Source organism: Salvelinus alpinus, unplaced genomic scaffold, assembly GCF_045679555.1.
Source record: "Salvelinus alpinus unplaced genomic scaffold, SLU_Salpinus.1 scaffold_40, whole genome shotgun sequence".
NCBI classification, from domain to species: Eukaryota; Metazoa; Chordata; class Actinopteri; order Salmoniformes; family Salmonidae; genus Salvelinus; species Salvelinus alpinus.
The window spans coordinates 1,265,891-1,400,000 of NW_027255981.1; the positions used below are offsets into that span (position 1 = coordinate 1,265,891).

Consider the following 134,110-nt stretch of genomic DNA (forward strand, 5'->3'; position numbering starts at 1 on the left):
GCACCTGGACACACTAGACATATAGTCTGCTGATTCCATTAAGAGATACACATACCAGAGAACATACTGAGGCACTGAACTAAAAAGATAATGGTGACAGGAAGAATTAGGGGAAGTATGCTTATTTGCATATGGGTTGGACCTATATGTTGTATGTGTATAAATGCTGGAGCCAGGGCTGGGAAGTGGTGTGTGTGTTCCGCGGGCCATTCCGGCTTTGATATACTTTGTATTAAAAGCCTAATTGATTTCACAAGTTCTTGTCAGCGTTATATTTGAACCGATTGTCTACGACAGGCCGTACGCGCTACCCTTTGTAGGGCCTTGCGGTCGGAGGCAGAGCAGTTGCCATACCAGGCAGTGATGCAACCAGTCAGGACGCTCTCGATGGTGCAGCTGTAGAACCTTTCCTGGGGCAGTCCTCATGAGAAACAGTTTCATCATAGCGCTTGATGGTTTTTGCGACTGCACTTGAAGAAACTTCTTGAAATTTTCCGGATTGACTGACCTTCATGTCTGAAAATAATGGACTGTCATTTCTCTTTGCTTATATGAGCTGTTCTTGCCATATTATGGACTATAAAATATTGGTATTTTACCAAATAGGGGTATCTTCTGTATACCACCCCTACCTTGTCACAACACAACTGATTGGCTCAACGCATTAAGGAAAGAAATTCCACAATTTAACAAGGAACACCTGTTAATTGAAATGCATTCCAGATGATTACCTCATGAAGCTGGTTGAGAGAATGCCAATAGTGTGCAAAGCTGTCATCAAGGCAAAGGGTGGCTATTTTGAAGAATCTCAAATATAAAATGTTTTGATTGAACACTTTTTTTGCTTTCTACATGATTCCATATGTGTTATTTCATAGTTTTGATGTCTTCATTATTATTCTACAATATAGAAAAACCCTGAAATGTGTAGGTGTGTCCAAACTTTTGACTGGTACTGTATATATTAGGACATTGCTCGTCCTAATATTTATTAAATCCATTCTTTTACTTTTAGATGTGTGTGTATTGTTAGATATTACTGCACTGTTGGAGCTAGGAACACAAGCATTTTGATACAGCCGCAATAACATCTGCTAAACATGTATATGCCACCAATAACATTTTATTTTATTTGACAGTGAATGATGACAGTGTGGCAAATGGCTTATTTGCATAAAGGCTTTCTGTAGTTTTGATTGGCTATGGCGCGTACACTCTGGTCCTGGACGAGACAGATGTTTTCATTAGATTTTATTTATTGCAGTGTCTGTTCATTTTCCAAACGCACAGCCTCTTTCCCACTCTAATTTGCCACTCTAATTCTAACTCTAATTTCCCACTCTAATTCGCCTGGCTGTCAGTGGCAGCTCAACCCGTTCTCTCTATCTCCCTCAACACCCAATCTACTCACACGCGCAAACACTCACATTGACTCACATACACGCTGTCCCTCTCTCCCCTTACCTTCGTTGGCCTCTTATTTTTTTGACAATTTCCGTGGTATTGCTTTGTGCACTGACTTTACTGAACTCTGGAGAAAACGAACATTGTCGCAGGGTGAGTACATCTGACAATGTGCTCTCCCGTCCATTAGACATTTTGTCTGCAGGAACTCGCTCTTTTTTACTCGGTCCACTCGTCCAAGTGCCGATGCATTTGTGGCATGATGTGAACAGTACGAATGTGTCACTACCAAAGTCTAATGGTTTTAAATGACTTTTTTGTATTGTCTGGAAACTCACTTGTAGAATTCGCTTGCAGTAGGTCTCTTAAAGAGAAGCCGTGCAAGTGTAACAGTATAACTTTAGACCGTCCCCTCGCCCCGACACGGGCGCGAACCAGGGACCCTCTGCACACATCGACAACTGACACCCACGAAGCGTCGTTACCCATCGCTCCACAAAAGCCGCGGCCCTTGCACAGCAAGGGGAAACCCTACTTAAAGTCTCAGAGCAAGTGACGTAACTGATTGAAATGCTACTAGCGCGTACCCGCTAACTAGCTAGCCATTTCACATCCGTTACACTCACCCCCCTTTCAACCTCCTCCTTTTCCGCAGCAACCAGTGATCCGGGTCACGGCACCAATGTAACAGTATAACTTTAGACCGTCCCCTCGCCCCGACACGGGCGCGAACGGTCGCCCACGAAGCGTCGTTACCCATCGCTCCACAAAGGCCACGGCCCTTGCACAGCAAGGGGAAACCCTACTTAAAGTCTCAGAGCAAGTGACGTAACTGATTGAAATGCTACTAGCGCGTACCCGCTAACTAGCTAGCCATTTCACATCCGTTACACAAGGTTATTAAACAGAGGTGCCTAGTTATTCTTCTGTTGTTAATATCAGGTAACGTGCAACGTGCAACCTGGCCCTGATATGCAATGTCTCCAAACCCCCTCTGATTTTAAATCAAGATCTGGTTTTGGTATTTTTCATTTAAATGTACGCAGCCTGTTGTCAAAAATTGATGGGGTTAGGATTTGGGCTAAATCAACTGATGCTGATGTAATTGTGTTTTCTGAAACCTGGCTCAGCAAATCTGTTTTTGATAAGGATATTTGTATAAGTGGTTACAATGTTTATCGCACTGATCGGGTTAAGAAAGGTGGGGGTGTGGCTATATATGTAAATTCCATGTAAGTGTGGGAACGTCTGAAACTATTTGTAAACAGTTGGAATTTCTTGCTTTGAATATTGAGGCTTCAAAGGGCCTCTCTATAACTGTGATTGGCTGTTATAGACCCCCCTCTGCTCTCGGTGATGCATTTTCTTCTTTGACGCACCTTATGTCTAAACTTCTTTACAGTGAAATGATCTTGATTGGTGATCTCAACTGGTGTTGGTTAAAGCCGGTGTCTGATGATTTAAAAATGTTTTGTAATTCTATGAATCTTACCCAGTTGATTAACTCACCCACTCGCCCAAATCTTAAATGCCCAGATAAATCTACCCTGATTGATTTGATATTGACAAATGTTCCACATAAATATTCTGCGGTTGGTGTTTTTTGTAATGATTTAAGTGACCATTGTGCTGTTGTTGCTGTTAGAAATACTAAGGTTCCTAAGACAAACCCACGTTTTATTCGTAAGAGAAATTTGAAGTGTTTTAATGAGCAGGCTTTCTTTCATGATTTGTTTTATTTTGACTGAAGCAAGATATAGGTTATCCCTGATGTGGAAACTGCCTGGATATTCTTTCATGATGTTTTTTTCCAAATAGTAAACACATGCCCCATTCCGCAGGTTCAGGGTTAAAGGGCGGGATAATCCATGGTTTTCTTCTGAGCTGTCTTGTATTATTCACGACCGTAATCTAGCCTGGGCTAAAGCAAGGAAATCTTGTTCTGATGCTGATTGGCTTATTTTTAGGCAGTTAAGAAACAAGTGTTCTTTTCTTCTCAGGAAGGCCAAGTCTGAATATTTTATGTCTGTTACCACTGATAACCTGAATGACCCTAGAAAGTTTTGGAATGCTATTAAGTCTATGTCGGGTAACAGCAATGTTAATGAATTACCGTCATGTGTTTTGAAGGACTCTATATGACAAAACTGAAATGCTGAATTGTTTCAATGAGCACTTTGTATCATCTGGTAGGCTGTTTGATTCAGTGTCCTCTGTCTCTGTACAACCCTGTGTGGATGAACCAGTGTCCTCTGTCTCTGTACAACCCTGTATGGATGAACCAGTGAGAGCTGGTCAAACTTTTAGCTTTTTGCCATTCTCAGTGCAGGTGGTACATAAAGCCCGGAAATCCTTAGATCAAAGAAAGCCTGCAGGTCCTGATCTTTTGGATCCCTGCTTTTTAAATCTGGCAGCTGATTTCATAGCTGAACCACTTACATATCTGTTCAATCTAACCCTGGAATGTAATGAAATTCCAAAGATCCTGAAATCAGCATTTGTCCTACCACTTTTAAAAGGGGGAGATCCAACTCTTTTAAATAATTATAGGCCAATCTCAAAGCTGTCACCCCTGGTGAAAATACTTGAAACCCTTGTAAGTGAACAGCTAAAAGAGTTTTTATTTACTAACTCTATTTTATGAATGTACCAATCGGGCTTCAGGAAGAAGCATAGCACAATTACAGCAGCCATGAAGGTTTTAAATTATATCACTGAAGCCCTTGACAAAAAACAGCACTGTGTCTCACTTTTTATTGATCTCTCTAAGGCTTTTGATACAGTTGATCATGCTATACTAAGGCAGAGATTGTTGAGTGTAGGTCTTTCGGAGCATGCAGTTGCATGGTTTGCTAACTATCTGTCTGATAGAACTCAGTGCACTCAATTTGATGGGCTTATGTCTGTTAAATTGTCTGTCCTGAATGGTGTGCCCCAAGGCTCTGTACTTGGTCCTCTCTTATTCACTATTTATATAAATGATTTAGACAAAAATGTCCAAAATGCACAACTTCATTTTTATGCTGATGATACTGTTATTTACTGTTGTGCCTCGGCGGTATATGGTCAATATACCACAGCTAAAGGCTGTTCTTAGGTAAGACGCATCACGGAGTGCCTGGACACAGCCCATAGCCGTGGTATATTGGCCACATGCCACAAACCCCCGAGTTGCCTTATTCCTATTATAAACGGGTTAGCAACGTAATTAGAGCAGCAAAAATAAATATTTTGTCATACCTGTGGTATACGGTCTGATATACCACGGCTGTCAGCCAATCAACATTCAGGGTTCAAATTACTCAGTTTATAATTCACTGTAATGCAAAGTATATCAGCACGGAAGAATTCAATGGCTATAGTTCATTCTTACATGTTGTATGTTTGAGCTGCTTTTGAAAGCAAATGTTGAATTGAAAACATTGTTGTAATTGTAGAATTCAATTTTCATAATAGCAAGCTAGGACTGATGGTTTGGTTAGCTAAACTAGCTGGTTTGGTTACCAAGGCAACTACTGTAGCTATTTAGTAAACTTGTTAGCTACTTCAGTGGATGTTGAACACATTTCTACTATCAAATGAGCACATTTGTAGCGGCAATGTTTTAAAGCCATAGTAGTAAAGGGATTATCAACTCGGGGCTCTGTGTTCTCTTGAAAATATTGCAACTCTGCGGAAGGTTAGTCCCAGTCCACTAGCTCGTTGTGGAACACACTTTCCATGTTGTTCATTATTTTCCATAGAACGCATAGACCCTTGCTGACTAGCCTATCCCTTACATATTCTGAGAACATGGCAACCAGGTTCTGTGTAAACAAATGAAAAAGTGCTGTTGCCCGGGGTAGGGGTAGCCAGGTGGAAAGCATGGCCAGCCGTCGAAAAATGCTTATTGAAATTCTCAATTATAGTGGATTTATCGGTGGTGACAGTGTTTCCTATCCTCAGTGCAGTGGGCAGCTGGGAGAAGGTGTTCTTATTCTCCATGGACTTTACAGTGTCCCAGAACTTTTTTGAGTTTGTGTTGCAGGAAGCAAATTTCTGCTTGAAAAAGCTAGCCTTAGCTTTTCTAACTGCCTGTGTATATTGGTTTCTAGCTTCCCTGAAAAGTTGCATATCCGGGGGCTGTTCGATGCTAATGCAGAACGCCATAGGATGTTTTTGTGTTGGTTAAGGGCAGTCAGGTCTGAAGAGAACCAAGGGCTATATCTGTTCCTGGTTCTAAATTTCTTGAATGGAGCATGCTTATTTAAGATGGTGAGGAAGGCATTAAAAAAAAAAAAAACAGGCATCCTCTACTGACGGGATGAGATCAATATCCTTCCAGGATACCCCGGCCAGGTCGATTAGAAAGGCCTGCTCGCTGAAGTGTTTCAGGGAGCGTTTGACAGTGGTGAGTGGAGGTCGTTAGACCGCTGACCCATTACGGATGCAGGCAATGAGGCAGTGATCGCTGAGATCTTGGTTGAAAACAGCAGAGGTGTATTTAGAGGGCAAGTTGGTTAGGATGATATCTATGAGGGTGCCCGTGGTTACTCTGTGGCACAAGCCATTTGGGACTGTCTGGTTGGTGAATACATGCCTGTCCCCAAGGAGGAAGACTGGAGGGCCATTGCTGCCAAGTTGACCACCTACTTCTCATCGCCAGCAGGTGAAGTCCCATAGCAGTATGCCATGGAGTGATGCGGCTCTTTTAAGAGTCCCCTAACACCAAGGTTATTTTAAGAACCATCCACCTTTGGATTATTTTATGTCTCCTTGTCTCTCTTAATTTGAAAGTTATATTTAAGTGACATTTGGGAGTAAAGACCACACCTTAAATTCTTGGACTGACTCTCTTCTCTGCATACATCAATGATGTCGCTCTTGCTGCTGGTGAGTCTCTGATCCACCTCTACGCAGACGACACCATTCTGTATACTTCTGGCCCTTCTTTGGACACTGTGTCAACTACCCTCCAGACGAGCTTCAATGCCATACAACTCTCCTACCGTGGCCTCCAATTGCTCTTAAATACAAGTAAAACTAAATGCATGCTCTTCAACCGATCGCTGCCTGCACCTGCCCGCCCGTCCAACATCACTCCTCTGGACGGTTCTGACTTAGAATATGTGGACAACTACAAATACCTAGGTGTCTGGTTAGACTGTAAACTCTCCTTCCAGACTCACATCAAACATCTCCAATCCAAAGTTAAATCTAGAATTGGCTTCCTATTTCGCAACAAAGCATCCTTCACTCATGCTGCCAAACATACCCTTGTAAAACTGACCATCCTACCAATCCTCGACTTCGGCGATGTCATTTACAAAATAGCCTCCAATACCCTACTCAATAAATTGGATGCAGTCTATCACAGTGCCATCCGTTTTGTCACCAAAGCCCCATATACTACCCACCACTGCGACCTGTATGCTCTCGTTGGCTGGCCCTCGCTTCATACTCGTCGCCAAACCCACTGGCTCCAGGTCATCTACAAGACCCTGCTAGGTAAAGTCCCCCCTTATCTCAGCTCGCTGGTCACCATAGCAGCACCCACCTGTAGCACGCGCTCCAGCAGGTATATCTCTCTGGTCACCCCCAAAACCAATTCTTCCTTTGGCCGCCTCTCCTTCCAGTTCTCTGCTGACAATGACTGGAACGAACTACAAAAATCTCTGAAACTGGAAACACTTATTTCCCTCACTAGCTTTAAGCACCAGCTGTCAGAGCAGCTCACAGATTACTGCACCTGTACATAGCCCATCTATAATTTAGCCCAAACAACTACCTCTCCCCCTACTGTATTTATTTATTTATTTTGCTCCTTTGCACCCCATTATTTCTATCTCTACTTTGCACATTCTTCTACTGCAAATCTACCATTCCAGTGTTTTACTTGCTATATTGTATTTACTTCGCCACCATGGCCTTTTTTTTGCCTTTACCTCCCTTATATCACCTCATTTGCTCACATTGTATATAGACTTATTTTTCTACTGTATTATTGACTGTATGTTTGTTTTACTCCATGTGTAACTCTGTGTTGTTGTATGTGTCAAACTGCTTTGCTTTATCTTGGCCAGGTCGCAATTGTAAATGAGAACTTGTTCTCAACTTGCCTACCTGGTTAAATAAAGGTAAAATAAAAAATATTTTAAAAAATCACACGGACAGAGCTTAGCGCCAACTAGTACACGTCTGGATAAATCCAACGTATGCACCACACAGAACGCACTGCAAGTTTCCCTTGGCGTCGCAGACGCTCGATGGCGCGCAAGCAGTGTGGGTGCAATAATTGAATAACATGGATTTCAAAATTTATTTTGCGACGCTCGCGCACGCGACGTGTCCGCTCTGGTCAGCATGTAATGGTTTGGCAAAAATAACTTTGATTCCGCGATTTGTCTCTAATTTTGCACACTACGCGGATAGTCTTGGCGGGGGAAGCTCTTTACTTGACAACAGGCAAGTATTGTACTCGAATTTCTACGCTTTTTTTGCAAGCGCTGGGGTGTAGGCGGGATGTCAGAATCGTGGATATTCCTCGCTTGTACTGTCAAGGGAGAATTGTACTAGTGGAGAAGCGCGAGGCTAAAATTGATATCGACAGTGCTGTTTTCGTAAGCAAACAGTTGCTGCTCAAACTCGGGTTAGTGTCTAATTTGAACTGCTCACCAGAAAAGACAAAGACGTCCTACAGAGGCGAATACCTGCGAAGTCTCGGCAAAGCCGATGATAACGAGCCTGCCAAAGAGCAGGCTCGTTATCGGTTCTGGTGGCAGATTTCAGCAAGTGTGCCGAGTTGAATCTTCAAGACAACGGTGGCTTCATATCGCCGACTCATTGGTTCAACTTGTCAAATGGAGAGCCAGTGCCAGTCAGTAGCAGAGCTGTGAAGATAAAGGTGAGTAAATATTTGTTCCTACATTTTAGTAAAGTGTTGTGCGACTTCCTCCATGTCCATTTGTATGCAGGTTGTAATTTTAACTCTAAACTATTTTTCTTCTTAGTTTATATTCAAATCAATTTGAATAGTTTCAAGGGAAAGTTTAATATGAAAGGGATGTGCATGCCCTTATACGCCCATTTTCAAATCCTGGAACATCCAAGCAACTGACAATTTGGGACACAGATCCGTCGACACAGTAATGATCATTATGCTGAGTTCTTTGCTGCATTTCTTTTGAATTCTCTCGGAGATGGAACCGGGTCCTTTCTCAGTCAGGTCCTCAGCTTTCTGAGAGTCTCTCTCGATCAGCATCACCGCTATTAGCCAAAGAACTCCACATTGATGCTGTCATCTCCCCAGAATACAGTTCTCATGGTCCCTTTGACAGTATCCTCTGTGAGCACTTTACCATACCAAGGTTAGTGAAATACTCTGCCCTTATCTGTACTAATTATAAAAATGTTTTGTATTCATTAGTAACCAAACGGAAGTGAATGGCCTGATATTGGGGAGGGACTATCTGAATTTGGCCTATAAGAAACTCCCGTTTTCCGTTTGTTGCAAACGGTTTTGCTATTGTGTTCACTAATGAATACGACCCTGGCCTTGGTTTATGCTTCATACTGTTGCCCTACTGTTTTTTTTGCATCTTCCCTGTAGGATTTGTTTTGCAGGCACCATGCTGTATTTGATCTTTTATCTTTGTTCCTTCTCTCCTAGACTTGTGCGGCTGGGGGAGTGTTTTGGGTGTCCCATCTGAAGGGCATCCTGAAGTCTTGGAGAGCAACTCTGAGGGAATCACAAGGTCCACACGCCAAGCAGACTAATGCTTACACTTATTTAAACATTTACATTGGGAACAACAGAGGGAGGTTGGCCATAATGATTTAACAAATGTTTCTCCTATACTACTGTGTGTGTGTGTCAGATAAAATAGCGTGCCATCATATCTTGCTGCGTTACGTCAAATCTACATGAGCACATGATTGGGTATTCTATGACACTCTTCTTACTTGGAACTCTGAACTTTCATTAGGTGGCCGGTTGTGTATTTCAAAGTGAAAAAGGTTTGTGGATATACAGAGGAGGAGGAAGACCAAGGTCCTTACCTGGCAAACACTGTCCACACATCTCTATACATGGTACGTTTGAACTTTCTACATAAAATGTCGCATCAGTAGACAGATCCAAACAGTTTTAAGACTGCATGCATAAAGTGAACGTTCAATACTAGTTATGTCATGCTCTTTTGAGTGGTTAACTATCAATAGGCCCTGGAACTAGGCTAGTGGTAAGGCCCCCAAAATGTTTTGCATACCCTTATCCGAGGTATAAAAAAACACAACCGCATTTTCACATATCTTTAAGGTCTCCCGTGTATGAAATGGAAGGTTGAGTAAAAATATATTCCTGAAAAAGTGCTTAAATTGACAGATATTGTGACACACCCCTTAACTCAAAGTGTAGAATAATTCCCGTCTGGAGGGGGTTGAGCCACATAAGCTCATGTAACACAATATTGCAAGCTCTGATATTGATAAAATGTTAAATACAAGTAGTCAGCTGTCTGTTCTACATGCACAAACAGCATTAGGATACCTTAATGCGTCTTGGAAATATAGACCTGTAAACACACAGATACAATAGTCGGAAATATCAACTTTGAATAGTTATAAATGTAAACTTCACTTTTTGGTAGCTGTTCAATAGACAACTTTCCAAGTTAAATGTGGTCTCATTCAGTGCCGTATGGTCCTGCCTGACACAATGCATACAGTTACATGTTTTTTTGATGTTGTGGCTATTGTAATGGCTCCCCGGGTGCCGATGACATGGATGTTGATTAAGGCATCCCCCCCACACCTCTCTGATTCAGACGGGTTGGGTTAAATAATAAAGACACATTTCGGTTGAAACCATTCAGTTGTGCAACTGACTTGGTATACCCCCTTTCTCTTTCACAACATAAGGACACAGTAGCAGCAAGCACACTGCAACTGTAGTACAACAGTCAGATACTCTAGTAGTGTATGTACAGCCTTCTTTTCCACACTAAAAATGAAGTGTGCAAGGTTGATTTTAAAAGTCTGAGGTGACCAGGACATGAGTGTGTCCTCGCAGGCTGAGAAGACAAAAGAGCCAGTGGTGGTTGTAGTTCTGGGGCCTGACCAGCTTGCACAGTTAACTGGTCATTATGGGCAAGCTGCAGCGACCAAGGGCAGTGTCCTTCTTTTATGACTGGCGGGGTATTGGGGCTGTGGGGTGATCATTTTCCATTTCTACAGTTCGGTATAGTCCGTCAACAGATGCAGCTTGTATACCAAAGAGACCCATTGACTATGTGGAATGTTATCCCAGCCTGAATGATGCTGGAGATACTGGTTGGTTGTCTGGTTGTCGGGAGAGTCTGTGAAACATAATATTTATAATATATTGAATATGGCAAAAAGTCCTGTAGGTCATGTCTTACATATTTCTTTATATTCCTTTTGAAGTCAGTTAGGATGATAATCTGTCCGATATTAACTGACGGCGGTTGGCATTGATAACGGACTGGGGCACGCCCAGCAGGAGATGTGGAGAGTGACAGAACCTGGGTGACCTCGGTTTACGTAGAGGTTAGCTAGTGTAGCTAGGTCATAGACTATGATTATGGAGCAATGGCTGTAAGAGACGTAGCATAGCTCCACACTCATACATTTGAAGATGATCCCTGGGCTTTGATGGACAGTAAAAGGATTGCAGAGGAGTGTAAAAGCAAATTCTTCACATGCAAGACCCGTTCAGGTTGGTAGCAAAATGGGTACATATGAGGGCAATGCATACCAGCTTTTTCCAGATGGCATTTTGGCTGTGAATGGCCTGACGTGTGGCAGTCCAGTTCCATGGTGTCTCTAGTAGTGCCGAGGGAAGGACTGATGTTGGAGTGGGCTAATCAAGGACTGTTCTGTGAGATTCAGGATGGTATTGACATTGGAGAGGATAAATTCCGATGACATGTGATGGCCCACGAAGTTGATGGCATTTCTTGTCAATGAGTGTCAGGTTGTGTTGGTTCATTGCAGTGAACATCTGCCTTAAGCGCTTGTCATGTGTGGTTGCATTCTCTTCATACACCCTAACTGTCACCAAGTCAATATATACAGCAACTCCAGGGCAGACAGTCAGGATGGTGGGCATGTTTGTCTGGAAGAAGCAATGTGCCAGCTCAACTTGAACAGGATAAAAGTGCACTGGAACATCCCTTTGTGCATCACAAATGCAGTGAGCATTGGAATACCTGGGACTGCCATGCCATGCAGTCTGCTGCCTTTTTATATATCCAGACGAAGGTGTTTGAGTGTACAGTCGTGGCCAAAAGTTTTGAGAATGACGCAAATATTAATTTTCACAAAGTCTGCTGCCTCAGTTTGTATGATGGCGATTTGCATATACTCCAGAATGTTATGAGTGATCAGATGAGTTGCAATTAATTCCAAAGTCCCTCTTTACCATGCAAATGAACTGAATCCCCCAAAAACATTTCCACTGCATTTCAGCCCTGCCACAAAAGGACCAGCTGACATGTCAGTGATTCTTTCGTTAACACAGGTGTGAGTGTTGACAAGGACAAGGCTGGAGATCACTCTGTCATGCTGAAGAAAGTCCAGCAAGCGCCAGGACCGTCTCCTAAAGTTGATTCAGCTGAGGGATCTGGGCACCACCAGTACAGAGCTTGCTCGGGAATGGCAGCAGGCAGGTGTGAGTGCATCTACACGCACAGTGAGGTGAAGACTTTTGGAGGATCCATCATCCAGGAACAGTTTGGTGACGAACAATGCCTTTTCCAGCATGATGGAGCACCTTGCCATAAGGCAAAAGTGATAACTAAGTGGCTCGGGGAACAAAACATCGATATTTTGGGTCTATGGCCAGGAAACTCCCCAGACCTTAATCCCATTGAAAACTTGTGGTCAATCCTCAAGAGGCGGGTGGACAAACAAAAACCCACAAATTCTGACAAACTCCAAGCATTGATTATGCAAGAATGGGCTGCCATCAGTCAGGATGTGGCCCAGAAGTTAATTGACAGCATGCCAGGGCAGATTGCAGAGGTCTTGAAAAAGAAGGGTCAACACTGCAAATATTGACTCTTTACATCAACTTCATGTAATTGTCAATAAAAGCCTTTGACACTTATGAAATGCTTGTAATTATACTTCAGTATTCCATAGTAACATCTGACAAAAATATCTAAAGACACTGAGGCAGCAGACATTGTGAAAATTAATATTTGTGTCATTCTCAACTTTTGGCCACGACTGAATATGGTGGGCATATTGGATTTCTAACATAGATGAAATACACACAAATAGTCTTGAGTACAGTGCAGTACACATCAGAAAAATGTATCTCTTAAAACGTGAACTTATACAGGTGATTAAACCACCATTTAATGGAAATGTGGCAGCCATATTGGATTTTGGACATAATTGCAAGACTAGGGGCTAAACATATCCAATCCACAGAGGAACCTTGGAAAACGATATTTTTTCAGTCAGTGTCTGAGAACAATGTGTAACTGTATGCATTTTTGTCAGGCAGGACCATACAGCACTGAATGAGAGAGAATTACAGGTGGAAATTATTCTGAGTTAAGGGGATGTGCCACTATCTATCAATTTAACCACTTTTGCCGCAAAATATTTTTATAGAACCATCCATTTCATATATGGGAGACCTTAAAGATATGAAAAAAAACACGATTCCGCTTTGTTATACCTCGGGTAGGGGTATCTCAAAAGCTAAAGCCCTTTTTTTGAGGATTGGCCACTAGCCTAAAAGTAGAGACGTCACAAACGTCAAAGTAAACATGACTGGAGGAGACCCCTTGCAATTTTGGAGACGGCATCGCATTAGCTAGAAAATACATTTGGGGTGGCTAATTAATGATTAAAAAGATGATTGCTTCACCCCACAGTTTGCCAAGATGATTAGCAAGTCAGCTAAAGTTGTTTACAGTTATTTAGAAACCGCTCCTACACTCTTCTGCTTCAAACACCTGTTTCAAAATGACAAGGTTTCTCCAGTTGTTTACTTTTTGCAATTGTGACACACCTTCCATGCGTATTACTTCTCCTTTTAGGGCGACTCCACCAATAGCCTGGCTCCCTGTTCCCTTGTTGGAGAGGAGCCTTCCCTCTGGACTAGCCTGTCTCCCCCTGGGCTCTCCAGCACCGTAGACCAATTCTCCATTATCATCCAGCCCCACATGAATGAAAGGTCAGCGTTAACTCAGCAGAATGACATGATCTTACACAACTGGGCCCTATTCTTTAGTGCAAACCGTAGCAAAAAGTTTTGCAATGGAAAACACTTTGCAACAGAAAAAAGAGTTTCTTATCTGGCATCTTATTGGAAGTTCAGGTAGTCCTTCCCAGTTTTATGTTAAGTGAACAGGATTTAGTCAGAGCCAATATAACAGGATACTGTATGTAGAATAACTGTTATCCACACTCCTTTGTACAGTTGAACCGGAAGTTTACATACACCGGAGCCAAATACATTTAAACTCAGTTTTTCACCATTCCTGACATTTAATCCAAGTAAAAATTCCCTGTCTTAGGTCAGTTAGGATCACCACTTTATTTTAAGAATATGAAATATCAGAATAGTAGTAGAGAGAATTATTTATTTCAGCTTTTATTTCTTTCATCAGTGGGTCAGAAGTTTGCGTACACTCAATTAGTATTTGGTTGCCTTTTAAATTGTTTAACTTGGGTCAAACTTTTCGGGTAGCCTTCCACAAGCTTCTCACAATAAGTTGGGTGAATTTTGGCCCATTCCTCCTGACAGAGCTGGTGTAACTGAGTCAGGTTTGTAGGCCTCCTTGCTCGCACACACCTTTTCAGTTCTGCCCACAAATTTTCTATGGGATTGAGGTAAGGGCTTTGTGATGGCCACTCCAATACCTTGACTTTGTTGTCCTTAAGCCATTTTGCCACAACTTTGGAAGTATGCTTGGGGTCATTGTCCATTTGGAAGACCCATTTGCGACCAAGCTTTAACTTGCTGACTGATGTCTGATGTTGCTTCAATATATCCACATAATTTTCATTTCTCATGATGCCATCTATTTTGTGAAGCCTCCTGCAGCAAAGCACCCCCACAACATGATGCTGCCACCCCCATGCTTCACGTTTGGGGTGGTGTTCTTTGGCTTGCAAACCTCCCCCTTTTTCCTCCAAACATAATGATGGTCATTATGGCCAAACGGTTCTATTTTTGTTTCACCAGACCAGAGGACATTTCTCCAAAAAGTACGATCTTTGTCCCCATGTGCAGTTGCAAACCGTAGTTTGGATTTTTTATGGCGGGTTAGGAGCAGTGGCTTCTTCCTTGCTGAGCAGCCTTTCAGGTTATGTCGATATAGGACTCGTTTTACTGTGAATATAGATACCTTTGTACCTGTTACCTCCAGCATCTTCACAAGATTATTTGCTGTTGTTCTGGGATTGACTTGCACCTTTCGCATCAAAGTTACGTTCATCTCTAGGAGACAGAACGTGTCTCCTTCCTGAGCGGTATGACGGCTGCATGGTTCCATGGTGTTTATACTTGAGTACTATTGTTTGTACAGATGAACGTTGTACCTTCAGGTGTTTGGAAATTGCTCCAGGGGATGAACCAGACTTGTGGAGGTCTACAATTTTTTTTCTGAGGTTTTGACAGATTTATTTAGATTTACCCATGATGTCAAGCAAAGAGGCACTGAGTTTGAAGGTAGGCCTTGAAATACATCCACAGATACACTTCCAATTGACTCAAATGATGTCAATTAGCTTATCAGAAGCTTCTAAAGCCATGACATCATTTTCTGGAATTTTCCATGCTGTTTAAAGGCACAGTCAACTTAGTGTATGTCAACTTCTGACCCACTGGAATTGTGATGCAGTGAAATAATCTGTCTGTACAATGGTTGGAAAAATGACTTGTACAAAGTAGATGTCCTAACCGACTTGCCAAAACTAGAGTTTGTTAACAAGAAATGTGTGGAGTGGTTTGAAAAACGAGTTTTAGTGACTCCAACCTAAGTGTATGTAAACTTCCGACTTCAACTGTACCTTCTGAAAAAGTCAACATTTAGTTGTTGGACAAGCCACCCAATGGCTGCACTTTGTTGTTCTAAAAGCCTTTTTTTGTTGTCTGTGACCTTGTGGTTTCATCTGCTGCTCTTTCAGGTTTGACAAATTGGTGTGTGTGTTGGGATCAATGAAGACAAAGAGTCTCAGCTGCAAGTTCTGAAGGCCATAGTCAGAAAGTACGTGTGTGATGCCTGATTATCATTTATTGTCAAACATGGCACAGCAAAAAGTTGGTAACACTACTGGTGTTTTTCCCCCCAATAGTTATCCTTGCAGAATCAGGGTTAAAGTGCAGAAATTTGTTTCAAACATATGGTATTTGTGCTGTATGTGAATTGCTATGCGTTTCTGTGCTCTCAGGTTCAAGGTGGACCCCAGCGTCAGTCTCCAGGATGTAGTGGAACATTGCCCTGTATGCTCCTCTGCTCCAACGCCATGATGTCTGCCATTAAGAGGAAGATTGCATGTGTCACTGACGGTACGTTTGGCCCTCACAAATGGAGACGTGTACGTTTTCTTTCTAAATGTCTGTCAAAAATCCTTTTTAAAGTGTAAAAAAAACCTATATTTTTTGTCTTAAATACAGGGATTTGAAAGCCTTCCTGAAATATAAGCATGGAAAACTGTGATGTATGATTGCCTCAGTACCTCACTGTTCACATGAGTGGGCTAAACAAACGGTCAAATCATTTGAAAATACAACATTTCCTCTTTAGAATTATTTACATTTAAATATTAAAGAACAACTGTTGTATTTTCAAATGATTTGACCGTCAACTGTAATGCTCTTCAACGGTATCTTTATCTTGTCCATTTATTGAAAAACATACTTTTGGAGTTGTAAAATCAATGTGGACAATCTACCCAAATAATGTGTATAAAATCCAGTCTCATTGCTATGAAACTATTTTTTTAAAATCTGCTGCGTTCTTGCATTTGTCCTATCCCTACAACTCCCTCATATCATGTAGAAACAAACATGAATGTATCTTATTTTGGCAACACATGGACACAAATTACAAGATCATTCAGTCAATTTTAGAAGTTTTTACTACAGTGCAAAATTTGTGGTAATTATGTTTCTCTATGAATTTTTCATTCCACAAAAACTTAAACCATTATAATTGAGGTACTGGGAAATATATAAAATGCCCTTCTTTCATATCATCCTTTCTAAATACCAATCATATCTACTGTTAATAGTATTTTAAGAGATGACCGTCTCAGTTCCTAGAGCCCTATGGCAACCTCAAGCGTCAGTAACAAGTGCAATAGGGACTTATTTATCTCTTTCACTCTACTATATTCTCTCCCCCTTTTTGTTTCCACTGCCCCTCCATTTCTTTCCCTCCCTCTTTCACTCTCAGGTCTGGACACAGAGGATACTCCTCTTATGCTCTCTGCCGACGACTTCAACCAAGCATTGGATTGCCTCAAACTGTCCGTCTCTGAACAAGAGCTGCTCAAATATAAACTCATTCAGCAGAAACTCACTGCAAAATAACCAAGCCGCCCAAGCCTAGTGCCATCAAGTATTCGGCTAAGCTATTCTCTTCTGCATGCACTACGTTACCCCAAATCCTCTACCACAAGCGTGTATTCCTCAAGAGTTTTGGCTCTGCAAAAACCTGGGGGTGTGAAGTTCTTTTCTCTGCACTAATGAGTGGTGTCATTTAGTCCAAGGGACCAAACTAGTACACAACCTAATTAGTGCACAACATTGTATGTGGACCACATTGGTACAGTTTGCAATTTGCACAATCAATCTGAACAGTCAAGGTAAGGTTAGTGCTCTATATTTGTAACCACTAGTGTCTGAATTGAGCTGAAGCTTCAGAACTTGGCAGTGTTAATGGCAGCAACAAATGCATATGAGTTGTTCAAATGAAAACTAGTATATCCATGGCCCTCCAGGAGAAAAGTTGGGACGTCACTTTCCTATATTCTCAAAGTGACACTAATGCTGCTGTTCTGTTTAGTTTCTCCTATTCTCACCGGAGTTACTAGCCATATGTTGTCATTAATTGCAAAGTTGTCTCTTACTGAGTCTTGTATTTCAACAGGATGTTCCAAATCTGTGGTTTATTTTTCCAATGCTTCCCCAACCTGAACTGTTTTGAATGCTGGTTTCTTTTACAAGCTGTCCTTTCAGAGACTCGTTTGAGCAACAATAGACCCAGCCAAGCCATCAACAGTTCAAATAAAAACAACTAATATAATGGGTTGTTGGAAAACCAGCATACTCAACAGTTCTCCTAGACCAAGTTTTGGGTAACACTGGTTGGTGCAGAGTTTCCCCTTCCATCCTGTAGATCATTTGCATAAAATAAAGTAATACGAAATGTACAATTATTTAAAAAACAAGTACAGTTTACAGAACAAATACACATGGGAACAAAGCCACCGCATTAATCCATGAGGATGTATCTGGGTCACACTTTATTAAGTTGTCAGTTTATTGTTTTAAGTCATAATTTGTTACAGCATGAGTAACAAAGCTGATGTTCCTCTGAGTGACACATTGTTGGAGGAATGTCAATGTGTATGGTTCACATCAAAGTTGAGCTTGAACTAGAGTTTAGTAATTCTCTACTATAATTGACTATTTCAATTTTGTTCTTTGTGAAGATTGTGGAATGAAAGTTAATGTATTTACATGTGAAAACTTAGTATAAAGTGTAACCATGATAAATTAACAATCTAATTTATAATATTCAAAGATTGCTATCACTGTCAAAAATTATACTTATATTTTTGTAGGGTGAGACATTGTGCTTTCCATCTCATGGTAGCAAAAATGACAATGATTACAAAAGTAAGACAAACAAATCTATAAATTGTGTTAACTATAACTTTCAAATGGTGCAAACTTTAATTTTTTTCTAGCCAGGTTAAGTAATTGTAATGTTTATGTAATGAATTATCTGATTTTAAAAAGTGTATCACTTGGGTTGGTAAAATAAACTTTACCAAAATATTAACTTGCTTTACTTGAAACCTTGCCAATAAAGACTACATTGCAGTGTCATAAGCAGGGCATATGATATTTTAAGCGGTTTATTTTATGAGACCTGATTTGTGAAAGCTCGTCATTCACCTAAATACAATAGGCAATATTAGATAATGTAGTAAGAAAATATGTTTGGCAATAAAATAAAAAAAGTTTTTAAATGTCCTGTCCCCGGCATTGTAAAGTAGGCTTTATGAATTGAGTGTAAGAGTGTTGCCTTGAATTGTCACCTATTTGTAAAGGAATACAAGCATTTTGCTACACCTGCAATACATCTTCTAAATATGTGTATGTGACCAATACAATTCGATTTTTGAATGTTTACCTCAAGGTTTTACCTCTTTTTCCTTTCAAGTCACTTGGATGGTTTATGTAGAGTAAAGAAAAATGATGGGTCAGATTGTTAATGGTGACCCTTTCATTGGCCCAGAGTTGCAGTAATTGTGTGTACCTACTGTGGATTAGATATTTGCACCTGCTAGCCACGGAGAGGCACTATTTTCTTATTCACCCACTCAAACACAAATTTGCTTATGTGAAACAAATCATTCTCTGACTGGAAAAGATCTATCCTAAGAACACAGCGATAGTTCTGTTAAACTAAATGTATGCCACTGGATGTAAATAATGTACAAGTCACACTCATTGTACTATAATGAACCATAACACATTTGTATTTGAAGAGATATACAAATGGGCGTGTAGGAGAAGATCTCGATTAATCAGGGGGTCTAGATGTCTGTTGCAGGTCCCTTGTTTTCACAGAAGACGCTAAACCCCTTTTCTGTTTGCTTTGGGATTTAGTTCGTTGCTTTGACAAAGATTCAAAACGTAGTTCCATGTCTTCGTCTTTCATATCGAACTCAGGCGGGGAGATCCTCTTTGCCAAAGCCTCAACTGAAATGCGGCATTCGATTGCAGGTTCTGTAAAACAAAGAACATGTGTTTTCAATTTGATCATAATTTGTAATTTGACAAAAGGACTGACTAAATGCTATAACAGGCCTATATAGTTCAATATTAATTTAGATATGGTAACCATAATGTATCAAGATAATACAAAAAGGAAATGGAAAAAACAAAGGACACAATTTGGTTAGTTAGGCAATTGTAAATTATACAATATATCCAGGTTGAAATATGCTGACCGCTTCCAATGGGAAATGATGAATACAGAGGCAACAGACCAGATCATTAGCGTGCCACTAGCATTGGAGTTTATGCTGCTGGTGGGAATTAAGAGGCTATCTGATTGGTCCTGTACATTAGTTCTTATAGCCAACCAAAAATCTGACATGTAGGTTGGGGGGGGGGGGCTGACCTTTTGAAGCCTTCAAATGGATTTACTTAACTACTGCACCACATCTTATCTTCACTAATGCTGTAGTGTAGTGTTATCCTATCCTATCCTAGAGACTATAGCTGTATTCAGAATGACATACTGGAACAATACTGGTACAATGGAGCAAAACCTATTGTTTCATGTTATGGCTAAATCAAAGTAGCTATTTGTTGTATGCTATCACTGTACACTATCACAGGATTGTCCATTTCTATCCCAGAAGGCATTACTGGAGGAAGATAGATATGCCCCTCTTTGTCTCAGATCTGATTGACATATTTAGCAGCCAACACTTATCCTTAATGAGTGATGCGATAGTATTCTGATGTTTGAAATCAAACTGTCATGAGAATGGGACGCTAGCTGTAGCCCAAGCTAGCCTACTAGCAAGGTACTGACTCAAAATAACTCTAAGGTAAAATCACAATGTTCAAAATAATACTATAGTGATTTTAGAACAACAGCAACTAGGTGTTGGACTAACATTATCATTTGCAATCCCGCACGGACTACCTCCCCATATTCATTACCGTATGTAGTATGTTTAGTACAATGTGCATGCTCATGTAGTATGCAAGTATTTAGCATGTAGTTCCCCATTCCGAACATAGCCTATGGTCATGTTGAGTGCCATTTGTTAATTGACATGAGCTGCTGCCTTCTGGACTGACCTTAGTTTGTTGATGGTTTCATCATGAGAGCCAGTGAGGATAACTTTACAGTAGTCCAGCCTAGATAAAATGATAGCTTGGACCAGTTTTTCAGTGTCCAAGTGGCCGATGCATGATCTGATAAATAGAAAACAGGGTTGGCCCCAAGACTGACCCCTGTGGTACACCAGTAGACTGAGCGAATGGCATATTAGTTAATTACAGTAAACAGTGGTCTGTCGTTGGGGTAAGATTGGAACCTCTGCTGGGTAATCATTCTACTGAATTTCGAGGACAGGAAAGTGTGCTGTGCGCAATTGCTCTTGAGTTCTTCCTCTTTTCTTGACTGGCTGTGAAACCCGACAGGTAGGCATCACAGAACTCTAATTATTAAGCCGAATATGAACTACTTTAGTGTACAGTTAAAAATATTTTATCCAGTTACACTATACATCAACAGGTATAACACATTATGCAAAACTTCTCAGAAGCACGTTTGGCCTCTTTATGTCTTATATAATCTAGTAATGATCCTGACAAAATGTTGTCACTTGAAGATCTGATACATAATTTGACATTGCAAGCCTTATAATAAGACATCTCAATGGCTCCTGCATGCTTATAACAAGTTATAAATAATTTTCACTGTCAGCTTTAAATAAAGTTTTACTGTGTATCCCTTTAGACATTAATTTATGATTAGTATTAACGGTTTCTATTAAGTGTCAGAAGACTGCACACAACACACTCATTTCCTTTGACCAAAAATTTTTCCCCAACCTCAACTGTTGGGGTTGGGTATCTTTTGTGACGGGTATAATTCTTAAGAATAATCCGTTTTGATGGGAGGGGAGGGAGTTTATTCTTACGTCCAACACTAGCCATATTTACCGCTTACGTGGCCTTTGCTACTTTCGTGCGTTTCATCCTCTTCCTCCGCATGAGGGTCACCTGAGGCCTTTTCAACCCCGCGATGAGCAGCAGCAGTCTGGGCCGGGACTTGGTGAGCCAGCTTCTCAGTAGCGTCCCCTTGGGAAACCTAGGGGAATGGCAACAGCTTAATCCACTAGTTTATACAGCACCATTATATACGCGTGGTGTACACGATATGACCGCTAACTTCTTGACTGTTACTGACTGCATGACTGACTATCTGCACTAGAGGTTGTCCATTGTTGTAGTAATGGCATATAAAGGAGAAGAAAATGATCTCATACAGTCATGCATGTCATTTCTCTGTTGAGGATTTCTCTTGGAAGCTTGTCTCACCATGTTAATAACTCATATCTCACCAACTATTACTGGTTCCAAATTTAACATCTGCTCAATACATGGAAAGAGATGGTCAATACTCTTTTAGGCTTGAGGCTTGAAGGTGAAATGCTTGTTTTCTTTCTTTTCGGCAGTATTGACCTAGATAATTGCACAGATGAAATGCGCAATCATTCATAAGTACAGATGTCAATAATAAATTGTTCCCAATTTTGCAATCAAATTCGATACCTACTTAATCGTTCATCCTGAGTAAAGGCCCTGCTGCCAGTTAATGGATTTGAAATGAACATGATTGGATCTCCTTTCACATAATCATATTGCGATCCTGAAAACTCACTAATGTTGAAGATAAGTAATACCACTTTGTCAATTATCTGAAGCCCTTCAGGTGAGACTATACAGCAATCAGCTAACTTGAAATGTTGATCAAGATCTGATCTCAAGCCAAATATACTGTTAGCGTGATTTAACATGTATAACATTACATAACCACAAAAGGTATTTGCTAGGCTGCAAAGTGTGGGTGTCCCTTACTGTGTTGTACTTGTTTAGTTGCCCCCAATGAACTTGTCTGTTCATGTGATTATGCAAAGAACATACTACACACAATGTGGCTGACATAACCTGAACTATTGACCTTTATGTGACCAACACTCTTGGGTTTACCGTAAAGTTATGGACTGCCTATGCACACACATCAATCTCATCTCCCCTGAAACCTATATCACCAGCCCTTTTCTTCTGTATGAATTTTAGACTAATACAATATTATTTTCTTGCTTATCCTTAAAGATGCACAGCTTAAACACCTGAATACTTGGAGGAAACACAGTGTGTTACTATGGCATCTAAATTGCACTCACTTGTGGCAGGCTTCCATAAAGTAAGCCTGAACAAGAAACCAGAACAGTACCTCAACCAGTAAAACTCTTCACCGAAGCACCATAGCAACCTTCTTACACCAAGTGTCGTACCCCTCGCAGCCCCAGTTCTGACTGCTGAGCACGATGGAAAATATAAAACTTTCAATTGTTCGACTTTTGCTGGTCGAGCGCGGCTAAACTGGTCAGAGAGAAATCTAGCAATGTTTAGACGTGGTAGGGCCTTGTTGAAGCCATTGTTGTCACTCTGCAGGCTTGATGTTAAATGTACCGAGAGCAACGTTGTTTGTTCTGTGCACCCATCCCCACTCCCTCTTCCCCTCACCATCACCATTTTTCATTAGCTTTATGGATAGAGGTCCGGATAGATTTCCCCTTTCTCAGTCCTCTCAAGTGGTACAAGGTTAGGAGATGGGGTGTCTTCAATTCAAAATGAGTTGTTTCATTTTTGTACCTTAATCAGTGTCCTACCGCTTCAGGAGCCTCTTCAGATATCATGTTTTATTGAAGCCTATGTGCGAACCCTCTGAATTGTTCTTGACCTCTTGCTGATCTCTTCATGCCATCTAGGTAAGTGTCTCTGGTCGTTTCAAGTAGTTGTCCAATAAATGTTGCTCAAACTGCGAACAAATATTTTCCTCTTCCATTCATTTCTTCACTTAGAACATCCCTTGTTGATAATGGATATTTCCACACCCTTCTATTTCCACATGATACATCCAGGTTGTCCTTTCTGCTCTGATAGTGCCCCCTCTCAACTTGCAAGTGTGTGGAGATTGCTATTATGCAGTTTACAATTCCACCCCCCAACCTGAGAGCTGAAATCTTGCCATTTTGTTACTGACCAGTCCTCTGAGTCAGGTAAGCCAGATAACATACATTATTCTCTCCTGTCCGTCCTGTAGCAACTAGCAAGAGGAGCTCACTTTTAGTGTCTGTGCAAATCTTAAGGCATTTACAGAATCACCAACCAGGCTGTCACTCTTAGCAAATGTTCTTCAATAGCATTACAAATGTTCCTCATTGAACCATTCATCCCAAAAATTATTAATCCACAAGTGGTTTATTTTTTCAATTCCAAACACCGATAAGAGTTCAAATACAGTTATAGCCAAATGGTGGCCCTAAAATATCTATTGAGAATAACTTTTCAAAGTAGAACGTACCATAGTCGGTGTTTGGCATGAAAACTACCAAGATACCGCAATTACTTTCTTACAAGTTATTAGCACTTGCCTTAAATACATTAGGAGTTGAGAGGGTCTTACTCCTGAGCAATAGTTAAGAGTTCAAGTATTAAAATGGAGGTGAGAAACTCCAATTGCTGCCATTCGTATATCCACACCCAAGCTACCCCTCTTTAAAGCCACACAGTCAACTTCCACTCTTCTTTCGGCACACGACTTACAGTACTCGCCTAAAGTTCCTACCTCTGGAGGAATAACAAACGGAAAGCAGTCCTTACCAATTGACCCCACACATTTGTTAGGTTATGCCCCCCGCGTCCCTGCAAAGGCACATATATGATCCCGATAGAGTTTTTTTTCCTCTCAAACTAGAAGGTTCAACCAGGATGCAAAAACAAATCTGCTAAATAATAGGAGGCCATGAACTCCACGGGGGAAGCAAGGAGGGGGCTTTAAAAAGGAGGGTCCACTCAGCAATTCTCACTGCAAACAGCAACGGATGATCCCGGCCAGCCAGCCAATCAGGGGGTCGACCACAGGGGCCCCGTTGCCATGACATCCGGCACTTGACCAATATAAAAAGCACAACCAGTGGACAATGTATAAAGAGGTCAGCCAAACTGGCATGTCCCCACAGTAAGCGGGCACATAGTTGGATCATCTAACTTAAGTTCACTTACATCGGAATCTTTGCTTTTCTGGTGGAAGAATAATCTGACCATTCATTTCCAATACCTTTATTATTGCACTTTCACTAGATTCTTTATCCCGGGGGAAATATTTGACTAAAATGTGCTCTACTGGCTCAAAAGCGACACAAACACTTAGACACAGCACATTTAGTACCCACCATGCTCAGAAATGTATCCTTTTCCACTCACTATCAGCTACGGCACCTTTTGTTAGTCCACCTTGTGCATTTAGTAAAAGAAACAGCTGTAATTGTAGTGGCTACATAGTGCTCTCTAGAGGGAGCTGTGGCTTCAGCCAATACTTAATGAGATGCAGGAAATGTGTCCTCAGCCCAGGCAGGAGTGGGAGGAGTAGGACTGTAATGGCATGCTTAAGTTGACAGTCTGCACAGCTCAGGATAGACCCCTGTTTTGGCACTGCAAAGATTGCCCAAGAAGAAAAAGGGGGAGGAGGGTGGAAGACCTGGCACTGCATTGCAGATCATCAAATGGGAGGGAGGGAGGGAGGGAGGGAGCTGGGATTTCCCGAGGGATGCTGTGTGATTCCCTGTTGTAAGTCTTCAGAATATCAAATATGCCAGTCTAATGGCTCCTCTTACTCACTGCAGTTTAGTGTGTTAGGGTATGCATTTCAATGTGTCTTAATATTACAATTGATAAACATTTAATTATTATTTGTAGTTATCTTTGATTGAATAATTTACCCTCAATTATCCAGAGTAATTACCCTGATTATAATGGAACCTTGACTGATTGATCCTTATACACTTCACACATGGTTAAGTGTGAAGCCTTTATACAGTTCATTCGGAAAGTATTCAGACCCCTTGACATTTTCCACATTTTGTTACGTCACAGCCTTATTCTAAAATGTATAAATAAATAAATAAAAAACATTTAAATAAGTATTCAGAACCTTTGCTATGAGACTCAAAATTGAGCTCAGGTGCATCTTCTTCCCATTAATCATCCTTGAGATGTTTCTACAACTTGATTGGAGTCCACCTGTGGTAAATTCAATATATTTGACAAAATTTGGAAAGGTTCACATCTCTCTATATAATGCCCCACAGTTGACAGTACATATCAGAGCAAAAACCAAGCCATGAGGTCGAAGGTATTGTCCATAGAGCTCCGAGACAGGATTGTGTCGAGGCACAGATCTGGGGAAGTGTACCAAAACATTTCTGCAGCCTTGAAGGTCCCCAAGAACACAGTGGCCTCCATCATTCTTAAATGGAAGAAGTTTGGAACCCACAAGGCTTTTCCTAGAGCTGGCCGCCCGGCCAAACTGAGCAATCAGGGGAGAAGGGCATTGGTCAGGGAGGTGACCAAGATCCCGATGGTCACTCTGACAGAGCTCCAGAGTTTCTCTGTGGAGATGGGAGAACCTTCCAGAAGGAAAACCATCTCTGCAGCACTCCACCAATCAGGCCTTTATGGTAGAGTGGCCAGACGGAAGCCACTCCTCAGAAAAAGGCACATGACAGCCCCCTTGGAGTTTGCCAAAAGGCACCTAAAGCCTCTGACCATTACAAACAAGATTCTCTGGTCTGATAAAACCAAGCTTGAACTCTTTGGCCTGAATGCCAAGCGTCAAGTCTGGAGGAAACCTGGCACCATCCCTACAGTGAAGCATGGTGGTGGCAGCATCATGCTGTGGGGATGTTTTTCAGCGGCAGGGACTGGGAGACAAGTCAGGATCGAGCTAAAGATGAACAGAGCAAAGTACAGAAAGATCCTTGATGAAAACCTGCTCCAGAGCGCTCAGGACCTCAGACTGGGGCTAAGGTTCACCTACCAACAGAACAACGACCCTAAGCACACAGCCAAGACAACGCAGGAGTGGCTACGGGACAAGTCTCTGAATGTCCTTGAGTGGCTCAGACAGAGCCCAGACTTAAACCCGATCTAACATCTCTGGACAGACCTGAAAATAGCTCCCCATCCAACCTGACGGAGCTTGAGAGGATCTGCAGAGATGAATGGGAGAAAAAACCCAAATACAGGTGTGCCAAGCTTGTAGCGTCATACCCAAGAAGACTCGAGGCTGTGATCACTGCCAAAGGTGCTTCAACAAAGTACTGAGTAAAGGGTCTGAATACTTATGTAAATGTGATATTTCCAAAATGTCTAAAAACTGGTTTTGCTTTGTTGTTATGGGGTATTGTGTGTAGATTGATGAAGAAAATTGTACAAAACAGGAACACCTGTTAATATTGAGTTGCACCCCCTTTTGCCTCCAGAACAGCCTCAATTCGTCAGGGCATGGACTCTCCAAGGTGTCAAGCGTTCCACAGGGATGCTGGCCCATGTTGACTCCAATGCTTTCCACAGTTGTGTCAAGTTGGCTGGATGTCCTTTGGGTGGTGAACCATTCTTGATTCACACAGGAAACTGTTGAGCGTGGTGCTATAGGCCAAATAAGAGCTTTATAAGAGCTAACTTCAGTAGCAAACGTCCTTGGTGCTCACAGTAATGAATGAGACTTGAAATAAATGATAATCTAGGTTATCTAGGGAAGTTAGTGTAAAGGGGGAAAAAAAATTATCCAAAGTACAAAATAATTTAATATGAACATTTTACACATTTTACAAATACTAATCTTTGTGACAGTATGTGAATAGAATAACATGTACAGTGCATTTTAGAAAGTATTCATACCCCTAGGCTTTTTCCACATTTTGTTGTTACAAAGTGGGATTCAAATGGATTTCATTGTTATTTTTTGTCAACGATCTACACAAAATATTAAGTAAGTATAAGAAGAAATGTAACATTTGTAAATAAAAATGAAACACTAATATCTTGATTAGATAAGTATTCAACCCCCTGCGTCAATACATGTTGAGAGCTTCAAGTTCCTTGGTGTCCACATCACCAACCAACTATCATGGTCCAAACACACCAAGACAGTCGTGAAGGGGGCACGACAAAGCCTATTCCCCTTCATGAGACTGAAAAGATTTGGCATGGGTCCTCAGATCGTCAAAAAGTTATACATCTGCACCACCGAGAGCATCCTGACTGGTTGCATCACTGCCTGGTATGGCAACTGCTCGGCCTCCGACCGCAAGGCACTACAGGGGGAAGTGTGTACCGCCCAGTACATCACTGGGGCCAAGTCTCCTGTCATCCAGGACCTCTATACCAGGCGGTGTCAGAGGAAGGCCCTAAAAATGTTCAAAGACTCCACCCTAATCATAGACTGTTCTCTCAGCTACCGCACGGCAAGCGGTACCGGAGCGCCATGCCTAGGTCCAAAAGGCTTCTTAACAGTTTCTACCCCGAGGCCTTAAGACTCCTGAACAGCTAATCAAATGGCTACCCAGACTATTTGCAGTGCCCCCCCCCCCCTCCCCCTTTTATGCTGCTGCTACTCTCTGTGTATTATCTATGCATAGTCACTTTAACTCTACCTACATGTACATATTACCTCAATTACCTCGACTAACCTGTGCTGCCACACATTGACTCTGTACACGGTACCCTCTGTATATAGCCTCACTACTGTTATTTTACTGCTGCTCTTCAATTATTTGTTATTTAGATTTTTTACTTAAAACTTATTTTCTTAAAACTGCTTTGTTGGTTAAGGGCTTGTAAGTAAGCATTTCACTGTAAGGTTGTATTCGGCGCATGTGACAAATACAATTTGATGTTAGAATCACAATTTTGGCAGTGATTACAGCAGTGAGTCTTTCTGGGTAAGTCTCAGAGCTGTCCACACCTGGATTGTGCAACAATTTTCCAAAATTGTCAAGCTTTGTCAAATTGGTAGACAACCATTTTCAGGTCTTGTCATAGATTTTCAAGCAGATTTAAGTCAAAACTGTAACTTGGCCACTCAGGAACATTCACGGTCTTCTTGGTAAGCAACTACTGTAGATTTGGCCTTGTGTTTTAGGTTATTGTTCTGCTGAAAGGTGAATTCATATCCCAGTGTCTGGTGGAAAGCAGACTGAACCAGGTTTTCCTCTAGGATTTTGCCTGTGCTCAGCTCCATTCCATGCATTTCTTGTTTTGAAAAACTCCCCAATCCTTAACGGTTACAAGCATAGCCATAACATGATGCAGCCACCACTATGCTTGAAAATATGGACAGTGGTTCTCAGTAATGTTATAATTTTTTTTTGTAATTTAGCAGACGCTCTTTTTCAGAGTAACTTACAGGTGCAATTAGGGTTAAGTGCCTTGCTCAAGGGCACATTGACATATTTTTCACCTGGTCAGCTCAGGGATTCGAACCAGTGACCTTTAAATTACTGGCCCAACTCTCTTAACCTCTAGGCTACCTGCAGTTGTATTGGATTTTCCCCAAACATAACACTTTGTATTCAGGACAAAAAGTTAATTGCTTTGCCACATTTTTTGCAGTATTACTTTTACAATATTTACTTTACTGCATGTTTTGGAATATTTTTTTATTCTTTACAGGCTTCCGTCTTTTCACTCTGTCAATGTTGTTGATCCATCCTCAGTTGTTTTCTCCTATCACAGCCATTAAACTCTGTAACTGTTTTAAAGTCACCATTGGCCTCATGGTGAAATCCCTGAGTGGTTTCCTTCCTCTCCGGCAATTGAGTTAGAAAGGACGCCTGTATCTTTGTTGTGACTGGGTGTATTGATACAACATACAAAATGTAATAACTTCACCAGGCTCAAAGGGATATTCATTGTCTGTTTTTTGTTTTATTACCCATCTACCAATAGGTGCACTTCTTTGCGAAGCATTGGAAAACCTCCCTATTCTTTGTGGTTTAATCTGTGTTTGAAATTCACAGCTTCGACTGAGGGACCTTACAATTATCTGTATGTGTGGGGTACAGAGAGGGGGTAGTCCTTCAAAAATCATGTTTAAAAACTATTATTGAACACAGAGTGACTTAAGCACATTTTTACTCCTGAATGTATTTGGGCTTGCCATAACAAAGGGGTTGAATACTTATTGACTCAAGACATTTCAGCTTTTCATTCTTGTAAACATTTCTAAAAACATAATTCCACTTTACGGTGGTATTGTGTGTAGGACAGTAACAAAAACATCTAAATATAATACATTTTAAATTCAGGCTGTAACAACAAAATATGGAAAAAGGCAAAGGATGTGAATGCTTTCCTTACTATTCATTATTAGTCCTTACAATTCGTTATTAGTATTCCTTCAAATCTGAAATTCCAGAACAGTGCATCCAGGATATTACAGTTTTAAGGTCAAGTACAAACGTCTTGGTGTAATCGTGCACACAACAAACAAGTCTGCGGTTAAGACATAGAAGTTGAAAAAAAATTGGTTACTAATTTCAATTATTGGTGTTATCCCATGAATAACATGTACTCAAGACAGCTGCAAGGCGACCCAAGGTCAAGTTGGTCAGTAAATAAAAATAACAGAAAGGGAAAGGTGTCAAGGGCCAGCATTGGGAGATACTGATTCATTTTCTATCTTCTTTTATAATTGCTCAAAGACAATACATTCAGATGCAGTTCTCATGCATTGACTACAATGTTTCTTTAAATGACAAAAGTGCAACTGTGAGAATGTCCTTATTATATTCCTTATACATTATCTGTAAATGCCACACACTCAGGGGCAAAACTATTAGCACCCTTGATAAAGATAAGCAAAAAAGACTGTATGCAGTGCATTCGGAAACTATTCAGACTCCTTGACTTTTACACAGTTTCTTACGTTACAGCCGATAACAATGGATAACATTTGAAAATTGATTAAATACCCCATAATTAAAGCATGGTGGTGGCAGCATCATGTTGTGGGGATGTTTTTCAGCGGCAGGGACTGGGAGACTAGTCAGGATCGAGGCAAAGAGGAACAGAGCAAAGTACAGAGAGATCCTTAATGAAAACCTGCTCCAGAGCGCTCAGGACCTCAGACTGGGGCGACGGTTATGAGAGCAAAATTACAAGATTATGTTATAATACTGTTATTGCATAAAATGGTTGTTCTTTGCAACAGAATAGGGTTCTTAGAACTCTAATGTGTCTGTGTGAACTGAGAGTGGGCCTCTGGGGATTAATGCAGATAGTAGATTTACGATGCCTTATGTGATAAACCTAACAAGCCACATTGCATTCATGTGAGGGAGATTGCTCCAGTCTGACTGGAAGGTACCAGGGAGAGATGGCTCGGGTATGGATAATGATGAAGAGAACCTTGTTTTGGGGGCCAGACTCTGGTTTCCACACAATGAGAACAGTCTTTACAGTAGATACTGTCTGCTGTGAATTATTCCTTTATTTCATACAAATCCTAACCATGTGACCCATTCCACACATCTGTTGTTTGTCATGTAGACTAAGGGGGTGTATCTTTGCTATAAAAAATAGCTGTGCAGCGGTGCTCCCCATCCAACCTGACAGAGCTTGAGAGAATCTGCAGAGAAAAATCTGTAGAAACTCCCTAAACACAGGTGTGCCAAGATTGTAGCATCATACCAAAGAAGACTTGAGGTTGTAATCGGTGCAAATGGGTCTGAATGCTTATGTAAATGTGATATTTCAGTAGTTTTTTTATACATTTGCAAACATTTCTAAAAAACTATTTTTGCTTTGTCATTATGAGGTATTGTGTGTAGATTGAAGAGGGGGGGGGGGGGAACTATATAATCCATGTTAGAATAAGGCTGTAACGTAACAAAATGTGGAAAGAGTCAAGGGGTCTGAATACTTTCCGAATGCACTGTAAATATTTTTTTTTACATTTTATTTTATACTAATACAATTGCACAGAGAAAATATATATCTAAAAAAGATAGGGTTCAAAATTATTGGAACCGCTAAAGATTCTCATAAAAACAAATAAAATCTGCATTAACGTTCTACTTTTTAAATGAATCTCAGTTTAAATAACTGTATTGTGGTTGTCCATGGCTCCCTGTTTTACTGGGGTATAAAATGAGGTAACACACATGTAAATGTATCATCCATCGCCATGGGAAAATGCCAAAAACAAAAAAAAAGAAACAGGAACAAAAAACAGGAACAAAAAAATTGCCTAAAAAACAAATATACCACTTACAACTATTATGTCAACAATTAAGAGGTTTAAAACCACTGGAACAGTGGTAAACCTGCCTGATATTGGATGCATGTGTATCTTGTCCCCACACACAGTAAGGAAGATGGTTTGGGATGTAAAAATTGAAGGGCCAAAGTTGGAGAATTATGGAAAACTTCAGGTCACCAAGTAAGTCTTTAAATCTAGAATTAGACGCCACCTCCATGCAAATAGGCTCTTTGGAAGGGTTGCCAGAAAAACTTAATTGAGAGCAACCCACAATGGAAACGCTTGGAGTTTGCATTGGCACTTGGATTGGAACCTGTGCAAATAGAACTTGATGGCCACGCACAGGAGTGGTGGGTTTGGCGTCAAAATAGGAATACATATGCAGAAAATAACCTCATACCTACTTTAAAATATGGTGGTGGATCTTTTGATGTTATGAGCTATTTAGCTTCCACTGGTCCTGGGGCCCTTGTTAAGGTCAACAGCATCATGAACTTTACCAAGTACTGCACTAGGGCATTCTAGCCCAAAAACCTTGTTGCCTCTGTCAGGAGGATGAAACTTGGCTGCAAGTAGCTCTTCTAGCAAGACAATAACCCCAAGCACATATCAAAATACACAAAGAAATGGTTAATTCACCACAAAAATCGATATTTTGCAACGGCTATCTGTCTACGGACTTGAACCCCAATGAAAACCTGTAGTTTGAATTGAAGACGGCAGTCCATAAGCGCAGACAAAGGATATCAAGGCTCTGGAAAGATTCTGTATGGAGGAATGGTCTAAGATCCCTCCCAATGTGTTCTCCAATCTCATAAAACATTTCAGAAAAAGTCTGTGCCGTTATCCTCGCAAGGGGGAGGGTGCCGGAGTATATTAAAAACCGGGGTGCCAATCATTTTGACCCCTATCTTTTTTTTTAGAGAAAACAATTATTATTTGTTGAACAAAATCTCTTTCTCTGAGAAATTTTATTAGTATAAAATATATATTTTCCCCAATTTCTTTGACATACAATATAGCTCAGTATTTGTATTATTTATTTTATACAGTCTTTTTTGCCCATCTTTATCAAGGGTTCCAATAATTCTGGACCTGTCTGTACAAGTATCTCCTTTTACTCCTTTAACACTGCAATTCAAATGCTAAAGACACAATATAGATGGCAATACTTTGCATATTATATCAACAGTGATGACCAAAAATGCACAAAGGTTTCATAGTTTAGACAAATTCAGATTGATTTCTTCCCATGACAATTTAGGAGGGATGTCGGTTGAAAAGATGCAATGGTTTCCACCATACATTGAAAGTTCACAATCATGATTTTTCCTTCATTTTAATACCACAAGGAGAGAGCAATGGTGTAAAGAACAAGCCACAATGCTTTTTAGATATTTTTGTGTAAATTTGCTTCACTAAACAAGTTTACAGTTGTTTCCAATGTGTGCTTTGAGCTAGCATTGCAACATTTGTTTGGTTGTTGACTGGACAAAACCAAATAATACGGGGGTGAAAACGCATATTTTAGAAATGGCTCAAACATGTATTTTTGGTGTAACTTAAATTTAGCATCATACCGTATTATAATGACCAAACATGTTAGCATGCGAGGACATTTAACACACACAAAAATTCAAAAATATCTAGCTTTCCCACTGAAATTATACCACACATGGTATGCGTTCATATTGTGCAACTGTGCTCATGTACATGTACCCGCTGCCATTAGGCAGTGATGGATATCCAACATAACAATCCATCATTATTTTACAAGATTGTACTTTATCCCAGTAATACATGAACCTTTGACAAACTATAATTGAAAGCAAATCCATTCATGGACATTGTCATTTTTAGATATGTGCATCTTCGCTGTTGCTCCACACTGCTCGTGTTATCATGGCCTCATATCATCGCTCCTCCGCTCTCTCCACTGGCTTCCAGTTGAAGCTCGCATCCGCTACAAGACCATGGTGCTTGCCTACGGAGCTGTGAGGGGAACGGCACCTCCGTACCTTCAGGCTCTGATCAGGCCCTACACCCAAACAAGGGCACTGCGTTCATCCACCTCTGGCCTGCTCGCCTCCCTACCTCTGAGGAAGTACAGTTCCCGCTCAGCCCAGTCAAAACTGTTCGCTGCTCTGGCACCCCAATGGTGGAACAAACTCCCTCACGACGCCAGGTCAGCGGAGTCAATCACCACCTTCCGGAGACACCTGAAACCCCACCTCTTTAAGGAATACCTAGGATAGGATAAAGTAATCCTTCTAACCCCCCCCCCCACTTAAAAGAGTTAGATGCACTATTGTAAAGTGGTTGTTCCACTGGATATCATAAGGTGAATGCACCAATTTGTAAGTCGCTCTGGATAAGAGCGTCTGCTAAATGACTTAAATGTAAATGTAAAATGGCCACATCACCCCCTGCAAGTTGAAGTGCTTTGAGACCTGGTGAAAAACTATATAAATGCAATAAAATATTATTGCTCATTTCAATTGAGTGCACAGATTTGATGAAAATCTCCTTATGGGGTTAGTCATTTTACCATGTGAAATGTGTGACCAAATGAAAACTAAAACGAATCCAATTGAAAAGAAATTAGACAACAAATGTGTTATTTATGCGGTTTACAGTTTGAACCCCTACAAAAGTAGATCGATGGAATATCGCACAGAATGTCCCTCAAGGTGCAGAGATAATCCAGAAGTGCATTTTTTAAAATCCAGACTACCCCTATATCTAATAATAATAAGAAAATGGTAAGAAAATCCCTCATTACTCATCTGTACTAGTTTAGGAACATCTTACTGCCCAAGTCTTCACAAAACCTCTCTCACAATTTTGCGACACCACAGCCAGCTCCTGGATGAATTCTAGGACGTATTCACTTCATGTTCCATAGACCAATGTTTCACAACTCCAGTTCGAGTACACCCAACAGCACACATTTTTGGTGTAGCACCGGACAAACTCACCTGATTCAACTCATTGAGAGCTTGATAATTAACAAGTTGAATCAGGAATCAGTGCTTATCCGGGGCTACAACAAAAATGTGTACTGTTGGGGGCAATCAGGGACTGGAGTTGGGAAACACTGCATAGACTGCCAAAACGTGCAGTGTCAAGATTGTGAGAAGCTGTCGTCCTTATGGGAATTGGGGGAGGCTGGTCGTGACATCTCAAAGAAACTGGATGAGTGAGAGGCCTTTCTCGAACTAGAGGCCTTTTTCGATTTTAGTAGTTGAAGCATCTCGGCCAGCTGTGCCTCCACCACCGCCATGCGGCCATTAAGAGACCCGATGTCTCCCCTAAGTTCCTGCTTCAGCTCCAGGAAAGAGGCGTGCATGGTCTGTACGGGTATAGGACAGACAACCAGCTTCCCTTCTGACTGCACAGGGCTCCGGTCCTGCGGAGTGCGGGCGTCACCCACGTTATCCAAGCGCAGGTCGCTCTTAGTAATACCGCTGTCACAAGAGTCCGTCTTCTTGAGAGACATCTCGTTATGGGACTTAGTCCTGTCCGGCAAGGTCTCCATGGACTCGGCCTTAGAAACGCTGCTCCACGACTCTGCTTTCACAACAGACTCCTTGAAACGACCCCAGCCCTTTTTGGTCTTTGGCGCAGGCTCTACGGACTTGCAGCCTATGAGGTTGCCGTTTTGGATGGCAGGGGCATGAAGCATGACTCGGCTAGAGGGCCTGGAGGACAAAGACAAAGATGTGGATGAAGCTGTGGGAGTGGCAGGGCTCTCGGTCACCATGATGATGCTGGTGCTGGCGAGGACCTCATGGACCTTGGTTTGCTCCAGGTGGACAGTGCCCCTCTCCACGTCTGGTGGCTCCCCCTGGCAGGTTCGCTCCACTGCCAGTCGCGCCTCCCTCTGCTGCCGGAAGCGCTGGAAGAGGCGACGGACGGGGTGGTCCGGAGGAAGGTTCAGAGGGGCCTCGTTATTCCTCTTGAGCATCTCCTCTTCCTCACGTTTCACATCACTGATCTTCCGGAAAACTATCTGTAACAAGAAATCAGAACGTCAGGTTGGGATCAAGCCCATCTTAAATTCATTGGGTCCAAAATGACATTTGCTGCATTACATCTACTCAACACGTTACCCTTTAAGTATTTTAACTTTAAGTATTTTTAATGTATGGTTTAACTTTAAGTAAACTGAAGGAAAATAGCATAATGTCCCTAAGCCTCCAAACATACACTACATGACCAAAAGTATGTGGACACCTGTTCGTCAAACATCTCATTCCAAATCATGGGCATTAATATGGAGTTGGTCCCCCCTTTGCTGCTATAACTGGGAAGGCTTTCCACTAGATGTTGGAACATTGCTGCTGGGACTTGCTTCCATTCAGCCACAAGAGCATTAGTGAGGTCGGGCACTGATGTTGGGCAATTAGGCATGGCTCGTAGTCGGCGTTCCAATTCATTCCGATAGTGTTCGATGGGGTTGAGGTCAGGGCTCTGTGCAGACCAGTCAAGTTCTTCCACACCGATCTAGACAAACCATTTCTGTATGGACCGGGGCATTGTCATTGTCACAGGGGCATTGTCATGCTGAAACAGGATGGAAGCACAGAATCGTCTAACATGTCATTGTACACTGTAGCGTTAAGATTTCTCTTTTTACTGGAACTAAAAGGGCATATCCCGATTCATGAAATGTTCTTCGACATGGAGGGTCAGATGGTGGTGATGTCCTAAGAAAGATGTACAGTAATTATTTCATAAAGCAAAAAAGTGTCGGAACAATAAAGTGTTGGCATTTGGGAATAGTTAATGCCTCATAAGGGAAGTTGGCACTGACTAACCAGGTTTGACTGTAATTCAAATCTCAATCGTGGAGAGTTTGGAAGTGGTAATGTTTAATTAGATCAAATGTAGGTAATATTGTGCAACATCATTACTATAAACATGTGGAACTGGCACGTTAGCATCGACTAGTAGGCTACTACTCCGAGGACAACCGCTCACTGCCCTAAAAATATCAGTGCGGGTTTTGTTTGTCTCGTTCATTTATTTATTTATTACATTTTGAATGGCCAGCTGGAAGCTCACAGGAACAAGAAGTCTGCATAGTGTTTATGTAACACAGTGGTCTTTATTTAGGTGCACTCAGCACAAACACAAAGCAGTAGCGGCAAAAAGTAAAGCAACTACCCCTCACCATAGTTATTTATCAAATGCAAAGTGTGGCCCCTTTCAAAACAGATGAATATATTGAACCACATTGAAATCATGGCAGGTGAGACAAAACAATACAAACACATAAATAAGTAATGTTGGGGATAGGAAACATAATCAAAAAGGACAAATCTTATATGGTCTGCTAATACAAGAATATTAAAGGCCCGGTGCACTAGTAAAAAAAAAAAAAAAAAAAAAAACTTTTTTCCAAGCAGCACCCATACTTCCCGCAGCTATGAGCACAAGTATGGTTCTGAGAGCATTTATTTGAAACCTTGAAATTGTATTAGTCTAACCAAGTAACTGAAATTAATTGATTTTCTCGTCGCATCAGATATTTTAGAGCGAAGTGGGTGAGGTTAACATTGACCCAATGCCTATCTAAATGCTTTAAGCAACGCTTTATTCAAACTTGCCAGATTAAGGCAAAGCACTGGTCACAATCAATACACAATAACTTTCCATCTCAAAGCATGCAAAACGCAGCTTTAGCTGTCCGTTCAAACAGAGGCCGTCAATGTCTAATACACATTCAGACTTCTCCAAAGACTGCTCCAAAAGGCATGGACTATCCCACAGTGCAAATGACATTTGTGTATTCATAAAGCACAATCCCCTGAACAGCCAATCAGATCTTTTGTATTTTTGGCAGACCAGAGAGCTGAGATAACTGCTTGACCTGAGGAAGGATTCAGTACGGCTAAAAAGTAGTGCTGATCGGAAAAACAACGTCTGTTCAATTATTTTAATTCCATTTTGTTCATTTTTTCCCCCTGTGAGCTCAATGCACACATTGCACAGTTTCTCTAGAGATAAATCATATCTAGCCTTGAACTGTGCAATGTAGCAGGGAGTTGTAGTTTCCAACAGGCCAATATTTGAAAATAATAAATTGGCAAATATTGTACAATCCAGGTGTGCAAAGCTCTGCCAAAGGCGATTCTAACATATTGACCCAGGGGTGTGAATACTTATGTAAATGATTTTCATGTATTTCATTTTCAATACATTTGCTAAAATGTCTAAACATGTTTTCACTATGTCATTGTGGGTTATTGTGTGTAGATGGGTGATAATCAAATCAATGTAATACATTTGGAATTAATCCTGTAACACAACAACATTTGGAAAAGGTCAAGGGGTATGAATACTTTCTGAAGGCAAAGTACCTCTCCAGTATCGCTGCACATGTATTGGAACTGACCCAGTATATTACTCATGTACTTATTTGTATATTGTACGTATTTTGTTGTACTTCAATGTTATTTTAGTACTAAATTGATATTGATTACTGCATTGTTGGGTTTTAGAGCTTTTGCAAGAAAGACATTTCACTGTACTTGTGTACGTGACATTAAAATGTAACTTTTAATTTTCATGACGGTCTTCATCCATAACCATTCATTTATACGGTAATTGTGCCCGCACTACAGCTGTACTGTTCCATCTTCAGCAAATTACAGCACGACAATTACTCACCTGTAATATGTCATCTAATCACGGCTACAAGAAGTCGCCACATTGCCCATAACTGTCTCCATCTTTATCCGTCTCTAGGAATGTGGCAGATTCATTCAGTTAATATTAATTTGTCCATGACCATGATGGTATTTGAGATTCAGTATGGCTAACAAGAAAATGTGTCCATAGTCCATGTAGTGACAGATCAATCTCAGTATCTTGTGTTAGTAATAAGACCTTTCTCAGATCATGATTACATGTGGTCATGCAGACTGCAGAGGCTTTCCCCGGGAATCATTTTGACATTAACCACGTAACCAATATCTTAATTACCCTAGTCGTTTTCATTTAGCCATTTCACCTGGTGAAATTGAATCGTGACAATGGATTAACATATGGGGTCAGGAGAATTTTAAAGTTCTTGGTAGTCGTATGATTACACATAGATGAAGAACAAGGGAGTAGTTGGTACATAATGCTTTGTAGAGTGGATTATTGTGGCTAGTTGTTTAATGTTATGAAACAGCTGGTCACGAAATCATGTCGATCAACGTGTTATTAGGAAATACAGCACAAATACTGTAGTCCATCAGATTATTGTATTAGATTTAGACTTGTATCCCAGACCCTGGTATCCCAGATTTCTCACAAGACCAGTAATATTGGCTGAAACTTCACCAGCAAAATCTCCGTAGAGTTCCTTAATAGAGACATATTCGATTGGTGAAAAAGACATAAGAACCTTATAGAGTAGAGGAATTATTTGTGTAAATCCTGATGTGTGATGTCAAAAGATCTGTCCTGTGAAGCGACTGCAGACGATGCCGTATGGGGTATTGCCTCCTCAAGCGAGTCAGGGTCATTTCTCACACAGGAGATCATTATTGCACAGTGCGGCAGAGCGGGTCCCGTGCAGCAGGGCTGGGTTTCAGATCGATCAGGGGAAGGGAGAGGCCGTGAGAGGGGTGGAGAGACAACGAAAGGGAAACAAAGAGGCGAAAAAGATCATGGGAAGAAGATGGAGAGAGACTGGTGATGGCAGACAATTACCCACCGTGTGTTTAATCAGCCTGGGGTGGAGAGGTGGTACACATAGGATTCAGTGGAGGCTGCTGAGGGGAGGACGGATCATAGTATTGGCTGGAACGGAGCGAATGGAATTGCGTCAAACCATGTGTTTGATGTATTTGAAATTATTCCACTGATTCCGCTCCAGCCATTACCACGAGCCCGTCCTCCCCAAATAAGGTGTTACCAACCTCCTGTTATAGGATTTGTCTTTTGATCAAAAAGTTGGTGTTACTCATCTTCTGAACAGTTATGTACTTTGTAGCTGTAGTAGCAGTAGTAGTCATTGTAGCACAACATGGAAGTGGTGGTATGTGGTAGTAGGTACTGTATTGTAGTAGTAAAGTATTGCCCAATACTATACAGTGAGGGAATATGATTGTAGTGTTTTTTATCCCCGTTGGCTGGCTTCCACCATGCTGTGCTGGCAACATTACCAGGCACTGCTTTGACTTTGCCTTTAAAGGACAACTGTCTGGCATTGGTGGTCAATATTATGAACCCTGAACTATCTGGGTTTACCTCTCAAGGGTCTAGTTCTTCTTAAGGCTTTGTTTTTACTCCAGTCACCTTTGCTCTTTGTGGATTTCAGGCCCATGTTTTTTTTTGTTGGACCACTTAATTTGTCAAAAGTGATATACACATGAAAATTTATTGAATGACCGATTACAAATTTCAATTCTTGGCGCATGGACAGTGATCGAACAAGTGACTAATGTCTCTCTGTTGTAACAATATATTCCCAGAGCTTGTGTGTTAATCTATTAATCACTTTATGTGCAATGTCCCTTGCTGCTGCACTCAACTGCAATACTGGAGGTCTTTCACACTTCCCGTTTCTCACCTTGACCTTGTGAATTCTGGTACAGAAGGGATTTTTTTTTTTTTTTTTTACATCTTCATGGTAAAGTAGAACCGAGAGGAGGATCTGACCATAGCCCTGAAGGAGTTCTCACACTCACCACCTAGGTTACTTCCCCTTCTGAAATGTCATGTTTTTTTTTTAACTTTATGCAAATCTCAAGGGCATCACTAAGGGGCAGTATTTCTAACCTTAAATCTGTGGGTTTGACAAACATTTTCATGCAAGTCTCCCACTGACATCAATGAATGATTCACGTGAAAGTAATGCATGCTTTTCCATAATGGGAATGGGACCCCAACAGTCTAGATAAAGCATTTATGAATTGTAAACCTTCTTTTACCAGGTAAGTTGATAGAACTGCGAAAAGTTACAGGGGCGAGGGTTGAGGTTGAATGAGTCATCCATAACTATTTAATGAATATGATGTAACAGTTAAATAAAGGTGATATTAAAGATTCATGCATACTTGACATCCATCTTGCAGGCACTATAAGACAAGAAGTTGAAAGCAGCTCTCTCGTCAAATGTAACCACTCGCTGTACTGTATGTCGCTTCGGATAAAAGCATTTGCTAAGTGAAATATTTATATACACAACCGGTCAAAAGTTTTAAAACGCCTACTCATTCAAAGGTTTTTCCTTATTTTTACTATTTTCTACATTAAAAAAATATATATTTTACCTTTATTTAACCAGGTAGGCCAGTTGAGAACAAGTTCTCATTTACAACTGCGACCTGACCAAGATAAAGCAAAGCAGTGCGACAAAAACACCACAAAGTTACACATAAACAAACGTACAGTCAATAACACAATAGAAAAATCTATGTACAGTGTGTGCAAATGTAGAAGAGTAGGGAGGTAAGGCAAATAGGCCATAGAGGCGAAATAATTACAATTTAGCATTAACACTGGAGCATTAACACTCCTGCAAAAGAGCAAGAGGAAAAGTAACAATATGGGGATGAGGTAGTTGGGTGTGCTATTTACAGATTGGCTGTGTACAGGTACAGTGATCGGTAAGCTTCTCTGACAGCTGATGCTTAAAGTTAGAGAGGGAGATATAAATGACATCGCCAAAAGCTGTCATCAAGGCAAAGGGTGGCTACTTTGAAGAATCACAAATATAAAATATATTTGGATTTGTTTAACACTTTTTTGATTACTACATGATTCCATGTGTAATTTCAGAGTTTTGATGTTTTCAAATCAAATAAAATGTATTTATATAGCCCTTCGTACATCAGCTGACATCTCAAAGTGCTGTACAGAAACCCAGCCTAAAACTCCAAACAGCAAGCAATGCAGGTGTAGAAGCACGGTGGCTAGGAAAAACTCCCTAGAAAGGCCAAAACCTAGGAAGAAACCTAGAGAGGAACCAGGCTATGAGGGGTGGCCAGTCCTCTTCTGGCTGTGCCGGGTGGAGATTATAACAGAACATGGCCAAGATGTTCAAATGTTCATAAATGACCAGCATGGTCAAATAATAATAATCACAGTAGTACTGTATGTACTGTACCCTGATCTCTCTTTTGACGAACATATCAAGACTGTTTCAAGGACAGCTTTTTTCCATCTACGTAACATTGCAAAAATCAGAAATTTTCTGTCCAAAAATGATGCAGAAAAATTAATCCATGCATTTGTTACTTCTAGGTTAGACTACTGCAATGCTCTACTTTCCGGCTACCCGGATAAAGCACTAAATAAACTTCAGTTAGTGCTAAATACGGCTGCTAGAATCCTGACTAGAACCAAGAAATTTGATCATATTACTCCAGTGCTAGCTTCCCTACACTGGCTTCCTGTTAAGGCAAGGGCTGATTTCAAGGTTTTACTGTTAACCTATAAAGCGTTACATGGGCTTGCTCCTACCTATCTTTCCGAGTTGGTCCTGCCGTACATACCAATACGTACGCTACGGTCACAAGACGCAGGCCTCCTAATTGTCCCTAGAATTTCTAAGCAAACAGCGGGAGGCAGGGCTTTCTCCTATAGATCTCCATTTTTATGGAACAGTCTGCCTACCCATGTGAGAGACGCAGACTCGGTCTCAACCTTTAAGTCTTTACTGAAGACTTATCTCTTCAGTAGGTCATATGATTGAGTGTAGCCTGGCCCAGGAGTGTGAAGGTGAACGGAAAGGCTCTGGAGCAACGAACCGCCCTTGCTGTCTCTGCCAGGCCGGTTCCCCTCTCTCCACTGGGATTCTCTGCCTCTAACCCTGTTACAGGGGCTGAGTCACTGGCTTGCTGGTGCTCTTTCATGCCGTCCCTAGGAGGGGTGCGTCACTTGAGTGGGTTGAGTTACTGACGTGATCTTCCTGTCTGGGTTGGCGCCCCCCCTTGGTTTGTGCTGTGGTGGAGACCTTTGTGGGCTATACTCGGCCTTGTCTCAGGATTGTAAGTTGGTGGTTGAGGATTTCCCTCTAGTGGTGCGGGGGCTGTGCTTTGGCAAAGTGGGTGGGGTTATATCCTTCCTATTTGGCCCTGTCCGGGGGTTTCTTCGGATGGGGCCACAGTGTCTCCTGACCGCTCCTGTCTCAGCCTCCAGTATTTATGCTGCAGTAGTTTGTGTCGGGGGGCTAGGGTCAGTTGGTTACCTGGAGTACTTCTCCTGTCTTATCCAGTGTCCTGTGTGAATTTAAGTATGCTCTCTCTAATTCTCTCGTTCTCTCTTTCTCTCTGAGAACCTGAGCCCTAGGACCATACGTCAGGACTACCGGGCATGATGACACCTTGCTGTCCCCAGTCCGCCTGGCCTTGCTGCTATTCCAGTTTCAACTGTTCTGCCTGTGGTTACGGAACCCCTACCTGTCCCAGACCTGCTGTTTTCAACTCTTAATGATCGGCTATGAAAAGCCAACTGAGATTTATTCCTGATTATTATTTGACCATGCTTGTCATTTATGAACATTTTGAAAATCTTGGCTCTCTCTAATTTTCTCCTTCTCTCTTTCTTTCTCTCGGAGGACCTGAGCCCTAGGACCATACGTCGGGACTACCGGCCGTGGTGACTCCTTGCTGTCCCCAGTCCGCCTGGCCTTGCTGCTATTCCAGTTTCAACTGTTCTGCCTGCGGTCATGGAACCCCTACCTGTCCCAGACCTGCTGTTTTCAACTCTTAATGATCGGCTATGAAAAGCCAACTGAGATTTATTCCTGATTATTATTTGACCATGCTTGTCATTTATGGAAATTTTGAAAATCTTGGCTCTCTCTAATTTTCTCCTTCTCTCTTTCTTTCTCTCGGAGGACCTGGGCCCTAGGACCATGCGTCGGGACTGCCGCCCGTGGTGACTCCTTGCTGTCCCCAGTCCGCCTGGCCTTGCTGCTATTCCAGTTTCAGCTGTTCTGCCTGCGGTTATGGAACCGCCACCTGTCCCAGACCTGTTGTTTTTCAACTCTTGATGATCGGCTATGAAAAGCCAACTGAAAATTATTCATGATTATTATTTGACCATGCTTGTCACTTATGAACATTTTTGAACATCTTGGCATAGTTCTGTTATAATCTCCACCCGGCACAGCCAGAAGAGGACTGGCCACCCCTCATAGCCTGGTTCCTCTCTAGGTTTCTTCCTAGGTTTTGGCCTTTCTAGGGAGTTTTTCCTAGCCACCGTGCTTCTACACCTGCATTACTAGCTGTTTGGGGTTTTAGGCTGGGTGTCTGTACAGCACTTCGAGATATTAGCTGATGTACGAAGGGCTATATAAAATAAAATTGATTGATTGAGTAGTTGTTGAGGGTGCAGCAAGCCAGCACCTCAGGAGTAAATGTCAGTTGGCTTTTCGTAGCCGATCATTAAGAGTATCTCTACCGCTCACTATTATTCTACAATGTAGAATTGTTTTTTTTTTATTAAGAAAAACCCTTGAATGAGTAGGTGTTCTAAAAAATTGTTGGCCGGTAGTGTATATTATGCATTTTCACTTCTCTGACCTCAGATTATGCTGCAATGTCAATAGTTGCATTGCTATTACCTTTTTTAAACTAATAAATCGACAGCCTTGGAGACTTTTGATCATGTGTCATTAAATTTGGTTTATAAACTTGCATGAAATTAAGTTTCCAAAATAAATCCAGACTGCATATCTCAGTATCTCTGCTAAGAGCTCATTTCAGTTTGTAAAGATAGATCCACAATGGGTGTGTTCCTAATTATTCACTTTTCACAACCGATCTGAGTAAACCACCCAACAAAAACAAACTACACATATAGGAAGCTACTTCAATCCTTGTTGGTTGGTGAATCTGGTCCCGTCTCTCCAGTATATAGTTAATTCATTAAACTTACGTAACATAAACCATGTTTCCAACCACAGTTTTTATGCGAATAAAACAGTCTTACTGTATTAAAAAAAAAAACGACAGCTGTGATGGAAACAGGAAGTTTTGGTACAATTGTATAAATGCCGACAGATTTGTTCGTTTGACACGGTTGGATCTTTTATCAATAATTATGCGAGAAATGGCTGTGGATGTCACGTCCTGACCATAGTTCTTGTGTGTTTTGCTTGTTTAGTGTTGGTCAGGACGTGAACTGGGTGGGCATTCTATGTTGTGTGTCTAGTTTGTCTGTTTCTGTGTTCAGCCTAATATGGTTCTCAATCAGAGGCAGCTGTCAATCGTTGTCCCTGATTGAGAATCATATATAGGTGGCTTGTTTTGTGTTGGGGATTGTGGGTGGTTGTCTTCTGTCTTTGTGTTCTGCACCAGATAGGACTGTTTCGGTTTTCACATTTCTTGTTTTGTTGTTTGTAGTGTTCTAATATATTCTTTATTAAATCATGTTGAACACTAGCCGCGCTGCGTTTTGGTCCTCTCCTTCATCCCAGGAAGAAAACCGTTACAGTGGAAATGCCTTTATACGCAAATATTGATATAATAACCATATCAAAGTAAACTTGGAGTCGCGATGACATGGTGTGTGGTCCTCCCACTATGGTTAAATGGAATGGCAACACATTAGATTATATTTTTATGCGTTACATGAAAACTTAAGCTAAGAGTACATTTTGTGTGCACTAGGTCATCACGCACAGATTTTTATCCGCAACAAGTCACTTTGGTGGAAACGCCACTGCTGGGAAAATTTGCATATTTTCTTTAAGCATATTTTTGAATATTCGCATGAAAATCTGTCACCAATTGGATGGAAACCTACAGTTTAAGTCGGAAGTTTACATACACTTAGGTTGGAGTCATTAAAACTCGTTTTTCAACCACTCCACAATTTTCTTGTTAACAAACTAGACTTTTGTCAAGTCGGTTAGGACATCAACTTTGTGCATGACACAAGTAATTTTACAACAATTATTTACAGACAGATTATTTCACTTATAATTTATCACAATCCAGTGGGTCAGAAGTTTACATACACTAAATTGACTGTGCCTTTAAACAGCTTGGAAAACTCCAGAAAATGATTTCATGGCTTAAGAAGCTTCTGATAGGCTAATTGACATAATTGGAGGTGTACCTGTGGATGTATTTCAAGGCCTACCTTCAAACTCAGTGCCTCTTTGCTTGACATCATGGGAAAATCAAAAGAAATCAGCCAAGACCTCAGAAAAAAAATTGGAGACCTCCACAAGTCTGGTTCATCCTTGGGAGCAATTTCCAAATGCCTGAAGGTACCACGTTCATCTGTACAAACAATAGTACGCAAGTATAAACACCATGGGACCACGCAGCCATCATACCGCTCAGGAAGGAGATGTGGTTCTGTCTCCTAGAGATGAACGTACTTTGGTGCGAAAAGTGCAAATCAATCCCAGAACAACTGGTACAAACGTATCTATATCCACAGTAAAACGAGTCCTATATCGACATAACCTGAAAGGCTGCTCAGCAAGGAGCCACTGCTCCAAAACCGCCATAAAAAAAGCCAGACTACAGTTTGCAACTGCACATGGGGACAAAGATCGTACTTTTTGGAGAAATGTCCTCTGGTCTGATGAAACAAAAATAGAGCTGTTTGGCCATAATGACCATCGTTATGTTTGGAGGAAAAAGGGCGAGGCTTGCAAGCCGAAGAACACCAACCCAAACGTGAAGCATGGGGGTGGCAGTATCATGTTGTGGGGGTGCTTTGCTGCAGGAGGGACTGGTGCACTTTACAAAATAGATGGCACCGTGAGGTAGGAAAATTATTTGGATATATTGAAGCAACATCTCAAAACATCAGTCAGGAAATTAAGGCTTGGTCGCAAATGGTTCTTCCAAATGGACAATGACCCAAAGCAAACTTCCAAAGTTGTGGCAAAATGGCTTAAGGACAACAAAGTCAAGGTATTGGAGTGGCCATCACAAAGCCCTGACCTCAATCCCATAGAGAATTTGAGGGCAGAACTGAAAAAGTGTGTGCCAGCAAGGAGGCCTTACAAACCTGACTCAGTTACACCAGCTCTGTCAGGAGGAATGGGCCAAAATTCACCCAACTTATTGTGGGAAGCTTGTGGAAGGCTACCCGAAACGTTTGACCAAGTTAAACAATTTAAAGGCAACGCTACCAAATACTAATTGAACTTCCGACTTCAACTATATCTACTGTGTCAATTATGCAATCAATGTAATTCTGAAATCAATATGACTTAGTATACTCATCAATATTTGACCTTATCGACATTCACTGTCTAAATGCCTAATCAGCTCGCGTTAATGCAAAGGTCTATGAAAAATAGTGGTTGTCGACAGACATCAAAAGCTATTATGATGGGCCTCCAGAATGGTGTGAATGGTGTGTTACTGATTCCATGGGCATAACCTACAGAAAGGGGCACCACGACACTATGGCGGAACCAGGGTCGTGTTTATTAGGGCACACGATAGAAAACAACAATGAGCGTTTCTAATTGGACAGGTCGAGGTAGTTCTTCAATTTGGTGCCTAATGATCACTGCCCTGTATCATACCTCACAGCAGGTTCTAGCATTAGCCAAATCAACCCCTGTGGTTACCTAACCTGAAAAGTACGGTGGATTAGTGGCTGCCTGAAGTAAACAAAGCAATAACCTTGATGACCGCGAGAAACCGCATGCACCACGGCTAAGGGTGCCAATCGTGACCAACCATAATAGGATATGCGGTAAAAGTGAGTCATCGTATTAGCCAACATGACCTCTATTGCCTAACATATACTCAAGTTTGAATTGCATGATGACGACAAGGACAGAGGATTGCATCTTGATGAATCAACAACACCTTCTGATGAATAAGCTATGTGCTCCTTGTCAATATGCTGTGGTTTTCTTCAGCAAAGTTGAATCAATTTCAGTACTTGATGTTTTATAGGAAATGCTGTGGGTTTTCAGTGATGTTCTCAGTTTACAAGTTCTGAGTGTTTGAGTGGGTGTAAAAAGTCAATGAAGAAACACGCTCATCACTACCATGGTTAAAGGCTAGAAGATTATAGCACTGATATTCAGATCAATAAGACATTGCGGGCCATCTGTAAAAAGAAATGCAACATAAAACAATTATCAAGAAATCTGCATCAATAATAATCTGCCAAATTATGCATTTTTAATATACTATTCAAACACCATGATGATTGTCATATTGCTAATGAGCCCACCTTACAATTCCCCCTAAGTGGGTTAACCCTATTGGAGCAATGCGTAACGTGTCTTTAACACAAGCGACCTGGGTTGATGTAGCATACCGGAGTTGATACTTTGTTTAGAGGCCTTATCATTTCACAGGTAAAACGACAGAAACAAAAGAGACAAATAAAATTAAAATTAAAATAAAAATGGAGGACAAGGTGAACCCATTATTGAGTAATTATTCAACATTTGTCAAATATCACTTTGTGCATTTTACTTGTCCCTGAAAGGAAATATTGTACTATGCAATACAAAGACCGGGAACTGGCCACCATTTTGATCTCAAATCCTTTTGGTCCAAGAAAGTTCTTTTGAGACACATTTCACAGAGAACCAATCGTGGTGTGACCTCGTCCCCAGCTATTGCGAGCATTTGGGCGGATGTGTCTGGGAATGAGATGAACTACGGTGAAACAGCAAGGCCAGAGTCACAAATTAAGTGTGAGACAGTACAACTGACTCTGCATGATGAAGGTAGAGAAGGTAGACTCAGCAATGACATCAGTTTTGGCAGATTGTTGTTGTTTATGCCTGTAAGGCAGAAGTATTTTTTTTATGCTGTTCATGTCTAGCCAAAAGTTTCCCCACTGTGTTTGATGATGAAATATTGCTGAGTCTATCTTGAAGCAGCTCCCATAAAGAGAAGGTGCCACACCCACCAAAAAAAGCAAGCTTTGAGAAAGATCAATTGAGGTTGAAGTGTCAGCTTTTTTAAATAAATAAGAACACCATTCATTGAGGGAGATGCCCTCCCCTTTGCTTTGTTGTACTACAGGACACAGAGAGATCTCTGTGCCAATATTCTTAAATAGCTCTCGTTTCCCTCCAGAACACTGTTCAGAAAGGACTGGATAGGTGAAAAACAAATAACTTAGGAGTCTATCCAATCTTTTTGTCAATCAATAAGATATTGGAGACCATCGAGACACAGTCAGAGAGAGAGCAATGCCCCCGGGCAGCTTACCCTCTTTCTGAGGTTATAGGTGAGCAGCAGGTTGCGGGAGAAGTGGTTGGAGAAGGCCGTGTAGAACTCCAGAACTTTCTGCAGAGCGTCACGCTTGATGACGTGGAGGTCGCAGTAAGTCAAGGCCCGAACGTTGGCGCAAGCCTGGGCGAGGGTCACCTCCTTCCAGAAGACGTCCCCAAACACGTCTCCCTTTCCTGTGAAGATAAAAACGGGGGATAGAAAGGGGAGAGATAAATAGTGAGGTGAATGATAACAAGGGAAACCCCATCCACAATGATATGAATCTAACTGCCATGAAGCTAATCTTGCAGCCTTTCATGGTAATACAAAGTAAAAAGCCCAAGGTCATACTTCTATGCTGAAATGTGCTTTAATTGCAAACTGCCTGTACAATGTTAACAAACTAAAAAATTGACCATTGAAAAAAAGTGCATTATGTAATTGGTCATTTAAAAAATATGTAGTTTGAGACCAACAGGGGGAAATGATACACAGTGCATTTGTGATACCAATTGTAGAAGCCTTGTCGCCTACAAGGCAAACTGACGCTGTACTGAACTGTAAAACAACATATTGCACCTCTTACTAACGTAAAGCTGCATCCCTCACTCCACCAAGCTCCTACTTTTCTGGAAACAGATCTAAAAAAGTATTAGCCAAGACTCTATAAGCCATGGTTATTAACACATATGCAGACCTTTTGTTTTTCACACATAAAAATACAAATCTGTCCCTTTCCAGTGTCCAAATTGAATTGATGAAATGCATCAGACAGCTTATGGGAGCTTTTGGAGTTACAGTACAAAATCAAATTGTATTGGTCACATACACATGGTTAGCAGATGTTAATGCGAGTTTAGCGAAATGCTTGCGCTTCTAGTTCTGACAGTGCAGTAATATCTAACAAGTAATCTAACATTTGCCCAACAACTACCCATTTCAGTTTGTCCGTGATGTGTACGCCGAGGAACTTAAAACTTTCCACCTTCTCCACTGCTGTCCCGCCAATGTGGATCATCTCCTTTGTTTTGTTGACGTCGAGTGAGAGGTTGTTTTCCTGACACCACACTCCGAGTGCCCTCACCTCCTCCCTGTAGGTTGTCTCGTCGTTGTTGGTAATCAAGCCCACTGCCGTTGTGTCGTCTGCAAACTTGATGATTGAGTTGGAGGCGTGCATGGCCACGCAGTCGTGGGTGAACAGGGAGTACAGGAGGGGGCTGACCACGCACCCTTGTAGGGCCCCAGTGGAAGGTCAGCGATGTTGTTTTCTACCTTCACCACCTGGGGACAGCCTGTCAGAAAGTCCAGGACCCAATTGCACAGGGCGGAGTTGAGACCCAGGATCTCCAGCTTGATGATGAGCTTGGAGGGTACTGTTGAATGCTGAGCTTTAGTCAATGAACAGCATTCTTACATAGGTATTCCTCTTGTCCAGATTGGATAGGGCAGTGTGCAGTGTGATGGCAATTGCGTCATCTGTGGACCTGTTTTAACCATGTTTTGAGGCTATATAGTGTTAGTTTGGATTTACTTTGTTTACATTGAACTTAAACAAGCTTATATTTTGGGTTCTGATGGGGTAAGACAGTTGAACTAAGCTCATGAGCCATTTATACGTTATATTCTTCAAGAATAAATGGGTATATATCGTTGATTTATGTCCAGCACTTGATGTAGAAACTGCTGATTGTCCCATTAAAGGGACATTTCACTCATAAATTAAAGTTGTCAGATGTTTCCGGGCCTCGAAAGTACAGTAATTTCAAGATGAAATAACCTCCCACAACATTGGTTGTGTCGATACCTCCCAAATGAATGGAAAAGTTAAGCACGGTCTAATTTCCTGGTTTCATTCGCTGCTCGACTTTTCTATTCATTTGGGGTGGAGGAATACAGCTGGATCTACACGTTGTCATGTGGTTTCATCTTGACATTAGATTACTTTCGAGGTCTGAAAACATTTGACAAACTTTGATTTGAAAGGGAAATGAATGTCCCTTTTGGATTCATTAACAGACAAACAGCTTGTCATTGTGTCACCATGGCTTGCTTTTTGGGAGACCCTTGGATGATATTTGAGGTGATCTGTGAAAAAAATTGTAATTTAATCCGCTCAAGCCACATCTGGCACAAATTGCTTTAATGACACGTTACTCATACTAACCCAATGGGAAGAGGAAATTAACATACACGACTAGGTAACATTAGCTATGTAAATAAAATCGTTCTGCATTCTTACAAATGTAGCGGAATGCTGACGTTTAGCTGATCCATAGCTAGATAGGAGCTTTTAGGCTTACACTAGCTACCATATAGGTACCTTAGAACAAACCAGGCTTCATTTTATCAATTTCATGGAAGTCATTATATTAGGTGGTTGGCCGAACCGAAAACCTGAACTTGATCAATTTCCGAGTTTTTTTGGTATATGTATTTTATGTATATGACCGTAAAACATTCTTATGACTATAACATTTGTTGGCACCTTCAATTCTTGAACATTTTCTTATAAGAAGTGTATTTCACAGTTGTACAATGTGCTCTGCAATAAGATTTATAAACCAGACGAGTTCTCAAATAGCAGCTGCCCAACACCATGGTGGGCATGCATCATGTTGGATGCATTGGAATAATATAAGGTATGAACAATAATAAAGAGCCTGTAGGCTTATAGAAAAAGCAGTTGGGAAATGAATATTTCTTTCAAATACTAAAATGTTCAGTGAATGCGAGTATATTTAGTCGGTTTAAATTATTTACTTTTCTACTAACCTAGAAGTTGACGGTGCCAAAATCTTGCCAATCCATTCATTATTCTACTAACTATGACCGCGTGTGAGTCATGTTTTCGTTTTCCATAATCTAAGTTTCATTCATATACTGTACATATGAACAAAGACCACCGTTACAAATAGTGTTTCACCATTTATTGAGACAAATAGCAAAGGTGTCTCGAGCAGTATTTGAAGTATCTAAATATAGTGTAACCTACCAATACATGTATATCAAGTGCCGTGGAGGTAACAATCTTACAATATTGCAGTCCAGAAATGAAAGCTTTACCATCTATGCCAAAAGCCTGGGCCTCTGATGGAGACGTTACAACTGTCATCACGGCATGCTTCAGTATTCCCCCTTCTCTCTAGGAGCATTGTGTGCCCAGGCCCCATAGGCATATCGAAAGGATCCCACCCTGGTCACCAATGTAGCTGACGGATGTAAAGAGAGACAAGTGCCTTAGCAGAATGCACTCTAAAGCTTGTGTGGTCCAGAGACGAGAACTACCATCTATGGCGAAAGCCTGGGCTTCTGACTGGGGCAATAGAATTCTCCCCACCGCATGTTACAATAATCATCTATTTGTCACCTGTTGAACTGAATCTAAACTGAGACGCTCAAACAAGCACGTGTATCTGTAGTTGGTGTTCTTTAACTCTGAAATGCACTACACCGTGTAAAACAAACCCCACAAAGAAAAGACAACAGGCAAATGCATATGCAGTCTCAATGTCTAAACAGTGACGGCAGGGTTAGTTTAAACTGCAGTACGGATAGCACTTGGTTGATCTCTTAGAGCAGGACACAGGAGAGCTGAATAGATCATGCGAGACACAAGTGAGAGACAAGAATAAAACAAATCACAGTGAAGGAATGTAGTTTGTGAGCTAGATAAATAAACACTCTGACAGTCTGAGGCAGGGTGCTCTGCAATCATCCTACTCCAACTATTGACAGGGATAATGTGACATTTCTTATTACTCCGTATGAATTAAATGAGTGGGTCCTGCCTTGATGACTGTATTAGATTTACACTACTTGTCCTATAGATTTTTGTAGTCTTAAATTATCACTTGAAATAAACTGATAGCTAAAACGCTCCTTGTCTCAGAATGACATGCTAGCTAGTGATAAAGCTATCTGCTTCTGCATGCTAGCAACATATCTACTTGTTGTAACTAGCTAGCTAACTAGCAAGCTAGCTACATTACCAATGTTGCGGTGTTCTAAATTGGGAGTAATTTTACAGCTTACATTGATGGTATCGTGTTTCTATAACTAAATAGTTCGATTACAAAAAATACAAAAAATACACTTTACCTAATAGCAGTTTTGTCGGACAGCAATCTCTCTCGAGGTTTCACCAGCTGTTTACTACCTTTAGATACGGACAACGTGATTGGCTGACATGATCAGCCGAGATAATACCATGGATAGTACACAAGTTTTTTTTTTAAATCGATAAAACACGTTTTTAAAAATACGGAAAATATATGTACATTTCAGCCGTTTCAAAATCGTTGCTATTACAATTTTACTGTACGAGTGTTGTCTCAACGAGACAATTCTGTTTACAGTGCTTAGAGGGGCAACTTTTGAGAGTGTCGAAACGTGACAAACTCGCAAGTTTACATTCCAGTATATCTGTAGCTGAGGGTATTACTGCAAAAAGTCTAGTAAGTGTGAAGACCCTAGTAGTGCGGGATATTCTCCTACTCATTTCTTGAAGGTTAAGTCCCTGCTAGAGGGAGAGGGCAATCCAAATATTTATCCCTCGCGTAAATACGAGCTCCATCGTGATAACCAGTCTTCTCGCTTGACGATTTGGGGGAAAAAACAATCACCGAAAGGATGCAGAGAGCAGCCCTAGAGTATTGTAAATTCATCATCCCACTTCCTACCAGCGTTTTTCTGTCTCAGTGACACAGCGAATCTCTGAGGATGAGTTATCAGACCATCATGCATCTAACAGAGGTCTGACTCAAGAGTGCCTCTTCTCTCTTAAGATAAAGGTTCTCTGTTGTAAGTCTATTTGGAAGACACTACATGAGCACAGCATAACACCTGCAAAGTAAATGTATATATTTTTTATTATTATATCACACAAGCATTTTAAAATAATATCAACCACTACAGGTTGACACACATATGGCATGTTTGTTCCTATATAGTGGGGTGGCTAAACTGAAAACTGACTCAATTGTAATAGAGCAGGGGTTTCAAAATCTGGTCCCGGTGTTGTGCCGAAAACCTCCCCCCTTCCAGAATCCCCCCCATATTCACGTGAACGCACTCAATTCTTCATTGCTGCGACTTGCTTGCTAGTTGAGATTTCTGATCACATTAGGCTGCGTTTAATTTTGTTGCCTGCCAAAATTCTCCTCCCCTTCTATCTTGGGAGTGCAAGGCCTGGCACACTTCAGAATAATTTTGGTAGCTCATGTTGACGAATAGTGTGTGCCACAGAAAGTATTTGACTCTAGCCACCAAATTAAGAAAATTTATTTTGGGACTGCAAGGCCTGGCACACTTCAGAATCATTTTGGAAGTAACACAATGTAAACTGATGAGCACATGCCATGGTCTCCTCTAGTTCATATTGCTTTTATAATGTTAGCAAAGCATAAACAAGTGATTATATATGCCATTATAATTATGCCTTAATTAATTGACTTGATGGATCAGTTAAAAACAGTGGTAAAACATATCTTTATGATTCTGGTGGTCAGTGACTTCATGTCAATCCATGGAAATGTGATGAGCATGATGAATTTTCGGTTTGTGAAGAGAATAAAGACGTTTATTATGTTATATTACGAGGATTGCTGTAGCGCACCTGATTAGTAGGGCTAAGTATGAACATTTTTGAACAATTGTGAAAAAACATTTTTTTAAGTTAGATGAGAAAATATGGTTAATATAGCTATTACCTAATCCATTTTTGTCCGTAAGGCAAAATATTGTGGTGGCGCAACATTAAGTTAAGTTTATTTATTTAAATGTTTGATCTTTCATTTTTTTTAAAGAAGCTCTCATGCTAGAAAAGGTTGGAGAACCCTGCTGTAGACCTCTTCACATCAGGTCCCAGACAACAGAGCTTCAGTATACTCTCAAAGTATCATTTCAGAAAGTGTCATTTGTCTTCATTTGACTTCTCATGTGGTTGAACACAGATGTAGGATCTTAATCGTTCTGAATTTTTTTATTGACCACCCTGTTGCAGGAGAACTTTCCTGCAATGCAGATATTTTTTACTTGTAGTGTGTGAGGTTTAAAAAAGGCTTCTGAAGTTTGTAATTTCCACTTTGAAATTCCAGACTAGATTTTCAGACTGGATTTGTATCAACCCCTACAAAAAATGTTCCATCATAATCTACATAATAATTCACATTTCCTGTTGCTGCAGGATTATTTTCCTGCTGTAGCAAAGTGGCTCAAATTAAGATCCTACATCTGTACGTCACCTCCAGAGATCCACACAAAGCAGATTTTGTTTATTAGAATTAGGACTACTACTGTTTGCTTTGACATGCTCACTGCTCATTTTCACAACATTCGTTTCCGCATAATAACGTGTTCACGAGAATCGCCCTAAGGGGTTGCACAGATTTTGTCACTGCTCTTATGAAAGTAAAAAGCATGCGACTCAAAAAAAATTGTTTGCTCAATGTAAGCCCTTGAGCATACTTCCTGAACAGATTGTACAGAGAATAGGGACGCTTTTATTCACTTTTCATTAACATTAAAAAGAAGCACAGATGTAATTTGCTATTTTGAGGCTGGCTTATGCTATAAAGCAGCAGACGTGAACCGACATCAAGGGGTGGATCTCCGCAATCAGAGTCTCTATTGTCGTCTTGAATACTAATGTGATGCAATACCTTACAGTCAGGTGTACACAAACAGGAAACATGTTTTTCAGCGCAATCCACTTTACTCTCACCTCAGTTTCACCAAATGAGCAATATGCCAGGTCCATCAATGCTCTATGCATTTAAAGGTCACTAAGTGTAATATGGTCATGAAAACACACCATTTTATAATGCAATTGTTTTCGAGTGTCAGATATTGACTATACATACAGATACCAAAGATGGCCTCTTGACCATGTCTCCCTCTGGTCTTCTGGCCTCAATGACACTTCCTGGATAAATTAAGGTTTAAAAAATTAAGAATAAATGAACCCTCACCTAATATGGCCACAACCTCATCGTCCTGGATGACCTCCAAGGACCCGGACACCACGAAACAGAGGCTGTCGACACTTTCGCCCGCGTGGTAGATGAGGTCTCCAGGGGCACTGTGGGTGGTCTGGAACTCCATGGCAAGGGCCCGTAGGCACCCGTCGCTCGCCAGTCGGAAGGCTGGGTGCTCCTTGAACACCTTTCTGTTGAGATGGACGCAAATGTCTGCCCGCATGTCCTTGGGGCAGATCTGCAACACCTGCGGGAGAGGAAGGTTACTTATACATATTCACAAATTGGTTGTGTGTATTTTCTTCGTGGAGTTGATAAACATCAACAGATAGGGCACTGACAGCTGTTAGTGTAGCTAGCTAGCATGCTAACCTTGTCTAACGTTATTGCTTTTTTTTTAATACATCATATTCCAGTTCTATGGCTGGAGCTGGATTTGTCTTAAGCATTGATTTTATTTATTTATATATTTTATTGAACCTTTATTTAACTAGGCAAGTCAGTTAAGAACAAATTCTTATTTACAATGACGGCCTACCCCGGCCAAACCTGGATTTGAACCAGGGACTGTAGTGACACCTCTTGCACTGAGATGCAGTGCCTTAGACCGCTGCGCCACTCGGGAGCACAATTAAGGGAAAAGTTTGCCACAGATGGAAACCACTGCCCTGTCTTTGACTTCGCCATATATTGTTATCTACAAAGTTTTGGCATCGTTCATAAATTACGGCCGTGAATCCACCTTATAAATAGATTAAATAATATGATGAAGCTCCAGCAATATGGATAACTATTGAAAGATAGCTGCTATGCGTTTTTCTACATTGTAATGGACAAGGTGCAACCTTTGGCAGGAAGGTTTCTAGCAGGCTTTGCCTGAAGTACAGCGAAGTCAACCTGTGCTCACAGGGAAAGAGAAATTACAGCCTACAATGACTGCGCGTGATCATGCACGCTGCAATTTTCTTTCGCGGGTGCCTTCTCGTTATCTGGATAGCGGATAACTTTACACCAATCAAAGCAGTGGAGCGTGTGGTGAAGCAAAACTCCAGTGGTCAAAAACATTGATCTTGGCGACAGGGGGAGCGGGTTTGCAAAATGCTATCATACAGTATCATGCAATTATACCGTTTTATAAAATGCTCCAGTATATATACTTTTAATACAGACTAGCTAAAAAATAAGTGAAATGTGACAAATTATCCAATGGATTATGATCATTTTCATTAAAAAAAAAAAAAAAAATGGAGGTTGAAAAACATGTTTGCACCCCCTATTTTAATTTGCTCCATGGCTCAGGCAACCAAGTGGCCACAAGGCTGTTTGGCTCATCTCAGTAGCGATGCGTAATAACGTGCTGGTGGGTGGTAACATTAAAATAAAACCCAGCCCTGAAACGTAGGCTGACAATAATGTTTGTCATATCATAGGAAAAAACACCACATGCACACGGATTTGCATGAGGTGGGCAGTTCGAATTTGTCACTTCAAGCCCAAAGATATCATACTTTGGACTAAAACGATGACTTATCGACTTAAATAATTGTGCAACATCATGGGTAAGCTCTGGCCATAGTCTTTCAGTTGAAAGAAAGTGGATTTCTACTGGTGTGGGCATTTAAAAAAGGTTTGAATGAAACAAGTCAAAAAATAAGCTAAAACTTCCCCCCCCAAATAGAATGATCCCTTTTAACATCAACTTCAAAAGGGTGAATCTTTGCAAATTTCAGTCTCTCCCTGTTCTGGGAATAGAGGGCCAATTGCACATGATTACCTCTGCACCTCCTATTGTGTCAAATGTTAAGAGGTCATACCCAACAGGCATTTGCAGGACCAGGTCAGGAATACTTCTAATTAAGGATGAACCAGAAGACTGGAATATGACAGAACATCAGATTGTATTTGTATGAATCTATTCCCTTTTGACATAATACAATAATAATAATAAATTGTAGGGATGTGCATCATTCCCTTTCAAGACGATTCAAATCTAGATACGTGGGCTCCGATACGATACAGGAACGATAAGTTTTAGTTTGAAATTATTTGGTGCGATTCAGTTGAATTCAAGAATGAATCGATGCGATACAATTCGATGCACTAATATTTGTTGTATAAGCACATACATTTTCCCTTGTAAATTTGAATCTGCTGGTGATGGAACTCATGAGCTGGGCCTCTCTGAGCTGGATCTGTCTGAGTTGATGTGTACATCTGCGTGTGTAAATTATGCTATGGTGTATACTATGTAGGCACCTAATCTGAGCCATAAAGGAGACTTGCCATCTACCACCCCACTATCAGTTTAGGAGGGGTGGGGACAATGTAGCCCAAAAAAATTTGTCCCCCCACTTTGGTTCACCCACTAATTAACTTCTCATTTTTGCAGATCAAGTGTTTGAGCTAGTAATGTACATGTATCAATATTTTTCCGTTACAAATTAGCTATGACATAGTCAATAAATATATAGCACAATTATGGATTATACCCCCATCTCAAAATCAAATGGTTTTGACCGCTTGGAAGTGTATGAGTTTATTTGCTCCTCCCGCTTTAGCCATGCAGTGCTCCTCCCAAAGGTGATTCCTCCTTATGAAATAATGAACTTTAATCCGTATGTCTAAAAATGACCATATACACTAATTGCTCAAAGTAAAACTACTATTGCTGATGGGTTTTGTGCAGCAAAATCAAATCTATTGTAAACCCTGCTCAGCGGGTACATCAAGATGAGAGATGTGTTTCTGGTAGCTTTTTTTAATTCTGGTTAAAACACACATTTTCAACAGTGCATTGATGACAACAACCTAGCAAATGACATACGTTGTCACTCAACTAATAACCCCTAATATCACGCAAGCCATTTTAGCATTTGAACACAAGATCGGGAACGGGCCTTCCACCTCGCATTGGTCAGCGTGCGAAGATGGGCACAGTGTGCAGTTTGACAACGCTACTGATATTCCCTAGGGTTGTTCGGCATGCAAAATGACTTGTAGATCAATGACTGTCAACAGTTACATGCTTTTAGTTTGACACTGAAGGAGAGGACACATCAGTTGTCACAAAAGATGAGGTCGTTCTGGAAGGCAAAAAAGAAAGTAATGTGAGGGGGGAAAATGCTAGTGAATCGGCGATTCCTAACGTTTGAATCAATTTTCTGACCAATGCATTGCACATTTGGATCAGTATGGGGTCCGAGGAATGATGCAGTCATATCTTAAACATTTGAATCGGGGGCCGATGAGTATCGGTAAATCAGTCAATTGTATCAATATAATAATAATTATAATAAATGAATAATAATGGTATAACAATGACAACATAATACCACCAACACATACCAGTAATATCCATGGTGATGCATAACTTTTGCTTCCTCTCACAGACCAACTTAGCCATGAAATAAAGATGCATACTGTGAGATGGTAACAAAATGGTATGGAAGTTTTCAGCCATGTTTGCGTTACCTTGTCTGTATCGATGCCTCTAGACATGGACCATGTAGAGACAATGTAGTCCATGACACGTTCACTGAGGCCCTTTGGCACCTGGTAGAGCTTGAGGAAGTCGCGGACGCTGTTGAGCATCTCGTGGTAGCGGTTGGTGTTGGCGTACATCTGCTGGAAGATGGTGGTCACGTTACCGAAGATGGTGGCATACAGGAGTGCTGGAAAAGACCAATAAAGAGTGTGGTCAATGTGCTGGCAAATATGGCATACTGTAGATGTGTCAACTAAAGGATTCTAGCAAACGGGACCCTTAAAAATATGAGCTGGTAAGAATAATGTTTTTGAGTTTATTAGCATTTTTCCACTGACAAGACTGTTCTGTGTATTATTAATAGTGAAAGAACAGAACACTAGAGACCCAAAGGAACCATTCGTGATGTTTTCTTTTGGCAGACAACAGTCTGTAAATCTATCACAATAATATCCCCATATTCACAGTCCTAACTTGGAAACATCATTATGTGCCCTTGCAAATGCAGCGATGTGTGTAGCAAAACAAGTGGCATGTTACATTTATTGTATCTTCTTCTACACAGACATTATCTCTCCATTGGTCATAATGGGCTTTGGGAGATGGTCTGTAAAGACAAATGGTGTCACGCTCCCTCTCACTTCCCACTGACTGCTGACCAAATCAGCCATCTCTCATTCTGTGTCTCAATCCCGCAGCTATCCAATCAATATCGGCTCTCATAATTCATACCCAAGTCAGCACTTTGCCTGAGAATGTGTCGCCCTATTCCCCTTCCAGTGTCCCACTCCTCCACAGCAGGGTCAGAGAAATCAATAGAGGTCCTGTCAACCATTAGTGATGACACTGGTGGCATCCATTTTCAAGGGAAGTGAAATATAGTGCTCGTTTTCAATCGTTCAGGTGGCACACCAAAAGCTGAAAAATCACTGGCTTTATTATAACCAAAGGGTCATCATAATTGTTAAACTGAAAAGGATATTGAGCAACCTTGCCAAAGGACGTTTTAGAAGGTGGATGACATGACTATATTATTATTGTTGTTGCTGACGCAATCGATCCTCGCAGAGGCGGCGAGCGGAGCACAACAGGTAAACAGTCAGGGAGACGAGAGAGGGCCTGTCATATACACAATGGGGCAACGCTCAGAGGCATTAGGCTGTGCTAAAAACGTCTGTAATTTTCCCAGCCGCAGCAGTGATGAGTGATGGGCCAAATAGACCTGTCTGATCAAGCCACAGAACTGAATTAAGGGTAGTGATAAAAATGTGATAAAAATGATATATACACAATGGGGCAACGCTCAGAGGCATTAGGCTGGGCTAAAAACGTCTGTCATTTTCCCAGCCGCAGCAGTGATGAGTGATGGGCCAAATAGACCTGTCTGATCAAGCAACAGAACTGAATTAAGGGTAGTGATAAAAATGCATTAGGATACTGCTGACGACTGTTAAATGCAACAGCTTGGGACTGTACTGACAACATACACTAAGCTGGATCATTCAGTTATCAGAAGCAATTTAAGGGTGTCATTTAATTGTAACTGGATTCAGAGACTTGTCCCGAAGCCACTCCTGCATTATCTTGGCTGTGTGCTTAGGGTCGTTGTCCTGTTAGAAGGTGAACCTTCGGCCCAGTCTGAGGTCCTGAGCACTCTGGAGCAGGTTTTCATTAAGGATCTCACTGTACTTTGCTCCGTTCATCTTTCCCTCGATCCTGACTATTCTCCCAGTCCCTGCACCTGAAAAACATCCCCACAGCATGTTGCTGCCACCACCATGCTTCACCGTAGGGATAGTATTGGTCAGGTGATGAGCAGTGCCTGGTTTCATCCAGACGTGTCCCTTGGCATTCAGACCAAAGAGTTCCATCTTGGTTTCATCAGACCAGAGAATCTTGTTTTTCATGGTCTGAGAGTCCTTTAGGTGCCTTTTGGCAAACTCCAAGCGGGCTGTCATGTGCCTTTTACTGAGGAGTGGCTTCCGTCTGGCCACTCTACCATAAAGGCCTGATTGGTGGAGTGCTGCAGAGATGGTTGTCCTTCTGGAAGTTTCTGGAGCTTCTGGAAGGTCCTGAAGCTCTGTCAGAGTGACCATCGGGTTCTTGGTCACCTCCCTGACCAAGGCCCTTTTCCCCCGATTGCTCAGTTTGGCCGGGAAGCCAGCTCTAGGAAGATTCTTGTGGTTCCACACGTCATCCATTTGAGAATGATGGAGGCCACTGTGTTCTTGGGGAACTTCGATGCTCCAGATCTGTGCCTCGACACAATCCTGTCTCAGAGCTCTAAGGACAATTTCTTCGACCTCATGGCTTGATTTGTACTCTGACATGCACTGCCAACTGTGGGATCTTATATAGACAGGTGTGTACCTTTCCAAATCATGTCCAATACATTAAATTTACCACAGGTGGACTCCAATCAAGTTGTAGAAACATCTGAAGGATAATCAATGGAAACAGGATACACCTGAGCTCAATTTTGAATCACAAAGCAAAGGGTCTGAATACTTATGTAAATAAGGTATGTTTTTTAATTGTAATAAATGTGCAAAAAAATCTAAAAACCTGTTTTCGCTTTGTCATTATGGGGTATTGTGTGCAAAAAATATATAATTTAATACATTTTAGAATAAGGCTGTAACGTAACAAAATGTGTCAAAAGGGAAGGGGTCTGAATACATTCCAAATGCACTGTATGTATGTATATACACGTGTGTGTGTGTGTGTGTGTGTGTGTGTGTGTGTGTGTGTGTGTGTGTGTGTGTGTGTGTGTGTGTGTGTGTGTGTGTGTGTGTGTGTGTGTGTGAATGTACACTACCGTTCAAAAGTTTGGGGTCACTTAGAAATGTCCTTGTTTTTGAAAAAAAAAAAAATGTTGTCCATTAAAATAACATTAAATTGATCAGAAATACAGTGTAGACATTGTTAATGTTGTAAATGACTATTTTCTGCTGGAAACAGCAGATTTTTAAAATAGGATATCTACATAGGCATAAAGAGGCTCACTATCAGTAACCATCACTCCCGTGTTCCATTGTCACGTTGTGTTAGCTAATCCAAGTTTATTATATTAAAAGGCTAATTGATCATTAGAAAACCCTTTTGCAATTATGTTAGCACAGCTGAAAACTGTTATCCTTATTAAAGAAGCAATAAAACTGGCCTTCTTTAGACTAGTTGAGTATCTGGAGCGTCAGCATTTGTGGGTTCGATTACAGCCTCAAAATGGGCAGAAACAAATACTTTTTTCTGAAACTCGTCAGTCTATTCTTGTTCTGTGAAATGAAGGCTATTCCATGCGAGAAATTGCCAAGAAACTGAAGATATCGTCCAACGCTGTGTACTACTCCCTATACAGAACAGCGCAAAATGGCCCTAACCAGAATAGAAAGAGGAGTGGGAGGCCCCAGTGCACAACTGAGCAAGAGGACAAGTACATTAGTGTCTAGTTTGAGAAACAGACGCCTCAACTGGCAGCTTCATTAAATCCTCAACTGGCAGCTTCATTAAATAGTACCCGCAAAACACCAGTCTCAACGTCAACAGTGATGAGGCGACTCCGGGATGCTGGCCATTTTACAATTTTACATTGTAGAATAATAGCGAGACATCAAAACTATGAAATAACACATATGAAATCATGTAGTAACCAAAAAAGTGTAAAATAAATCAAAATAGCAATCCTTTGCCTTGACGACAGCTTTGCACACTTGGCATTCTTTCAACCAGCTTCATGAGGTAGTCATCTGGAATGCATTTCAATTAACAGGTGTGCCTTGTTAATTTGTGGAATTTCTTTCCTTCTTAATGCGTTTGAGCCAATCAGTTGTGTTGTGACAAGGTAGGAGTGGTATACAGAAGATAGCCCTATTTGGTAAAATACCAAGGCCATATTATGGCATGAACAGCTCAAATAAGCAAAGAGAAACAACAGTCCATCATTACTTTAAGACATGAAGGTCAGTCAATACGAAACATTTCAATAACTTTGAAAGTTTCTTCAAGTGCAGTCGCAAAAACCATCAAGCGCTATGATGAAACTGGCTCTCATGAGGACAGCCACAGTAAAGGAAGACGCAGAGTTACCTCTTCTGAAGAGGATAAGTTCATTTGAGTTAACTGCACCTCAGATGGCAGCCCAAATAAATGTTTTGCAGAGTTCAAATCAAATCAAATTGTATTAGTCACATGCACCGAATACAACAGGTGTAGACCTTACAGTGAACTGCTTACTTACAAGCCCTTAACCAACAATGCAGTTAAGAAAAATACAAAAGAAACAAAAGTAACAAATAATTAAAGAGCAGCAGTAAACTAACAATAGCGAGGCTACATACAGGGGGTACCGGTACAGAGTCAATGTGCGGGGGACACCGGTTAGTCGAGGTAATTGAGGTAATATGTAAATGTAGGTAGAGTTATTAAAGTGACTGCATAGATAATAAACAGAGTAGCAGCAGCGTAAAAGAGGGGGGGAAATGTAAATAGAAGCCTCTTGGACCTAGACTTGGCGCTCCGGTACCGGTTGCCGTGTGATAGCAGAGAGAACAGTTTATGATTAGGGTGGCTGGAGTCTTTGACAAGTTTTAGGGCCTTCCTTTGACACCACCTGGTATGATGTACTGGTGATGTACTGGGCCGTACGCACTACCCCTTGTAGTGCCTAGCGGTCGGAGGCCGAGCAGTTGCCATACCAGGCAGTGATGCAACCAGTCAGGATGCTCTCGATAGTGCAGCTGTAGAACCTTTTGAGGATCTGAGGACCCATGCAAAATCTTTTCAGTCTCCTGAGGGGGAATAGGCTTTGTCGTGCCGTCTTCAAGACTGTCTTAGTGTGCATGGACCATGTTAGTTTGTTGGTGATGTGGACACCAACGAACTTGAAACTCTAAACCTGCTCCACGACAGCCTGGTCGATGAGAATGGGGGCGTGGCTCGGTCCTCCTTTCCTGTAGTCCACAATCATCTCCTTTGTCTTGATCACGTTGAGGGAGAGGTTGTTGTCCTGGCACCACATGGCCAGGTCTCTGACCTATCTATAGGCTGTCTCGTCATTGTCGGTGATCAGGCCTACCACTGTTGTGTCATCAGAAAACTTAATGATGGTGTTGGAGTTGTGCCTGGCCATGCAGTCATGAGTGAACAGGGAGTACAGGAGGGGACTGAGCACGCACCCCTGAGGGGCCCCCGTGTTGAGGATCAGCGTGGCGGATGTGTTGTTACCTACCCTTACCACCTGGGGGCGGCCCATCAGGAAGTCCAGGATCCAGTTGCAGAGGAAGGTGTTTAGTCCCAGGGTCCCTAGCTTAGTGATGAGCTTTGAGGGCACTATGGGGTTGAACGCTGAGCTGTAGTCAATGAATAGCATTCTCACATAGGTGTTCCTTTTGTCCAGGTGTGAAAGGACAGTGTGGATTGAAATAGAGATTGCATCATCTGTGGATCTGTTGTGGCGATATGCAAATTGGAGTGGGTCTAGGGTTTCTGGGATAATGGTGTTGATGTGAGCCATGCCCAGCCTTTCAAAGCACTTCATCGCTATAGACGTGAGTGCTATGGGTCGGTAGTCATTTAGGCCGGTTACCTTAGTGTTCTTGGGCACAGGAACTATGGTGGTCTGCTTGAAACATGTTGGTATTATAGACTCAGACAGAGAGAGGTTGAAAATGTCAGTGTAGACACTTGCCAGTTGGTCAGCGCATGCTCGGAGTACATGGCCTGGTAATCCGTCTGGCCTTGTGAATGTTGTGAATATTGACGCTTTGCCTGTTTGATGGTTCATTGGATGGCATAGCGGGATTTCTTATAAGCTTCCGGGTTAGAGTCTCGCTCCTTGAAAGCGGCAGCTCTACCCTTTAGCTCAGTGTGGACGTTCCCTGTAATCCATGGCTTCTGGTTGGGATATGTACATAGAGTCACTGTGGGGACGACGTCATCGATGCACTTATTGATGAAGCCAGTGACAGATGTGGTGTACTCCGGAAGAATCCCGGGACATATTCCAGTCTGTGCTATTAAAACAGTCCTGTAGCTTAGCATCTGCTTCATCTGACCTCTTTTTTTATTGACCGAGTCACTGGTGCTTCCTGCTTTAATTTTTGCTTGTAAGCAGGAATCAGGAGGATAGAATTATGGTCAGATTTGCCAAATGGAGGGCGAGGGAGAGCTTTGTACACATCTCTGTGTGTGGAGTAAAGGTGGTCTAGAGTTTTTTCCTTTCTGGTCGTACATTTAACATGCTGGTAGTAATTAGGTAAAACAGATGTAAGTTTCCCCGCATTAAAGTCCCCGGCCACTAGGAGCGCCGCCTCTTAATTGGCGTTTTCCTGTTTGCTTATGGCCGCATACAGCTCATTGAGTGCGGTCTTAGTGTCAGAATCGGATTGTGGTGGTAAATAGACAGCTACGAAGAATATAGATGAAAACTCTCTTGGTAGATAGTGTGGTCTTCAGCTTATCATGAGATACTCTACCTTAGGCAAGCAAAACCTTGAGGCTTCCTTAGATATCGTGCACCAGCTGTTGTTTACAAATATACATAGACCGCCATCCCTTGTCTTACCAGAGGCTGCTGTTCTATCCTGCCGATACAGTGTGTAAAGTGTAACCCGCCAGCTGTATGTTATTCATGTTATCATTCAGCCACGACTCGCGATATATCCGTCTTTTTCTCCTGCGAATGACGGGGATGAGGGCCTTGCCGGGTGTCTAGAGTAAATCCCTCTCGTCCGACTCATTAAATAAAAATTATTTGTCCAGTTCTAGGTGAGTAATCACTGTTCTGATGTCCAGAAGCTCTTTCCAGTCATAAGAGACAGTGGAAGCAACATTATGTACAAAATAAGTTACAAACAATGCGAAAAAAACAACAAAATAGCACGGTTGGTTGAGAGCGCAGAAAACGGCAGCCATCCCCTCCGGCACCATTACTTAGTAACAGACATCTCAATATCAACTGTTCAGAGGGGACTGCGTGAATCAGGCCTTCGTGGTCGAATTGCTGCAAAGAAACCACTACTAAAAGAAACCAATAATAAGAAGAGACTTGGCCAAGAAAAATGAGCAATGGACATTAGACCGGTGGAAATCTGTCCTCTAACCACCGTGTCCTTGTGAGACGCAGAATAGGTGAGCGGATGATCTCCGCATGTGTAGTTCCCACCGTGAAGCATGGAGGAGGAGGTGTGATGATGTGGGGGTGCTTTGCTGGTGACACTGTCTGTGATTTATTTAGAATTCAAGGCACACTTAACCAGCATGGCTACCACAGCATTCTGCAGCGATACGCCATCCCATCTGTTTTGCACTTAGTGGGACTATTATTGTTTTTCAACAGGACAATTAGCCAAAACACACCTCCAGGCTGTGTAAGGGCTATTTGACAAAGAAGGAGAGTGATGGTGCTGCATCAGATGACCTGGCCTCCACAATCACCAACCTCAACCCAATTGAGATGGTTTGGGATGAGTTGGACCGCAGAGTGAAGGAAAAGCAGCCAACAAGTGCTCAGCATATGTGGGAACTCCTTTAAGACTGTTGGAAAAACATTCCAGGTGATATCTCATGAAGCTGGTTGAGAGAATGCCAAGAGTGTGCAAAGCTGTCATCAAGGCAAAGTGTGGCTACTTTGAAGAATCTAAAATATATATACTTTTTTGGTTACTACATGATGTGTTATTTCATAGTTATGATGTCTTCACAATGTAGAAAATAGTACAAATAAAGAAAACCCACTGAATGAGTCAGTGTGTCCAAACTTGTGACTGGTACTGTATATCGGAAAATGAACGCAGCAATTGGTCTCACTGAGGATCTGAGATTCTGAGGTTGATTCGAGTTCTTATTTTACAGTAGTGGAACCCTCTACATGTGATATATGGCACGCTACCGAGTCGAAATGTAACCAGGCTTTGAGGCTAGGAGAAACTGGGGTAGTGAAACTATGCTGTCTGAGGTCTGCCGAACCAGATGCTTTCATAGGGAACTGGATCGTCTATTTTTACCATTGGATTCTTGAGCCGGCTCATGAAGTAGTCTCAGGTACTCAGTGCATCAATAAAAAGACCAGTCCAAGTAATAAGGCACAGCCGATTAGAGTCATTTGTGATTGTTAAGATGTTCACAAATTACTACGCTAATGACCTAACATGGTCCACCTGGACGTTGGTTGCTGTAGCAACGAGTTCCCACAAATCGAGTACCGTGCAGTGGCCCTAACACTCAGTGTGTTTGATTGTCCGTGGCACACGTTAAGTGTGACTCCTACTGTACTGGCCCTGGGTGCCAAGCGCCAGAACAAACATTCTACCTGGCATTTTTCGACTGACTTAAAATTGCTGACAACTCAGAATCAGTATAAACTGACACTAGGATTTGCTCAAGGGGTCATATGGGCGCATAAAATGTCTTTCAATGCACTACATTGGCATCGTTATGCTGATACATAATAGCCATGGTCTTCAGCCAAGTCTCCCTGATTTAGCTCATATTTCTTTTCTGAATGGGTTGAGTCCTGTATTCCCCCTCCTGTTGGGCGCATCACAGAAGTGACAGCTCCCACTGAGCGAGCAATGAGTCAAAGAAGGGAAAATGTGTACCATGACAAAATAGGCAGTTTACTATTCACATGCAAAGCAATTGGTTGACATTTTGAAAAGGCAATACCTGGCAGCATCTGCTATATACAATAGGGAGCCGTTTGAAAGCATGACACTTCAAATGTATATGAAGTGACTTTGCTCATTTTAGTCAATTCCTCTTTTGAGAACATTTCCATAATGTCGTCTATTTGGCACAACACTGAGGATAAAAACTGCTAAGTCATCATTACTGGCCCAAAAGAGAACATGACTTTATCAACTTGAAAAGGGGAAATGATTAGTATTAGCTAACTCTCAGCTTACGTCAAATGGCACCTTCCTAATATTGAGTTGTATGTCCCCCCTCCGCATTTTCCTTTAAATATTTCGTGTTGCCCACTCACCCTATGAAAGGCACACATACACAATCCATGTCTCAATTGTCTCTTGGCTTAAAAATCCTTGTTTAACCTGTCTCCACTCCTTCATCTACACTGAAGTGGATTTAGCGAATGACATCAATAAGGGATCATAGCTTTCACCTCGATCACCTGGTCAGTCTGTCATGGAAAGAGCAGGTGTTTCTAAATGTATACTCAGTGTATATAAACAGTTACCAAGCCTTGTGGGAGAGAGAGGAGCGGGAGAGGAGGGTTGGTCTGCGTATGGGGACACAGAAGGGTATGACACGGCTGGCTGCACTGAGACAAGACCACCGTGACAGCCAGGAACAACTTGTCACACCGCCACAGAGACTGTCGTGTCATAAGCTCTGGACACCGCCAAAATGCAACGGGGGTGAGTGGACCTCCGTGTTTTACGGCGACAGTTTGAACAATTATGACTGCTCTTGTTGGGGCTAAGATTTGCAGAATAGTGACTAATGTATTTATCAACACCTAAACAAGCACACATATTCAAATACACATACAGAAAATACAGTACATACTCCCTCACAAAAAGACCAAGACACAAACGAAATCCAACCCATAACACACACACACACACACACACACACACACTGGCAGGTGACTCAAATGGCAACATATTGCATGACTAAGCTTCTGTCCAGCTTCCAGGCTGTGGGTGGCAGACTGTCTTCCCACCACTGAGGAATAGCAGCATGACCCCCCCATGCCCCCCGTCACTCTCGCTTCCCCTATCATCTGCCACCCTGCATCACTGTCACCCCTGGCTCCCCGAGGTGCTAAGCAAACCTCTTTATACTCCCCCTCACCTGCCGCTGCAACACCAACACAGCAATGCTGCATACGTGTGTTGTGAAAAGAAATCTAAAAACTGCTTCACTTGTGAGTTACTCAAGTTATACCATGTGTCTTATAATTTAACAACATAACATTGCATTGTTGTTTTTTACTCAAATTGATCTCCTAAGCTGGATAACCCCCCCCCCCCCCCATGTTTTAACAACCGTTACAGTGTACAGTATGTACTAAAAGCTAAATAAGATGAGGTTCTGTTGGCTGGAGTGTGATGCTTCGAACACCAGGATTGTGGTTTCGACTCACAATCTGAAATTGATACCAAGTCACGATGATAGCAAGTCAGTATGGATCACAATGTATGCTAAATGGTCAGCAATGCATTCTGGGATGGAATAGTAGTTGAAAGGTGCAGATCACGCTTGCTTCATTATTCCGCAACTGTGATATTTCACAGGAATGTTGAAGTTTACTGGTCTGTCCATAGTCATGTTAAACAAACTTTTTTATACTGGCAAACTTCAAGCATGACACTAGCACGCAAATGATGATGATGCCTGCCACAGTTGGCCCAGTCCTATCACATTTTATGTCTATTTCCAGGTAGATAATGAAAGTCTCAACTTGACCTAAAAAGACAAAACAGAACTCGTTTTCCTTTATGCAATCCATCATATTTCCCAATCTTGAGGCCTGCGTTGCAATTGAGAATGCAATTTAAAATCACAACAGGGTTCTATGAAAAGCAATGTCCCACAATAGGACCGGGACAAAACTGTGTCAATCACATCTCCAGTAGAAGGAGTAACCATGTGCGATGAATCACTCAGCTGCCAGCTCAAAATGGATGAAAGCATTTGAAAATCCTCTTTAGATATGTACAATCTTCACAGCACAAAATTAAACAAATTGGCATACTCATAATAAACCTTAAAAGCACCATGTGAAATTCGCAACATTTGTCTTTTCGGAACTGATTAGAACCATCACAATGTTCCATAAATGCTTCAATCAAGCATTTTTCTGTAATAACTTAATGGTCAATTTAGCTGTGATTGAGTTGTATAGTAAGTACATTAAACAGCATGCTATCTTCTACTGAATTCATCAAGGATTCAGAGACATACTGGCCTGTTAACAATACTTCTCCTTGAAGAAGCAAGGGACACATCTGGCATGGTATTTCTTAATGAAATGTCAATTGTGTTTTTCATAAAGATACTACGGCAGTCAGAGGAGGCTGGTGGGCGGAGATATAATCGTAATGGCTGGAATGGAATCGGTGACAAGGTATCAAACATGGTTTTGATAAGTTTCAATTTGTTCCATTCCAGCCGTTACAGCCTACCAGCCTCCTTTGATGACCGTGTGAAATTTCATGGGGAGGGTTCTTACTCACATCCGATCATCATCATTGCCACGGCGAAGAGCTTTTCTCCGTCGGTGGTGGGGGCGATGTTGCCGAAGCCGATGCTGGTCAGGCTGGTCATGGTGAAGTATAGGGAAGTGATGTAGACCGAGTCCTTGCTTGGCCCGCCCTCCCACCTCCCGGAGCCACTGGCGTTGAAGCGGTACGGCGTCCCCACCGATTCGCTCAATATGTAGAGCCAGCTGTCCATCCTCACACTGTTGGTGTTCTCGTCGATGACCTCGTAGTCGCCGATGCTGTACCAGATGCAGGCCAACCAGTGGGCGGCCAGGCCAAAGACGCACACCAGCAGAACCAGGACAGCGGCCCCGTACTCAATATAGTGGTCCAGTTTACGGGCCACCCGGCCCAAGCGAAGCAGACGGACTACTTTGAGGGAACTGAAGAGACTGCTGATGCCCTGATGGGTAGAAAATAAGAGGGGAATGGTTAGGCTTAGCGAGAGAATGAAAAGTAGAGCTTTACTAACCAGACAATCATTTTTTATTTTCTACTTTTTATTTAACCTTTATTTAACTACGCATGTCAGTTAAGAACAAATTATTATTTACAATGACGTCCTACACGGCCAAACCCGGACGACGCTGGGCCAATTGTGTGCCGCCTTATGGGACTCCCAATCATAGCCTGTTGAGATACAGCCTGAAATCGAACCAGGGTCGAACCAGGGTGTCTGTAGTGACGCCTCAAGCACTGAGATGCAGTGCCTTAGACCGGTGCCCCTCTCGGGAGCCCATTATCCATTGTTCATGGTTCTAACTATTTAAATAACTGTTCATTCATTGATTAAAGATAAACTGGAAGGGTCCCAACAGTGAACCCTGTGGAACTCCACTCCCTAAAACACTGTACAGTATATCCTGCATATGGATTTGGTACCATGGTGCAGTTCCCTGTTGTGTTTATAATAATGAATACAATGGCATTAGCAATAAAATTAAATAATAGCTGGAGGGTATGTTTTACAACATGCTACTTCTACAAAACATCACTTTGCTACAGAAGCTGGTTTAGTGAAGAATTCCACACTGCCGTGTGACAGAATAACAGTTATTTGGGTCCTGGACCAACCTCTGGAAAGTACAGTATTGGAATTAATTTAGCCCGGGGTTACTTTTGTTTTCATAGATGGGCACGGAGCAGGCACCCAAAATTAATGTTCCAGTATCTTACTCCGATAATGGTATGTGAAAGAGTACTAGGGAGGACGGGTTTCTGATCCATTTGGAGATGACACATTTAATTCCAGCATTTGAATGAGTCACTCGTATTCACTCGTATGTGGCTTTATCAAAAAACCCATTACCCTCTTTTGCTTCCTCAATTTGAATCAAGCTCTTGGTGTCTTCAAACGTCAAAATGTGATGTGAAATCAACTGCTCATCGAATCTAGGTTCCCTAAAACATTTAAGACAGTGTGGCATACTGTACAGAGAGGCTGAGATGTACCTGGCACTTCCCGAAAGGGTGAATCTACATTTAGTACTGAAGGCAAACACATAATGCAGTGCGGTTTATGTAATTTCACTAGCCTCTGCTCGCATCCGCCTCCACGGCATGTGCGAACCTACTGCATCAAGCTATTTTCAGTTCACCCGGGACACATTCATAATGCAATTACGTTCAACTACAAAAAGATGAAAAATGTGTCCCTGTGGCAACTTGAAATGTCTCACTACAATTGTCATTGAATACAACGAGGTCACTGTGTTGAAAGCCTTTGCTTCAGAGGATGCTCTGCTTGTATCTGAAGCACAGCGCCGAATGAAAAGGATAACTTGCGTTGACAAGTGCAGCAAAGGCACATGCAGAGCCCACAGGCTTTGTGGGAGCTCACCGTGGGGGTGCTATAATCTTTCGCCACACCACCCTTCGTACAACAACAGGCATACAACAGAACAGTACATAACACTGGAGATGTGGCGAAGAAATATGGTGGTTTCTGCACTTTTGTTTTGGTTCTAAGTTACAACACCCAAAGGGCAAAAGCAGTCTTTTGACTTGTTAATTGAGCTATAATTGGCTAACAATGTTTGTTGTTTGACCCTTGAAGCGCGTGTTTATTCATTATTTAAATGTAATATTGACCTTTATCTGTGCCTTCTGTAGTACAGAGTTATTTTTATTCTGATAATACTGTACTTGGGCGTAGGTTAGAATGGTATCACTTGCAGCATCTATTGATTACTTTAGGGTTATCAAGACTAGCGTGTGAATCAAGACGATCTGGACCATCCTACAAAGGCCTCTGTGCCAAGTTTGATTACAGTGTGTTTTACCACAGAATGTCTTGAAGAGGCATCAGAAAAATGTGGTTTTACAAGCCTCCAATTCCTGTGTTCTTTTTAATATGTTAGAGGGATCTTGTCTGACTTTTTAGCCTCTATTCACAGTATTCCCCAGCAACCATTAGGCAACTGCAAGGGATGACATTTCTACTGCTGAGAAGTCCAGTCAGTGTCTATTACGCTATAATGATGTGGTGAGCTTTCCAAGAGTCAACGATGTGGTACGCTTTCCAGATCCATAAACAATGTGTGTGTCTGTCTGTCTGTCTGTCTGTCTGTCTGTCTGTCTGTCTGTCTGTCTGTCTGTCTGTCTGTCTGTCTATCTGTGTGTCTGTCTGTGTGTCTTCATTCTTATCCATCCATCCACAAACACACAGACTCCAGTTAGCAAACAAACCACTGACCTCGTCAACGTTCTCGAAGGCGTTGATGACGTCGTACGGCAGGCAGGAGAGCAGGTCGATGACGAACCATGTCTTGACGTAGTTCATCCGGATCAGCTTGGGGTCCGAGATGACCTCTCCGGCTGGCCCCACAAACGTGGTATGGAAGTTGAGCACGATGTCCACCAGAAAGATGACATCCACGATGCTGTCCACCACCAGCCAAGTGACGTTGTTCTGCTTGGTCTGGAGGATTAGAATAGAGAATCTTTATTACTTAAGTAGTAGAGTAGAGAATCTGTATTACTTAAGTAGTTGAGTAGAGAATCTTTATTACTTAAGTAGTAGAGTAGAGAATCTGTATTACTTAAGTAGTTGAGTAGAGAATCTTTATTACTTAAGTAGTAGAGTAGAGAATCTTTATTACTTAAGTAGTAGAGTAGAGAATCTTTATTACTTAAGTAGTAGAGTAGAGAATCTTTATTACTTAAGTAGTAGAGTAGAGAATCTTTATTACTTAAGTAGTAGAGTAGAGAATCTTTATTACTTAAGTAGTAGAGTAGGGAATCTTTATTACTTAAGTAGTTGAGTAGAGAATCTTTATTACTTAAGTAGTAGAGTAGAGAATCTTTATTACTTAAGTAGTAGAGTAGAGAATCTTTATTACTTAAGTAGTAGAGTAGAGAATTAATATAAGTTATCCCTGAGTGGCAATTTACTTTACAGCTGGTACATAGTCAATAAAAGTACACACAAACAAAGTAAAAATCCCCAAAAACAGCTTGCTAAGGTTCGGTTTGGGGTTTAGAGTAAGGGTTAAGGTTAGTGGGTAGTTGAATAGAGTTTAGACCTTGAATGAGACGTTGTAGGGCACCATGATGGCTGTGTAGAAGGTTAGGATGAGGATGACCCAGTCCCAGGTGGTCTTGAAGGCGCAGTAGTGGAGGATGATGTGGGGAGGAGTTTTAGGCGTCTCCTGCTTGTACTGCGGGAGGATGTCTGAGCCCAGCTGGAGGACCTACGTTTTTGGTTTAGAAACAGTTGGTAACAAGTCATGAATGAGCCAGTGTTTTGGCAGCTAGCTACCTTGAATTAGCCTGGTGGAACCAGCCTGATCGCTGCGTAGAATGGTGACCGCGATCAGGCTGGTTCCACAAGGCTAACACTGAATTGGACCCGTGTGTCATCCGTTTCTCCTGCTATTCACCATTTCAGGTGTGCGTTTTTACCTAGTGTACATAAAAATATGACAACATTTTAGTTTGTTATGACAGTGTCTCTTATTGTATGTTAGCGATAACTTTGACATAACACTCATAGCATAAAATAGTAAGTCATGACAATATAATGACCACATTCTGTAGTCTTTTGGACCGCACAAAGACAGTTCAGTGTTGCCTTCATTTCATCTCTCAGTATCTCTTGGATAGTGTGACATAACTCTCTATCCCAGTCAATATAACATACAAAAAAAAGTGGAATTACTCTCTCCCTTAATATATTTTAATTAATGTAACTTTCCAGGATCAACAAATAAACTAACTGTAGCCATTTTGTTTTATCTAAGCTACTGTCGCAAGCTCATCTTCCCATTAGTAAACAGAGCACCTTATCTGACCATCTAAAACACAATTAGCTTTTCCACCATTTTTCAAGAAACAGGATGTCGCTAGAAGATGGTGCTGGTAAGACATCTTGGACTAGTCCCAGAAGATGTCAGAGGAGATATCTACCCAAACAATCAGTCCCCTTGGGATATCAGAGGACTAGACTTTATTTCTAGCCTAGGGATTTTCAGAGGACTAAGGACTATTCAATCAAACCAGTATTGTTGTATGGTATATACACTGTAGACTGTAGCATAGATGGCTGCATTATTCAGAGTTAAAAAAGAGTGTATGTGTGGCAGTAATAATCAAGTCCATAAACAAGTCAAACATTGCTGAAGCAGATGTAATTGAATCCTGCTCCTGCTGACATCTCTGCCCTTCTACGCACTGATTATAAGTGAGTGCACTGGTTATAAGTCACTCTGGATGAGAGAGTCTGCTAAATTAGTCATGTAAATGTACATTTAGGTGACACAACTCCACAGCAAAGGTCATAGGGCAGGGTTCCCCAATGGGCGGCCCACGGGACAAATTCTTTGTCAACTACTCTATCTGTTTCGGCTTCTTGCGGTCAAATGCGTACAAATGATGTATAACTATGTTCCTGCCCCCCGACCATGCGCTCAAGCCCACTGCTGAATGTAATTGGGGACTTCTGCCATAAGGATTTATGGTCAGGACTATATATATATAGAGTGATTATTCATATTAGCGTTGTGTCTGTCTGCAGAATTACAGTTGCCCAGGTGGCCAAGGGCTTGCGGTCTACTGCTTTGGGAACGGAAAGGCACACTTCATTTAGCTCAGAAGTAGTGAGTGAGTATGGGGACAGGATTAGGCATTTAATTTGAAGCTAAACAGAAGTGGGCTTGGAAATATGAGATGGGTGCTCCTTCCAGAAACACTTAGGCAGATGAGTGCTTATCAACAGGGACAGCAGCACACACTCTACCTCAGCCAGACGAGAGTGCTTGTGGACGTTCTCGCCCTTGTGGACGGTGGGCGCCAGCTGCTGCAACACTCCCCGGCTGCTCGTCAGGGCCCGGGTGAGCCGAGCGAATTTACCCCATCCTGAATGACAGAGTCAAAGAAATGTGGAATACCAAATCAACCCACATCCACTCCCTTTAGCCTTGAAATCAAGACTGAATCATGCTGCATTTAAACAAATGTGACACTGAGCTAAATTCAAACTGAATTTTCAAGGCATATCTGTGTATTCAATATTACGGAAATTATTCATAGCAAATTTGATGGCAAATGGAACTAATACAATATGCTTATACCTATCCATTTCTTTCAGATCTGCATGAACTGCCTAAAGACAAGGGCTAGCTAGCAGTTGATTTGGAATTCTGAGAAAGTCCAACATTACTAGCTCAAATTATCAGACAAAAATGTAAGTTGTAACGTGAAATGATGCACTGTGGTTTCTCTAAATAATGTCAGCAACCCACATTTGTAGCTGTCTAAAACCAATTGTGTCTACTATCCTCAGCTTGATCCTGTCCTCATTAAAACAGAATCTTCCTTAGATTATCTGAAATTCAGTGTCACGCCAACCTTTCACAGAGTCATCCTCAATGGGCTGTTTGAATGCAGTGATGTCACTGAAGGTGCACAGAAACAACACCACCTTGTCCTGCTCATTCCTGATCGGAGCGATCTTTACAAAGAACCACACCGGCATCCCTGTAGGAAACACAAAATGACGTTGTGATATCTGTTCATATTCTAATGTATCTCATACGTAATTGATGTAACAATTGAATTTGATGTGATTCAATCAACAGAGAGCAAAGAAACACTTACGATTCTTCTTATACATGAGGATTTCGAACGAATTCATCTCATGGTTCTCAAAGATCTGTTGCACTTTCTCACCCGTCTCCTTGTCTGTGAGCTCCCCATACATGAAACTGAAAATTGCATTGTTGGTGCTAAATTACATACAAAACAGATAAAACTGGATAATACATTCAGATTCTACCAGAATTTAGGCAGATGTGGCACTGTTCTTGAAACAAATTATCCCAGCTACAAAGGCCTCACGAAAAACATTGCGGCTCACAAACAACATGGTTAAGCCATCTGCATAAGCACTGGTCACAGTGAATGTCATGTTGAATTGACATACAGTTGAAGTCGGAAGTTTACCTACACCTTATCCAAATACATTTAAACTCAGTTTTCCACAATTCATGACATTTAATCAGAGTAAAAATTCCCTATCTTAGGTCAGTTAGGATCACCACTTTATTTTAAGAATGTTAAATGTCAGAATAATAGTAGAGAGAATGATTTATTTCAGCTTTTATTTCTTTCATCACATTCCCAGTGGGTCAGAAGTTTACATGCATTCAATTAGTATTTGGTAGCGTTGCCTTTAAATTGTCTAACTTGGGTCAAACGTTTCAGGTAGCCTTCCACAAGCTTCCCACAATTAATTGGATTAATTTTGGCCCATTCCTCCTGACAGAGCTGGTGTAACTGAGTCAGGTTTGTAGGCCTCCTTGCTCACATACGCTTTTTCAGTTCTGCCCACAAATCTTCTATAGGATTGAGGTAAGGGCTTTGTGATGGCCACTCCAATACCTTGACTTTGTTGTCCTTAAGCCATTTTGCCACAACTTTGGAAGTATGCTTGGGGTCATTGTCCATTTGGAAGACCCATTTGCGACCAAGCTTTAACTTCCTGACTGATGTCTTGAGATGTTGCTTCAATATATCCACATAATTTTCCTACCTCATGATGCCATCTATTTTGTGAAGTGCAACAGTCCCTCCTGCAGCAAAGCACCCCCACCACATGATGCTGCCACCCCCGTGCTTCACGGTTGGGTTGGTGTTCTTCGGCTTGCAAGCCTCCCCCTTTATTCTCCAAACATAACGATGGTCATTATGGCCAAACAGTTCTATTTTTGTTTCATCAGACCAGAGGACATTTCTCCAAAATGTACGATCTTTGTCCCCATGTGCAGTTGCAAACCGTAGTCTGGATTTTTTATGGTGGTTTTGGAGCAGTGGCTTCTTCCTTGCTGAGCTGCCTTTCAGGTTATGTCGATATAAGCAAGCATTTCGCTACACTACAAGCATTTCGCTACACTCGCATTAACATCTGCTAACCATGTGTATGTGACAAATACAATTTGATTTTATTTGATATAGCACTAGTTTTACTGTGGATATAGATACGTTTGTACCCGTTTCCTCCAGCATCTTCACAAGGTACTTTGCTGTTGTTCTGGGATTGATTTGCACTTTTCGCACCAAAGTATGTTCATCTCTAGGAGACAGAACCACATCTCCTTCCTGAGCGGTATGACGGCTGCGTGGTCCCATGGTGTTTATACTTGCGTACTATTGTTTGTACAGATGAACGTGGTACTTTCAGGCGTTTGGAAATTGCACCCAAGGATGAACCAGATTTGTGGAGGTCTACAATTTTTTTTTTGAGGTCTTGGCTGATTTCTTTTGATTTTCCCATGATGTCAAGCAAAGAGGCACTGAGTTTGAAGGTAGGCTTTGAAATACATCCACAGGTACACCTCCAATTGACTTAAGTTACGTCAATTAGCCTATCAGAAGCTTCTCAAGCCATGACATCATTTTCTGGAATTTTCCAAGCTGTTTAAAGGCACAGTCAACTTAGTGTATGTAAACTTCTGACCCACTGGAATTGTGATACGGTGAATTATAAGTGAAATAATCTGTCTGTAAACAATTGTTGGAAAAAGTACTTGTGTCATGCACAAAGTAGATGTCCTAACTGACTTGCCAAAAATATAGTTTGTTAACAAGAAATTTGTGGAGTGGTTGAAAAACGAGTTTTAATGACTCCAACCTAAGTGTATGTAAACTTCCGACTTCAACTGTACGTGTGCTACTTCAGAGGCACATTTGAATTCCTTAGTGCCTATATTGTTTTCTCCCATTCCAAAACACTTGACTGCTGTTGACTGAAATAACCCGAATTTGCATGGAACAAACATTGTCAACTTATGTCTTATTTGTATTGTAGTAATAATAAGATTACTAATGTATAGAATGTACTGTATGTTTATACGTTTATAAACTGTGTCTCGAACCCAGATTAAGTCTATTCCTGGACTAAAAATCACTTTTATTAGATATTTTCCATTGAGCATGACTTTAAATCGGGCAATCTGCAGTTCAAACAATAAAACGGGCACCCTGCCATTCTTTTTGGTTAACAAGCTGTGGGAGGAGGCTGGAGAAATGTTACCACTCTCAAATTCATGGACAGAGCTATAGATACAAGGATTGACCGTCCGTGATATTAAAATGATAGTTTTAACCATGTTTTGAGGCTATAAAGTGGTTGTTTACAAATAATCTTTACAAACAAAAGAGTAAAACCAGCTTTTATTTTGGGTTCTGATGGGGTATGACAGTATCTATAAGTTATATTCAAGCATCATTGGGTATATATTATAATAATTTAAGTCTAAAAATGGATGTACCAAATGCAGATTGTCCCTTTAAATCCAGGAGTAGGTTTAATCTGGGTCCAGGAAACCAGCCCGATATGTTTATATGTTATTGTAGATATACTGCATTTATACTCTACTGTATAGTATTGCTGTCAGTGAAACAAAAATGCTGACCCACAAAATCAGTGGTGCCATAATGCAGTCATAAGTAGCAAAGTGAGTACCTGCAGGTGCTACTCTTCTGCATGACCTCAGCACGGTGGTAACCGGAGAGCTTGCAGAAGCCGTCGTTGCTGTACACAATGGGCCAGTTCACAATCTGGGCATTGCCCAGAACAAAGTTGGTATCTGCTCGGGGAGGGAAAACATGAAAACTGTTCAGAAAGAACTGATAGAAACTACTAGAGCACTATGAACTGTCTAACTCATTATTTTACTTGGAAGTTATAAGGTACCTGGATGTAGGCCTACTTGTCTTTATTTCATGAAATCATTATAGTACTTTTGAAATTCAATTGAAAACATGGCTCAAATCTATCCAAACCTGTACACATATCTGTGTTCCTCGTATGTAAGATGACAGTTGATGATAGTTTTTTTTTTTACGAATTAGTTATTGTTGTTAGAATGATATATTATTGGATGTAATGTATGTTGTATTGTTTTAGTGAGTATTTGTATAGTGGCTGTGTAACTGCCCTTAGCTTCCCTGGGACTACAGGTGCAAATTAGCTTTTGACTAACTCCAGAACATTTACATAGATGTTGCATAATTGATGTTGATTAATGTGTACTGTACCCTATACATTTATATATAAAAATAATAATAATAATAATAATTTTAAAAAGTTGAATCAAAATTAGTAGTCAGCTAACAAGTTAGTTAGGTGAAACCAAGTATTACTGAGCATTACGGCATATTGTTGAGTAATAACTGTTACCGTCTACATCTATCTAGATAAATATCAAACAGCCAAATGAGCGCATTGTAAAATAAAGTTTGAACCATACTTAATATACTACCATACTTCTAAATATGTACTGCCAACTACAGTATGTTAATGTAGAATTTATTGGACATGACATACATGTCGAACTCCACTATAGAAACAGGGGAAAGAACCATCTAGAGCGTTGCCTTGATGATACAGCATATTGGCAAAGATGTTTTACTTGTTGTGGAAATTCAATCCGAGACGACTGCAACAAGGTTGAGAGAAGAGGGAAAACGTGACAGAGAAATCAATATGCTGTACACAAAATCCAACACTTTCACTGTTGCCGATATGACCAATCTGCCAGTATTATCGGTCAATATTAACCTGATTATTGCATACTTTTTCATTTGCAGAAAGCTACTACATTGAACCAGTTGAATCTTAAACATTGGGGTTTACGATACAACACCACATATCCCTCTTGTATAGTATTGGACAGATTCTGGTGCCGGTATCCATTGTACCACAACTTTTAACCTGGTAAATGGGGTCTTGCCTGTTTTAGTGCAACCTGACTAACATTATCATTGGCTGGGTCAGTGGTGCCAATCATTATAACATTGTCTATCATTGGCTAGGTAGGCAGTGATGCAGCAGTAGCAGTGACCTCCGAAGGTGCTGTGTTGTGTTTAAACGTCAGGCGTCACTCTCAAGACTACATTCATTACAGTGTCATTAAATGGCCCAGTTCTAGGTGATGAGCCAGCACATTTCAAGCAGCTGGGTGTTTTGCCCTTTGACCTTAGCTGCCCCATTCCAAAACTCTCTGAGCAAACATTATACATAACCTATGTGTCTATAATGGGGTGGGGGTAGAGAGAGCATAATATGTTTTCCTCTCTTGTCTAGCACACTCAGTCTGTTTCAAGCATTTCAGATCAGGAGTGCTGATCTAGGATAAAGTCCCCCGTCATCTTATTCATTGTGATCTAAAAGGCAATAAACACTGATCCTAAATCTGCAACTCCTACTCTGATTTATTTTGTATTTACAGTATACTTAATCTCGCTCTTATCTTAAGAAAATATGTATTCTTCATACATATTGACAACACAGACCGACATGAGAATGTCACGAGACCATCACAGACATTGGGTATGTCAAAACATAATGTTTCACAAGACTGACACAACGCCTTGAAAACATGGGGAGTAGTAGGGAACCTGGAGGGAGTTTATCTACTAGAGTATATCCCACATAGGATACTATCAGGAATGAAAACTTGGGAAGCAAGTGCAAAGAATATTTGAGGGTGAAGCTATTCACCATTAAGTGAGGTCTATGTGATAAAAAGTGGATAAGAAAAATGGGTCGACAGAACACAAACAAGTCTATGGTGGATGATTGGGGGAGGAACATAGATGGGACGTGACACCACTTTAAAACACTGTTTATACCTGTCTGCCTATGTGATAATGTCCAAACTGAAAAGTTAAAAAGAAAAGTGGTTAAAGCAAGAGGCAAAAAACAGTGTCAAAAACAGATAAATTAATTAACCAAAACAAAAGTTCCCGTGGCAAGCATGTCACTTTCCGAATAAATCAACGGATTAATATTGCCCAACAAGTTTGGGTGCCTCCGCAAACCAACAAATTGAAAAACACTTTTAATTTGGGTTTAAAACATGAATCGAATAAGTATGTGAAGAGGAAATTGTTAATCCATGTATTTATTTAATGCACAAATCATGTGGAATGCAGCGATGTTTTGGTTTATTTTTAGGTGCAGTACAGTTGACTGGTAAGGAATACCAATTGTAGACACAGCTATTTATTCGAGTTGTTCGTTGTAAAAACAACATCCATTAATTAAATGCCATTATTGTTTGAATTGTTGAATCATTCTTTGCATAGCATGCTGGCTGTATAAATCAAATAGGCTAATCAGCAAAAAAACGGTTTACAATGACTAGTGTCAAATATCGGTTAGTTGTCCTGAGTGTTTTGGTTATAATTAAATCAATGTTTTTCAATGATTGGACAATAGACTATCATCCACAGTGTTTCTTCCTACAAAATAAAAACGAACACATTCCTACCATTGGATCTTCGGACGATGTTCTCGAGAAAAGTGTTTTGTGGGGCCACAAGTCCTCGACGTCCACCTGCCATTCCGCCTCGTCATTCAACGTCGGTCAAAAGAGAACGCTTTTAGAGTGAAAGGATGCCTGAATTATCCGTAGGATGATACAGCTGCTCAAATCTCCACTCGGTTGCTTTCATGGTCCCGGTTCTGCTTAGATATGATGAGTGGAAGAATCCCTCACCTCATGCTGTTCGACCGTTCGTTCCGTGGCTGTGCTCCCTCTGTTGAAGACGGGATGCATGCAGAGAGCGCATCACCTGTCTCTCGTCTCACATCTTTGCACATGAGTACCCCCACCCCCACAATTGTGTGAAGGAATACCGAGTAGGTTACTAACAGCCCTGCGTTTAGGCTATGAAGAACACGTTAAGCCTTATACTTGAACCCCAGAAATGGAAAACTGACTGGAAATGCGATTTTTTTTGCGCAGTGGATTCCGGGAAAAGAACACAGCTATATTGCACTTCACACTGGTTGGTTGTGCGACCTCGTCGCTTTTTTAGGCTAATAGGCCACTGAGGGGAATTGGAGGAGGTAGCCCGCCATCAGAAGTGCACGGACTAGCATCCCAAGGACGCAACACACACACACACACACAGAGAGAGACAGAGACAGAGAGACCAGGGTTGTGTAGGTTAGGCTACTTTCTAAATGTAATGTGTTAGTTAAGTTACTAGTTACATGTCCAGAATTGTAATCAGTGACGTAACTTTTGGATTACCCAAACTCAGTAACGTAATCTGATTACTTTCAGTTACTCTTGGATTTCTTTCCCTTTAAAATGAAAACTCCTCCCCAAAACGTCTTCTAAAACAATTTTGGTATTTGTTTCATCGGTCCATTGTTGATATAGTCCCAAAATGTTTTGCATCATGCAAAATGCATCATACTGGCTGTATTTCTGTATTTTGAAAGTTAGATATCTTTAAAACTTGATTGCTGACATGCAAAACATTTTGGGACTATATCAACAATGGACTGATGAAACAAATACCAAAATAGTTTTAGAAGAAGACAAAAAGGATCCATCAATCGCATTTGGTGTGTCATCATAATGGTCGCTGACTTGTGGTCAGACTTGCTCATGTGGAACAAGTTTAAACACTTTTTTCAAAATGGCCTTGAATGTCATCGAGACAACAAAGGTGTCAGTGTTTTTTTTCCCCAAAAACATCCTTTATGAATTTTAAAGTAATTTCTGAATTTAGAAGTAATCATCTAGTTTTTAAAAAGCATCTGTAATCTGATTACAGTATTTTTTGTTCAGTTAGTTGCAGATAGTCCTAGTGGTTTCCCCGAGTTCAATATGGCAGATTGAAGAGAGTTGTAGCATAGGTATCATGACAAAATTACATAAATTATTATGTTATGTGACAAAAGACCCCTGATCTTGGGTAAACAGTTTCTCTGTATGTGATTGAACTATGACTTATCCCCCCCAATATTATGTTTTTGCCATTGAATAGATGTAAGCCTACATTACAGTAATTTACATGTGAGCAAGTGTGTTTTGTACAGAAATGCAGCTCATATTAGGTACACTACAGTGTACTACAGTGTACCAACCAACCAGGCATTTCTTAATTTCTTAATTCTTTATCCATATTTTTAAAATCTTTATTCATATCCAGTTTGCCTCCTCCATGGCAAACTGCTGGGGTCCATCTTCACTGACCATCTAAAGGGCTTTGTGTTTTTTACCAACCATTGTATCCATAGTTTAGTTCATAGACTGGGCAGAGGATAATGGAATGAGGTCTACCAATGTGGATTGGGAGGGATAGCCTACTTAAATGTACTGACATTTTCAGTTAATTAGGCCCATACTCATTTTCGATACCTAAATAGTCAAAACCATCTCCAAACGCTCTCAAAGTCAACGCTCATCACTCACACGGACATAAGTCAATTACATAGTCCTAGTAAACATTTAATAGTCCTATACTTCCAAATCAATAAATTACATTAGAAAACCAAATGAACAATTCATTAATTGTGGGATCTCTCGACATAGACTAGTGGTATTTTGTCTCCATCTGCTGGCAAACCAAGGACAATGTTCAGAATAAAACGTGGCTACACAAACGACAGGTTATTTTATTTCGCATTTTATTTTGTACAGTTGGGCTATATTCCTCTACTTCTCATTAGCCTAATATGGGGCCATCATTGCAAACGTAGAGTTGTTTATATTTGCAAAAAAATCAAGTCAAAACTAGCCTACGTTGAAAAGCTGTGTAGACGCTTCTGTGAATAAAGACGCTTCTTTAAAAAAGAGCATCAGGTTCTATATTGGCTTTACAAAACGCATCCAACGTGTCCAAACAGACGTAGCCTATATTATGTGTAAGAAATTGTAACAAAATCTTATTGTTGTAGCCTATTCGTCTACGGAGACTGACTGTAAACAACTCCATTTTCACCAGCGCACGCAGAGCCGCAGTTTGGGTTCATATAACCAAGTGCGTAAAAGTCCTTCCGCTAGACGAATTAGTTCCTTCCGATTTTGAATATTCAATTGCTGCATGTCTGAACAAATACAAGTCGTGTGAATTACACCAAAAACAAGCAATATCAGACTCAGGAACAGGCTTGAACAATGTTTTTTTTTATATATATATCTTTGTAAAACCACAATAAGCTAAAAATGGTGGATGAATACTGGACTGTGGCACAGTGTCACAGCTGCGTAGCTGTGGGAGTTATTGAAAAGACGGGCTGTGAAAAAAATATACATTGCATGGTTATATTAGGTATTCTCCCAAGGAGAACCCACAAAGATACGTAAAAATGCCTGGAATGATGGATAAAGGGTCGGAGTATCTCGGAAAGGGACGCTCTAACGGAACAAAAAGCCCTTCAAATGCATCGAATGGACATTTTTCTGATGAGAGTGGCAGTGACGACGAGCACGGTATAGCCTCGAACACTCATTTTGTCACACTGTACATGTATTATTTTGAACGCGAAAAACAGAAAAGGGGTCTATTAATGTGTTATACACATTTTTCCTAATTGCAGATGTCGGAATGCGTGTGGGATCCGATTATCAAGCCAATATACCAGAATTTGATCCTGGTAAGGTTATGCTTGATCTACCTGACTGTATTCTGGTGGTAGCCTCGGTATAGGTTATGACAGTACATTTAAATGAACCTTCTTACTTTACAACCCATAGTCAGTAGTCTTTTATTTCAGAATTGAGCCAGATGTGTAGAGAATTATGGGCCCATTGAAAGATGTTGTCCATGTTTGGTTTATAGAAGCGTTTTGAAACATTTCTATTCCGAGGCTATACTGCTATTGGTCTCCTTCAACTGAATAACAACAATAAAGCAGCCTCTTTAGTCCTGCATGTATTGCTTTAATTAGGCTGTTAAAATGACATGAAATTACACCATATGAAAATGTGTTTTTTCTAATTATGTATTATATATTTTTCTGTAGGTTCTACCAAGTACAGTGATAAAGATAGTGGGGGAATGTTGGTGTGGTCTCCATATCACACCATTGTCGACCCAAAATGTAAGTCAGTTTGGTTTTCACATGCATCTTATTTCTAAAGACAACCCAAAGTTGATTTTACAAAAATATTTATAAGTAGTTTAATTAAACTATGATTTTTTCCCCCACAGTGGATGAATATATTGCCATTGCAAAAGAGAAGCATGGATATAATGTTGAGCAGGTATGTCTGCTTTTTAGGATTATTAGGGCCACTTTTACTAAGCTTTTTCACCGATGCAGAGAATCCACCTTATTTTTCAAAATCATATGAAAAACTTGAAGCATATTCCCAATTTAAAATTTTTCCAATCCCCCCCGACAGGCCTAAAATTTACAACTGTGTGAAAGCTCAGCAAATTTGACCCCCAATGTATTAATAAACTACCACGACAAACTTAAAAATAACATATTCAAATGTTATTTAGGGGAATACCTATTCTAGTTCTGTTGCTCAAACATTTCTGGCTCAGTGAAGCCCCATAGACCTGCCTGGTGTCCATTCTCAGTAGATTCCACTCGTTGCTGTCCCCCACAGGCATTGGGCATGCTGTTCTGGCACAAACACAACATTGAGAAGTCCCTGGCAGACCTGCCCAACTTCACCCCCTTCCCCGACGAGTGGACCGTGGAGGATAAAGTGCTGTTTGAACAAGCCTTCAGCTTCCACGGAAAAAGCTTCCACAGGATTCAACAAATGGTAACATACATATATTGATATACAGTATCTTTTACTTGAATGTGTGTCTGTATACTGTTCATACAAACATACACAAGCAGTCTGGATGAATATTGCAGTTGAATTTAAGGTAATTTACGCTTGAGCCGACATCACCGTGAATGCAACCTCTGTGAACGTTGAGGTGATTGCCTTTAAAAGGCACATTGTAAACAGTGCAGTGCGCTTTTCAACAATGCGCCTTTGATTGAATCCCGGCTTTAATGTAAGTATAAGCGATCGATTGGTACCATTTTCTCATCTGTTGTAGTTACCAGACAAATCCATATCCAGCCTTGTGAAGTATTACTACTCCTGGAAGAAGACCCGGTCCAGAACCAGCCTGATGGACCGCCAGGCCAGAAAGCTAGCAAACCGAAACGCCCAAGATGACAGGCAAGAGTTGTAGCTCGGCTTTTACTACTGTCTGTGAAATTCCAAGTGGTCGGAATCCAATAATGATTTGCTTTTCTTGACATTAGTGAAGAAGAAATGGAGGAGGCCAACCCCGTCGAAGCAAACGATAGTGATTACGACCCCACCAAGGAGACGAAAAAAGAGGTACGTTATCTAAACTTTAGAATTTAAACTGATGGAATGGCAGTTGGGATATATCAAACAGTAATCAGTGACCAGCATTCACTTACAATGAGTAGTAGAGTAGACAGACGCCAAAGAAAATAGTGAAGGAAAATGCAAGGTGTTATGATGTGGGGGGGAAGGTTAGTGTTAGGATATACAGTAGACAAAGACACTACCCAGGATACACTTCCACACTCCATCCCCAGGTGGCAGTAACCTTGTCCAGGTATTGAGCCTGCTTGATAAGCACATCAGGTGCTGCCAATTAAAGGTGATCATCTGTCAGTGTCCCAGCTTGCAAGCTGTGAGGTTGCTAGATGGTTTGGTGGCCATGAGGCCTTTCGTTTAGTTTTGAATCTTTAGTTTAGTCATACTGGTTTGTGGTTTCCTTTTTGTATGCATGTATTTTTGTCACCATCTGAACAAGTGATAATCCACTTGGATGACCACGAGGTCAAGAGAGAGAGAGCTAGCCCTGGACCAAGATAAGATTGCTGTCTCCCTGGGCACATGTGCCTCCAACACGGTCCTCCAATGCTGATTTCTCACAAATGCAGACATTCAGGTTACAGACCATGTAACTAGGCCTAGGACCACTAGATAAAGCGAGTGAAACAATATCCGTAGGCTAGTTATTGGGTTAGTAACAAAGGTCACACTAAAAAGGTACAGTAAGCGATGCATAAAGTAAACGCAACAGGGCCGATTTCCGCAACAACTAAGCGCGTTTGAAGCACGAGACTAAACTTTTACACAGTTTTGGTTCCATAGCTATTACGTTGTAGCAGTGAGACGCACACCCATGCACTAGAATCCTGCACCAGGTTGGATACCCACTGTTGACCTGCAAAAAAAAAATTCTGGCAGGTTGAATGAAAAGTCTTTCAACCTGTGGGTTGGATCGCAGTTCAGAACAATTATATTGCAGGTCAAAAGTTTTAAATCAACATTTCTTTTACAAACCCAGGAGCTTGTTGAATTGTTGTGATTTCCATTATGTGAACGGTGAGCCAGACATAGTCTAGGCTACCAGCCACACAGCGAGAGTGGAGCAGGGAGCTATTCATTATTTGTGTGTTGTTGAAACGTTCCTAATTTGTCCATGTGCTGACCTTACGTTTCCTTCCACCACGCAACAATACGTACGTTTATTTTCCCCTGACTCCTAGCTCACGCAAAAATGGCTAACGTAACAGGAGAAATGGAAAGAAAGGTTATGATGGTGGATTACACCATCGTGGAAACATATGCTCCGCGAGTGAAATCCCCGGTTTGGAAGGATTTTGTAGTCATTGTGGACAAGGAGGACAACAACCCAGTAGATGGATACACAGCCTGCAAAAGTGCAAGCAGGTATTTGTTTACGATAATTCAGTTAATTATCAATTAATTATTACATTAATTCAGGTTTTTGTTCATTTAGACCATACGCAGGCTATATAAAGTCTAAACCTACTAAATAAATGTAGGATATTTTTGCAGCCTATAGCTTATTCGATTCTGGGATTTGTTTTTATTTGGTTCAATTAAACTATTTGATTATCTAAACAATATTGAATGTAAAGGTATTGTTTCGTTATGTCGCCTATAGGCTTTAATTAGGTAAGAAGGTTAATTATAAGGATTTTTTCCAAAGCGATTTCAATTGTCAATGTGCGCCGCATTAAGAAAATAAGATAAGGCTATCGTTCTTAATTCATGGCATGGTTTCCTTTTATCCAAATGTTTAATAGACATGCAGACAAATTCTTTCATGCAGGGAGGGGAAATAAAATTACATTTTATTTGTCACATGCGCCAATTACAACCTTACAGTGAAATGCTTACTTTACAAGCCCTTAACCAACAATGCAGTTAAGAAAATACAAAAAAAAGTAAGAGATAAGAATAACAAATAATTAAAGAGCAGCAGTAAATAACAATAGCGGGGCTATATGCAGGGGGTACCGATGTCGAGGTAATTGAGTAATATGTACATGTAGGTAGAATTATTGAGGTGACTATGCATAGATAATAACAGAGTAGCAGCAGCATAGAAGAGGGGAGGAGGGCAACGCAAATAGTCTGGGTAGACATTTGATTAGATGTTCAGGAGTGTTATGGCTTGGGGGTAGAATCTGTTTGAAGCCTCTTGGATCTAGACTTGGCGCTCCGGTACCGCTTGCCGTTTGGTAGCAGAGAGAACAGTCTATGACTAGGGTGGATGGAGTCTTTGACAATTTTTTGGGCCTTCCTCTGACATCGCCTGGTATAGAGGTCCTGGATGGCAGGAAGCTTGGCACTGGTGATGTACTGAGCCGTACACAATACCCTCTGCAGTGCCTTGCGGTCGGAGGCCGAGCAGTTGCCATACCAGGCAGTGATGCAACCCGTCAGATGTTCTCGATGGTGCAGCTGTAAAACATTTGAGGATCTGAGGACCCATGCCAAATCTTTTCAGTCTCCTGAGGGGGAATAGGTTTTGTTGTGACCTCTTCATGACTGTCTTGGTGTGCTTGGACCATGTTAGTTTGTTAGTGATGTGGACGCCAAGGAACTTGGTGAAAATGGGGTGTGCTCTGTCCTCTTTTTCCTGTAGTCCACAATCATCTCCTTTGTCTTGATCACGTTGAGGGAGAGTTTGTTGTCCTTGCACAACACGGTCAGGTCTCTGACCTCCACCCTATAGGCTGTCTCAACGTTGTCGGTGATCAGGCCTACCACTGTTGGGTCATCAGCAAACTTAATGATGGTGTTGGAGTCATGCCTGGCCGTGCAGTCATGAGTGAACAGGGAGTACAGGAGGGAACAGGAGGGGACTGAGCACGCACCCCTGAGGGGCCCCCGTGTTGAGGATCAGCGTGGTGGATGTGGTGTTACCTACCCTTACCACCTGGGGACGGCCCGTCAGGAAGTCCAGGATCCAGTTGCAGAGGGAGGTGTTTAGTCCCAGGGTCCTTAGCTTAGTGATGAGCTTTGAGGGAACTATGGTGTTGAACGCTGAACTGTAGTCAATGAATAGCATTCTCATATAGGTGTTCCTTTTTTTCAGGCGTAAAAGGGCAGTGTGGTGTCTGTGGATCTGTTGGTGCAGTATGCAAATTGGAGTGGGTCTAGGGTTTCTGGGATAATGGTGTTGATGTGAGCCATGCCCAGCCTTTCAAAGCATTTCATGGCTACAGACGTGAGTGCTACATGTCAGTAGTCATTTAGGCAGGTTACCTTAGTGTTCTTGGCACAGAGACTATGGTGGTCTGCTTGAAACATGTTGGTATAACAGACAGACAGGGAGAGGTTGGAAATGTCAGTGAAGACACTTGCCAGTTGGTCAGCGCATGCTTGGAGTACACATCCTGGTAATCCGTCTGGCCCTGCGGCCTTGTGAATGTTGACCTGTTTAAAGGTCTTACTCACATCAGGTGCGGAGAGCGTGATCACACAGTCATCCGGAACAGCTGATGCTCTCATGTATGTTTCAGTGTTACTTGCCTCGAAGCGAGCATAGAAGTTATTTAGCTCGTCTGGTATGCTCGTGTCCCTGGGCAGCTCTCGGCTGTGCTTCCCTTTGTAGTCTGTAATAGTTTACAAGCCCTGCCACATCCGACGAGCGTTGGAGCCGGTGTAGCACGATTCGATCGGAGGGCATAGCTGGATTTCTTACAAGCTTCCGGGTTAGTCCCGCTCCTTGAAAGCGGCAGCGCAACCCTTTTAGCTCAGTGCGAATGTTGCCTGTAACCAATGGCTTCTGGTTGTACGTAGAGTCACTGTGGGGACAGCGTCCTCAATGCACTTATTGATAAAGCCAGTTACTGATGTGATGTACTCCTCAATGCCATCGGAAGAATCCAGGAACATATTCCAGTCTGTGCTAGCAAAACAGTCCTGTAGTTTTGCATCTGCTTCATCTGACCACTTTTTTATAGACCGAGTCACTGGTGCTTCCTGCTTTAATTTTTGCTTGTAAGCAGGAATCAGGAGGATATAATTATGGTCAGATTTGCCAAATGGAGGGCAAGGGAGAGCTCTGTGTGTTGAGTAAAGGTGGTCTAGAGTTGTTTTCCCTCTAGTTGCACATTTAACATGCTGATAGAAATGAGGTAAAACTGATTTAAGTTTCCCTGCATTAAAGTCCCTTTCCACTAGGAGTGCTGGCTCTGAATGAGCAGTTTCCTGTTTGCTTAGAGTGCGGTTTTAGTGCCAGCATCTGTCTGTGGTGGTATGCAGACAGCTACGAAAAATACAGAAACTCTCTTGGTAGATAGTGTGGTCTACAGCTTATCATGAAATGGCCTAATACTCTGGTCATCATTTAAAAAAAATAAGTTGATGTTATTTGGCGTGTCATAGATCGGCTCTTGGAACAATTCTATGCTGGTGGGTCGTGTTGCGGAGAAAAATCCGCCTTGATATCGGGTGGGGCTCCGTGCAGGACTCTACCATGCATATGTGCAGATACTCCGGTACTGTGAGAACACAGTCTTGCATTGCGCTCATCTAAATATCAGTGGTGCTGCTCATGGCAACTTCATATCGCTGAGTCTCACTTCTTAACACTTCTTATAACTTGCAAAGGCTTCAGAACATACGCACATCCAGGTACTTTTTTGCAGGTGTGTCAGTTATAGGTGAACTCATTACCAATTAAAATGAGAGTGCCACACTGCTGTTCATCTTCCCAGGTGATTTTTCATTGATGCCTGATGAACACCGGAGAGTCGAAACGTATCAATAAAAATCACCTGGGAGCATGAACAGCAGTGTGCGCCGTTTCCTTTTATCAGACCTCTTAAAACATGCTCCCAGGTGTCATGTCATATGTCCTAACAATGACCCAATAGATGTTACGAACAGTTGCGACAGCTAATAGGAAGTTTACCCACGCCTCTGCAGAGCCACACGGAGCCCCAGCCCCTGAGCTCCTCCAAGATTGGGCTCGGCCGACGGGAGCACCTGACGCTCATGCACCGGCACCACTCGCAGCGCTCCAAGTGCCGGCCGCCCAAGGGCATGTACCTGACCCAGGAGGATGTGGTGGCAGTGTCGTGCAGCTCCAGCGCTGCCAACACCGTTCTTCGGCAGCTGGACATGGAGCTGGTGGGCCTCAAAAGACAGGTGAGCATTGGGGGATTCTGGTCTCAATGCAGGGCAACCTGGGTCCTCAAGGTGCTTGAGTTGAGGCTTTTTCACAGTACATTTTAGTCATTTATTCAGAGCAACTTATAGGAGCAATTAACGTCCTCTTAACCGCTAGGCTACCTGCCACCTTAGTGCTTGAGAATCTTTGGCTGTATCCTGAAAGTAAAAGATAAATACACAATATATATATATATATATATATATATATATATATATATATATATAGTCAAAGTAAAGAAAACCCCTTGAATGAGTAGGTGTGGCCAAACTTTTCCCCCTTTGCTATGAAGCCCCTAAATAAGATCTGGTGCAACCAATTACCTTCAGAAGTCATAATAAGTTAAATAAAGTCCACCTGTGTGCAATCTAAGTGTCACATGATCTGTCACATGATCTCAGTATATACAGTATATACCTGTTCTGAAAGGCCCCAGGGTCTACAACATCACTAAGAAAGGGGCACCACCAAGCAAGCGGCACCATGAATACCAAGGAGCTCTCCCAACAGGTCAAGGACAAAGTTGTGGAGAAGTACAGATCAGGGTTGGGTTATAAAAAATGATCAGAAACATAGAGCACCATAAAATCCATTATTAAAAAATGGAAAGAATACCACGACAAACTTGCCAAGAGAGGGCCACCCACCAAAACTCACGGACCAGGCAAGGAGGGCATTAATCAGAGAGACAACAAAGAGACCAAAGATAAACCTGAAGGAGCTGCAAAGCTCCACAGCGGTGATTGGAGTATCTGTCCATAGGACCACTTTAAGCCGTATACTCCACAGAGCTGGGCTTTACGGAAGAGTAGACAGAAAAAAGCCATTGCTTAAAGAAATAAATAAGCGAACACATTTGGTGTTCACCAAAAGGCATGTGGGAGACTCCCGAAACATATGGAAGAAGGTACTCTGGTCAGATGAGACTAAAATTTAGCTTTTTGGCCATCAAGGAAAACGCTATGTCTGGCGCAAACCCAACACCTCTCATCACCCCGAGAACACCATCCCCACAGTGAAGCATGGTGGTGGCAGCATCATGCTGTGGGGATGTTTTTCATTGGCAGGGACTGGGAAAATGGTCAGAATTAAAGGATGGCGCTAAATACAGGGAAATTCTTGAGGGAAACCTGTTTCAGTCTTCCAGAGAATTGAGACTGGGATGGAGGTTCACCTTCCAGCAGGACAATAACCCTAAGCGTACTGCTAAAGCAACAATCGAGTGGTTTAAGGGGAAACATTTAAATGTATTGGAATGGTCTAGTCAACGCCCAGACCTCAATCCAATTGAGAATCTGTGGTATGACTTAATGATTGCTGCACACCAGCGGAACCCATCCAACTTGAAGGAGCTGAAGCAGTATTGCCTTGAAGAATGGGCAAAAATCCCAGTGGCAAGATGTGCCAAGCTTATAGAGACATAGCCCAAAAGACTTATAGCTGTAATTGCTGCAAAAGGTGGCTCTACAAAGTATTGGCTTTGGTGGGGTGAATAGTTATGCACGCTCAAGTCCTCTATTTTTTTGTCTCGTTTCTTTCACAAGAAAAAAATATTTTGCATCTTCAAAGTGGTAGGCATGTTGTGTAAATCAAATGATACAACCCCCCCCAAAAAATCTATTTTAATTCCAGGTTATACGGCAACAAAGTGGGAAAAATGCCAAGGGGGGTGAATACTTTCACAAGGCACTGTACCACCCCTCCCTTGTCACAACACAACTGATTGGCTCAAACGCATGAAGAAAGAAATTTCACGAATTAACTTTAACAAGGCACACATGTTAATTGAAAATCATTCCTCATGAAGCTGGTTGAGAGAATGCCAAGAGTGTGCAAAGTTGTCATCAAGGCAAATGGTGGCTATTTGAAGAATCTAAAATATATTTTGATTTGTTGAACACTTTTTTGGGTTACTACATGATTCCATATGTTATTTCATAGTTTTGTGTCTTCACTATTATTCTACAATGTAGTAAATAGTACAAATGAAGAAGAACCCTTGAATGAGTAGGTGTGTCCAAACTTTTGACTGGTACTGTATATATACACAAATGTGGACACCCCTTCAAATTAGTAGATTTGGCTATTTCAGCCACACTCATTGCTGACTGGTGTATAAAATTGAGCACAGCCATGCAATCGCCATAGACAAACATTCACAGTAGAATGGCCTTACCGAAGAGCTCAGTAACTTTCAACGTGGCACCGTCATAGGATGCCACCTTTCCTTTCCAACAATTCAGTTCATCAAATGTCTGCCCTGCTAGAGCTGCCCTGGTCAACTGTAAGTGCTGTTATTGTGAAGTGGAAACATCTAGGAGCAACAACGGCTCAGCCGCAAAGTGGTAGGCCACACAAGCTCACAGAACGGGATTGCCGAGTGCTGAAGCACGTCAAACTCGTCTGTCCTCAGTTGCAAACACTCACTACCGAGTTCCAAACTGCAATGTCAGCACAAGAACTGTTTGTCAGGAGCTTTATGAAATGGGTTTCCATTGCCAAGCAGCCGCACACAAACCTATGATCACCATGCGCAATGCCAAGCGTCGGCTGGAGTGGTGTAAAGCTTGCCGCCATTGGACTCTGGAGCAGTGGAAACGCGTTCTCTGGAGTGATTAATCACGCTTCACCATCGATGTCCGACGGACTAATCTGGGTTTGGCGGATGCCAGGAGTTACCTGCCCCAATGCATAGTGCCAACTGTAAAGTTTGGTGCAGGAATAACGGTCTGGGGTTTTTCATGGTTCGGGCTCTAGCCCCCTTAGTTCCAGTGAAAGGAAATCTTAACGCTACAGCACACCATTACCTTCTAGATGATTGTGTTTCCAACTTTGTAGCAACAGTTTGGGGAAGGCCCTTTCCTGTTTCAGCTTGACAACGCCTCCGTGCAAAGCGAGGTCCATACAGAAATGGTTTGTCAAGGTCGGTGTGGAGAACGTGACTGGCCTGCACAGAGCCCATCGAACATCTTTAGGATGAATTGGAACGCCGACTGCATGCCAGGCCTAATCGCCCAACATCAGTGCCCAACCTCACTAATGCTCTTGTGGCTAAATGGAAGCAAGTCCCCGCAGCAATGGTCCAACATCTATTGGAAAGCCTTCCCTGAAGAGTGGAGGCTGTTATAGCAGCAAAGGGGGACCAACTCCATATTTATGCCCATGATTTTGGAATGAAATGTTCAAGCAACTGTCCACATACTTTTGGTTCATGTAGTGCATCAGCACTACTTACTGCATTGTGGTGTTCTAAGCATATGTACGGTGACTTAAAAAAGGATTCACACCCCATTGACATTTTGGATTTGTAATTTTTTGTCAATGATTTACATGTCAAAGTGGAAGAATGTTAGTGTTTTATTTTTCTTAAATTCTCTTGAATACATGTATTCAACCCCCTGAGTCAATACATATTAATCACCTTTGGCAGCGATTTTAAAGCTGTGAGTCTTTCTGGGTAAATCCAAGAGATCAAAAAAATATTGCAAATATTGTACATTCTTCAAGCTCTGTCTAGTTGGTCATTGCTAGACATCCATTTAAGTCTTGCCATAGAGTTTTGACTTAAATCAGCTTGAAAATCTAACTACACCACTCAGGAACTTTCAATGTCATCTTGGTCAACAACTCCAGTGTATATTTGGCTTTGTGTTTTAGGTTATTGTTCTGCTGAAAGGTGAATTTGTCTCCCAGTGTCTGTTGGAAAGCTGACTGAACCAGGTTTTAATCTAGGATTTTGCCTGTGCTTTGATCTATTCCGTTTCTTTTTATCCACCCCCCCCCAAAAAAAAGTCCTTGCCGATGACAACCATGCCCATAACATGATGCAGCCACCACCATGGTTGAAAATATGAAGTATGGTACTCAGTGATGTGTTGAATTTGCCCCAAGCATAGCGCTTTGTATTCAGGACAGTTAATTAGCCAATTTGTTTGCAGTTTTACTTTAATGCTTTATGGCAAACAGGATGCATGTTTGAGAAAAAAAAAATTGTACAGGCTTCCTTCTCACTCTTGACATTTAGGTTAGTATTGTGGAGTAACTACAATGTTGTTTATCCATCTCCAGCTATCTCCTATCACAGGCATTTAAACTGTTTTGAAGTCACTATTGGCCTCATGGTGAAATCCCTGAGTTTTACTTCCTCTCCGACAACAGAGTTAGGAAGGACGCTTGTATCTTTGTAGTGACTGGGTGTATTAATACACCATCCAAAGTGTAATTAATAACTTCACCATTCTCAAAGGGATAATCATTGTCTGATTATTATTATTTTATTATTTAATGTACCAGTAGGTGCCCTTTGAGGCGTTGGAAAACCTCTCTGGTCTTTGTGGTTGAATCTGTACTTGAAATTCACTGCTCGACTGAAACGACTTTACAGATAATTGTTTATGTGTGGGGTACAGAGATGAGGAAGTCATTTAATAAACGTATCTAAACACATTGCACACAGTGAGTCCATGCAACTTATTATGCCACTTGTTAAGCACATTTTTACTCCTGAACGTATTTAGGCTTGCCATAAAAGGGGTTGAATACTTGAACTCAAGACATTTCAGCTTTTCATTTTTTTTATTAATTTGTAAACATTTCTAAAAACATAATTCTACTTTGACATTATGGGGTATTGTGTTGTAACAACAAAATGTTGATAAAGTCAAGGGACGTGAGTACTTTCTGAAGGCACTATGAATTTATCCCACAGGTTCAAAATGCAAAGCAACTGAACAGTGGTCTGAAACACAGGATGGAAGCGGGCATTGATGACTTCAGGCTGCCAGAGGTATGTGCCAAATGTTTAGATTTCAGTGAGAAAGGGACCTAGTACAACGCTTATATCTCAAATGGTGTGCACAAGTTTGTTTATATCCTTGTTAGTGAGCATTTCTCCTTTGCCAAAATAATCCATCCACCTGACAGGTGTGGCATATCAAGAAGCTTATTAAAACAGCATGATCATTACACAGGTGCACCTTGTGCTGGGGGGCAATAAAGGGCCACTCTAAAATGTGCAGTTGTCACAAAACAGTGCCACAGATGTCTCAAGTTGAGGGAGTGTGCACAATTGGCACGCTGACTGCAGGAATGTCCACCAAAGATGTTGCAAGGTCATTTAATGTTCATTTCTCTACCATAAGTGGCCTCCAACGTTGTGCTAGAGAATTTGATAGTGAGGCCAGTTGAACTTGTGTAACCAGGGAAATGTCTGAGACATTTTGAGACTTCACCTGCGGAAATGTCTGAGACAAGCCATCCGGACAGCTGATGAAACTCGTCGTCCTCACCAGGGTCTTGACCTGACTGCAGTTTGGCGTCGTAACTGACTTCAGTGGGGAAATGCTCACCTTCGATGGCTGCTGGAACACTGGAGAAGTGTGCTCTTTATGGATAAATCCCAGCTTCAACTGTACCGGCCAGATGGCAGACAGCATATATGGCGTCATGTAGGCGAGCGGTTTGCTGATGTCAACGTTGTGAACAGTGCCCCATGGTGGGGGGTTATGGTATGGTCATGCATACGCTACAGACAACTGCATTTTATCTATGGCAATTTGAATGCACAGAGATAGCGAAGAGATCCTGAGGCCCATCGTCTTGCCATTCAACCCGCCACTATCACTTCATGTTTCAGCATGACAATGCACAGCCCCATGTCGCAGAGATCTGTAAACAATTCCTGGAAGCAAAAAAAAAAAATCCCAGTTCTTCCATGACCTGCATACTCACCAGACATGTCACCCACGACAGTGTGTTCCAGTTCCCGCCAATATCCAGCAACTTCGCACTCCCACCGAAGAGTAGTGGGACAACATTCCACAGGCCACAATCAACAGCCTGATCAACTATATGCGGAGATGTCGCGCTGCATGAGGCAAATGGTGGTCGCACCAGATACTGACTGGTTTTCTGATCCAAGCCCCAACTTTTTTTTTTTTTAAAGCTATCTGAGACAACAGATACATCTGTATTCCCAGTCATGTGAAATTCATAGATTAGGCCCTAATTAATTATTTTAAATGAACTGATTTCCTTATGAACTGTAACTCAGTAAAATCTTTGCAATTGTTACATTTGTTTTTGTTCAGTGTATAATACCAGGTATTCTTTGTCTGTTCTAGTGCAACCAAAAAGTTAATGCCCGCTGGACAACAGATGAACAGCTTCTGGCAGTTCAAGGTAAACCTACGTACTTTGTGCGTTTGTAGTCAGCTCATGTTCTTGTCCATGGCCCGTCAGTCTGTTTACCTCGTGCAATTTCAGAATATTTGTTGTTTCACCAGGTGTCCGGAAGTACGGCAAAGACTTCCAGGCCATTGCCGACGTTATCGGTAATAAGACGGTAGGGCAGGTAAAGAACTTCTTTGTGAACTACCGCCGCCGGTTTAACCTGGAGGAGGTGCTGCAGGAGTGGGAGGCGGAGCAGGGAACTGGCACCCCCAACGGTGACACTGCCACCTCTGGCGAGGAGGGGAAGAACAGCTCCAACACCCCTTCTGGGAAGAGTACGGACGAAGAGGAGGAGGAGGTGGTGGAGCGTTCCTTTATTCCCCTAAAACAAAACAATGTTTACCTTCCCAGAAACACCTTCTGTAATTTCGCTATAGTTAGCTATGGGAGTTGGCCTCCCACAAGCCCCCTCTGCATGCAGGTTTTTGCTCCAACAAATCTCTTAACACTGCAGTTTCATAAACATTCCTTCATAAAAAAGGTGTCTTAACATTATAATCAGGGCATAAGCAGTTATGATTGTGCCAAAGCTCCTAACAATGTTAGTTGTTTGTAGAAATATCTGAATGTGGTTGACTAATGGTCTTTTACTCCTTGCATGGTCTAGCTAAGTATTATTTCATAAGCAGTGGTAGATGACCATGCTATACAGTATAGAAAATAATCTAATACAAACACTGCATGACCAAAAGTATGGACAACTGCTCGTCGAACATCTCATTCAAAAATCATGGGCATAGGTCCCTCCTTTGCTGCTATAACAGCCTCCACTCTTCTGGGAAGGCTTTCCACTAGATGTTGGAACATTGCTGCTGGGACTTGCTTCCATTCAGCCACAAGAGCATTAGTGAGGTTGGGCACTGATGTTGGGCGATTAGGCCTGGCTCACAGTTGGTGTTCGATGGAGTTGAGGTCAGGGGTCTGTGCAGGCCAGTCAAGTTCTTCCACACCGATCTCGACAAAACAAATCTACACACAATACCCCACAATGACAGAGCAAAAACAGGTTTAGAAATGTTTGCTAATGTATTTTTTTTTTTAAACTGATCACATTTACATAAGTATAAAGACCCTTTACTCAGTACTTTGTTGAAGCACCTTTGGCAGCGAGTACAGCCTTGAGTCCTTGGGTATGACGCTACAAGCTTGGCACCCCTGTGTTTGGAGAGTTTCTCCCATTGTTCTCTGGAGATCCTCTCAAGCTCTGTCAGGTTAAATGGGGAGCGTCGCAACACAGCTATTTTCATGTCTCTCCAGAGATGCTTGATCAGGTTCAAGTCCGGGCTCTAGCTGGGCCACTCATGGGCATTCAGAGACTTGTCCCAAAGCCACTCCTGCGTTGTCTTGGCTGTGTGCTTAGGGTCGTTGTCTTGTTGGACTGAGGTCCTGAGCACTCTGGAAAAGGTTTTCATCAAGGATCGCTCTGTACTTTGCTCCATTCATCTTTCCCTTGATCTTGACTAGTCTCCCAGTCCCTGCTGCTGAAAAACATCCCCACAGCATGATGCTGCCACCACCATGCTTCACCATAGGGATGGTGCCAGGTTTCCATACGTGACGCTTGGCATTCAGGCCAAAGAGTTCAAGCTTGGTTTCATCAGACCAGAGTCAGAGTCTTTAGGTGCCTTTTGGCAAACTCCAAGGGGGCTGTCATGTGCCTTTTAAGGAGTGGCTTCCGTCTGGCCACTCTACCATAAAGGCCTGATTGGTGGAGGACTGCAGAGATGGTTGTCCTTCTGTAAGGTTCTCCCATCTCCACAGAGGAACTCTGGAGCTCTGTCAGAGTGACCATCGGGTCTTGGTCACCTCCCTGACCAAGGGCCTTCTCCCATGATTGCTCAGTTTGGCCGGGCGGCCAGCTCTAGGAAGTGTCTTGGTAGTTCCAAACGTCCTTCATTTAAGAATGGAGGCCACTGTTTTCTTGGGGACGTTCAATGCCTAGACACAATCCTGTCTCGGAGCTCTACGGACAATTCTTTCGACTTCCTGGCTTGGTTTTTCCTCTGACATGCACTGTCAACTGTGGCACCTTATATAGACAGGTGTGTGTGTGGACATGATTTGGAACGGCACGATCAATTGAATTTACCACAAGGTGGACTCAATCAAGTTGTAAAAACATCAAGGATGATCAATGGAAACATGATGCACCTGTGCTCAATTTCGATTCTCATAGCAAAGCGTCTGAATAATATGTAAATAAAGTATTTATGTTTTTAATAGATTTGCTAAAAATTCTAAAGACCTGTTTTTGCTTTGTCATTATAGGTATTGTGTGTAGATGGGAGAATAACACATTTAAAAAAAAAAAAATCTATTTTAGCATAAGGCTGTAATGTAACACTGTGGAAAAAGTCAAGAGGTCCCAATACTTTTCCGAATGCACTGTATGCTGTAATGTATTGCCCATCTGTGTTTTGGTCTGAAATCCCAACTCACGCCTCTCTCTTCCAGGGCCAGGTGACCCTCTCGTCAGGCCCTTCTCCCGCTGCCACTTCCTCTACAACTTTCCAGACCCTGGTGACGTCGTCGGCAACCTCGCTCAACCAGCCGCCCCCGCTCCTACGGCCCTCCCTGCCGGCCACCCCAGCCCTCCACAGGCAGCCGCCCCCTCTCCAGCAGCAGGCCCGCTTCCTCCAACCCCGGCCCGTGCTCAACCAGCCCCCCCCACTCATCCGGCCCTCCAACCCCCCGCCCCCGCGCCTCAATCCCCGGCCGCTTGTCCCCACCTCCACAGGGTGCCCAGGCCCCAGCCAGCCGCCCCCCACCCTGGTGGGCATCCCATCGGAGACGCCGTCCTCCTCCACGCTGCACTGAGTGTGTGCAATGGCGAAGGAAGAAAACTGAAAAGTCTTGGTCGTTTTTTTTTTTTACTTGGTCGTTTGTTTGCTTGTATTTTTCTTGACAATGATCTGTTGTTTTCCTGAAGGTCGTCAATCGTTGGTTGTTATGAGGAAATTATGTATATTAATGAGAAAAGTAAAACCGTTGAAGTTTTTAAAGTATATGTATATTAGGTTAGGTCTTAGTTTTTTTATTTATTTGAAATCACTTTTTTTTATTCACTCATCTTTAATAGACTTGCTTAGATGTTATGTGTTAGTGATGTTAAAGATTTACTAGAAGCATTGGTCCTTTTTGAAAGTGTTCTTGGCTTCTGGTTAATGTATATTTTACAAACTGGCAAAATTTGCAAGTAGTATATAAACAAAAGGTATATTGAAGACACTATGATGGACAATACACACAACTAGTGAAAAGGTGGCGTTGCCGTATTTCTGTTGGATTCTTTGATTTGCCGTAACGCATATTTGTTCTTTGAGCGAATATTAGACGTTGAACTTTTATATAAGCATTATTTATTTTTCTACTCGGTGCTATGGACTTGACTGATTTTTGCCTATGTCCAGTATAATAATAACCATTGTGTAAGTGCTCTTACACATCTAGGACAACTGTATTTATGTGATTTAATTGATCTAAACTGGAAGAAACCGATTGAAAAAAATGAAATTAACTTGTTTAATGTAATATTAAGCTACGAGGATGTCACTGTCAGTGAATTGATTGTTGTAGTCAGAGAGCCACATTTTCAGGAATTTGTTTCAATGATTTTCATTTAAGATATATTGAAGAACAAAATGTTTGACTTCTGTACAGTTGTGTAATTTGTTTGCTTCATTTTAAACCGTGATGATCATAACTTAAACAAAATCCAAAAGCGTGGTTTTAACGGTCGCCAGTCAGTAATTCCCAGTGTAAGATGTGGCATAGTCCCTAACATATCCATTCAAATATTTTTAACATGTTGTTTTCTGTTGTCTGTCCAGCTACGATCAATAGTTTTTTACCAAGTTTTGGGAATGAATTAGTGCCACTTCATGTTCGGGGTTGAAAGATTCCGTAAAATGTTATATGTTCTCCAGAAATCCTGGTTGGAAGATATCTGGAACGTTTCTCAAATTCTGCCTAATCACTGTTAAGGAATTGGAGGAAGAAATAGGCTAATTCACTACTGTACATAGTGACAAGCTTTAACATGTTGAAATGCGAACTTAAATGACCTTTGAACCACTAATACACTGAGTCATTAATCCTTTCCTGTGGAAATAATGTGGCCAGAAGTACGTATAATCATGGACATTGAGGACTTGCATTTTGCCTTAAAAATATATGACATTGTGTTTACTATGCTATTCGCTTGCCATTATTTCGGTCTTTCGTTGCACTTGCATTTCAATCAAGTGTCTTTCAAACATTTTTCAATTCCATGTCTACTGTAGTACATTTATTTGGTTTGTCTTTGTCCTATGTTGTCATAGTAAATTATTACGTTTCCCTGCCTGCTTATATTGAAATGAATATTGCCCCAAAAATATAGCATACTAGTGCAATCCCAAATATACAACTAGAAATGTAGCATTGAAATAAAAAAAAACACATTTGGAATTGTTGCATAGTTTACCTTTAATTGATTTGTCTACTTTAGCCCAAATCATTTTATCAGCATCCAGCATTGTTTCTGCTATTTGATATGCCTAATTGACAATTTAATGGTTTCCCAAAATCATCACGCTTCAATGTAACTGCTGTGGAATAATTCTAAACAAATGCAATTAAGTAGTATAGTTAAATAGCATAGGCTTATGTAAATAATACCTCCACACTGGGCAGACATCAGTTGGTCTAGTTTTGGTTACCATGCCATTGGATTTAGGTTAAAGGTTGGGTGAAAAAAAAAATATGCCCTTAAATTTACTTTTTGCAAATACAGTCAGTTTCACGTTGATTCATCAGTTTTATAAATGGTTAAAATTACGTGGAAACACAGTTTTGCCATGCATGTAAAAACATCAGCTGTGCTTCTTGGTGGTCTTGACTTACTAGGCCTAGGGCCTACATGATTCTGTTGTAATGTATTTGTTATATTAAAAAGCAGTGTCAATGTGCTCAACATTTCTAAATGTATGCATGTTATTTTCGACCACTTATTACATTTCCATATGCTCAAACGTGTAATATAGCAGTATTATAAGCACCACTGTGACGTTTGGGTTTGATAGAACTACTAGCTCCGTGAACTGTAGCCTATAGTTAAATTATCACAATGTATTTGAAAATAACTAGAAACTTCCCAATTTTTCAACTCTCAATTTCCAGCAAATACCATTTTAAACCTGTGGATGCATACAAAAGGGACGATTTCTTCAGCACCCTACCTCGATACGCTTCAGGGAGGCTATGCAAGGTGCCAAAACATACATTTTATTTTACCGCGTTTCAGGATACGATCATTTAAAGGGTGTGAACCGTGAACACAGTGCCATTACATTCACTTCCTGAAACATTTTCCGCTCATATAGAATTTGCGGCACGCCGAGTTGTGACGTATAGCCTGGGCTACACACTCCGTACTGTGCAGACGTTTTTGCCTTATGAATGTGGATGTAAATTACAAAAGTAAATCAAGAACATCGTCGCACATTCCGTTTTTAAAGACACGGTGAGAACGCACAAGGTAAGATCTGCCTGCTCAGATCTTCAATGCAACAGTTGTTAATTATGTAGGCTATGAAAACGAAAGCAAACTAATTTCAGTTTGCCTTTTTGACTAAACAATATAAATACAGAACTCCCTTGGATGTCGTCTTAACATTAAAATACTCTATTTTTATAATATTCATGATGTTTTCATCTATTGGAATCATAACTAATTATGCTGTTCTTCAGCAGTGGGGATTCCCCGATATTGTAGTGCTGCAAAGAGCGCATAATTCTGTTGCGGCTTTTTGTCTTTCTCAATATAACGTCAATGAATACCCTCGAACTGTTAATGTAATAAAACATAAGCCATGTTCTGCTTAAATTGTCCATGGTCTCATTAAGGATTTGCCGCGCACCATTACCGCGGGCTGCGAGGGGGTTACCCCAAAGACAGAATCGCTGGTTCCACCAACACTAAACCACAAACAAGGCTAGGGGGATTTCTGAAAGGGAGATTCTGATGAGACAATGCACGGACGACCCACGGTCCTTCATGGGTGCCGATTGAGAATCATAGGAATATTTTCCTTGATTTAACATTAAAACATGTTAGAAGATGGAAACTTTACCACACACTAATGCCTTTCTGAACATCCCGACAAGCAGGGCTGTAGCTAGGGTCTGAGTTTTAGTGAGGTTTGGTAGCCCCCCCACCATTATTTCAATAGATGTTAATTCCGTTGAAGCTCATTAACTGCATTTCTATACAATTTAAAATCACTAAATTGCTATTTGGAGAACCTCAAAAATAAGCTAAAATGACCCCAGCCATTATAACATTGGTTGTTGTAGCTTCATTCACCTCAGTCGATCTACAAACATATACAGTTGAAGTCGGAAGTTCACATATACTTAGGTTGGAGTCATTAAAACTCATTTTTCAACCCCTCCACAAATGTCTTGTTAACAAACTAGAGTTTTGGCAAGTCAGTTAGGACATCTACTTCGTGCATGACACAAGTAATTGTTCCAACAATTGTTTACAGACAGATTATTTCACTTATAATTCACTGTATCACAATTCCAGTGGGTCAGAAGTTTACATACACTAAGTTGACTGTGCCTTTAAACAGCTTGGAAAAATCCAGAAAATGATGTCATGGCTTCAGAAGCTTTTGATTGACTCAAATTATGTCAATTAGCCTATTGGAGGTGTACCTGTGGATGTATTTCAAGGCCTACCTTGAAACTCAGTGCCTCTTTGCTTGACAACATGGAAAAATCTAAGAAATCAGCCAAGACCTCAGAAAAAGAATTGTAGACCTCCACAAGTGTGGTTCATCCTTGGGAGCAATTTCCAAACGCCTGAAGGTACCACGTTCATCTGTACAAACAATAGTACGCAAGTATAAACAACATGGGACCACGCAGCCGTCATACCACTCAAGGAAGGAGACGCGTTCTGTCTCCTAGAGATGAACGTACTTTAGTGCGAAAAGTGCAAATCAATCTCAGCACAACAGCAAAGTACCTTGTGAAGATGCTGGAGGAAACAGGTACAAACGTATCTATATCCACAGTAAAACGAGTCCTATATCGACATAACCTGAAAGGCCGCTCAGCAAGGAAGAATCCACTGCTCCAAAACCGCCATAAAAAAGCCAGACTACGGTTTGCAACTGCACTTGGTGACAAAGATCGTACTTTTTGGAGAAATGTCCTCTGGTCTGATGAAACAAAAATACAACTGTTTGGCCATAATGGCCATCATTATGTTTGGAGGAAAAAGGGGGAGGCTTGCAGGCTGAAGAACACCATCCCATCTGTGAAGCACGGGGGTGGCAGCATCATGTTGTGGGATGCTTTGCTGCAGGAGGGACTGGTGCACCACGAAATAGATGGCATCATGAGGTAGGAAAATGATGTGGATATATTGAAGCAACATCTCAAGACATCAGTCAGGAAGTTAAAGCTTGGTCGCAAATGGGTCTTCCAAATGGACATTGACCCCAAGCATACTTCCAAAGTTGTGGCAAAATGGTTTAAGGACAACAAAGTCAAGGTATTGGAGTGGCCATCACAAAGGCCTGACCTCAATCCCATAGAAGATTTGTGGGCAGAACTGAAAAAGCATGTGCGAGCAAGGAGGACTCAGTTACACCAGCTCTGTCAGGAGGAATGGGCCAAAATTCACCCAAATTATTGTGGGAAGCTTGTGGAAGGCTACACGAAACATTTGACCCAAGTTAAACAATTTAAAAGGCAATGCTACCAAATACTAATTGAGTGTATGTAAACTTCTGACCCACTGGGAATGTGATGAAGGAAATAAAAGCTGAAATAAATCTCTATTATTCTGACATTTCACATTCTTAAAATAAAATGGCGATCCTAACTGACCTAAGACAGGGAATTTTTACTAGGATTAAATGTCAGGAATTGTGAAAAACTAAGTTTATTAAATGTATTTGGCTAAGGTGCATGGAAACTTCCGACTTCAACTGTAGCATATTAGCTATACAATTAGCCACTACACCTTAACTCGCATCAACTCAGCACCGGAATTCAAAACTATCATTTTATATGTACAGAGGGATCTGTTGGCAGAAAAAGTATTTTATTAACAAAAAGGTCAACAAATAAGTTTGCATTACAGATATGTTGTTGCAGTTTTACAGCCAATTTCCTGCAATTCTACACGTTTTGCCATGTTTGTATGATATGAGTGAGAGTGACTACCAGAATGAATGTGGGCTCTTGGAGATCAGGACACCTGGGTACATGCTTTGCGTTCCCGGGTCGGTAATTCAGCCATGACAGTTTAGCTGGCTAGACTAACGACTAATTTACCAATCTAAAAAAAGGTTAACAGTCATGGTCTAATTAAGTGACTGTCAGTCAGTGACAATGTATTTTTTTGTTTTCAAAAATATTACAGGAGGTCCAGACCCTCGGTGTCCTCATATGTAGCTATGGCGTTGGTTATAAGTCCATGTGAATAAACTCATTAAAAAGATAGGTTTGTTTTAAAATGTGGGGATTTTACATAAACCCCTCCCCCTATTTACTAAACACTTTCATGCACAAATGTTGGGCCTATATCTCATTATGGAGAGCTTTGAATGGGATTTTCTGAATGTCAAAGTCATGCAGGTAGTCAGTCAATTGCAGGACTTCTGGAATAGGAAATGTTCATGTCAACAGACTCTTTGTAGATGTACATTTGCATAGGTCTACAAACTGTCCAACATCTACCGCACACCTGTCAGTCTACAGGTTGCCATGGCAACAGAGGAGAGTGACCCGAGTGGATCCGGAGGACTCTCCAGGCAGAATTCGGGAGTGGCGGGACCGTGGGAATCGGACTTGACTGCAGTGCAGCACAGTTTGAAGTTTGTGAAGAAGCTGGAAGAGCACTATGTTTGTCCCACCTGTAAAGGAGTAGTTCTCAACCCACACCAAACTGGCTGCGGACACATCTTCTGCTACCGCTGCATACAAGGACTCCTGTAAGAATAGTAGTGATAATAAAACAGCCATTTACTGCATGTTATGTGTTCATATACACAGTGAGATTTATTTGGGGGGGGGGGGTATGACTTTGGGTCAAATCCATTTTAATTCCAGTCAATCTAGGAGTTGAATCGAAATTCTATTTGCGATTTGAAAATGGTCCTTTCCCCTCTGAAGATTGTATTATTGTTCAAGTAAAAAATTACTCCAAGCTGACTGAAATTGAACTGGAATCAGCACTCAATTGTGCAAGATCTGTCACAACTCAATGGGGAAGTTCAGGATTTTACAATTTGAAGTGGTCTTGTGTGGCTCAGTTGGTAGAGCAGAGCGCTTACAACGCCAGGGTTGTGGGTTCGATTTCCATGTGGGACCAGTATGGAAATGTATGCAGTCACTACTATAAGTCGCTCTGGATAAGAGTGTCTTCTAATTGTAAGTTAGGTGGTTTCTCACCCTGAAAGTAGTCCATGGGCCAGGAGAAACGAATCCATGGTTTGGTTCTTTTTTTAAAACAGCCACTGCAAACTTCAGACACCACAAGATTGGAAATGAAAGCATTTGAGCATTGTTTTTTTTTAAATGGCCACATGACCATAAAGTAACATCAAACCAAATATGGAGTGGATTGTAGTTGATTTCAGGTGATTCAGCCTTTAAATATATACATTTTAAAATTTGTGAATTAATCAAGTTATACAATTCTGAATTCACTCTTTAATCATGTGTTAGCCCATTGAGCTAAAGGGCCATTCTTTGATACTGTAGGTAGCATATGTCATAAATGAAAAGTCAGCAATCATATTGAAATGTGATGCTCTCTTTTGTGCAGGGAAAACTCCCCAGCCACCACCCCTGCCTGTCCTTTGGACAGAGGTTTGATCAAATCTGATGAGGTGAGATTCAGAAACCATGGTTCATTTGGGAAGAAAGCTAAATATATCAAGAAATACTTTATTCAGAATTACTTTCGCAGTTTTACTGATAACACAACTGATGTCTACTTTGTATTTTCATTGGTACATAAAAATATTTTGGGGGTTTTACTTTTCATGAAACTTTAAAAGACACCCAACCTACTTAATTTGTAAGACAAACGATTTTATTGACAGAAATTAAACAAATCATGAGTTTCTTGAAATGTAAAACAATACTACACAATTGTTACCGTTTCCTGCAGGTTTTCCAAGACAATTGCTGCAAAAGGGAGATCTCAAATTTAGAAGTTTACTGCACAAACTCCCCCAACTGCTCCCACAGAATGACATTATGTCGGTTGCAGGTAAATCCCACAAGACACCACAAGTACCCAATGTTACCCGTTGCTGTAGTAAATACGAGAGTATTTCCGCCAGCTAAAACAGGACTGTAAAATAAATCATTAACAAATGCTCAGACAACAACACGACCAAACATTTGATACGTGATACATTCCCTCTCTCTCTCTCTCTTTCTCAGGAGCATCTACAGGCATGTCAGTTTGAGTCATTGCAGTGTTCCAATGCAGGCTGCAGTGAGATCATGCAACGTAAGGACCTGCAGGAGCACCTCAAAATCAGCTGCTCCTATCGTATGGAGCCCTGTCACTACTGCAAGCATCCTTACACATGCTGCCAACTCGAGGTGAATGCCAGAGGAATTGACTGTTTTATAACAGTCTGTTTTAATATGTTCTTACTCTTGCAATGGTCAGGGTTGAAGTTTTATGATATAAATGAGGACTTTCGATGTGCCGTTGTACCCAGGCGGTTTATTTGGGATTTTCTAAGATGGTGAAACGGTCCTCATGCTCAACATAGTATTTTTACTTGGTTACGAAACCCATAACTAGCCTACTGATTTTGCCGCACCCGTTATGTCTAGGTGTCTTAGGCCTAGGTAACTGGATTTAAGTGCATATACAGTACATGGGAAATAACTGTATGCACCTAGGTGTTGAATGCATGTACCCGGGACACAGCTACCTTAACTTAGGTCCAAGGCCAGCTCCGTCTTGATCTTTTGGTCAACCAGTCCAAGCTATTATTATTTGTTCAGATGGTGACAAAATAAATATGTACAAAAACCAAACTACGAAAAGGCCTGCCCATTCAAAAAGGTTAACTAACACAAAGAAACAAACAAAAGGATGGTTGGGGGGCTTCTGGCCTCCTCTCTTTCTCTCAGACTGACAATCACTTTAATTGGCTGCACCTGATGTGTTTCTCAAGGCTTAGCTCAGCATCTAGACCTGATTGCTGCCACCTGGTGATGGAGTGTGGAAGTGTATCCTGGAAATGTGTTGCCTAACTGTGCTAACGCTATGCTACCACCCATATCATAACAAGTAATATTAAGGAATTGGATTGTCCTTCAACTGTGTTCCCCCTCTGCACTACATTTAGCCAAAGATTATTTTTACAGTCTGGGAATTACATACAGTAATTCTCCCAACAGGTGGCGCAAGTGACTTGAATATATGTTTGAATCCCTCACACTTACTGCAGTCTCTTAAGAGTTCACAAAACTACAAGTGCCTTTGACAACACTTGAACAAAGCTCTTTTCAGTCTATTATGATATGATACTGTAAGTCACTAAGAAGGAACATCCTTCTTAATAATCACTTCTTATTTCTGTTCGGACTCCACCAGGATCATGAGAGGCATTCATGCCCAGAGGTTGAAATCAAGTGCCCCAACAAATGCTCCCAGATGATTAAAAGATGCATGGTGAATATTCAGATATGACCATAATATTTGTTTTATTTGCTGAATGTATTGTTTGAAGAGACTAATTTATTGTTTGAAGAAGGGTTTTCTATATTCTTTGACATTTTGCCACAAGCACATACACTGATTGTACAAAACATTAGGAACACCTGCTCTTTCCATGACAGACTGACCAGGTGAATCCAGGTGAAAGCAATGAGTTGATACAGTTTGTCTGTATCAAGAATGGTCCACCACCCAAAGGACATCCAGCCAACTTGACACAACTGTGGGAAGCATTGGAGTCAACATGGGCCAGCATCCCTTTGGAACGCTTTCGACACCATGTGGAGTCCATGCCCCAATGAATTGAGGCTGTTCTGGGGGGAAAAGGGGATGAAACTCAATATTAGAAAGTGATCCTAATGTTTTGTACACTCGGTGTATAATACACTGTACAGCTGTTTGTAAAACTGTATGAGTGTGTAGAACTCATTTGGTTCCTGCTTCTACATCTCACCCAATCTCACTTATCCTTCTCCGTCTGACTTCTCCCCTCACTTTTTCACTTTTTATACCCTCCCCGACTAACACCTCTTTGCTTTTAATGTACTCTCTCTCCATCACACAGCTTGAAGACCATGCTGACCAGTGTCCTGAGGTGCAGACGGACTGTGTTTTTAAGAAATACGGCTGCTTTGTCCGGGTTGGTGGACATATTCTCCCACTCTCTGTGCTTTGGAATCTAATTCTACGCCAATGGAAATCTAGTTGTAGTCGCTCAATTGATCGGTTGGGCTGGAAGCTCCAAAGTTGCAATGATTGCATTCTCAATGGGTCAAAGTCCTTATTCGACCCTCTTGGATGGGTAGTGGCTGACACAGATGTCGTGTGGTGATAAAACGACAGCCTTGTAAAAATTCACCACAATAAGAAATGTCTATACGGTCTCCAGAGTATCTGTCTGAGAGTGTCAGAAATGAACAAAAATATATACGCAACATCCACTATTTTACTGAGTTACACATAAGGAAATCAATCAATTGAAATAAATCAATTGGGCCATGGGTGGTCATGGGAGGGCATAGGCCCACCCTTTTGGGAGCCAGGCCCAGCCAATCAGAATGAGTTTATCCCCACAAAAGGGCTTTATTACAGACAGAAATACTGTCCGGGTGGCTGGTCTCAGACGATCCCGCAGGTAAAGAAGCCCGATGTGGAGGTCCTGGGCTGGCGTGGTTACACGTGGTCTGAGGTTGTGAGGCCGGTTGGATGTACTGCCAAATTCTCTAAACAACGTTGGAGGTGGCTTATGGTAGAGAAATTAACATCAAATTATCTGGCAACAGTTCTGGAGGACATTCCTGCAGTCAGCTTGTCAAATGCACGCTCCCTCAAAACTTGAGACATCTGTGACATTGTATTGTGTGACACAACTGCACATTTTAGAGTGGCTTTTTATTGTCCCTAGCACAAGGTGCACTTGTGTAATGATCATGCTGTTTAATCAACTTCTTGATATGCCACACCTGTCAGGTGGATGGATTATTTTAGAAAAGGAGAAATGCTCACTAACAGGAATGTAAACAAATGTGTGCACAAAATTTGAGAGAAATAAGCTTTTTGTGCATATGGAACATTTCTGGTATCTTTTATTTCAGCTCATGAAACATGGGACCAACACTTTACATGTTACGTTCATATTTTTATTCAGTAATGGTAATAGGTGTTTATATGAACTAGTCCTATACATTACAACCAAAAGACACAGATATGAATTTGTCTTGGTTCAACAACAGCCTTACCCATCGTGACAAGTTAATGTCAATACAGTATGTATAATGAGTGTTATAATTTGTATGTCATTGTTTGGCATGTCATTCCTAAACATGTCTAGACATGATAGGCAGTTGTATGGCAACAGATGATTGCCATACAACTAATTGTTATTTCTTTCTGTGTGGACAGGAGAGGAGAGCCCAAGTTCAAGTCCATGAGGAAACCGCTCTCAATGACCATATCCTCCTGGTTCTGGGGAGCAACACCAAGCTGGAGACACAGGTAGGACCGATCACTACCCAGAACCTTTCTCAAGTTAGGATTCAGCCCTTATAGTGCCTAGATCAATGTACCAAAGGGCAAGTTGTACCTGGAGACTGACCATTCCTCTGACCCGGCAGATGGCAATCCTCCAGCAGGAGGTGCTGCTGAGGCACAAGGAGCTCCAGGAGAGGAGCCGCCAGGTCAGCGGTCTGGAGAAGGAGGTCCGCCCACTGGCCCAGCAGGTCAGCCGATGTGACAACACCCTGTCTGCAGTACAGGTAAGAAGCAGTACTGTATTGTAACCAATACAACACCCAGAGGCCTGGCTGGTCTAGTGGTAATGTTGCAGCATTTCTACAGTGTAGGTATAGGTTTGAATCTGGCCTACTGCCCTTTTACACAGCCACCTCTCTGTTCAATCAAATCTGAAAATACCTTAAAATGATTTATGGAAACAATGCACTCTGTCTGCAGTACAGGTAAGAAGCACTGCTGTTGCTGTTAATGGAACCCAAAGCAGGAATCATTCATTCACACACTGCACTTAATATAATCCTTTGGTCATAGGAATCAAAACTTTAGGATTCTCACAAGAGGAGAGACGACCTTGATTGTGTTTGAGGGCATGCAACAGAAAACGTTTTAAAACATTTTGTTTGGTGCCTTTGTTTGGTGCCTTATGAACACTACCCATGTGAATAGCAGTACTGAAAATAAAGTGTTACCATTTTCTGGTCGTGCGTGTACCAGAGGTCTCTGGAGGAGCAGAGGGATCACATCTCCAGCGTCCAGCTCCAGCTCGAGGAGCTGTCCAGTGTGTTTGGCCCTGGTGTGGCCCGGGAGGAACTGGGCCAAATCAGAGCGTCCCTGGACGCCCTCAGACAGCAGGTGTCCGTCACGGAGGGGCTCAAAGACCACCTGGGTGAGTGGAGGGGGTCCTTAATGGTCTGGGTGAACTAAAGGTGGATTAGAGATCATTATTATGGTTTCCACCGACAGTAAGCCCATGAAGTGTGAAAAGTGGGTCTTGTGAAATGTAACTGGCACTGGGTTATTTGAATTATGGTAAAACTGCCTCTGTCTTTGGCAGAATTCAAGTAACTCAGTGGTTACCAATCCCGGGTTACTGGAAGACGCAAGACTTTTAGGGCAATAAGCTAATGTCTCCAAGGCTTGTAACAGATTATGGAAAGACTCAAAACTGTTAGGCCAATGATCTTAAGTCTTAAAGCGATTATAAGCAAATAGTTAACATTGTAGTGACGTGGATTAATTAAAGTATAAAAAATTCCATCGCCCATCTTTCCCCCAGGGGAGTTGAAGGAGACCTACATGCGCCACTCGCGCCTCCTCAGCATCCATACGGCGCAGCTGGAGTGCAACGAGGAGCACTTCAGAGAGCTCGAGTCCACCTCATACGACGGCAAGCTCATCTGGAAGCTCCGCGACTACCGCAAGAGGAAGGAGGCCGGGTCTCAAGGCCAGGGACCGTGCCTGAGCAGCGCGCCCTTCCACACGGGCCGCAGTGGCTACAAAATGGCCGCCAGGGCCTACCTGAACGGTGACGGGGCCGGCCGGGACACCCACCTGTCTCTCTACGTGGTCCTCATGAGGGGCGACTTCGACCCCCTCTTGCCCTGGCCCTTCAGACAGCCTGTGTCATTGTCAGTGCTGGACCAGAGCGGCACCAACAACCACCTGACTATGAGTTTCAAACCCGACCCGGAAAACACTAGCTTCCACCGGCCCGGCTCGGCCGCTGCAACCTCCACCGCCCCCACCAATGTGGCCTCTGGTTTCCAGTGCTTTGCCTCGCATGCCCAGCTGGAGACACCCAAGAACGCCATATACGTGAGAGACGATACGCTCTTTGTTAAGGTCAAAGTAGACACGAGCGGTTTGGAGGACTTGTAGAGAGGCCTTAAAGAACTGGTTCGAGATCATTTCAAAAACAGTTAGCTAATGCTACGAAGCTCAGTGCAGGCCAATGCCTCAGCTGTACTCCAAATTTAGCAAAGTAAGCAAACAGAAAGTGTCAGCAAGTCCATGCATTTTTCCCCAGATACTGAAACGATAAAGCAATACAGATATTGCAGTGAAGTATTTACTTTTATTTTTATTGCTTTAGCCTTGTCTGCAGACTGCTTGTATGTGTTCACTGAGGATTCAAGTGTTAATGCTCCCCACAGATATTGTATTTTCTGTTTAAGTCCTACAATCAGAGAGCATGCAATCTATTAATTGTCAATTGATGACATCTCAGGGATTTTAATGGACAGCTGTTAAAAAGTAGTTGATGTAATTGTAATAACTTTACTGAATAAGCCAATATACCGTACATGTTGAAGGTTTATATAAATTATTGTAAATTATTTAGAAATGTAAACATTATAAAAGTAAGAATGCTTATTCATTGAAGTTATTATAAAGTGTTACCATTGAGTGAATTGTTTCATGCTTTTTTCCTTCAATTGATTCATGAATTGTTACATGTGTTTTTCCTTAAATTTTGTGGTACATGCATAACAATCATCCATGTGTTTTGTTTGTATTGAACTGTTTATCAATGACTATGTTTCTGCATTGTTTAAAGTAGTTAGGGTTACCAAATGGGTAACCAAATGTGCTTGTTCTAGAAGTGATGAGTAGAATTGAAGTGACATATTATTTTGAATGCTATAAAGTAAACAAAAATATGAAAATGTATTGTATAGATAAAATGGCTATTAAAATAAAAGTAATAACAATTGAAATGTGTGTAAGTTCTATGTCATTGTGTTACCACCTTGAAAATAAGACCTACAGTGGGGAGAACAAGTATTTGATACACTGCTGATTTTGCAGGTTTTCCTACTTACAAAGCACGTAGAGGTCTGTCATTTTTATCATAGGTACACTTCTACTGTGAGAGTCGGAATCTAAAACAAAAATCCAGAAAATCACATTGTATGATTTTTAAGTAATTAATTTGCATTTTATTGCATGACATAAGTATTTGATACATCAGAAAAGCAGAACTTAATATTTGGTACAGAAACCTTTGTTTGCAATTACAGAGATCATACGTTTCCTGTAGTTCTTGACCAGGTTTCCACACACTGCAGCAGGGATTTTGGCCCACTCCTCCATACAGACCTTCTCCAGATCTTTCAGGTTTCGGGGCTGTCGCTGGGCAATACGGACTTTCAGCTCCCTCCAAAGATTTTCTATTGGGTTCAGGTCTGGAGACTGGCTAGGCCACTCCAGGACCTTGAGATGCTTCTTACGGAGCCACTCCTTAGTTGCCCTGGCTGTCTGTTTCGAGTCGTTGTCATGCTGGAAGACCCAGCCACGACCCATCTTCAATGCTCTTACTGAGGGAAGGAGGTTGTTGGCCAAGATCTCGCGATACATGGCCCCATCCATCCTCCCCTCAATACGGTAGAGTCGTCCTGTCCCCTTTGCAGAAAAGCATCCCCAAAGAATGATGTTTCCACCTCCATGCTTCACGGTTGGGATGGTGTTCTTGGGGTTGTACTCATCCTTCTTCTTCCTCCAAACACGGCGAGTGGAGTTTAGACCAAAAAGCTCTATTTTTGTCTCATCAGACCACATGACCTTCTCCCATTCCTCTTCTGGATCATCCAGATGGTCATTGGCAAACTTCAGACGGGCCTGGACATGCGCTGGCTTGAGCAGGGGGACCTTGCGTGCGCTGCAGGATTTTAATCCATGACGGCGTAGTGTGTTACTAATGGTTTTCTTTGAGACTGTGGTCCCAGCTCTCTTCCGGTCATTGACCAGGTCCTGCCGTGTAGTTCTGGGCTGATCCCTCACCTTCCTCATGATCATTGATGCCCCACGAGGTGCAATCTTGCATGGAGCCCCAGACCGAGGGTGATTGACCATCATCTTGAACTTCTTCCATTTTCTAATAATTGCACCAACAGTTGTTGCCTTCTCACCAAGCTGCTTGCCTATTGTCCTGTAGCCCATCCCAGCCTTGTGTAGGTCTACAATTTGATCCCTGATGTCCTTACACAGCTCTCTGGTCTTGGCCATTGTGGAGAGGTTGGAGTCTGTTTGATTGAGTGTGTGGACAGGTGTCTTTTATACAGGTAACGAGTTCAAACAGTTGCAGTTAATACAGGTAATGAGTGGAGAACAGGAGGGCTTCTTAAAGAAAAACTAACAGGTCTGTGAGAGCCGGAATTCTTACTGGTTGGTAGGTGATCAAATACTTATGTCATGCAATAAAATGCAAATTAATTACTTAAAAATCATACAATGTGATTTTCTGGATTTTTGTTTTAGATTCCGTCTCTCACAGTTAAAGTGTACCTATGATAAAAATTACAGACCTCTACATGCTTTGTAAGTAGGAAAACCTGCAAAATCGGCAGTGTATCAAATACTTGTTCTCCCCACTGTATAAGGACCTTGAATTCCCTCCAATGGCCAACTTATTGGGGGAAAGGTCTATATTAAAGAAAATTATTAGCTAATCACACCCTTTTAGTCGTTTTTTTACATTCCAATGAGGATCTGGTGTCTAAATAAAAAATGTAGTTTGTTTTTTACTAAATGTCATGCCCAAATGCCATTTCAACAACAACTGTGATAGAACAATTACATATTTACCTGATTTGTTTGATATTAATATACTTAACAGTATGACATTTATGTTCTATTAAAATGTCTGTGTGAACTGAGAGGAGCCTAAAAACCTACAGCTGGCATTCCATAGATAAATGTGGTGGGTGTAATCAAGAGAGAGAGCCTGGAGGAATAAAACAAAACCCTTATTGTGGCAGAGGCAAATGACCACAGGATAAACCCAAAGGGGCTTATGGTGCCCCCAATCTGCATGTGAGGGGTGGATCCAGCCATGACTTAGTATCAGTTATATAAAAACTCTGCATGGCTGTAAATGTTCGGCTACTCGGCCCAACAGTCAAGAGTGTTGGGTTGACTAGTCTCATTATTGCAATAATTAATGAATATTAAATAAAGATGATTGTTTGAAGAAATGACAAAGTCTCTCTCAGTATGAATTTTCCACGACACAACCCATTCATGGTAAACACTGTGCATGTTGGCTCAAACGTAAATTAACTTTAAAAGTCAAATGCAATGTGCTGCTTTATACCGTGTATTGTATTGAATGCAACAAAATGGCACTCGAGCACAACAAGAAAAAAATATTTAACACTTTAACCATTGTTTAGTGGACTACACGAATCCAAACAATAGTATTGCAGCACAAGACAAATTAACTAATTCCGGAAACCTAGTAGTTACCAATTATTAGCCATAAGTTAATTGTTTGAGTTGTTTAATTTTGCTCTCTTTCAGAGATACAGCAAGCTATCTTTAGAATATCTTGCCACACTGAGAACTAAGCATACAACAAACAGTTGTTGTATAATGAGGGAAGGCATGATCATTTGGTCTCACAGAAAGCTAAAGTTGATATACATTAGATTTTTGCATTAAAACTGTTCTCATTATTCAATACAGCTATTTATCAATGAATGTATAATGTTTGGCTCCATATTTTGTCGGCTGAGGCTGCAGATCCGAAGGTAACCGCCCTGTTCCGCCCTGTCAGCTCCTCTGGAAGCCTCTTCCCCGGAGCTGATGATCCGAATCACATCCTGGCAATGTGTTTCTTTACCTCTACTTTACCCACCAATTTCTGTGGTCACCCTACCTTCCCATTTCTCACTGTCAATTGTGAACGATAATTATATTTACCAGTGAAATGACAATGCAGAATTTGCATTCCAACCATTTGATCCCAATACGTTTCATGGGAATGCGCATTAGATCTTCTTGAATTATATGCAGTGTTGTTTCAAAGTATTGTGTTTTATTTGAAGTTTGTTACATGCTTTTTCCCCCTTACATTGTGTTTACATGCATAACAACACTTATGTGCATCACATCCCGTTGTGAGATGCCATTCATTTGTCCTGCTATGCCTTTGATAGAGATTGGCGGGGAACAATCTTAAGTAACATTTTCCTACGTACTGTATCTGAAACCACTGTGGGATGGACATGAACCTCCACAATGACAGTGTGTGCGGGTCATTATTCTTATGACTGTGTTAATACTCTACCGCTTCTCTCTCCCGGATCCGGGATCCTCCTCATCAAAAAAGCTGACTAACATAGCCTAGCCTAACGCGACAGGGATATCATATAATATAATTTTCATGAAATCACAAGTCCAAAACAGCAAATGAAAGATAAACATCTTGTGAATCCAGCCATCATTTCCGATTTTTTAAATGTTTTACAGCGAAAACACAATATGTATTTCTATTAGGTAACCACAATAGCAAAAGACTCAACCGCATATTTTCACAATTTTTCTACCGCATAGGTAGCTATCACAAAACCGACCAAATAGAGATATAATTAGTCACTAACCAAGAAACAACTTCATCAGATGATAGTCTTATAACATGTTATACAATAAATTTATGTTTTGTTCGAAAATGTGCATATTTGAGGTATAAATCATAGTTTTACATTGCAGCTACCATCAAAAATATCACCAAAGCAGCCAGAATAATTACAGAGAGCAACGTGAAATACCTAAATACTCATCATAAAACATTTATGAAAAATACATGGTGTACAGCAAATGAAAGATAAACATCTTGTGAATTTAGCCAATATTTCCGATTTTTTAAGTGTTTTACAGCGAAAACACAATATAGCATTATATTAGCTTACCACAATAGCCAAACACACAAATGCATTTATTAGCAGCAAAAGGTAGCGATCGCAAAAACCAGCAAAAGATATAAAATTAATCACTAACCTTGACCAACTTCATCAGATGACAGTCTTATAACATCAGGTTATACAATACACTTATGTTTTGTTCGAAAATGTGCATATTTATAGCTGCAAACCGGGGTTATACATTGTGAATATGTAGCATCGATTCACCAGAATGTCCGGAGCTAGTTTGGACACTCACCTAATCTGACCAAAGAAATCATCATAAACTTTACTAAAAAATACATGTTGGACAGCAAATGAAAGATACACTGGTTCTTAATGCAACCGCCGTGTTAGATTTTTAAAAATAACTTTACCATAACAAACAGCTTACGTTATAGCGAGACAGCGCCCGCCAAAACGGCGGATAATAGGACTCAACATTTTACACAGAAATACGAAATAACATCATAAATTGTTCTAACTTTTGCTGAGCTTCCATCAGAATCTTGTACAAGGAGTCCTAGGTCCAGAATAAATCGTTGTTTGGTTTTAGAATGTCCTTCTCTCTTGTCGAATTCGCTCCACAAGGCTAGCCAATGTTGATGACATTCCCAATTTCTCTCGACGCAGAGAACGGAAAACTCCAAAAGTCCCATTAAACGTTGAATAAACTGATGAAACTCGGTTGAAAAAAACTACTTGATGTTTTTCTAATATGTATCAAATAAAAACAAAGCCGGAGATATTAGCCGTGTATACCGAACGCTTATCATAAGACAATATGGAGGTGCTTCCCGCGCCTAGGTAGAGAAAGGAAATTCTGGACACGTCATTCCAAGAGCTCTTGTTCGACCTCAGATCAAGCTAGACACCCCATTTCACCTTCCACTGCCTGTTGACATCTAGTGGAAGGCGTATGCAATGCATGCATATCCATAAATATAAGGCAATTCAATAGGCAGGCCCTGGAACAGAGCATCGTTTTCAGATTTTTCACTTCCTGTCTGGAAGTTTGCTGCAAAATTAGTTCTGTTTTACTCACAGATATAATTCAAACAGTTTTAGAAACTTGAGTGTTTTCTATCCAATAGTAATAATAATATGCATATTGTACGATCTAGAATAGAGTATGAGGCAGTTTAATTTGGGCACAATTTTTTCCAAAGTGGAATCCCATATTGACAAGAAGTTAACGGTAAAGCAACATTATGTGAGCTTTCGTGTAAAAACATTATGGGATGCCAATGCATAATAAAAAGGACACTTCAGAAACAGGTATGCAGCTCTATTATACATTTCTATGGGAATGGAGTGCTTTTCTGGGTAAATACTGAAATAACAAGGCTGGGATTCAATCCGAGGCACGTTACAGAGCAGCGAACTAAGCAAAAGAAAATGTATGTGATCTATGAGAAAAAAAGTCTTTAAAAAAGTGCATTACCGGCTAGTACGCTGCTCCATTATGGAATCCCGGCCTAAGCCTTAAAAATAATGGAAGAGTAACAACACATGTGAATGGACCCCAACAACTATATTTATGAATTAATGGTGCTAGTTTATTCAAAAAAGCTGACACGTTTCAACCGTAGTCTTGTCAAAATGACAGCCTTGTCATTCTGTCTGACTCTACAGAAGCACATGGTTCTACTTTACAGAAATATGAAAGCAAATATATACAGTACATGTATGTAAATGCCTTAAATCTCATAAAGTTCAGCACATCAGATTGGAACATTTGGGGAAAAAATTATGACAGACAGATCCAGTAACTTTGGGCAGGTGCTAGAAGTCAAAGTAAATGTTAAACAAAAAGTACAAGTAGACATGGCACACAGATCTTGTGGTTTAAGGAAACAAATGTTAACATTTCAACATATACCTATGGTAGATAAATTACAAGATTATGTTATAATACTGTTTATGAATCGAATAGCTATGATGAGTACTCTCTCATCTGTGTCTGTGGGACTGAGTTGGGCCTCTGGAGCTTGAGCTTACAATTGATTCATGACTCGGTGATAAAAACCTACAGCTGGCACTCCATAGATAAGATGTGGTGTGTGTGACCCGAGATAGAGATAGCCTGGAGGAGTAGAACAATCCCTTATTGTGTCTAATCATTCTTGCATCTGGGAAACGGCACCGGGTGCCGCCCCCCCCCCCCGATCAGCATGGGGGGAGTGGAACCAGCCATGACTAAGCATTTTTGGGTCTCCTACTGTATATAAGATCTCTGTTTTTTCATTAAAAGGTTAAGCTCTCTGCAACACACACTTCGGAGTGCGTGGTCGACCAGCTTCATTCTAATTGATCAATATTAAATAAAGATGATTGTTTTAAGAAATGACAAAGTCTCGCTCAGCACTAAGAATTTCCACAACAAAACTTTAAAAAGGGGCAGTCTGCAGTTGCTACATCCAACTTGGAAATATATTATAAGTGATATATACCTGTTGATTCTTGAAGAATATATTTTATAAATGCCATGAGCTTATAGTTAAACTGTTGTACCCCGTCAGAACCCCAAATATAAGCTTGTTTTTTGGGTTCTGATTGGGTACGACAGTGTATCTAAGCTCATGGCATTTATATGTTATATTCTTCAAGAATCAACAAGTATATATCACTAATATATAAGTCCTCCAATGTTTTGTTATCTTGGATGATCCGTCCTTGCATTCATAGCCTTGTCTATGAATTCGAGAGTGGTTACATTTCTCCAGGCTGACTGCTTTGTTATGTGGATTTCCCCTTTAAAGGGATAGTTTAACCTCATTATAGGTTTCCTTATCTTCAGACAAGGTAATACAGCAATCCTGCTTTGTTTTAGGGTCCCTGGCCACTGTCTCTAAATGCTAACTTTTTAGCATGTGTGAACCAACAACAATCCTGTATATCAGCATTTTTCGTGTTCCAAATCTTATAGTTTAACTTAATTGAGCTACATAAGCAATTTCAGACACTTTAGGATGATTTGGACATGAAACGTGAACAATTATTAAACTACGACAATATTTGAAATGTAATAGGGCAGATATCTTACACAGAACAATAATAGTTTGGGATGGTTTACAAGAAAAGTCGTATAAGCCTTTTCGAATCTACGATTTAATACATTAATACGCATGCCTTACTCTATTGGAACAGATACACCTATGAAGATCGGAGAGGATTGGACCGATATACGCACGCACCTCCCTCAATGATATGATTTCACTGTCACAGCCACCTCTGATTGTCAGATCCGTATATCACAGTTTAACTTCCAAACAGTGTTTATGAGTGTAAATGTGTGTATTGTTGTCACAGAAAGCTAAAGTTGATATAGATTTTATTTTAGCATTAAAAACAACTGTTCTCATTATTCAATAAAGTCTATTTATTACTAAATGTATAATGATTGGCTGCATATTTTGTTGGCTGAGGCTGCAGATCCGAAGGAAACCGCCCCCTTGGAGATACGAATCATGTTCTCGACGTGTTTCTTTACCTCTACTTTAAGCACCAATTTTTGTGGTCACCCTCCCTTCACATTTCTCAAAGGGAGGGTGACCTGTGAAATGCCAATGCAGCATCTGCCTGCCAACCATTTGATCTTAATCAAGTTTCATGGGAATACGCATTAGATCTTCTTGGATTGTGTACAGTTTTTGTTTCGAAGTACAGTGTTTCATTTGAATTATGTACAGGGAGCGAATTTTAGAGCAGATGGTGTTAAACTGTAGCATACCTGTGTTTCGTTTCAATCAAAACACATTTTGCCGCTGCCGTTGACGCAACTTAGGAAATGGCTGCCTAGTTTTTCGTACTGCACATCGGTTGAGTATTTCCCCCCCTAAATTCAAGTATTTACTCTGAGCATTATAATAACTTGCGCAAAATGGAAAAGGGGAAAATAAGAAAAGGTCGCGGAGCTACAACAACAGCCCGTGACAAGACAACAGAAGATATAATCATTGAGGAACCCGAGATGGCTAATGCTAGCGCAAATAAGATAGAAGCAGCAAAAGAACCCTTATTTCGTGAGGTGATGAAGGAGGAAATGCGCGAGGCGCTCACAGGCTTACGAGAGGAACTTCGAGAAGATGTAAGAAAATAACTAAATGAGTTCAAGAAGGACATTAACCAGAAACTTGAAGAAAACAAATTAGAACTTCACAGCATATCTACAAGAATGGGGGACGCAGAACAGTGCATTGGGGAAACGGACACATGGAACTTCGCAGTCAAGGAAATACTTGAACAGTCACTGAAAAGCCAACACACACTACAGGCAAAAGTGACAGAACTCGAAGGTTTCTCACGTCGAAACAACATTAGACTTTATAACGTGGTAGAGGGCGCAGAAAAAGACTCTATGCCCAACTTCATGGAGGGTCTATTCAAGGACATACTTGAAGACGACACTGACCTGGGAATCGAGAGAGCACACCGAGCTCTGGCCTCAAAACCCCCCAGCGGCGCCCCACCAAGATCCATAGTAGTACGGTTCCTAAAATTCTCAGTCAAAGAGAAAGTCTTACATGCAACCTGGAAAAAGCCTGTTAGCTTCCAAGGCCAACGAGTGTTCTTTGATCATGACTACGCGGGAGAGATACTGAAAAGAAGGAAAGAATACACCCCCATTAAGAAAGCACTTAAAGAGAAGGGTATTCGCTTCCAAACACCATTCCCGGCAAAAATGCGGGTATTTCTGGACCGGGTATTTCTGGAAAATGGCCCGGTTACATACGAGCATGCAGACGAGGCGGCTGAGGACCTGAAGTCAAGGGGCTTCCCAGTGGAGTATACCGCCAGGAGAAAGGCGACATCACCAGCGGAAAGACTCGAGCAGGCTCTCCCATGGATCGTTGTCGACAAGCAGGGTCATGGAGAAAGAGGGAAATCATCTGGGCGAGTGGACGTTCACATCCGAAAGAAACTCAGGCATTTCCAACGGGAAGATGGAAGACACTGAATCAGATTTAACAGAATTAATAGTTACCGCGAGCTGTTAAGACTTTGGGTTGTTACGGTTGACTATTGCAATAGGTAAAATATCTCCCCTATTTTACCCCAAAGCTGAACAAGGGTGAGTAGCCAAAAGTATGAGTTTTTTATGAACACACTAAATAGCGTCACGTTAATAACATATATATTAGCTAAGGATTAATGACACATTGACAACGGGGCGACAGAAGGGCATATCAAGGGGAGGATTCATGATATGCACGCATGACCGATATAGTTTTCACTTGTAATTAACCGATGTGTATAAGCAACGAAATAGGCACCCTTATTATTTTCGGTTCCACCAGGTCTTGTTTGTGACTACGTCACGCATTTTCATATCTGAGCGAGGGGCCCATCCTGCGGACAGGCTCAACCCCTCAAACCCCAGAGGCAAGAGACAGTCCTCTGACATGGGAGTCCAAATACCAAAGTATTTTCCCACTTTGGTTTACTTTAATGTCGTTCTTGATTTTTCGTTCATTTTTAGGCTCATGATAAGCAGGCAGATATGGTGCACAGTTTTTTTTTATTTATATCGATGCATCATCGGGAATTTAAGGTCATTAGTCTCAATGTAAATGGACTGGGGAGTGCCATCAAGAGAAGTAAGGTAATAGCAAAGATGAAACGGGAGAGAGTTGACATACTATTCTTCGCACTTATCCACACCTGAACACGAGAAACTCAAGAAAACGGGATTCTTACAAAATGGGTAGAAGGGGAGTTGCAATCTTGATCCCAAATTCAGTTAATTTTGAGTTTATGTCAGAAATAAAAGACAAGGAGGGTAGATTTATACTTGTTAAATGTAAACTGGATAACAAGGAAGTTACATTATTTAATGTATACGCACCCCCAGGGAGTGACATGGTCTTCTACGGGAAGGTGTTTGATTTAATTGCCACAGAAACCACTGGCACTCATATGTGGAGGGGATTTTAACACAATTCTAAACTCAAAATTGGACAGCACAAATCAAAATAGGAAAATTAGTCTAGTTGCTAAAAAGATCAATAGGATACTGCAGGATCTAGGACTGCTCGATATATGGCGTGACACCCACAAGGCCGATAAGGAATATACTTTTTACTCAGCCCGCCACACTGAATACTCCAGGTTAGACTACTTTTTTTTATGTACAGTGCAGATAGACACAGGCTTAAGGATTGTAAGATCGGGCATAGCAACTTATCAGATCATAATGGAGTTTACCTTACTCTACACTTTGATAGCAAACCAAGAAATACTATATGGAGACTTAATACACACATGCTGAATGATCCAGCATTCAAGGAATCAATAAAGACAGAATTGAACATCTATCTGGAGAATAACGATAACGGGGAAGTATCTCCTGCTACATTGTGGGATGCAGTTAAGGCGGTTATTAGAGGAAAGATCATAGCCACATAATCTCTCAAGAAAAAGATTAAAGCACAGAAACTGCTGAAATTACAGGAAACCCTAAGAAACTTAGAACGATCTCATAGTCAATACAAAGATCCTCTTATACAAAGATCCTCTCTTCTTAAGTTGACCAGATTTATAGGGAAGAAGTAGAGAAAAAGCTTAGGTTCCTGAAACAACGATATTATGAAGCTCAAAGGCAACCAAATAACTAGCATGGAGACTCAGGAAACAACAAGCACAGAATAAATTTTCAAAATAAAAGACCCCAAAACAAAGAAGATCACATGCAAATTAGATGAAATACAGAATGCATTTGAATCATATTACACAAATCTGTACAAGCAACCAGAGAAGGCAGATGCACAGACAATAGAGCATTTTTTGAACTCACTTGATCTCTCCTCAATTGGGACAGAGCAAAATAATAGACTAACTTCAGAAATATCCACAGAAGAAATTAATAAAGCAATATCTCAACTAAAAGTAAACAAGTCTCCAGGCCCTGATGGCTTCCCTTCAGAACGGTTCAAGACCTTCAGAGAACTACTAACACCTCTACTTAAGGCCCTGATGGCTTCCCTTCAGAACGGTTCAAGACCTTCAGAGAACAACTAACACCTCTACTTAAGGTCCTGATGGCTTCCCTTCAGAATGGTTCAAGACCTTCAGAGAACAACTAACACCTCTACTTAAGGCCCTGATGGCTTCCCTTCAGAATGGTTCAAGACCTTCAGAGAACAACTAACACCTCTACTTAAGGCCCTGATGGCTTCCCTTCAGAATGGTTCAAGACCTTCAGAGAACAACTAACACCTCTACTTAAGGCCCTGATGGCTTCCCTTCAGAATGGTTCAAGACCTTCAGAGAACAACTAACACCTCTACTTAAGGCCCTGATGGCTTCCCTTCAGAATGGTTCAAGACCTTCAGAGAACTACTAACACCTCTACTTAAGGCCCTGATGGCTTCCCTTCAGAATGGTTCAAGATCTTCAGAGAACTACTAACACCTCTACTTAAGGTCCTGATGGCTTCCCTTCAGAATGGTTCAAGACCTTCAGAGAACTACTAACACCTCTACTTAAGGCCCTGAAGGCTTCCCTTCAGAATGGTTCAATACCTTCAGAGAACTACTAACACCTCTACTTAAGGCCCATTTTAACTGGACTCTACGGGAGGAGGGTCTCCCACCGTCATAGAGAGAGGCCATCATATGTGTAATCCCAAAAGAGGGTAAAGATAAGAAGGAATGCAGTTCATATAGACCTATCGCAATTCTTAACACAGATTTTAAACTATATGCATCAATAATAGCCAAATGAATGGAGAACATAATCCCAGAATTGATTGACGGAGATCAAACTGGTTTCATACAAAATAGGCAGACACAGGACAATATAAGGAGAACACTACATGTCATGGACCACATTACTCAGAATAAGACAAGTGCAATATTAATCAGTCTAGATGCAGAAAAAACATTCGATTCAGTGGGATGGGATTACCTATTTCAAGTTATGGAAAGATTTGGTTTCAAGCAAAAGAGGTGATACAGTGCATCAAAACACTGTATTCATGTCCGACCGCTAGAATAAAGATTCATGGACATTTGTAACAAACAATACGTTTAGAACGAGTGGCAAGACAAGGCGGTAATCTTTCACCCACGCTCTTCTCCTTGTACCTCGAACCATTAGCACAGGCAATAAGACGGGACCCGACCTTAGAGGTAATAACAATAAGAGGCAGTGAACATAAGATATGCATGTATGCTGATGACGTTCTCTTATTCCTTAAAGACCCAGGCTTAAGTCTACCTAGATTGATGGATGTTTAACAAACATTTGGAACATATTCAGGGTATGTGCTTAACGTACACAAGCCCAAAGCCCTAGTATATAATTATACCCCACAGGAAGAGCTGAAGAGCAGGTATAACTTCCACTGGACCTCTTCATCCATTAAATATCTTGGAGTATATCTACCAAAAGATACACCCAAACTTTATTGCATGAATTACAATCACATCAACAAGAAAATATATCATGACCTAGAGAGGTGGAATTCACTTCCCTTAGATTTTAGTCGTAGAATTGAAACAATCAAAATGAACATCCTGCCGAGGTTCCTGTATTTGTTCCAATCACTGCCCATAGAAATCCCACCTAAACAGTTTAGGGATAAACGGATATCAAGGTTTATCTGGAACAGTAAGAGACCAAGAACTAGATATACAACATGACAATTACCAAACAACTGTGGGGGTATGGCCTTACCAAACCTAAAAGATTATTATGTGTCAGCCCAATTGAGACCTCTGGTGTGTTGGTGCAATTCAGAATACGAATCCAAATGGAAAGACATCGAGACTACTTTGACAGAGATACCCATACAGTCAGTTTTGGGAAATAAGGACATGGTAATAGAAATATACAATAGACAAAATCAGTGGATTAATTTCTCTCTGAAGACATGGTTTAGGGTAGTTAAGCAAAATCATTTAGACAGAGCTCAAACTGCTGAGTTGGCCCGCATACGACCCCAGCTTCATCCCTGCAACTCAGGACAGCAGATTGAAACAATGGACGCAGAAAGGCATCGCATCATTCAGTACAATTATAAGGAATGGGGACCAAGATAACTTCCAGGACCTAAGTAAAGAACATAGCTTGGATAAACAAGATTTTTACAGATACCTACAAGTTCGACACTATTTCTTAAGGGAGATAAAAGTGACTGACCCTCGAGCACCTCCAAAATTAATCTAAGTATTCACTAACGCATACAACTTGGGGAGCAACAAAAAAACGATTTCAAATCTGTACTTGGGTATTCAATCCTCAAAGAAACATTCTACAAACTATATTAAAAAGAAATGGGAGGAGGAACTTAATGTTGAAATAACTGATGAAACATGGTTGAACATATTTGAGCAGTGGTGGGCCTGCAAGGCCTTCTCTGCTGGCCTAAACATCATCAGAATATAATTTTTTTTAAAATATATTTTCCCACAAATATGTATTAAATTATTCCCCAGAGTAAGAGTTATACTCTTCATTTCATAGCTTTCCTCTTGGTTGCACTGCTTCCAGCCCCAGGTTGAGATTTGGAGGGCTGGTCTTTATGTTAGATCTTTTATCCAATCATATTCAGCCATCATGTGTTGCCAGGGGTCTAAAATCTGCCCTCAGGCCTTCAGAATCAACAGTGCGGGCGCTTGTAGCTTATAGTGAATGGAAATTAAAATTTTGTGTCAACCAATCAGCTTTAGAGTTGGCTATTGTACGCCTGCTGGCTGGCTCCAGTGTTACACAGGAGCGAGCTAGCAGGCACTACGCCTGCTAGCTCAGTGCGTGCACGTCTTTTGATTGGATTACCAATATTGAGAGGCAGGTCCTATGGGCAGGTCTATGCAGATCTAGGAAACTGAATTTGATAAACGAATTAATTCGCGTTCTACTAAGCTGTTTTTTCAACCCACAATGGCGGAAGGAGGAGAAGATATCGATTTGGTCAAGGATATAATTATAACGCCATTCTCAAGACGAACTTTTCAAGAAAAGTTAGACATTGTAAGGAGAGGTCGCCCGACGCCACAAAGCCTGTCACAGGCGGGAAAGGGGTTCGTTCGCTCGCCACTTTCAAAGTTTCAACTACGAGCGCTGTCAATGGCTCACAGGCTCCGAGAAGCACTGCAAACTGTACTGCTGGGAATGCCTATTATTTGCAAGTGATCGATTTGGTGTTTGGAGCCACACTGGCTTTGCAAACTTGAGTTGTCTGTTAAACACTGTTTACCCAAAAATGTCAATTTGTCAATTTCAAGGTGACGCAACGCCTGGTTATACTGCGTTTCTGTCTAAATGTATAGTGTCTAGAGCCATGGCATCATAATGATGGTAATAAGAGGTGGATTAATTCGGGTGGGACTGTGTAGTACCTCACTGAAGGCCTAGGCCCCAGGCCCACGGCACGCCACTGTATTTGAGACTCAACAAATCTCCACCAACTCAAGGTCATGGAGAGAATTCTGTTGGAAGAATGTTCTACGTTTCTTCATAACACCTAAACTGAAATCCAAACAGACTGGCTCACTACACCCTTGTTGGAGAGAATGCGGTCTATTGAAGGCGGACCACTCTCATATCTTTTGGACTTGCCCCGCAATCGAAACTTACTGGGGAGAAATAAGATGTAACATTGGAAAAAATAATGGGATTTGACTAAGAATAAACATTCATTTCTTTGTACATGGGTGAAATACCTGATAACTTACACAATAGAGAAAAGTACCTCTTGAAGGTCCTACTGGCAGCCAGTAAAAAGGCTGTCACTGGGAAATGGCTACAAAAAGACCCTCCCACAGTGACACAATGGATAGACATTGTAGAAGAAATACACCACATGGAGCGTATGACCTTTGCTTTAAGAACTCAACAGGAGAGAGGTCAAGAATACTGGGAAAAATGGGTTTCGTACTTGGAAAAGGTCTAATTCAAAGATGTCAATGTAACTAATATGATGATATGATGATAAAGGTATGAAGTGCTCTGTAACTGCCAGATATTTTTTGTTGTTCTTTTATTTTACTTTATTTGTATTTTCTTTGTGTTCCTACAATAAAAACAGAGTATAATTATAATTTTTTTAAACACATTTTGCCTAGTGGTGCGCTGTTGGGTTTTGGCCACGAGAGAAAAATGCTACCATTCTCACAATCATCCTAAATCTCATAAGAAATTAGGTGGTGTTTTTTGTCTTACAGTAACATATGCTATTATGTTCGGTTCTGTTATATAGAAAACTATCATTACGTGATTCAGTCTTGATTTAACTTTATTAAACAAGCATAATTCTCAATTCATCACAGAAATTTGCCAAAGTAGCCCGTTCTCTGGGCTATTTATTAATTAAACAAGTAAAGCAGAGACTCTGCGTAAATTAGAGAATCCCACACATGAGCAGAAGCTTTGGATTTAGCTGTTGGGAAAATGGTTCTGGAGAATTTGGATCTGCAGTCACTCTGCATGTTGAAACTTCTCTTAATGCTCTATCAAGGGCACAATCCCTGATTCTGTTTCATTTTTTCTATATGTGTTAGTAGCTATATGGCAGCCCTGCTTTTTGGTGGCTGGAGAAATGTAATCAGTGGGTATCATCACTCATTGAAATTACCACCAAACAGCTGTACATATTGCAGATTGCACCGTTAAAAAGTGATTTACACTTTCTTTAAAAAACATATCAAATGCACCAGTGATCATTTAGTCTGGTCCCAGATTTTTCTGTGCTTCATGTCAAGTCGTTGTCACTCATTGTCATGCCAAATATGGAGTTGACATGTAGTTGACATGATATCACAAACAGATCTGTGACGAGGCTAGCTGTCAGTAACTTTGACTAAACATTGAGCCCTAAGGGAACCTCCTCCAAATCAGGATTCTTCCATTTAGCACCATTCACTCTCCATTCACTGCTATGGTGTGCCTGTCCAAAGTCAACTCTACGTTTGTGTGAACACCCATCCACCAAATCCTAGCAGTGCTCATTTACATTGAGTTATAAAAAGACTGACATTGTTCGGGCCATGCAACGTGACACCGGCGACCGTCGCACCACTTTGTAAAGATGAGCGTGTCAGGTGGGACTTGGACAGTCAAAACTGGGGATGACGAGACCATGCGGCTATTCTTAGCTCTTTTGTTCAGCGTTGAGAGAAGAGTTGGGACCGTACTATCACCTCCACTACCACCCTATACCCAGGCCACGGAGTCCAGACTGCCAGCCACCAAAGTAGTTCTCATTTGACGAGATGTGGAAGAACAAACGTAAGTGACGCCACCATTTTGTGGCATGCATGCATGCTCTTTCACATTGTCAAAATGAAAATAACAAAATGACTGCAAATGGCAAGTTGTTTTTCCTTACACACACAGTAGTGTTCAGCATGGCTGAGAGACATTTTCAGCCAGGCAACTAATAGAACTTGGTCGAGCTCACACCTTAAACTCCTTTGCGTTATGATTTTGATTAGAGATTAAGAATATAAAATGCCACTGTACTGCATTCCTGATGTAAAACTTCTCTTACAGCCCCCATCACGTACGCTTTGGAAGCAAAGTACAGGCCCCATCTCGAGGTAATACTTTTGGGAACTGTTATGATCCAATCTAATTCACTGCCTAGCAGGGATTGATGTTCTATATTCCTACTGTGCAGGGTAACTAAGGACTAAGCTATGTGGACGAAAGCCATCGCAGCCTTGCAATTCCGAGTGTGTTTTCAAACATCTGGTCGGACAACAAGGCAGCGTCAAGACCAGCGTCATGTTCATTAGGCATCGAATGGAAGACAATGGACTGAAACAGGGAGGGATTACCTGGCCTTGTCCCCCCCAAAAAACGCTCATTAGGTTTCCATTGCAAAATTGTGTTAAAACATTTTCTGTTCTGTGCCCTCTTGAAACCTACCAAGGGTCCAGTTAAACAATGAACTCAATTAGAATTTAGTTCATTAACTAAAAATCCACCAGGAAAATCCCAAGATACTGTATGTTGTCATTATAAAAATAGAGGACTTTATATCTTTGCCATTATAGCGCATCTGTGACAGCATGGGCAGCGCCCGAGTCAACAATCCATAGGAATCCCACCCAGTTGACTACTTTGAATACGTTAAAGTGGCGCTACCCATGCCAAATCAGCCTTTTGGCCACTAGAGGCCTCTATCGTTCTCTATGGTGGAGAGTATATTAAAGGCGTCAGCATGCTTCCAGGCCGAAACAGTTCAGAACAGTTCGTGCATATATTATGACCGCATTTTGTGACTAACCGTGCAAGTGTGCCAGCATACTCCCTTAAAAGACCTTCGGTTGAAAATGAGAAACAAGTGGCAATAATACTGTTTGTCCATTTTGAGATACCTTAGCCAGTAAACACTTACTCAAAATAGCCCGAATTAATCTACGATAACTCAAGAAATCTGTCATTCATTTCGACATTTTTGCAGAGGACATCTTAAGCGTGTAATTTTACGTCTAAGATGTTTGGTCCAGTATTTCTCAAGTGAAAAAATGTGCATGAAAATTGGTCGTCTCTCATTGAATGACAACGACTATTGAAGAATCCCTTCGGTTAACCAATCACAGACGCAGAGTAGACTTCGGCTACCGACTTCGGCTTGCCTTGAGAAAACACTGTGTGCCCGAACAGCCAAAAAACCCAACAAAAAAAGTCCAAAACGAACATAAGAGTCACAAAATGTCGTCATAATATATGCACAAACTGAACTGTGTTGTGCTACAGCTTGAATTCAAAATGGATTAAATAGATTTTTTCTCTCACCCATCTACACACAATACCCCATGACAAATCACTCCCATAGAATTCTATGGTCACTCCCACTAAGGCCAACTTTGAATTGTTGATGGACCAGACTTACTTTGCGCTGTGTGCAATAACCTGGTGATGAGGTGACCTTAGAACTAATATATTTGTATGGTATTGGTCTGCATCTTTATGGGTAGGCCAATATGGGCCATAGTGTACGCATTTCCATTTATGAATTGAAGTTCTCATGCTATTCTTTGTAGTCTACTGGTATGCCCTAGACAAACGGCCTTCAAGGCCAATAACGTTTATTATCTATTCTATTTCTATTGTCCTGTCTGACCACATCCTGTCCGCCCAGACCTTGGTCCCCACAGACCCCATGTCCCTGTTCAACCTGAAGAGAGGTTCCCCCGAAGAGGAGTTCCCTAACCTAAAATACAACTACACGTGTATGGCGAGAATACTGACTCCAAAACTGTATACTCGCCAGTTCAACCGTGCCACCCAGAGCGGGGTCATCTTTGATGATGTCATACGCCCGGGCCTCGAGGAACCAGGTGACATAAACAGGCATTACGCGATCTATAGGGAACGCTTGTCGCTAAATCTTTATGTGCTGAAAACAAAGGGGATTGAAGACTGTGCTATACTGTACATTGTACTAGTCCCACCAGTGTAGGAAGTGATAGAGTAGTATATAGACTATATACCTACACCACCTACACTGGTGGTACTAGTACGATGGACAGTATAGCACAGTACTCAATACCCTTTGTTTTCAGCAGAAAAACAAAGAATTAGGGGTTAAGGTTAGGTTAGGTTAAAGATGTGTGTGGTTACTGTGCTAGGGAATCATAACATACTTTTCGTCTCCACCTTAAGCCTATATATAGCATGCCACAGCGTTAAGAGTTAGAGGTTAAGGTGAAGTTAAGGGTGTGCGTGGGAACTGTGCTAGGGAATAATAACATACTTTAAGTCTCCACCTCGTCGCAGGCTATATGTTTGTGTGTGTGATATATATACATATATATATACATACAAACATATATACATATATATACACATATATATATACACATACAAACATATATATATACATACATACCACATACACACATATATACATACATACACATATACATACACACGCATATACATGTATATATATACATATACACATATATACATAGTGGGGAGAACAAGTATTTGATACACTGACAATTTTGCAGGTTTTCCTACTTACAAAGCATGTAGAGGTCTGTAATTTTTATCATAGGTACACTTCAACTGTGAGAGAAGGAATCTAAAACAAAAATCCAGAAAATCACATTGTATGATTTTTAAGTAATTAATTGGCATTTTATTGCATGACATAAGTATTTGATACATCAGAAAAGCAGAACTGAATATTTGGTACAGAAACCTTAGTTTGCAATTACAGAGATCATACGTTTCCTGTAGTTCTTGACCAGGTTTGCACACACTGCAGCAGGGATTTTGGCCCACTCCTCCATACAGACCTTCTCCAGATCCTTCAGGTTTCGGGGCTGTCGCTGGGCAATACGGACTTTCGGCTCCCTCCAAAGAT

General features: G+C 41.3%; 4 protein-coding genes and 2 pseudogenes across 6 annotated transcripts in view; 5 read left to right on the top strand and 1 right to left on the bottom strand.

Moving 5' to 3' along the window:
- Window positions 1-6,869: 6,869 nt before the first annotated feature.
- LOC139566970 (uncharacterized) lies at window positions 6,870-9,133 on the top strand (annotated as a pseudogene).
- Window positions 9,134-15,573: 6,440 nt separating this feature from the next.
- Window positions 15,574-18,437, top strand: LOC139566966 (peroxisomal ATPase PEX6-like; annotated as a pseudogene).
- An 8,603-nt stretch (window positions 18,438-27,040) lies between these two features.
- LOC139566967 (voltage-gated delayed rectifier potassium channel KCNH1-like) lies at window positions 27,041-82,686 on the bottom strand. 2 transcript variants are annotated; one of them, XR_011673193.1, is made up of 13 exons: window positions 82,146-82,686; window positions 79,334-79,457; window positions 76,468-76,574; window positions 76,219-76,347; window positions 75,608-75,726; window positions 73,896-74,063; window positions 73,067-73,291; window positions 70,345-70,774; window positions 59,131-59,330; window positions 55,654-55,906; window positions 48,683-48,879; window positions 33,936-35,532; window positions 27,041-33,427 (listed from the first exon to the last, which is right to left on the bottom strand). XR_011673193.1 is itself a non-coding variant. In XM_071388352.1 (12 exons), exons 1-12 carry the CDS (start codon window positions 82,216-82,218, stop codon window positions 34,645-34,647), a joined length of 2,913 nt encoding a protein of 970 aa, XP_071244453.1. In that variant the 5' UTR covers window positions 82,219-82,686; the 3' UTR covers window positions 27,041-34,644. The 2 variants fall into 2 exon arrangements, 1 of the variants encoding a protein (XP_071244453.1); XM_071388352.1 differs by having other exon boundaries at window positions 27,041-35,532.
- Window positions 82,687-84,693: 2,007 nt separating this feature from the next.
- LOC139566960 (REST corepressor 3-like) lies at window positions 84,694-103,304 on the top strand. The gene is made up of 12 exons (XM_071388349.1): window positions 84,694-85,106; window positions 85,214-85,270; window positions 85,640-85,717; window positions 85,828-85,880; window positions 86,235-86,396; window positions 86,686-86,810; window positions 86,897-86,975; window positions 91,866-92,087; window positions 96,818-96,895; window positions 98,232-98,289; window positions 98,394-98,638; window positions 100,795-103,304. The coding sequence occupies exons 1-12, from the start codon at window positions 84,983-84,985 to the stop codon at window positions 101,155-101,157; spliced, it is 1,644 nt and encodes a 547-aa protein (XP_071244450.1). The 5' UTR covers window positions 84,694-84,982; the 3' UTR covers window positions 101,158-103,304.
- A 395-nt stretch (window positions 103,305-103,699) lies between these two features.
- On the top strand, window positions 103,700-114,822 carry LOC139566990 (TNF receptor-associated factor 5-like). 2 transcript variants are annotated; one of them, XM_071388399.1, is made up of 11 exons: window positions 103,700-103,858; window positions 107,094-107,333; window positions 108,170-108,233; window positions 108,518-108,619; window positions 108,796-108,960; window positions 109,970-110,047; window positions 110,658-110,732; window positions 111,995-112,087; window positions 112,207-112,347; window positions 112,820-112,991; window positions 113,382-114,822. In XM_071388399.1, the coding sequence occupies exons 2-11, from the start codon at window positions 107,107-107,109 to the stop codon at window positions 113,981-113,983; spliced, it is 1,719 nt and encodes a 572-aa protein (XP_071244500.1). In that variant the 5' UTR covers window positions 103,700-103,858; window positions 107,094-107,106; the 3' UTR covers window positions 113,984-114,822. The 2 variants fall into 2 exon arrangements, with proteins under 2 accessions (XP_071244500.1, XP_071244499.1); XM_071388398.1 differs by having other exon boundaries at window positions 103,704-103,843.
- A 15,843-nt stretch (window positions 114,823-130,665) lies between these two features.
- Window positions 130,666-134,110, top strand: part of LOC139567043 (creatine kinase M-type) — a 25,080-nt gene continuing 21,635 nt past the window's right edge. Inside the window, exons 1-3 of the mRNA XM_071388478.1 lie at window positions 130,666-131,016; window positions 131,281-131,327; window positions 132,878-133,076. Coding sequence (XP_071244579.1) covers window positions 131,001-131,016; window positions 131,281-131,327; window positions 132,878-133,076 — 262 coding nt within the window. The 5' untranslated portion in view covers window positions 130,666-131,000. The remainder of the gene's footprint in view (window positions 131,017-131,280; window positions 131,328-132,877; window positions 133,077-134,110) is intronic.

What these genes read in the sequence shown, in the direction of transcription:
- LOC139566967 (XM_071388352.1), bottom strand. Translation starts at nt 82,218, where the DNA reads ATGGCAGGTGGACGTCGAGGACTTGTGGCCCCACAAAACACTTTTCTC. An exon ending in CAGAAGAGTAGCACCTGCAG is followed by an intron (nt 76,575 to 79,333) that starts GTACTCACTTTG and finishes TGCAATTTTCAG; the next exon opens with TTTCATGTATGGGGAGCTCA. An exon ending in TGAGGTTGTGGCCATATTAG is followed by an intron (nt 48,880 to 55,653) that starts GTGAGGGTTCAT and finishes TTATCTTCACAG; the next exon opens with GAAAGGGAGACGTGTTTGGG.
- LOC139566960 (XM_071388349.1), top strand. Translation starts at nt 84,983, where the DNA reads ATGCCTGGAATGATGGATAAAGGGTCGGAGTATCTCGGAAAGGGACGC. An exon ending in TCCACAGGATTCAACAAATG is followed by an intron (nt 86,397 to 86,685) that starts GTAACATACATA and finishes CATCTGTTGTAG; the next exon opens with TTACCAGACAAATCCATATC. An exon ending in ACAGCTTCTGGCAGTTCAAG is followed by an intron (nt 98,290 to 98,393) that starts GTAAACCTACGT and finishes TTGTTTCACCAG; the next exon opens with GTGTCCGGAAGTACGGCAAA.
- LOC139566990 (XM_071388398.1), top strand. Translation starts at nt 103,776, where the DNA reads ATGAATGTGGATGTAAATTACAAAAGTAAATCAAGAACATCGTCGCAC. An exon ending in ATTCCGTTTTTAAAGACACG is followed by an intron (nt 103,844 to 107,093) that starts GTGAGAACGCAC and finishes CACACCTGTCAG; the next exon opens with TCTACAGGTTGCCATGGCAA. An exon ending in ACACATGCTGCCAACTCGAG is followed by an intron (nt 108,961 to 109,969) that starts GTGAATGCCAGA and finishes GGACTCCACCAG; the next exon opens with GATCATGAGAGGCATTCATG.